General features: G+C 39.9%; 4 protein-coding genes across 12 annotated transcripts in view; all 4 read right to left on the minus strand.

Moving 5' to 3' along the window:
• Positions 1-5,992: 5,992 nt before the first annotated feature.
• Positions 5,993-45,862, minus strand: LOC121328387 (forkhead-associated domain-containing protein 1-like). The gene is made up of 30 exons (XM_041273019.1): positions 45,770-45,862; positions 44,650-44,755; positions 42,377-42,583; positions 41,438-41,705; positions 40,434-40,528; positions 39,727-39,939; positions 39,046-39,169; positions 38,607-38,737; positions 37,803-37,880; positions 36,726-36,818; positions 35,379-35,486; positions 33,764-33,850; positions 33,146-33,298; positions 32,589-32,784; positions 31,866-31,936; positions 31,306-31,443; positions 29,622-29,717; positions 28,255-28,344; positions 27,890-28,073; positions 26,849-26,948; positions 24,350-24,456; positions 22,421-22,580; positions 22,167-22,290; positions 16,732-16,873; positions 15,076-15,209; positions 13,893-13,988; positions 12,836-13,056; positions 12,189-12,354; positions 8,512-8,592; positions 5,993-7,352 (listed from the first exon to the last, which is right to left on the minus strand). The coding sequence occupies exons 2-30, from the start codon at positions 44,743-44,745 to the stop codon at positions 7,182-7,184; spliced, it is 3,930 nt and encodes a 1,309-aa protein (XP_041128953.1). The 5' UTR covers positions 44,746-44,755; positions 45,770-45,862; the 3' UTR covers positions 5,993-7,181.
• A 1,652-nt stretch (positions 45,863-47,514) lies between these two features.
• LOC121328684 (chymotrypsin-like elastase family member 2A) lies at positions 47,515-52,804 on the minus strand. The gene is made up of 8 exons (XM_041273637.1): positions 52,706-52,804; positions 52,051-52,139; positions 51,144-51,241; positions 50,647-50,769; positions 49,511-49,653; positions 48,455-48,600; positions 47,908-48,060; positions 47,515-47,688 (listed from the first exon to the last, which is right to left on the minus strand). Exons 1-8 carry the CDS (start codon positions 52,743-52,745, stop codon positions 47,671-47,673), a joined length of 810 nt encoding a protein of 269 aa, XP_041129571.1. The 5' UTR covers positions 52,746-52,804; the 3' UTR covers positions 47,515-47,670.
• A 4,272-nt stretch (positions 52,805-57,076) lies between these two features.
• LOC121328683 (transmembrane protein 51-like) lies at positions 57,077-75,549 on the minus strand. Of its 3 annotated transcripts, XM_041273635.1 has the most exons (4): positions 75,257-75,549; positions 66,643-66,714; positions 58,794-59,272; positions 57,077-58,247 (listed from the first exon to the last, which is right to left on the minus strand). In XM_041273635.1, the coding sequence occupies exons 3-4, from the start codon at positions 59,135-59,137 to the stop codon at positions 57,827-57,829; spliced, it is 765 nt and encodes a 254-aa protein (XP_041129569.1). In that variant the 5' UTR covers positions 59,138-59,272; positions 66,643-66,714; positions 75,257-75,549; the 3' UTR covers positions 57,077-57,826. The 3 variants fall into 3 exon arrangements, with proteins under 3 accessions (XP_041129569.1, XP_041129568.1, XP_041129570.1); XM_041273634.1 differs by lacking the exon at positions 66,643-66,714; XM_041273636.1 differs by lacking the exon at positions 66,643-66,714 and having other exon boundaries at positions 58,794-59,303.
• A 5,261-nt stretch (positions 75,550-80,810) lies between these two features.
• LOC121328580 (kazrin-like) overlaps positions 80,811-144,179 on the minus strand; it is a 295,129-nt gene continuing 231,760 nt past the window's right edge. For 5 of the 7 annotated variants that reach the window (XM_041273346.1, XM_041273348.1, XM_041273349.1 and 2 more), the window contains 14 exons: positions 142,662-142,853; positions 123,275-123,411; positions 121,393-121,563; positions 119,544-119,627; positions 117,222-117,414; positions 114,840-114,970; positions 111,313-111,436; positions 91,167-91,372; positions 89,507-89,625; positions 87,287-87,518; positions 86,446-86,547; positions 85,632-85,798; positions 83,774-83,903; positions 80,811-83,440 (listed from right to left, as the gene is read on the minus strand). In XM_041273346.1, coding sequence (XP_041129280.1) covers positions 83,294-83,440; positions 83,774-83,903; positions 85,632-85,798; positions 86,446-86,547; positions 87,287-87,518; positions 89,507-89,625; positions 91,167-91,372; positions 111,313-111,436; positions 114,840-114,970; positions 117,222-117,414; positions 119,544-119,627; positions 121,393-121,563; positions 123,275-123,411; positions 142,662-142,853 — 2,135 coding nt within the window. In that variant the 3' untranslated portion in view covers positions 80,811-83,293. Of the gene's footprint in view, positions 83,441-83,773; positions 83,904-85,631; positions 85,799-86,445; positions 86,548-87,286; positions 87,519-89,506; positions 89,626-91,166; positions 91,373-108,643; positions 111,437-114,839; positions 114,971-117,221; positions 117,415-119,543; positions 119,628-121,392; positions 121,564-123,274; positions 123,412-142,661; positions 142,854-144,179 lie in introns of those variants that run through there. The other 2 variants (XM_041273347.1, XM_041273352.1) reach the window with 2 other exon arrangements.

A 144,179-nucleotide genomic window follows, 5' to 3' on the forward strand; every position in this document is an offset into this window, starting at 1 on the left:
TTCAAATGAGCAGCTCAGTAGCTGGCTCTTCTTTAAAGACAATTTGGTGCAGCCTATGTTACATAGGTCTAGGACAGGAAGAGCAGCTCCGGAACTCAGGTGAACGCACCTTTACACAAATTTAGCATACTTCAGTAACTGCAATAAGAATAATTAGGGATACAATCATTTCATGTATTTGAAAAAACACTCAGAATGATTGTAAACACCATAAAACATAACATTTTTATTTTTATTGGAATCAGGAAGTACTCAAAAGGAACAGGCAACAAGGATTCTACAGGCATGGATAATTCCGGCGCGATTCTGATCAAACTCATTAACAATCACTACTGTTGAAGCAGAACTCAGAATGAGTGCAAGCATCATAAAAAGACAGTGGAAAGGCTTAGAAAATAAACATAGCAATTGTATTTATGAAGAAAAAAAAAAATCCATTCAAAAGCATCTCGGGACTGAAGAGTCTATATAACAGAGAGCTGCATACTATTTTAGTGTCCCTTCCCAGGCTCTGCTGCAGCTAGCTGAGTAAATACAGTAACATAGATAAAGCAGATGTTTGTTTGAGCTGCACTGCGAGTGGATGGTTTGTTACACTCGAAACAATTAGCAGGGCAATCCCGAGGACCTCGCAGTGACAATTAACAGCAGCTCAACAAGACGCAAATGTATATTAAATAACAAGGCTGTGAGTTTGAAAGGTGGTGGCAGCCCTCAGGGCTCTAGTGGGATCAGGCAACCGTTTGACCTTCCGTTCAAACAGCATTGTGCTTGATGTTGAGATATTTAATGTGCTTTTATTATTAGGCCTCCTTTGATAAGATGTGGGAAGGGGGGGGTTGAGAAGTAGTTACTGCACAGCGCATATTGTACAAGGTTATTTTACTTTTGCCAGCTGCTGATTAACACTGGGGCATAGGGCGGTGTTGGACAATAACTAGCTGTAACAGGGCGAGCAGCCCTGTTCAGTATTTATTTTAGAATGGCGTTTCCCCCTCCGCCCCTGTATTTTGTGTTTGTATTATGATTTGTTATTTATTATTTATATTATACTTATATGACAGCGTGGCAGTGCGTTTTGTTTTGTTATTGTTTTGCAGCATGGATGGGAAGCCCCATCCACATTAAAAACTTGTGCAGAAGATGGCCATCTCCCGAATTAATTACGTGATTAATTTGTTGCTAATCGGGAGATGGTCACCTGTATAAATACCTGCAGTTCTCGGCACTCCGGGGGGTGTACAGAGGAGTGAATGAGAGCGGGAGAGGAGAGTAAAAAAGAAAGGATCTGTGAAGGCTACTGCCCAGCCAGACCTTTAGGTCTATTTTGTGTTCGTGATTTATTTTTGTTTAAATATTTTGTTTCGCTCTGTGAGCAGTGTTTATTTTTGTTTGAACATTTTATTTATTTTTGTTTTTAAATTAAAAACGGCATGTGCCGCGCCTGTGAACTGCAGTACCTGCCTGTCTGTGTTTGTTCCACCTTCTGGCCTGACGTCAACGCAACGCCATTTCCTGCCACACTAGCATACAATAAAAATAACTTCTTTGACCAATTATTATTCTCTGGCTTGATAAGGAGTATGAAATATCTTAGCGACAGTATTCTTCTTATTTAGATTCACTTCTATCATTTTTTGTTTCTTTTTAAAAAGTTTAAAAGCATCCATGTGGCTTCAAGAGAGCTCTCAAAGATGTACAGCGAAGACATGTTCTAGCGCTCCATAGACCAGAGTTTGACTGCTTTGAGTTTTAAAAGCTCACCAGGATGCGATGACTGAAATACAAAATTATGAATACATCAGTAAATACAACTGACATCTCAGAGCCATGCCAGGCTCTTAAAGCAGATAATAAAATTATTAATTGAAAAAGAAAATGAAAACCATGGATGCAGAACAATAGCACAAATACAAAATGAACAGCGAAGTGTAAAGCAGCAAGGCTTCAGTCCTTGCATATCAGTAAATATAAACTGAGTGCAACATAAATCAGTCTTAGGAACTGGATAGGTAAGATTTCTGAGAGATTTCAGCTGTTGATGAAAATGTGCTTGATTTTACCATGCAGAAACAGATTCCTCTAGATTCTTTTGCATACATTCAAAATAAATTAATAAATTATTTACATGAATGCATGATTGGCCGAGACATTGTAACCACACAAACCATTGCCTTGAAGCATGCAACAGTGAGCAGGGAAAGGGTTAAAGCTCTTATGACTCATGATATGTGATGACATCATAATCACGCTAAAAAACTCCAGCTGCTCTGCACAACTCATTTGGAATAGAAGTAGCCTGCATGAAACAATTCAACAGCGGGGAGTTCATTTTATTGCATGGCACACTCCACAGCAAGGTGTTGCAGTGAATACTAAAATGAACAACTGACCTCAAGGAATCACAGTCTTCTACACTTCCACATTACACTACTTTACAAAGACATGCTGACAATTGTTTCAATTATTTTATTAACTAATATTAATATTCATCGTTTTTTTTTAATTGTATGTTGGTATGCAGTTTATTTCATAACTTACTCATGAGTCATGGTTTCAACTGTTGTGAAATTACTGTAGTTTATACAAATGCACATGTTTACTGTTAATTATAATAAACAAATTGAATGTGTTTTCTTCGAAGCGTTTAGAAGTTAAAAACAATAAACAAGCACGGCATGAGAACGTATACACACCGATTACTTTAAGCCACACGCATAGATTGCACAAAAGGAACATTTATTGACTTTTTTTCATGCCAAACAAAGACACTTAGGCTCTGCTGCCAATGGAAAATAATGGGATCCCTTTCAAATCACTTTAAACAAATGGACACAAGGCTTTTGAAAATCTAGTAGAGTCAAATAACATACCATCTCAATATTTATTTTATCAAAATTTGATCAAATATTCAAAACATTATCTATCTGTCTATCTATTCCATTATGTTTATGCATTGAAACAATTGCCCATATATACACAATTCAACGATTAGGAAAAGCTTTAGGAATGACCTCAGGAAGGGGACAGCACAACACAAATCAATGGATACTCAACACTGGATACTCAACACTGTCATGATCAATACTGCAATTCAATTAATATATATATATATATATATATTGTATACGTATATATAGAGCAGTAGATTGTGGAACTACAGTAGCAACCCAGAGTTATGAACACCAAACTGACCGGTTACATATGCAACCCCTCAACCATGTGAGATAGGCACGCTATAAGCCATGTGCTGGTCATGAAGGGCGACAAAATAACCGTACCAACAAATGTACCTAGACAAAGGTGAGGCAGATATCAAAGCAATTTTGCTTCAATCATTTTAGTTTTAAACAAAGCATAGTTTTCAAGCCAAAAGAGTCAGAATGACTGAACAATACATAAAATAAAATAAAGACAAGAATTAAGTTAACCCAAGTTTTCTTGGATGTTTAAATCTGTGTTTCTGCTACTGTTATGATTTAAATAGTAAGTTGAATATGTATAGTCCCATGCATAGTACAGTTTTAAAGCCTATCAAACCATAACAATGACTATTGCATTACTGTGCTATATCCTTGTATTTTTGCCAGATTGAGGGTGTAGATAACAGGTGTACACATTTATTAAAACCACTGAAAATTCATTTTCAGAGTTACGGACATTTCAGCCTTCGAACAGCCTCCATTCCCACGGTGTTCGTAACTCTGAGATTCTACTGTACCAGCATGGTGGCCTCACAGTTTGTGCATCAGGTCTGATGTTTGCAGCATGCTGTTTCAGGATGGGTGTGTCACAGCACAGTTTTCACACCAGGTCTGATGTTTGCAGTGTGCCGTTTCAGCATGGGTGTTTCACAACACAGTTTGTGAACCAGGTTTGATGTTTGCAGCTTCCTGTTCAGGATGGGTGTGTCTCAGCACAGTTTGTGCACCAGTCTGATGTTTGTAGTGTGCCGCTTCATCTGTCAGACTCAGAGCCCAGATGTCCAAAGTTCAATCGGTCTTTCCTCCAGCTATCTTCTCTATTTTACACCCTGGAGGCAGGGAAATTACAGGAGATAATCGTTTAACACTGTCTGCCAAAAATACTAGCTGTGAAAGACATGTGATATTGAGCAGCATCTCCTTACGGCCCCTGTTGAGAGACCACCTTTTCCACTCTCGAGAATGCCTTTTACTGCTAAAGAGAAATGAGGATGCAAGGAACAAATAATCCGTTCTGAGGCACACTCCAGGAACACTGCCATTTCCTGGGTTTGATCTTCCTGGGTTTGACTGTAATCTTACAGGTTATCGTAGTTTTTTACAATAAGCATTTAGAAGTCAGGCATGGAATAACTTTTTCATATTCGGTGGTCCTGTGTGAATATTTTTTTTCTTACTGGATCTCAATTTAGAATCTTTCTTGTATGCATTCAAATCCAACGACAGAATGAGCGAGTGAATCATGCTGCTCAGAAACAATGCTGGCAGAATGAGCGAGCGAATCACACTGCTCAGAAACAATGCTAACGACAGAATAAGCGAGCGAATCACACTGCTCAGAAACAGTTCTAACGACAGAATGAGCGAGCGAATCACACTGCTCAGAAACAATGCTGACAGAATGAGCGAGCGAATCACACTACTCAGGAACAGTTCTAACGACACAATGAGCGAGAGAATCACACTGCTCAGAAACAATGCTGACAGAATGAGCGAGCGAATCACACTGCTCAGAAACAGTTCTAATGACAGAATGAGCGAGCGAATCACACTGCTCAGAAAGAATGCTAACGACAGAATGAGCGAGCGAATCACACTGCTCAGAAACAGTTCTAACGACACAATGAGCGAGAGAATTACACTGCTCAGAAACAATGCTGACAGAATGAGCGAGCGAATCACACTGCTCAGAAACAGTTCTAATGACAGAATGAGCGAGCGAATCACACTGCTCAGAAAGAATGCTAATGACAGAACGAGCGAGTGAATCACACGGCTCAGAAACAATGCTAACAACAGAATGAGCGAGCAAATCACACTGCTCAGAAACAATGCTGACAGAATGAGCGAGCGAATCACACTGCTCAGAAACAACGTTCTGCTAAGCAGATGCAGAGCTTGATCTAAACAAAGTCATTCTCTGATATCAGCTCTTAAATATAAGTTTGAACATTTCTAAATCTTTTCCAGGCATTATACTTGTTATATAAACCGAATATTCCAGGAAGGTTCGTAGAGTACTGCGGTTACCTCACTCATGAGAATAGCTGTACAAACCACTCAACCCCTATCAGGTTCGTGGTTATTCAGCTACCCTCATGGGTTGAAGAACTACAGTACTGCTTGAACGTTCAAGGAATATGCTTAGGGCTTCTGTTTTTCTTTTTTTTTTTATTGTATTTTTCGGTGCTTATTTTTAGCTATTTTCGAGTTTTATGTAAAGGTTTTTTTTCGGGGTTTTCGTTTTTGTATACTGTATGAAATTAGTGTTTTCGGTTACTTTCCAAAATGCATTTTTTTCTGTCAAAATATATATAGTAGTAACTCGACAGTACTTGCACACTTAAGTTGTACCATCTTTCACTTGCTTTCTTCTACAACGAAATCCCTGTGGTTACAGGCACATTCTTCTGGGGTTTTTGTGTGTAGGCATTTCTGTACATTTCGCCACAATTCTGTTTTAAATCTGCCGTATCTTAACTGTAATACAGCTTTAGATCCCGCTAACAAGCCTCCATTCCTGATTGTTTCAGCTCATTTTAAATCTCGCAAAGGGAGTCTCCAATAGAAATGTAGGAATGTGCTGTCACTCAGTAGTTGGGGCAGGTTTAAAGTATTCAGAACGAATCAATGATACAACTTAGGAAGGCGTGACATTGCCCAGCAGCACTGGGAAATGTATTTATTATTATTTTTGTAGCAGGTTTTATTTTTTTTAATGGGAAAAGGGTAAAGTCAACGCAAATTAATTAACCATTTCCACAGTTTTTCCAGTGTTTTCCGGTGTTTATTGGCTATCCACTGATTTCATTTTTGTATCGGGGGTGTTTTATCGGTTAAAACCGAAAATCAGAAGCCCTAAGTATGATCTATTCATTCGTTTACACCAACAAAAAGCTGGTATAAAATGGGCATCCCTTTTTTTTTATTTTGAAGGTTGCACAGTATCCAGGATACAACTCATTCTTAACAAATCCCTAACTCCACCTTCACCTGTGTCCAGGATTAGTTAAAGAGAATGCTGTTGGTTTCCACAAATCTCTTACTAGAAAATCATCTCTCTACAATGTTGCTTCAGCTGCTAAGGAACTCCCCCCTGTCCTATACTCACGATACTTCTGTAGAATACAGCCTCCAACTGTACATCCTCCACAGTGACTAAAGATCTAATGAAGCGAGGATTCTCATGTCCTGCAGGTTCACCTTGATGCGTGAACACTGGTGCTGCACAAGCTCCTTCATTCATGCTGTACTCTCTATGCTTAACAGTGCAATCATGCTCTTTTATCAACACATTTAAGATCTTTTTCATAAATCCAATTGGAGATTTGTAACTGGTAACATCTGGTAGTTTCCCCAAACTTTTACTAAAGGACGTTTTAAAAAATACTTTAAAATGAGCAGTTAACTGAGCTAATGGTTCAAGTGCATTTTAAAGGGCATTTTAATAAATAACCTGAATTTGGTCTGTTTAAAATTGAGCGATTCATTTTCAATCTGTTGCCTGAAGCCTGGGATCGATCACATCAGATACATTTTACCTTTGTTTTTTTAACCATTTTTAAATGCCACCTCATCACTGTAGATCTTCAGGACGACTGAGGATCTACACACTAGCTCTGTTCCTGCTATCAAGCCAATCAGCTCTTTTCACCCACTGATGCAATGGATGGTTCCAAGCTACTGAACTGGAGACTTCCTGGACTTGTCAGACCAGAAGAGGTCACTGAAGCTTGATTAGGTGAACCATGTGAGGCAATTTCCCTCCCTAACCCCTTCTTGAGCCAATTCAGTGCTCCCTGTGGCCCCCAGCCAAGATCTGCAACTCACCCTGCACTCAAAGCAGCAGTGCTTTGACTAGGTGACGACCCAGTCAAACACATCAGATTTAACTGCTTACACAAATGCTGTAGATTATCTGGGACTATTAATAGACGTAACTGATTCAAATCTCACTGTGTAACTCTTATGTGTCCTCTACGTGTGTATATGAGTGAGCAAGTTGGGTTGTGCGTTCTGCAGGTTGACCAGCTTAGTGGTTGTGCTGCACAGTTCCTGGTCTTGTTTGCAAAGCTGCTTCTTCAGGGTTTCAATCTCGTAGCCCTTCTTCTTCAGCTTTCCCTGCAGGGCTGCCTTCTTTGCTTCTACCTGCAGAGGAGAAGGAAAATGTGAACGAGAATAGGGCCACAGATCAGTCCTGGGGTTTGATTTTTTACTCCTAGCCTACATTGTGATTCCCATCTGTGCTGTTACTCAATTAGAGCCGCTCAATTCAAATTAAGAGCTAGAATTTTCAATATGTTCCAACCTTCTTAAAATCATGAAAACGACTCAACCATATCAAGACAAAGCACTTTCAGAAAAAATAGCAATCTTGAATGGATAGTAGAGAACTGGTTGAGGACAGCAAATGACATTTCAAAGCAGTACGGAAATCCACTGTAATCAAAGACCCCTTGTCTCCTTTCATTTAAACTCATTCTTTACTGAGCTCTGACAAGAAGTGACACAACCTTGGGTGATGTGAAATATTACCTTAATATCGCTCATTTATCCTCCAATAACCTTTCCAGTGAGGCTGTCCCAGTCAATCTCATCACCCTTGAACAGGGATACTGAGCCAGAAAGAGGTTGACAGCAAAGCCTCATTCAGGCTTATTAATGTCAGCTCTGGGGACTTCAAAAGATCAGGGGAGGGGGTGAACTTAAATACAGTGAATCTGTGGTATGAGCGATGGGAATTTACATATGTATACTGTGAAAGTCTAGGTTGACCAGGGGTGGTCTTAGTGCTGAAGGTTCACAGCATTCCTTGTAACAAATTAATACCAGGATTAGTTTACCATATTATTGGATATTCCCCAGCATGTTTTTCTAATTCTTTTGTAAGCGATGGGCAGATTCCTATTACTCCTCACTTTTCCTCCATTCAGTCTGAAGTGATATTTTTATGAGAAACTCTGATTCAGTATGTAAATTGATTGCAGAGCAAATTAAGAGATTGCTGTCTATGTCAGAACTGGAAGCTGTGTCTACTATGTTTAGCATTACCGTATAAACGTGCAAATTGTGCATGAGCTTATGTAATGCTTATTAAAAAAAAAATTAAAAATCTATCCAAAACCCATTTAATGTGGTATTTATCAATATCACAATTTGCATACATAGTGTATAAAAGGTGCATATATGTGAAACCAAAGGATTAACTGCATTCTCTCAAGCGTGCACCCCCGTGTACGCCCCTGTTCTTATTTGCATGATTATACAGTAAAGTGGCAATACTAAGTCCCTCTGGTAGCTGCCTCACCTTTCCACGCATGTCCTCCTGCACACAGCTGTGAGGTGGAGTCCTCACACTCCTCTTCTCAAGCTGCTCCAAGTGGAAAGTCTACAAGAGAATCAACAAAACCAGATTGAACAGTTTTATTCTGAATTCTTTGTGAATGTAGTCCTCATGAAAAGCCGAGGGACAATGGCACTGGCTACAGATATCATGAGAGCTTCCCCTCACAGCTCTGCAAGCAAGAGAGCACCTCAATCCAGACCCGAACACCCCCTGCCTGCCATTCAGTCCCGGGGCTCTCTCAAGCAGCCATGCTGAACTGTGTGGTGGTTTTGTGATGTGGATGCATAGATGTATGAATGTAAATGGTTTTCTTCACAGTGAAAGGGGGATAATAAGGTTGCTCATGCTATGAAGGGTCTTTCTCTCTCAAATTTGACAACGAAGCCTTGAATGTGCATTACTCTTTTACCAACTTGCAGAGCAGCACCGATGAGAGAAAACAGGCACTGGGAGCAGTGTAGCCGTTGGGATCAGTTAATCAATCTCAAGCGATCATTCAATTCATTTGCCTAATAGCATAAGCATAGCAGTAATTGCAACGCTTGCCAGCCCAGCTCAGCAGTGCACCTCTTCCTTGGCAGCACTTGCAAGATTTTAGCCGAGAACAGCACTGACAGATCTTCCATTGCCAGTGTTGTGCTGGGACCACAAAGTGTTCCTTTTAAATATTTTATCGACCACAAGGAAAAAAATAGACAGAGTCCCTCAAACAGGCACTTATGTAATCACATACTCTGCTGTAATTACACTGATGAGTACAGATTTTGTTTCAATAACCTACTGAGGTAGAATGTACATGGCAACAGCAATTCTAATTAAGACAAACAGTAGGCGATTCGAGGCCTGAACAAAGGCTGCAAACATATAAAAAAGGTAATGGCACAGTAAAGCAACATTCTATTTTAATGTCTGCTAAAAAAAAAAAAAGGGAATATTTACTTCCATATAGCAACTACTGGAACAGCTGGACCACATTGTTTGAAGGCATTTCCTCCATTTCTGGTTGATGCTACATGAACCACATGTGATGGAGAAAATTGTGTCAAGGCAGGTGCAGTGAAGGCGAGGAACAGCACTCCTGCCCAACATGGTGAGAACTGATGGTAAATAAACTGACCATGTGGGGGATGACCTAGACAGATAATGCTATTGTTATTTTAAACTTGTTTCAAGGGCTAAAAAAGAATGAATTCACTTCAGGAGGTTAAGCGACCCCTGTTGATCACAGCTTGAACTGAAATGACTCTTTAGGAAATGCAGGGATTAAGGGCTCTGAGTGGTTTTAACCTTTATAAAAGCATAGCAAAGAGTTGCATGGTAAAGCACGGTAGTAAAACTCTGAAAGGTTTTGTAAAGCATATCAAAAACGGCAAGCAATGGTAAATGTATAATATACCCATGGGAAAACTGCAAAATGATTGTATAAGGCAATGGAAAAACAACATCCCAGCACCTGCTGCTCATAATTCCTGGTACATTAACAACATTTTAGGGTCCAACTGCTCTTGTGAGATGGCTTTCCCATTAAAATCCTTTGCATATATTCATGTACTATTCAGAGATACCGAGATAAATAGTGAACAAACCACAAACCATCAGAGTGCTCCAGGACAGTCTTTACATTTCAAACATATTGATTGTCTTAAGTTGCCTATGATGCTCTGTGCTTGTTTATAATAAGAAACTGTTCATTCTCCAGTTGCTGAATAATGGAGTCCTGCTGGCACTGCGCATGTGTCAAAGAGATTTTTCCCAGGCTTTTCTCTTCCATGGGGAACATTTAGGAAACAAAAGAACAGAAATGCTAATTAGAAATGAGTGTTCGTGCGAACAAAAGTAAAGACTTTGCTGTAAGTAACATGTTTGAACATTTCCAAAATATTCATAGACGAAAACAATATTATTAAAGACACTAACCAGTACACACGCATACAGGGGGTCCTCATAATCTGTAGTAATAGCAGAGGACTGGATTATAGCCTAACACAATCTGAAACGTCTACAGGAGGCTAGGAGTGTGTGATACAAGTTCAGCAAAGACTGGTGGAATCAAGGCATTTATCATCTTCACAATGTAAAGAGACACAGACGGACGGACGGACGGACAAGATCAGTGCATAAGATTTGTGAAGGAGGACCAAAAAAGACATTGTCGACTTGTTTTTTGCTCAGGTTTAAAGAGAAGCTTGGTATGGCTATGACATACCTTCTTAGGTTCACTTTCTCTGCATATCATTTTCACTGGATTCATCCTGTTATGATTTACCCATCCTGGGATTGCCCCTAAAAATAAGTGATTGATGCAATCCAAGGCATTCCCTGGTGCTGTAAACGCTGTAAAACATGAAGCTTAACTCTGCAGGGTACAAGTGAATCAAATCGACCCAGAAGTCGAGTGGACAAACACACAGGGTGGTGCCCTTACAAGACAAACACACAGGCTAGTGCCCTCACAAGACAAACACACAGGCTAGTGCCCTCACAAGACAAACACACAGGCTAGTGCCCTCACAAGACAAACACACAGGCTAGTGCCCTCACAAGACAAACACACAGGCTAGTGCCCTCACAAGACAAACACACAGGCTAGTGCCCTCACAAGACAAACACACAGGCTAGTGCCCTCACAAGACAAACACACAGGGTGGTGCCCTTACAAGACAAACACACAGGCTAGTGCCCTCACAAGACAAACACACAGGCTAGTGCCCTCACAAGTGAATGGAATTAAAACTGTATGTGCTGGTACTAATATATCAATTGGGAAAGGACCTAGGAGAGCTATATAAATAACATTCATCATTATGATTAATCTGTTAATAGGGACTAAGTACAGGTGTAGAAAGGTATCTACCAACACATAGTAATTCTGAGTAATGCAGTGTCGCAGTGTTACAGAGATGTGCTTGCAGTATACACACACACACACACACACACACACACACACAGATACACAAAAAAGCCATCAAATAAATCATAAAAATTCTAACAGAAACTGTTTCCCATGTGGGTAGATTGCGATCTCTTTAAAAGAGGTCAACTCAAGGTTATGTAACTGGAATAGCGTTTCAGTTGCACTTTTTTTTTTCTTCACAGTTACAAATCTAAATGTAGCCCTCTCTCCCTAGGGCACCTGTGCTTAACTAGCACTCTGTATGGGTTATTCTGTTTAGGTAACAGGCATAATGTATGGAAAATGAAAAGAAAGTATTCAGAGAATTACTATATTGAGTAACTGCAATAAGCACCACGAATGTAAGGGGACAGTCAAAGAAAAACTGAACCTACTTCCAGAAGATATCAAAATGTAAGCATGACATTCATACAGACAGACTGAAGGGCAGACATACAGGGCTTCTCCATACAACCTCAGATTCTGAGTCACTCAATAAGATGAGCCAAAGGACATCCTTAGCAAGTTTCACCACATCTGGAAAAGCAGTTCTCTTGACAGTAAAAAAAGTAACGTGACCTGAAGACAGTCATGAAGCCCCCATGCACCCCCAGATGCCCACAATAACCTCTTCTAAAAGAGCATTCTTTCAGGTTTCATCACAATTGGATAATCGATTCTATAAACACATGTCAAATCCAAAGTGTGTCTGCAGTGTATTAAACTAAACAAATTAAATTGAAACCTTGCGCTCCTTGATGGCCTTGTTGAGCCTCTTCTCCTGGTCAAGTCTCTGCTGGGCCCGGTCCAGGGCCTCTCGAAGCAGGGCGCTTTCCTGGCTCTGTCCCTGGAGCTCCTCCCTCAGCCGATCCACTTCTACTTGCTGTCTGTACACCACATCTTGGCTCTGCCTGTGAAAACAACAGGGACAGCGAGCGCTCAACAGCTAGCAGGTAAGAAACTCAGAGTGTCTATCAACTTATTCCCACATCATTTTAAGGGAGTTTTGTCAACTAAGTATTAACCAAGGTTTTGAAATAGAATTTCTAACCTTTTAGCACTGGCAATATTTTACTGGTCCCCCATTTCTTCTGTTGAAGATCTTCTTCGCTTGCATTTTATATTATAAAGAAAAAGAGTGACCAGTGATACTAGCTCCCAGGAGATGATGTATTATATAATAAGTGCGAAAGAAGGTCCTTAGCAAGCTGTTTTACAATGGAACAAGCTGTAGTCTAAGTATGACATTCGAACGTATGCCTGCCTCCACTATATCCCCCATGGAGGGAGGAGGTAAGACAATGGATTTTAAAAAGCTGGGTGTAGCACTCTTTGAAAGCGAAGTTGACCATGTGCTATTGTGAAGTGCTTTGCAGTTGGATGTTGCTGTACCGGAGCTGCTCCAGGTCTCTCTGGTATCCGCTCAACAGCTCCTCCTTGCGCTCCAGCTGGCTCTGCAGGAGGCGGAGGCGCGTGTGGAGCAGCTCCAGGTCTGTGTGCCTCTGGGAGATGAGCCGCTCCCTCTCGTCCGGCGGAGCGTGCTTCAGAGATGAGGAGCCCGGCAGATCTCCCACATTCAGCAGGCTGGCCAGGGCTCGCACCAGGTCCAGATACTGCAACAAAACACAACGTGAAGGGATCATCCACCCTGATTAATCTTGCACTACCAAATCATACCTGTCCAAAATACTGTACTAATGGGTCTGTGAAACAAGTCGAATCTCTATTTTCCTAATACAGTACTCCCTCTATATTTAATCATTCAATAACTGACTAATTTGGCTCATTCGTGTTTAGTCCTTGTTGACAGTAAATTGTATACAGTAAGTCATGTATGTTCCTGGAAAGGACCCTTCACTAATTCACTGTTTTCAATATGTTTCTTTATGTGTAAGTCAGACGGTGAAATAATGAAATAATTTCTTTGCAATTTAATATCCTATTATTTGTTCTCAGTTTGATTTGCTATTGTTGTTTTGCTTTAGATCATTATTTGCTGTGTTGATTTTATTTTTTTGAATGGGGAAGCATTAGTGTTGCACAGGCTTCAGTGCAATGATTCACCTATAGGCTGTAGTGCACAGGGCAACACTAATGACCCGTGGTTAAAGAAAATTCTACATACATGCAAGCTGGAGATTGTCCCCACCCCCTTGATGCCTGTCATTAACCAATCAGATGCTTCCCCTGATGACTGACAAGCTTATCAGCTCACCAAGACACTGCTGAAGGAAAATGACCTAGGAATGTAAGGCATGCGAACTAAGAGCTTTCTTTAAGACAGTATGGAACTAGATATTGAAAAAGATTTAAAATACTTGCTGGTTGTAGCCTATGCTTCTTTCAAACATATCGATCTATGGCAGTGCACTACAGACAACAATTACGGAAACATTTCGGAACCTACACCCCACTGCAACACTCCTGAGTGGATTTTATTTCCCCTTACCGTTCTCTCACTCAGGTCTAAAGCTTCTGACAAGTCTAGCCTGGAGGTTCTCTCCACAGCGGCCTCAGACATTCCTCCAGAGGGATGGCCTTCAGACTGCAACACACATTACAGTGATGTTAATGATCGTGGATACTAGCAGTGGATACTAGTACACAATAACCTCGGTAAAGAGACTCAGATGCCCTGTTAGAGAATATGTTTTTAAAACCTTGGTACCCAAACTGCTCTAAACAGCAGTCTGGATACTAATTTAGATCAGCTGAATTTGTTTCTTATGTTAATAAAGGAGGTTGTTAACTGTCAATGTACATGATTTGTCCTCCAAAAGTATAATGGTTGCTATTCATGTTCTTAAAACAAAACTACAATGATGAACTAAAACTCTCAGAAAGAACATACTACTTTGTTGCAGGTCAAATAAAGCATCTTGTTCTTCTATACCTGCATAAACACATCCACACAGATCTGTCCCTGAAGTCTCAGTGAAATCAGTTAAAAAAAAAAAAACTTTTGAGAACCTAGTCCACTCTGCTTTCATGCCATTTCTGGTAAAACAAACTTTTTTTTTTTTAATCAATTTTGAATGTGTTATTATATCCCCTCACAGCTGAAACGCCCCACAACTGCTCCTCTGAGCCTATGACCAAGCCAACGGCCTCTTTACACTCAGGAGTGTAATAGTGGATGTTGGCAAGCTGTCTGCTGGTGTCCTCTCCAGCACACAGGGGCCCTGGCCAGTAATGGCTGCTGGAGCATGGGGAGGTGATGCTGTGCCTGCTGGAGCATGGGGAGGTGATGCAGTACCTGCTGATTTTACCTGCCCAACCCTCTCAAAGTGCCCAGGCCAATTTGACACTCCCTATCGGATCCCCAGCTGACATCAACAACTTAGCACAACCAAGATGCAAGTCTGCACACCGACTGTATGACGCCCTGCATACCCGACTGTATGACGCCTTGCACACCCAACTGCATGACACCCTGCACATCCGACTGCATGACACCCTGCACACGCACAGCTATTGATCTAAATACTGCCACAATTGAAGTCTATTAAACCTACTGGCAACCTATACTAATTACCAACTCGAAACACAATAAACCTGCCTGTTGGAGTAGGATTAGTAGTTTAAGCACATTTAGCTCATTAAAAAAGACCCTGTATGTTTTCCTAGTTTACTGTTTTTGTCAGCCAGCTGCTCCCGAAAACAGTGCCCTGGTTCTGATTGTCTGAAATGGCCTGCTGTGCCCTCAGCTCCGCCAGCTCCCTCCTCATGATCGCCACCTGCTGGACTGCCTGCTCCTGACTGGACACTGTGAAGACAGACAGGATTAGAGATGAAGAGTGGGAGCACATTGGGTAAACATTACAGATTGCTCGTTCCAGATATTTCAATACTGAAAATCCAAAGCGTCCCTGCATTCTACTTCAATAGGTCGCGTGAAGGAACTCAGGTGAGACTGAAAGCACATGAGTCATTGGAAGCTTCTGGTTACAGAGATGCAACGCGTGAGGCTTCTGGGAGTCTGAGTTCTTGTGAAACTTCCAATGTCGTTCCATTCCTTCATGTGACCTCTTGAAGTTCAATGCAGGGACTTGGCGGAAGTGTACTGGAATACCTGGAAGGAATGATCAGTAAAAATATAGCATAACATGTGCATATTTTACACATAAATCTGTGAGAATACACACACACAAACAGACATATATATACATACATACTGTACATCCAATAAAGTTATCAAACATCAACAATCAATTGTATTTAGCAGCTTGTAGTTTACTGTATTTAGCAGCTTGTAGTTTATTGTATTTAGCTGCTTGTAGTTTAGTCTTTTTGACAATAACACTGGAGTGAAAAGATTTTTGCCCTGTATATCTGTAAGATATACACTGTAAGACTTTTGAAGCAACCCTGTCCTTGAGACAGCAAGCAGTGCACTGAAGAAAGTGAAGTTACTGCAACTTTTGATCTGTACTCTGCACAGAGCAAAAGGGCCTTCTCAGCTAGAAACAAGCAGGCCAAGTCTACAGAGGCTGATCTTGCACCAGTAGGGGTCACCGCACTGTCTGGGAAGACTTCCAAAGGTTTGTTTTTCCTGTTATATATAGAACAAGGATAAAAGCAAAAATGCATTTTTTGCTGTTTCAAACCCCCAAAGCCAGCCAGCCAGCCTCCTTCCGTTTACTACTGGCAAGAAGCCTGAGAAATTAAACTGTGTTCAGCAGCGGGAAGAGGCAGTCAGCAAAATAAGACTGTACAAGCTATTGGCGAACCACACCTAGCAAGCCACAACACAGGAGAGCTATGCAAGAAGCTTGTGTGTCTGCTTTTACAATGTTGCTGCACCACCGTCTACAGACAGACAACAAATTAAACGTGACACAGCTTTAAGACTTGTGGAACAAAGTCTCCAAATCAGTGTCGTGGCAGCCTCTACAGAAAAAGCATGACATTGTTACAATGGCGCATTGAGGAACATGGTCCAGAAACTCTTTATTTTAGAAAGAAATGTTCATTTGAGTTGATTTTTCACATTGAAAGCGTTATGGGAGCATGAACACATGTTTCTGAATTTGTGTCAGTTTCCTGGTTAGCACAGATCAGAGGTAAGCAAGGCTACTGGTTGAATACTGATTATATGATATAAGGCTAATAGCCTTTATTGAATTCAGAGGGTGTTCAGGTCAGGACTGCGGTGCGCTCTCCCGCTTGCAGAGCTGTGAGGAGATAAGCAAGACAATGCCGCTGTCCCTCTCTTTACATAAGTACAAATCATTTCAAATGAAAAAAAGAACTCCACCACCTAAGAGTAAGGGATTTCAGTTCCTTACACAGGGGTCTCGTCTGCTCCAATGTCTTGATCCTCGCTCTCAGTTCTGCCAAAGCTGCCCTCTGCCGCTGGATCACTTCCTCGTGCCGGTGACCTCTGCACTTTGCCCCTTGGTCTGCAAGATCAGTCTTAGCAATCTTCTCCTTTAACAGACATGTCAGACATACTGAACAAACACATACAGAAATAAATCTAACAGCCAATCACTATCAACACTATTTCTGAACCCTGTAGGGGATATCCAATGGCCCTGTTGCAAATATTGGATTTATTTTAAGTTAGCCAAAACCTTGTGCCTACAAGTAAAAAAATCCATATTTTCAGTGGGGCCATGGCTTCTAAGATGAATGCAATGCTACCATTTATTATGAGAAAGAGAAGCAAGGAAAATATAAAAATGTTTTATTCAACCTAAAAAATAATGTTTCTTATGAACCCATCACCAAAAACAACGTATTACAATACAAAATAAAACAGTAGAGTGGTGGAGGCATCACGGTTATAGCCCATAATATCTCCAGTTCTGATTCCAATAGGTGAAGCACAGCGCATTGAAGCTTGTGCTAAACAGATATGCTTTCCCCCCTCCATCAATCCACCCTTAAGAGTCTTTCAGAAGCAACTCTTGCCAGAACAGAAAGTAAGCATGGTAACTAATGACCTAAACAGAAGCAGCAGTAGAGAACAACACTGAATGCATGATATTTGACATGTAAGATATTAAATATTAGAAAGTGGGGAGATGATGACGTTTAAAGATTTCTAGTTATAGTGACACGGTCCCTGGTATTTAATCAGTCCCTCCCACCACTTCAGTCCAGCATACAGACTGCAGTGTGACAGAGGTAATTAGTAGGATCTGAGGGCTGAGCAAAGCAGGCTGGAAGAAGGGATTAATGCCCCAGACAAGCATGTCACAACAGGGAGGCTGTCACTCTGCCTGTGAATGAAGAGCTGGTCTCGGAGGAGTGCCTGTTCGATAGTGTATGCTTGGAATGCCTCTTTACACAAGGGCTGCGCTGGCTGCTAACTCCTGAGACCCTGGGGAGGCAGCAGCAGATGTGATCCGTTCAGCTGGAATGGCAGGCTGCTGACTGCTTGAAAGCATGCTTTGTTTTATATTACAATGCATTACATTCAAACAAAACAGTTAGCAACACATCTTGCCCCTTGTAATGCATGTGACCAAAAATATATAAATAAATATGCTGTGCATCGGCCTCATGTTTGTTTAGTTTTTTTCATGAACCATTTTCTTGTGGATAGTTGAATCAAGTGGTTTATGAGATATAGCCCTTGATAAGTTCAGGTAGCCTATATTATATTAAGATTGATAGAAATGGCTTATATAGTAATGACTTTAATAGTTTGCTTATATGTAGTTTTGATTTTAGGTTTTTTATATACAAAAAGGACCGAATATTGAGGGCTTCTGCTTATTTTGTGTTCATTTAGCATGCTCATGGTGCAGTTTACTGTCTAACAAGGTAGGGAGGGGCTGAAATCCTCCCTGCTTAAAAAAAAAAAAAAAGTGTGTTCATTGTTTTGTTGTTATTTAATTAATTATTATTTCATTGTTAATTATCACCTGCACCTGGCTACCATTGTAAATTAGAGCCAGGTGCAGGGTATTTAAAGAAAGCAGCTAGGCTGTTGCTGTGTGAAGGAGCCTGATTGAATGTGTGCTCAATGTTATGAGAAAAAAAAAAAAAAAAAGGTATTGTGTGAAGCTTTTTTGTTATTTATTCAAAATGCTGTTTGTTTTGTAGCTGGTAAACAGCTTAGATGTCCGGTGCGTTAGAAAGGTTCCTGACGTGTGTAGTTAGTGCTCCAAAAACTGAGTTAGGTTTTTGTTTTTGTTTATTTTGTTTATTAAAAAAACAGCACGGAAGCGCCTAAAACAACTTCAAGTCTCTGTGTCTGGGTAAACAAACTGCGGAGGGTGAGCCTGCTTTACAACTGTTACTTGATTTGAACTTTTGAGCAACAGTAGAAAGAACAGATCAATTTACTTTTTGGACAAAATTCCAAAGTAACCACCCCTTAAACAACCGAATCTACAAAACAGACTTAAAGAAATATAAAGCAACGGAGGCTACATAGTCTACATTACTATTGAATTATGAAGCAACCTTATGAGAACAAACAGCACAGCTGCAATTTTAAACCAACAAATACATTTGAGGTAGATAAACACACACTAATTTTCACTGCAGCACCAAGCAATACCAGAGAAACCACACTCCCTACACCAGGTTCTCTGTCAATCTCCATCAAGATTTTATTAACAGGTGGATATTACTGCAGAATATAGCCTATTAGCAGACAAGAAGGGGAACCCTAAACTGAAAGATACTCAGGGCCTACTGTATATATCTTGGAAAGCGCCACACCAGCTCCCCACCCACTCCTAAACCTGGCTGTTAATATGATGGTATAACATGATATTTAATGTCCAGACTAACAAACAATCAGATTGTTAATTCCAATTGGAAGATTTGATCTTCATTTTTGTAGCACAAGGTTATTTCCTGTCTTTGCTGTGGCCCTGGCCATTCACATCAGGAAATGAATCTGTAACGGGTCTGATTGTTTGCGAGGTGAAAAAGGAAAAAGGCCCAGGACAAACGAAAGAGCTGCAAACCAATAAGCAGAGGAGGGCACCAGGCCTACTGGCACTCACCCAGCCTGTCTGCTTGTGATGCAAATTCAAACTACAGATGTGGTGTTTCTGCATGCCTTAAAATGGCAACAGCCTAATTAAAACGTGACGACATCTTTTAAATTTTTATTCAAAATGCAAGGTTCACTGAAATAAGGTATAGCTAGAGGCCAGGAAATTACTGCACGTGTCCTATATACCAGAGTAGAGGGGGGTTACCCTCCAGGGGCCGGTCGCAAGCCTGAACGTCGAGCCTCTAGTTGTAAAGAAGCTGCATGAAATTACTCCCCATCATGCTTAGAGCAACCCCCATGGTTGAATCAGGTCTGGACTGAGGTGCATTACAGCTAGGGGTCGCTACCACCACTACAATTCAGGCACATACACGTATAGAAAAGTGAAGTGAGAATGCCAACGCACCAGTATCTGCTGCCTGACATACTGTGCTACAATAAGGCTACATGTATTGTTATACATGTTCTGGGGATGTGCCAAGTACAGTGGGGTTTTCATAGGCTGTTTCTAGGTCAATAGAAAAGAATACCCCTCACTGTCATTTGATCTTGTACTATATTTAGTGCACATCCAGTATTGTAGCTGGACTGGTGCTTGAAAAGAGAGATGGAGAAGGTGTTTGGAGTGCATTGCAGGCACTCACAAAACAACCAGGGTCCTAAGAAACGCCATATAAAATGCATGGAAGTCACTCAAGAATTTTGTCCAAATGCATTCTAAAGTATGACTGGCCAACAAAATATACATCATTGAGCAACTATGGCAAAATGGCCCTTGCACACTGCATTGAAATATAAAGATAGTTAAAAAAAAAAAAAGGTGACAGACAGAAATGTATCAGCTAGTGTCTTTATCATTGTTATCAGTCTACTTGACTTATATCTCTTGACCCTATCTCCCTGGGATAAGTCACAATTTTATTTTATTGGACAGCACAGGAGAATCTCAACCACCTATTTGCACCCCTGGGATAACAACACATAGGTGGTTGGTGCATTTCAGGGTGATTCCCTGTAAAATGCGCTAATAAAATCCAACTGTGGATGATCAAATCAAACCCTTGGTTACAAGTCTGTGATAGGACTGAACGATGAAAAACGTGCAATGGATGTATTCCTGCATCTGCGTTTCATGCTTCATCTTTTACAATGCGTAAGTATACAAATTCTAATATGTCAAAGGCAAAGTGAAAAATATTTCATGCATTAATCTGTTAATGCTGTCTTGACTCCTGGTCTCATCATATGGCAACACAAATGAAGATGGATTCGCCGCAGAGTGCTCTGTTTGATGGACAGTGCACTGACTCTGTAATTTAAACCTGATAGGTAAAGTGCTGTACATACTGTCTGCGTTTGATTTTGTATATGTAATCTGGGAAGCCTCCTGGGGGCTGGTTTAAAAGGGTCTGTAAATATAGAAATGATTTCAATCATCGCCTCACTCCTGTGCTTGTGGAAGCGGAGGGAGATGGTGGAGGATGGAGAGCAGAAAGAAGGGGAAAATGGGAAAAGCTGTTTTCGTGAACAACCATTCGCTTTTGAGTTTGTTTTCTCGTACGAGGTGGAGACTCAATTACAGTGCTCATCATACCGTATGTTTCACTTTTAATGTACACTTGGGTGTAAATTACAGTGTAAATTACTCAAGCACTACACAACTTGAGTGCCCAAGTTGAATGAAAAAGTAGAGTAAAAACTGTAAAGAGGATTGATGACTTGTATGGAACCACATCTTCCCCAAAAGAAATACCCACCTAGTGCGTCAATTGCTTCACTGAATGAATTGCTGCTAGTAATGTATTAAATATACCTTAATGCATATTTGTCAAAGTACTCAAATAATAAGTGACCCCTATTACAGTGGTCCCACTGTATAACACTATAGCCATGAGCCATAGTTAATAGACTATACCATTTGTGCTCTGCCTTATAAGCAGAATGCTGGTGGAATGACATTATGGGGCCCAATTACATTATAGGCACAAGACCAAATGGGATACCCTGGATATAGGCGAATACAGATATAGATATATATATATATATATATATATATATATATATATATATATATATATATATATATGCCTTATAACAAAGATCACTGAATTATTATTCCCCGAAAACATTTTCAATGGAAGCATGAAAGCAGTTGTTGCTTAGTGTGCATCATGTTTTATGGTCATTTTCTTACAGGAGAACTGTTATATTCTGTTTACACGGCCAACCGTGGCCTGGCACTAAAAAAGGGTTCTTCCACTGCTGGCCACATGGGCCGTAGCCTGGCTTGTTATATCGTACCTGATGTGGCCACAAAGGAACTACAGTGAGGTGTGTGCTGGATAAGAAGCCGACAGGGGAACCCTACGCTTTTTTCACTACTGCAATGGCTGTCGAGAAAAATTTGGACAAACATTAAAGTGAACACACAAACAGAAAGCTAAAATAAAAGTATAACTCATGCAAGTTATAGGCGAGGAAAGAAATCATCATCTTCCTTTGCAGCAAAAATAAAAATAGCGACAAACGTTCTTTCAAATACAGCATCCATTGCTAAGGGAGTTTTGTTTCGGAATGTTGTACTGCTACAGGTTTCTTTCAAACACAGCACTATCCCACAATCCCCCAGCGACCTTTTGATGCAGAATAAGAACTTCCAAGATTGGCCACAGTTGGAAAAAACACTGACACAAGTTCTTCTTGGCCAGGGCCAGCCCTGCACTGGAAATGAGGTATTAGTTTGTCACTTGTGGCTGTTACCTCCGTATGTCTGGGTCTCTGGCTGTCTCTCTCCTCTCCTTTGGGTTCCTCCTCAAGCTTCTCACACTGAGATTCCTTCTCATTCAATATGCTCTGCTGCCTCTCCAGATCAGCCTTACAGTGCCTGTCAGGAAGCAGAGAGCATTCTGAAATCAGGAGGGAGATGAGGTAACTGAAAACTTACAGCTGACTGAGTCACCCACTTGTGATTCCCACACTCTCACAGACACTGGTAATGGTTTGCAGTGTCCTACCGGAGTTCCTCCACTGCGCTCTGCAGCTCTGCTTTCTTCTTCTCCACTAGCTCAGACATCCCTGCCAGCTGCTTTCTGAGCGTGCTCAGCTCAGTCCTCTGGTCCCTCACGATGGCTCGGTTCTGCTCCAGTTCCATCTTCTGTTTCTCGCTCAGCTCTCCTAAAACAAGAGGGAGAGAGCAATACATTGAGAGACCTTGTTTGTGCATATGCAGTCAACATTAATCATTTCAGGGAAAGCAGCAATTGGTTACTGACAGAGCAAAGAGAATCAGAATGTGTTTTAGACTATGAAAAGACTTACTGTAACTATTCCCAACTCCTTTGCACTTTCACTTGCCTTCCTAGTAACTCATTACTTTTCCTATGACAGCTGTGTTTTCAATGCCGACTGTTACTTCATGCGACTTCTTGAAGTTCAATGCGGAGTCCAAGTGATGCATTGAAATATATGCAAGGTGCGAGTGACATACTTTCTTGACTAATAGCGTTGAAAAAAATAAAAACATGTTTACTATAATTCTTTCTTCTAGGAAAAAAACCGAGACATACGGAGTGCTGGTATTACTCTATGCACATGAAATGTTTATAGAACAAGTCTCCAGATTGCCTGTCTGCCATGTACTCAGGTTAAGCAGTCAAATAAACAACAGGCTCACTTTTTCTTAACCAATTTAATAAAACAGAAGCGAAAACACACATTACCAAAATTGTTTTGTTTCAACCTCAGCTACTGCAATGCAAACCTACTAACACTTTCCTTGAAGTAGTAAAGCTGGTCTCTGGCTGGCTGTATGTTTGTTCAATCGTCTCAAATCACTGCAGACAAGTCAGATGAACTCATCAGAGACCCCTTGTCATTAGAGAGACGTTGTGAATTAGTTAACATTCTGAAAAGGTTATTTCATGCTGATTTATCAATCCAACAGCGAAGGCAATAACCGAGGGTCACTAGCATGCTGTAAATCTGCACAGTACAAAAAGGTTCCTTGTTTCTTGTGCCCTATACTTCCATGACATTAACAAACCACTTACTGGTGCTGAATCCTGAGTGAAACCATTAAAAAACTTGATATTTGACAATATGCCCTTCATGGAAACTAATAATGTAATGCTAATAATCGTCTCTTTTCAGTTATTAATGGTATAACTTTAAGTTGAGATCTATCCTCCATGGATTGGCTTGTTTTAACAGACAAACACAAACAATCATCTGTGTGATGTAATGATGTTTAGAGCATTAGAATAGGGCCTGGCTGTCAAAATGCATCACATCCAGTATGGGGGTTTTCTTAGAGGGAAGCCCTCTCAAACACATAATGAAACTTTGGTATTTGAAAATTAAAGACATTGATAAAGACTTCTGTTCTAAAAGTTTGCCTAGTTTCATGTATTTTTGGATCACTTTCTAATTAAACTGTCACCTCACTGCTGCCACCTACAGGAGGACTGAAGCTCAACGGTTGACCTTGGTTCACGCGATCAAGCCAATTGTCTCTTTACTCCAGCTGAACCTGAGCAATAGATGTTAGCTAGTGAACCCTGGAGGGAAGAACCAGTCTGGGAAGTCTCTGGGAACTATCCACAGATGGTTTTCCTACCTAACTTTGAGCGCATCCTTTAAGACACCCAGCCAAGATCATCAACTTGGCAGGACCAGGATTTGAACCCTGCTTGCATGACTCAGCCAGCACTCCAAGCAGCAGCTTTATTTTATAACTCAAGTATAACTGCATTCTTAGTATGAGTTTAAGACAGGACAATGCACTCTATACTGTATGCCGTTCTACTTATTTTAAACTGATTTGGTTTGAAAGCACAGATGAATATACATCTCTCACTATTTGGGGATAATTCATTAGGAGATTGTGCACTAGCTGAGTAACACTGGTGTTTAGTAGAAATAGTGACTATGAATGTGTGTTAAACCTGTCATGTCTGACATCCTGGCATTCGCCCTGGCCAGGTCGCTGCTGAGTCTCACGATGACGTCTCTCTGCGACAGGATCTCCCGCTGGGCCTCCGCCAACCCTGCCCTAGAGAGAGAAGCAGACAGAGAGATGCAGCTCAGAGTCAGTGTGGCTGGGAGCTGGGGCTGCACCTGCTGAACTCATACTCAAAGCTGGTTCTCTAGTCTGGAAAATGTTTTTATTTATTATTAACCAATCTGAAAGCGTTACTACTTACTACAACAGAATAAGTAACAGCAGGGTAGTGGAACTGAGTTGCTTAGCAATGGGCTACAGTGTGGAAGACAGCGAGTTTGAATACCTTAGTTGTTACTATCTTGTACATCAATTAGGAGTGTTATGGTAATGAGCCATTGAAAGAATCTCAAATGAGAACATGTTTTAAATTGCGAAATTCCAATACAAATACTGCTTTTCTGCCATTAAATATGTCCCAGTAACAAGAAAGGTCATTTAAAATGAAAAATGTAAGTGAAACCAGAACTGTGGAAGGCAGTGGGCTTCAGTAGCTTACTGGTTAAAGTGTTGGTTCAACGGTTACAAGCTAACGTACTCGTTGTACTGCAGACATGATTCTGAGAGCTCTGCTGATGCCACAGGGGTGCTAGAAACATGTTCACCATGATGTGAAAACTGACATGGATAATGCAGTGAATCGAAGCAACAACAAGAATACATGCGTTAAGGAAACGATGATATTTCATACCTGTACGAAGTTGCACTTTGAAATAGTCCTTTTCAGATTTTATATGCATTTTACTCCATTGAAAATACATCTTATAGTCAACCCTCCAAGGGACTGAACAAAACCAGTGAAAATGAATTGACTTCATCGGAGTTCACCACAAATTAAAGCATTAAACCACAACAAGCATGCCTGTTTTTATGTGCACTTTAAAATGTACTGTAGATATTGCACTGATTACAATCGTGCTCATTAACAATAGCCAGGGCTTGTTTGAATATCCCAGTGCGTGAACCTGTATATCTATTATAGTGGAAAAGAATTGTGCAGGGCTCTCATCACCCACGTGCAATAGGCCATTACTTCATCTCATTATCGCATGACAGTGCTGGCAGGGGTTGACGCAGAAATCAAAGCAAAGAAGTAGACATCATATATCAAGGGGGCCATTATAGTCAATGGCCTTCAAAAGAACTAATGCAGGGCTGCTCAACAATGGCTCCGGAGCCATTTATGTCTCACTGTGCTCCACAATATGGCTCTTTTGAAGTATCTCATTTAAGGTTTTTAGTATGGCAAGATCAGTCTAGGACCTACGGTATTAGCAAGCATAGTCACAATGCAGCATGAGCCTTCTTCAGTGTCTGGCAGTAAGGTATAAGAACCTAATGTTTCAGCTAGTGCCTTCTTCAGTGTCTAGCAGTAAGGTATAAGAACCTAACATTTCAGCTATTGCCTTCTTCAGTGTCTGATAGTATGTTTCTTTTATAAGGGTCTATGAGAACCCCTTGGTCATTGGTATGGCAAAAAGGTCGCAGAGCTCTGGTTCAGACCTGGGGTCAATTATGCTTAGAATTACAATTAGAGCACCATTGTTTGCTGATATTACAATTACTTTTTGTAATCAATCATATACTATATTATATTTGTAAAAAAATGCAATAAAAATAATTTAAATAGAAACATAGATTGGCAGGGATGGGGTTAAATTCCCCTACCTGCCTGGGTTTATTGTGTTCAGGTGGCTGGGGTTAATTGGAGTAATTAACGATCAATCAGCACCCAGCCACCTGACATAAAACGAGGCCTCAGCTGCCCATTAGGGAGAGGAGTGAGCTGAGGCAAATTGTTGGTTGTGCTTGCTAGGTTTTTGGTTTGCTGTTTTATAATTTTTCTGATCCAGTGAAGGCATTGCCCAACCTGGAAACCTTTATTTTTGTAAGTCTTGTTTTGTGTCTTTCTATTTGTGTTTAAATCCCTTTGTTTTGGCCCTTGTGCCCTATTATTTTGTGCTTATTTATAATAAAAGTATTTTTTTTTTTTAACTGCAGTCTGTCTCTAGGCCTCTGTCCACTCGCCACCCTGTCACAAAGCTATATAACTAAAAGTGGTTGAAAATATGAAAACAATGACTGCTCAATGTAAAACACAACGTGGAACTTGGAATGATTAAGCTTGGTAAGTGGTGTCCTTGCATAGAACACAGAATTAGCATTTCACTGATACATTTGAATTCAAGTGTGTTTAAATGTAGACCGGTGGTCTCTCGTCAAGCTACTCTACTCTTAAGCTGCTTCTAGTATCACGCTAACAATGCTGCTGTAATTGTAATTGAGGATATAGGGCATAATTACATTTACAATTACAAAGGTCTGCCAAAGTCCAGCTACAATTACTATGATAGTGTCATTGCAATGAATTGCAAACTGCACAGTTACAGTGTAATTGACCTCAGGTGTGCTCTGGTCTGATGCAGATTGTGTTGTTACTGACCTGAGGGCAACAAGCTGCGGGGGGATTGCTGGGGCTGAGGGAGCTGGGGGGGGTAGGGCAGCAGGGGCAGGCTGTCTGCTCTCCAGCTTCTTCTCAGCTTCTACAACACATTGAAAAAAAAAAAAAACACACTCGGTGATGCTATAGCAGGCCAGGGACACAAGGGAGGTTACTTTCAAAAAGCTTGGTTAATAAAGCTCTCAAGTTAAAAATAACCTGTGATACAAACTAATTAGCAACAAGTAACTACCTTAATAATTTAAGGAACAGATCTAAGCAACCATACGTTTTGTAACTTTAGTACTTTTGTTTTCCTAAAAAGATTGGTGCAAATTACATTTTAATAAATGATAAATATAGCCCTTAGTGTTCAGTAAATATAACATCTGGAAAACAACTAACAGCAAGATAGATTATATACTATATACTATAGATTATTTACTATAACATACAGTATAATTAACTCCATTAAAGGTAATTTGTCCCATGCATCATAGACTAGAAACACCATTAAAATGTATTGCTATAAAACTTCAGGAGGCACAGTGATCCCATTGCTTTTAAGACAATCCACACCAAACAACCACTGACTGCTCTGCAGTGACTTGTACTTTGCAACAACAGAACCAGTGAAAGAGTAGGATCGCCCCCTTGTGGCTAACATTGAATACAAGTTTGAACAATTACTGTTGTGCTTTGGCTATGTTTAGATGTTTCACCTGAGTGCAGGAGCTGCTCTTTGGTTCTAGTTTCCTGACATAAATATATGTAACCTAGGCAAGATCAATCAAATTGTCTTTCTAGAAGCAAGAGCCAGCGCCATCTAGTGACCTGACAAGTTTCCATTGCTTCTACTGGCAAATACACTTCTGATCTAGCCTGCATTCCACATGTCTACAGCAGGGAAACAGAACGGAAAAGAAGATGTGAAACTCCTAGTCAAGGCACTTACAGCATACCTTTAAAAAAACAATTACAATAACAAATTGCAATAAGAACCATACAAAGTTAAGGGGACAGTAATAAAAACAGCTAGCTCACCTCTGAGTCTGCCTCGCAGTGCTGTCCTCTCCTCCTCCAGCGCCCCCTGCTGCTGGCTGAGCTTCAGCAGCCTGTCCTCCAGAGCCACGATAGTGCGGGAGTGCTGTCGGACCTGCTCCCTGTACTGGGCAGTCTCCTCTCGTTGCTTCTCCCTCTCCTCCTCCACCTCCGCCCGCACCGCCTCCTGCCCAGACACACAGCTCCCAGTCACACTGCGTTCTCATTGGCAAGGCAATGCACAGCTGGCAGCTTGAGGACACGCTCCCTCACTAATTCACTGAATTGTACAGGTACTATGCTGTGTATGCACCCACTGTCCCTGCACTGCTAAGATCCTTAGCAAGCAATCTGCACAGTCCACTCACCTCTGTATTCCTGGCTGACTCCAGTGCTTGAGTGAGCTCATTCTGTCTTGATTTCAAAGTTTCCTCTTCTTGTGATTTTGCTGCCATCAACTGCGAGCAGAAAATACTTTTTAAACTGGTTCAAATATGGTGGCACCATCGTGAATACCTTCAGCATCTGTAACATCTGATTCAATTGTGATGCAAAATCCAGGGAAAACACGCGCTCATAAACACCAGCAACAGAGTAAGCCCCACAACAAGCAACATGGAACTTTAGAACTCCGGCAGGAATAAAATGCTCACCAGACATTATTACAAATACTGCAAGGGGCAGTGTGTGTGATAAATGAGAATGTAAAGCCCACCCTTGGGGTGAGGTGCTTGGGTGTAGCATTCCACCCCTCAGGTGGGCATTACATTCTTACATCACACCCTACATTATGCATTATTCTCTATATAATTCCACATTTAGCAGTATAACTGCATTGTTGTAGGTCTGTACTGTTTACGATTGCATTTGTGCTGTTGCTGAGACACGACCCATTTCTGTTTGTACAGCATGTCAGAGGATACACCAACTTGGAATCTACTTAGAAGTAAGTGGGGCAGTCAGTTCCACTGTTGTTTGATAGATATATATTAAACAATGGCAAGGACCCTCCTCCTATTCATTTCAATTGGCTATGTGATGTCATAGCCATGTAGATCTCTCAGGACATTGCCACGGTTTAAAACATATTTTTGTTAGTTGTTTTTAATTGTATAGTCTAATCGCAATATGGCACATATCCATATGGCAGACTTCTTGGCTTTGCCTTGTACTGGAAAGAGTTAATGAAAGGGTTATAAGTACAAAGTAAGATTGAGGGTGGAGCTGTATGTGGGTAGTGTAATGCTGCTAGAATGTTTTATTGACTGAGAAAGGGGCAATTAACTGTTGTCAGGTCAATATATTTCTGGCACAGAGATAAGCCAGCAACTAAGCTTTGCACTCAAAGGGGTACAGAGCCTGTATAAAACAGCAGCACTTCGAGATGCATCAAGCATCAAGGTCCCCTGTGAGCACACACAAGCGCCGTGTCCGAAGCTTCTTCCACAGATTGGTAACTGATATCATTGCTTTATTTCTGTTAATAACTAGTGACCTCATTATTGTGTCTAATGATTAAGCTGTAAAATTGTGACTTTTGATTATTGAATCAATAATGAAGCTTGTTAAATTCTGCTTACATCATTGCTGTGTGCGCTCCTTCAGAGAAATAGATCAATCATTTCGTTTCCCTAGAGCACCTCACAATGCAGCCGAGGCTTGGGGCAGCCATACCACAACGATATACACCCTGTCATGTAATATTGCTTCAATAGCAGGCTGGTGTGTTCAATACCTCTCTCAGCTCTCTGTAGTGACTCTCCATCATCTCCAGTTTCGTGCGCTCTTGTGCCATGCGCTCTCGCTCCACCCTCAGGGCCTCTTCAAGACACTGCCAGGGAGACAAAGCACACTGCTCAGTGCCAGCAATTCCCTCCATTACCAGAACTCGGACAGTCTGTGCTAGCTCTTATACATAATCATTATAGAGTTCGGGTCTGATTCTCCACTGCACCCAGTGTGGGAAAACAGACACAACAACTATACACCTGTGTAACATTTCATTTAATGGAAGTTCAGAAAATCCTAAGATTTCCAATTTGGCAGACAGTGCTAGAGGGAATGTGTGGAGGCTAATTAAAAGTTCAGAAAAGCAAAAAAAACCTGCTTTTTATTCATCTTAGATCAACACATACGCATGGTTGGTTTCACAAAGCCGGATTAGGGCTAATCTTGGAATACCTGATGTTACATTTGGTAGGTAGTCCAAAATAAGCGCTCATCTGGGTCTGTGAAGCCATCCTAGTGGGGTGCTTTGTTGAGTCCAGTCCAGGACTATCTGCCAAACAGGTCCTTACTTACAGTATATAAATGATAATCAACCTTCACAGCAACCTGAGTCTGTAGGCTTAGTATTACGAGATGTTCATGCAGATGTGAGAGAGCAACAGTTTATATCTTATGCTTATGTGCTTTCCATAACTCCTCCTAAGTAGCATTTTGATACCTTCTTGGACCCTGATAACCACTACACAAGTAAAGACACCTGGGACAGGACCCAAGAGAAGCTGGCAGGCAGATGAATTACCAAAACACTGCACTCACTGCCCATGCCGTCTCCTCTACAGAGAGAGGTACTCTTTCCTAGCAGAGCCAATGTCTGCTGTTACTGCACTACAGTGACATACTGCAACATTCTGCACCAGCAAAGAGAATATCATTTTGGGTGATTCTGCAAAAAATTGCATAAACCAGCCAACATTTTTTTTTATTTTAAATGAGCGTATTATAGAATTTGCACACTAGAGACTTTCCCACATCCCACTCTCAGCTGTTGGTCACACCACTTCAAAAGGAAGCGCATTTGCAGCAGCTGTGTGTTTTGATGGAATTTCAAAGACTCCCCAAGGAGATTAATTCCCAGCCTCCAACTTGATGCCCCATCTCGATCTCAATGGTAGTACGATTCTATAATTCACAAATTTGGTTAAAGGCAAAAACTAAACTTTCAGAGAAAGACCCCTTGGATTTGACTATGGAAAGAAAAAACTAAAACATGTCGGGTCCCCATGTTATGACTCCAACACAAAGTCCAGCGACTCCAAATTCCAATGCATTCCAATGGGATATTTTGACAACTGAATAACTTTGTTCTATCATTTTCTTCAAACTGAGCATATTAACAGTACATAGACTAATACTGAAAATACTAAATTTAAAAAGGAGAGATTCAACAGACACAATTGGCCACTATGCTCCTTCTGTTTCTAGGGTACATAAAAAAGTGTGTTTTTCATGGAAAATTGAATAATGTATATGCTTCATAGTAGTGTGATCCATGTAGTTGAAATTACACTACGTGAGCTTCAAAAAGTGCAGCCCGGACAGGTAAAAAATTCAATAGTCGACAACTAAAATGTGTCTGGGAGCTACTGCATGAACAGGCTCTCTGAGCTGATAAGCACCTCTCTCAAACAGACCTGCTGGCTTTGCTCCTCTGCTGCTTCCTTTGAGCGTTTCAGTTCATCCTGCCGCTGGTTCTCATGCTCCTTCGTCAGCATCTCCTCCCTTTCCTGCAGCAAAGCATCCTGGGAACCCTGCAGCTCCTCCAGATGGGCCTGTGCAGACAGTGGCTCATGCTCTCAAACATATTCACAGAGGTTTAAACTCTAGACAGACCAGCAGGCTGGTTCACTAGCTTCATTTGTCAAGGGAAAGGATTTTGGTGGATATATGGCAGGCAGGTAGTGGATATTCAGGCCTGAGGTGCTCTCTCGCTTGCTGAGCTGTTAGGGGAAGCTCTCATGGTGTCTACAGGCAACATACCATTGTCTCTTTTAAGTCAATTAAATCAACAATCACCACATTTAAAAACTAAAAAACACACACAAAAAAACACATTGGAATGCTGACGACTACATTTTAAAAATGGATCATGTCTATAATCTAGGGCCATGCCAAATCCAATATTGCAGACAGGTCCTAATAAAGCAGGTAGATAGGTAGATAGATTAGTCTGGAAAGCAGATTGTTTACCCACCTGTAAAGCGTTCCTCTTATCCTCTGCCTCTTGGTGGCGCTGCCACAACTTCTTGATACAGCCCAGGATTCCTGCAACCCAGTGTATTTAACTCAAGATAGGAGCACATGCTTAGTGAATCTTGACCGCAGAAGCTCCAGTAAATAACAGCATGTGACTGTCCAATGACTCCAGAGAGTCACTGCTTACCATACGATTGCTTAAAGAGCAACTAGGTATGGGTGTGAAATATCGCAGTTAACTATCATGGATTTTACTTTTTGTTTAGGTAAAATGTATTAGATCTGTTTCAGTCATCACATCCTGTGAAAAAAGTTTCAGACACCTTGAAAGACCTATCTAACATGTCTTCTCTTTTAATGGTATGCCAGAGTGTAACCATTAAGCTGCCCCCCTGCACCTTGTGGATGTAAGAGACAGAGAGAACAAATGTGATATTCCTGACATCCACTGGGGCAGAGTGTTGCAGTGAGGGAGATCAATGGCAATGGTGTACCAGCTGAACTCTGAGTAGTTTATTATTCTAAAACGTATTTTCTGAGAGGGACCACTCAATTATAAAGAATAAAACCAGGAAGAAACAACAGTTTCAGAAAGAATCAGATACTGGGAATTATTCTGGGAATTATTTCTTCTAGTTATTTTATTATTATTTTCTAGAAATGTGCCTGTGTACTTTCTTTAAAATATGCTTTGTTTGACAGGTTCTGTCCTACTCCTCACCTTCCGTGTTGCTGAGCACATCAATCCCAGCATCCTGCAGGGCCTGCTCCACCTCCTGTTGCCATGACACCTGTCGGAGCAGCAGCTCCACAGCCACTCTCTGGACCCAACTCAGGGACGGGTCGACACATAGCTGCTGCAGAGCTTCCACCTCTCTCTTCAGAGCAGGTGTCAAGCGGGCTTCCTTCAGACGGGTCTCCGCAAAAAACAGAGAGACAGGGACCGAATGTTAGGGGACAGCTTACAAGAGAAAACACCTGCTAGCTATTATGGAGTACACAAATAGCCACAGACTTGCCAAGTGTATAACAATAATTAATTTCCAGCAATAACTGGCAGGAATAATTGTTGGCAAGTTTTGCACAGTGTAAAATTGCCTCTGAACAAACTAACCATTCTGTTAAATCTGGTTCGCGTTTAATCTGAAAAATCGTACAGGGCTCCGACAGTGTTTTCTGTGTTAAAAGTACCCCAGTTAGAAGGGACTTTGTCCACTACAATTGCGCAAACAGGCCAAGATCTGGACAGGTCAGTGTGTGTGTGTAAATGCTTGTTACCTGACATTCCTCTAGCGTGTTCTTCAGCTTGTCTGCGTTGGCCGCCCTCTCGTCCAGCTCAGAGGTCTTCCCCTCCAGCTGCTTCTGTAGCTCCCGCACCATCTCTTTAAGCTGTGCTCTCTCCTCAATGATCTCCTTCATCTGTTCAATAACCTGGAGGGGAAACACAGCAGAGACTAGTCCTGAACACCAATCTCAACAAGCTTCCCAGGGACTCAGCAACACTTCCTAGACTCTCCTACTTGGGGGTAGAGTCAAATAGCCCCGCCTCATGGTTGTTCACTTGACATGATTATTGTAAACTTGCAGCTAGAGCATTGGAGAGAACTAAAACACTTGACGTAGTTAAGTACCAGGAAGCAGCAGTGAAAATATGCAGTGAAAAATATGAGGAGCAGTAATAACAGCAAGTCCTAATAAATTTAGAAAATACATTAGTGGAGCTAACTGTGATTCTTCAGACCATGCGCCCATTCCAACCTCGTATTGTCTTTTAGAGAATCTAACTAACCCAGGCCCTGGAACACATCTCTATTAAGTATAATTCGTGGAAGTGTAGTATGTTTACTATACCATAGGATGCTCTTACAGGAGCTCAGTGGGGAGGGACACTCATACCTCTTGATCGGAGACAGCCTCGTTGGGAGCAGGGATGCCCGGAGCAGTGTAGGTGGTCTGGATGATTCGACTGCGGAACCGCTCCAGCTGGAGAGAAACAGGGCTGCTTCATCCAATTTTTGCTTGTACCAACTACGTTTGCAACCCTTCCAAAACAGTGTAAGGGCTAATGGCTCTGGTTGCAGTCAGGCACCATGAGAGTTTCCTCTCACAGCTCTGAAAGCCAGACAGACACAATCCTGACCTGAGTACGGTTCAAATAGAATGCTCCTCAATCCTGACCTCAACACTGGTTGTCAGAATGCTCCTCAATCCTGACCTCAACATTGGTTGTCAGAATGCTCCTCAATCCTGAACACTAGTTCTCAGAATGCTTCTCAATTCTGACCTGAACACTGGTTCAAATAGAATGAGAATTGGGGCCCGCTGGGTTGCCATGATTCCCATGCCATGATTCCCATTCCCATTACAGCGCTGGTAATGCAACCTTTATACACGGAGGTAGATACATGCTATAAAAGCAGTAAACCTCAGTCAGTAAACTGAAGTCACATTTAATGTATAGAAACATACTGGACATTTACTATGCATTATTGTGTGATTCTATCATGTTCATGTTCACATACTTTTGCAGAAAGTGTAACATTTTGCTGATTTCCACTGAAAGTTTGCCACCTGGTGGTCACAGTATATATTGTAACTGTGGTAGAGTGATACCTGCTACTTCTACTGCATGGAATAGAACTAGGTTGTTGTCCAGAACATTTTTGGGAGGTTTTTAATGTGTTTTTTTTAAGGTGTTTCACCTCCTCTTTGACATCTAAGAAATACACAATTGCTGGCATATGAAACATGGTACAGCATGTTTCCAAAAAAATTGTCACTGTTGTCACTTTGTTCAAACTGACTTACACATTAAAGGAGTCGTAGATAGATGAAATGGTAGCCGTATTAGTCCAGAGATGATAGACAAAGAGAAGTGACAAGCTTTCAAGACCTCAAAGGTCTCTTCTTCAGGTGAAAGTACTTTTACCTGAAGAAGAGATTTTGAGGTCTTGAAAGCTTGTGAATAATTATTATTTAGTTAGTCTAATAAAAGGTATCACTTCTCTTTCTCTTTGTCTAACATTAAAGGAGTGAAACACTGACAGTCATGTATTAGAAATGTCTCCTTCCTTTAAATTATAGTACAGTCAACCCCTTTAATATCACATAAATTGGACTGAACACAACAGTGACAATCACTGCAGTTGGCTTTATCACCAAAAACCTGGCAAACCATTAAAACAAAAGATACAACAAATATGCCTGCTTTGCTGTAGTACAATGTATTACATTGATTAGAATACTGTGCATTAATAATATGTATTACCAATATATAGTCTATGATGCTGCCCTGGTACAACACATTGTAATAACATAACAAAAGAAAGCTATACCCATACTGTATTTCAGAACACATACATACTGTAAATTAATCTACTTGCATGTAAACCTATGCTTTTATTTCCAAAAGTGGCATGAGGTAGTGGTAATAAGCAGAGGATGATATCCCCGGGAGTGCTATTAAGCGGGCTAGACTGTACCTATATAATTTACAATGAACAGTTCTCACCCGGGCTTGTGTCTGCTCCAGCTGTACCCTGGTGAGCTGCTCCTGGAGCCCTGACTCCTGCAGCTGCTGCCTGCCTCTCTCCAGCTCCTCCTGCAGCCGGGCCTGGGCCTGTAACAATGACAGGACAGCAGAGCTCATGAATGGAACTTAGTGATCATACATACAAGTCATGGCAAAGTGCAGCAGTGGTCTTCCGTGGAAAGTAACCTAAAGTAGGTAGGCAGATTTCCAGAGTGGAAAACCAGGACACTTTCTTTTCTTCCGTTCAACTCTGGAGCAGTTAAAATAAAGTGTATAATAACATAATCATCATTTAAAAATTAAACATTTCTAAAAATGGCCAAACACAATAAGGACCAACTTAAAGCTAACTTGGCTGCTACTAGTTCCAAGATTATTGGGAAAGTCTGCTTTTTTTGTGAATTTTGTGGCCACATAGATGCAGGGTTTGATACTGTCACCAAAATTGTGAATTCACCAATCCCAAATAACCGTTCGCCAACACATTTGACACGACAAGCTAATATATATATATATATATATATATATATATATATATATATGAGCAATACCTTTCCAAATTCAAGGTGTTAACTAAATTACTGGAAAACACATATTCAATAATACGCTCTTGGAATGCCGTAATGCACAGTAAATATAGTACATTTATCAAACAACATTATTAAGAAATAAGAAAATTCAGACAATAAATACAATGAAAAAAATGCAGCTGAGCTTTGGTCATATAACATTCTCAACTTAAAAACAAAAAGGTGAAGTATAAATGACTGGTATAAAATATATATTGCATGTTAAATTTTTGTGTGTGTATATATATATATATATATATATATATATATATATATATATATATATATATATATAATATATTTAGTGTCATGGTGCAAAGCTGGTAAGAAACATTGAAAACTAATTTGCTACATTTGACTTCAATAACTGCAATTTGAAGGTAGCAGCAGGCTAATTTGTTGCCAAGCAACCTAATCCAGTTGTAAGGGATGAGTCTGCCTGGAAAGACTGTCGCCTAGCAACTCCTGCAGGTGTTCAGGTTCTGTATATTAATTAGATAACAGATAATGGGGAAGATTTATCTTTACATCCAGTGCAAAGTTACACCAAAAATAGAAAGAAACAACTGAGGTGTAGGTAAAGCCCCAGAGAAAGGGTTTATTTCTACAGACAAAACCCTAAAAAACAGTGAAGCCAGGGTGTGTCTGATTGTGCTGCTTCATCATATTAGGCCCAAGTACTGCATGTAATGTAAAGTAGAGACACACATGCCTGCTCCATATGGGCCTGCGTTTAAGAAAGTCCCGTGGAGCCTACCTGTCTGTCCTGGGCCAGCCTGTCTGCCTCGGAGTGATGCTTCTCAGTGTCAGCCTCCAGCTCCTTCACTCGCTGCTCCATCTGCTGCAAGCACTGAACGAGAATCAACCACATCAGTCAATCCAGATGACTCAATTGAGAACAGATTCTCATTTACCATGACAACCTGGCAAGTCTGAATAGGTGTATGATACGTATGGGTGTATGCATGGGTTTTGACCAGGTGAACAATGTGAGAAACGATAAAAGTTAAGAGTTTAGACTATGTATATAATAATAATAATAATAATAATAATAATAATAATAATAATAATAATAATTATTATTATTATTATTATTATTATTATTATTTGCAGTTTTTGTATTTCTTTTTTTAAGATCAGATCCAGTGTACAGCAAGCATCTATTTTTGCTGTTTGTAGCGTACTACTGCTTTCTCACAGGGTTCCATTGTAGGGGTCTGGGTAGAATGTAGCAACAAGACCTACAAACAATGCAATAGGTCATTTCTCTAGAAATTTAACTGAACCTATTTTGACTGGACTTTAGTTCAACCTACTTCCAGTTTCTTTCTTTATTTATTTTGTGTACGGAAAACCGCAAACAGAAATCCCAGAACGGGCTGCTGGCGGTGTGTCTACTTGAGGGAAGCGTTTTCAGGTAGAGTATCTGTAATAGGGCACTTTTCCAACACAATATGGTGTAAATCGTGATGCTGGGTCTTTAAAAACAAGTTTCATCACAATTCAATAAGCGGTTTAGAGGTGATAAGTACGCAGTACCACCGCCTCAACTATATCCAGGTCGTCGAGGATTACATCTCCTGCAGGGGATGATACAACATTAGGAATGAGATAAAACACATATGAGCATATGACAATGTTCCTAGATCTATTAATAGCTGTGAGTGGGTAATCTGGGTTTTGGGGGACCGCTTGTAACAACCTGCAATTTGGCGTAAGCATATATTCAAATCAAACCAACAAGTCATTCTAAGTTATACGAGACACAAACAAACAACCAAGCATCCATCCAAGATGACGCACAATAATAATGCTGAGGGTGGGAGGAACTCACTTTTTTGAGAGTGACCACTTCAGTTTCTCGGGCCACCAGCTCCTCTTCGTGTTTCTTTGTCTCCCTCCTATTTGAAAACTGTGTGCCACAGTGGAGAAACAAACCACAGCTTACCAGCAGTGTCAAGCTGTATACAAGTGTCCCTTCCGATCTCTTTCTCAAATAAGAACACAAACTAAAAACAATAATATTTTCAACAGCAGCACAGACTCTATTGGTCATCTACAATGTGCAATGTGAAATCAATGTATCAGTCCATAATTAGATTAGTAAGTAGCTTTAGCTGTAATTTGATTTATTTGTTCCACTTTGGAGAACTGTAACCTGCTTGAACAACTTCTAATAAACCCTGGAATACGTGTGTGGGGGGGGACTGCTGTACAACAGGAGTCAACCCCTGTGACGTCTTTATTCCATTCAAATCATGCGACAACATGACCTTTCAATTCTGCTGACCCCACCTCTTCTACATAGAGATGGGGCCAGCCAAGTTTAAAGGCCATTTTTCAACATGATTTACAGTAAACGCTTCAGAAGACAAGTTAGCAAAGAAGTTCAAAGACAGTTAAAAAAGGTAACTCAATCTCGAGCAACAGAACCCAGAACCAATAATTGCAAATATCACAAATAGCAACATTCTCTTTAAGTATAACACATTGCCTTTCACTGGATGATTTCAGGTTATCACTTTTTAACTAAATGTTCTTCACTACTTTTACTTGGAATATCCTTTACAGTGAGGCACACACAGGTGGCGCTGGAACAATCCCAGAGGTGCAGGAGAGAGAGGAACGGCTTCCATACCTTGGCGGACATGGATGCCAGCTGAATGTCCTTCTCGCGGATTTGCTTGTGTAGCTTCTCAACCTCGCCGCCCAGCCGCATGACCTGCTGCTCCCGGGCAGAGATGTCCCGCTGCAGACTGGTCACCAGCCCTGAGGGGAAGGGGGCGCAGACTTACTCTACTTTTTGATCGGATGCTCATTTTCCCCAAACAGCAGCCATTTTTCTGTGTTCAATGACTACAGATAACCCAAGCCTGAAGTTCTGGTATGTGTGTAAAACAAATAATCCAATAGTACTATTATTTTATGCTGCCACAGATGAGAGTACTTTGAACAGGTTCTCATTTAGCGTGGAGACCTGGGATTTTCCATTGTAAATATTAACTAACTCACTACTCCAGTGCACAAGTCATGTTTATACTGGATTTAACAATGGGATACCCTCTCATTCCTGGTACCTGCAGACATGGAGCTGTCTCTGCGGAGCCTCTCATTCTCGTTCTTCAGGCTGCTGATCTCCAGGTCTCTCTCACTGAAGGCGTGCCTCAGGACTTCACTTGAGCCCGTCTGGAGCTTGATCATCTGACAGGGGACAGGCAATCTAATCACTCATTTAAATATGAACACTTGCATAATTCTTTCCTTTTTAAATGGAGTTAACATAGGAGGAATGTACTTGGTTGATTGACATTATATAATACTGCAGATATTATTACTGCTAAACATGGCAAAGAAAACAGGCACAGTAGCTGCTAGTATTCCCAGCCCATTCGTTTTTCTGCCTTTTACTTTCTTGATCATTTTTTATTTAAAAAAATAAGCGTGAGGCCCTGCACAAATTCTAGTCCTGGCTGATCAAGATTGTATTTTTTGGGACGTTCTCAGGAAACGACAGTGTCTTAGAATGTACTATACCAGGGTTAGAAACTCACAAGGGTCGTGCAACCAGCCTTGGATTTAAGAATCTAACTGCATGAAGGACTCCTAATAGTTAACCTACAGATGAGTTTCATGCTGTAATAAATGCAAAGCATGTGCAGTACATTTAGCTGAAATTCCTGGCACCTAGTCAATGTATGAATATACCTGGGTGCAGGACTGGGTACAGTGTTAGTGTGAGTTTCTAGTCTCTCCAGTACCTGTTCCTTGAGCTCCTGGATCTCCTCTTTCTTGCTCTCCAGTGTCTTCAGTGCATGGATGATATCTGTGTCTCCGCGGACCTGTGCCAGCTGCTGCTTCAGAGCAGCGATCTCGTCCCGGAGGCTGGCGATAACCGCGTCCTTGCGCCGCGACTCCCCCTCGAACACCTGCAGCCTGCTCACCTCATCTCCCTGCCGCAAGAGCCTCTGCTCCTGTGTGCCGCAATCTTAAATGTTATTTCCCATTGATAGCACAATCAATCGGTCTTACAGTATTTGTTTTCTTTGAATATGAAGAGCAAGTTGATGTCTAGTCTCCAAGTGCATCTGGAACACCAGAGTGGAACCATTAACCCAGCCCCGAACTACACTCTGCCCTAGCGGATATAAGAAATACTACATATGTTCTATGCAGCATTTCTTACGGTGTTTTTCTGACAAAACCCAGAGGCAGAGTGTTGCAGGGGGCAGGTTCATGGTTACACTGTGGTGTAACAGATGTACTTGGAAGGCAACATTGTGGGAAACTTGCCCTAGACTGCATGGACCACTCTTTCTCTTAGAAGGTTAGTTTCAAAGCCTATCCAATCCTTCCTTCGCTTGATCACTGTACGTTAAGGTGTCCTGTGATGATTTTATGAGGTGGTTCTGTGTCTATGCTGTTGTCACCAAACTCACCAAATAAATAAAGCAATAAAAATGATTACCTTCTCCTGAAGCAAGAGCTCGAGGGCCTGAGGTGAGAGAGACTGGGACCCATTTGTGAATGCGCGCTCCACTCCAGCACTGCTCGTCCAGTTTCCTAAAACACAAACAGGTTGGATAATTGACTATTAACAGCACTGAATGCTTACATGGTACACCACACAGATTTTTCACATATTTGTATTAAGATTATGTAGTACTTGTTCAATACACATTGCTCTTATGTTACACATAAGGAGCTCTATTTTAATGATCTTGGAAGATCTTAAAACCCTTTATTTATCCTGCTGGTGGTTTTTGTCATTATTTTCTAAACAGGACTGACGCTATAAAAATATTTCTGTAAACATGGCCTGTCATGCACTTCCTTTCACTATGGAGGGCTCAGATGTGCTGTTTTGAAAGAAACACGTGTTGTAGCAAATTTGTTGTTAAATGTTTTAAATTTTATTAAAACATGCTTTCAACTGCACTTCCTTGTTCAACACCTCCTGTCACTAATCAACCACCTGACTCCCCTATTGACTGACATCCTTTTCAGCAGGCTTTGAGCCAGAGGTGAAATGGGCACATGTGAAGCAACTGACCACTTTCTTTAACCTAGTGTGTGGCCAGTCAGTGCAATTCCAATGCTCCTGGTATGGAGCACACCCTGCTACACCCTGCACCCCTAGATTACTATGGAAAACCGCATCAATCCTCTAGCATCGTGACAAATGAACAATGCTGCACGTGTATTCTGATGGCAAGGGCTACTTTCAAGGCGATAATGCACCCATCCACCATGCCTGAAAGCCATGTTGTGTCAAGGCTGGATAAACAGTGGACAAACCCAATGTTAGGTACAGATCCCAATAAAGTTGAAGTGTATATAGCAAAAGGAAATGGATTTATGGAATAATTATGATCACTAAAACTACTTTAACCAAGCCGAGTCCTGCTTTACCTCTTCTAAGTGAGGGCCCTCCATACTCTACAGAATTCATCAAACCGAGTCCTGCTGTACCTGTTCTGAGTGAGGGCACTCCATACTCTACAGAGTTCACAGGCGCCCCCCCTCTCCTGTTTCCAGCGCTAGCAGTCCGGGTCCTGATGGGCGGGTGAGGTATGGCTCCCGGGGGTCCCCCCTGGGTCCAGGGAGCCGATGAGGAGGGCTGGGACTGCAGGGAGGGCAGCTGAGAGAGAGATGCTGGGGAAGGGGGCGGTCTGTGGTCCTTAATGATCTGGAGGTGTCCCTGCCAAGCTGTGCGCTGAGACACTGGTGGGCAGGAGAGCTGGAGCAAAGACAGGAATACATACTATTAGTGTGGCAGTAAGGGCATTGCAATTTTTATGATTTATCACCATCATTTATTAAAACAAGCTCAATTCATGTTAGGTTTCAATTTACTTAATTTACTATACAAACTGAATAAGTTATAACATAGACCTCTATTAGCACTCATTTTGAACTACCTAAGGTGACATACTATAAGGTAGAACAAGATTTGTGCTAACAGGGCTCTGTTAGCTAAAAGTTGTGGATAAATAGACTTTATCTGAGTCAAAGTGAAAATAAATTCTTGAAAACAAAAAGAAAAGCAGCAAAACTATAGATGTGAGGATAATGCTACGTGAAAAAGAAAACTGCTTTAATACAAGAGCCCTGTTTTGGGGAAGCTTGATGAAACAGCAGAGCAGAGAAATACGTGCGTCAGAAATAATTATTACCATATTATTTTTCATTTCCATTTTTACGTTTTTTTACAGTACATACCCACACTAATTAACTACAGACAAAAAAAAACAAGCTATTTGTTGGAATATTCACACATTATTGGATTTCTTAGTCCGCCATATAAAAGGGTTGTTTTAAAAACTGTTTCTAGGAGGCATGTCAGAACAGCCTCTTCAGAGTGACTGGAATGCTTGCAGTGGTTTGTATTTGATTCAAAGCCAGCGGTACCGAGGGTGTGTTCTCCACCACCAGCTCGTAGGAGGGCCCCTCGAAGCCGAAGTGGAGCACGTCTCCCGGGGCCAGGCGCACCGCAGCGTTCTGGATCCGGCAGTCATTGACGAAGGAGCCGTGGTAGGAGTTGAAGTCTCGGAGCACAAAGCTGCCCTCCAAATCACTGAACTCGATCAGGGCATGGTGCTCCTCCACGCCCCCTGTCTGGAGAACAGAGGAAACCAAAATCATAAGCATGGACAACCCACACTGTGAGGAAAGAGAGGCAGAAAGAAAGAAAGACAGTTCAATAACAAACATTTCGAAGTCTTTCTCAATGTTAATTATTGAATGTATTCAGTTTCTTTTAGTGTTTCTAAATTGCACACTGTTGAGTGTTTTACAGTTAAAGTAATTTAGTTTTTTTAAAACATTTACACTGTATATGACTAAGAAATAAAACAAATAGTGTTCATATATTTTATTGCAAATATACACATAGGTCCCCATATCACGTAAACGTTTATTTATTTTCATTAGAAAAAAAAATAAAAAAAAACATAGCCTATACAACTATGTATAACTAAATGAAACTGACCCCCAAAGATTTTACTTTCCTGAAGTTGAATTAAGTCTACTTTTATATATAAAGGCTACCATGCACAAACTGCTTATCAATTCTTATCGATAGACGTGTTCAGCATGTGATCACTTGACTTATGGAAACTTTTTTTCCTATATTCCAATACACTTGAAATCCATCAATACATATTAAGAAGCAACATACAATTAGTCCACTGTCTAATTGTGCCTTTGAATTTTATATTGCACACGTACCTGTATAATAACAAGATGACATGTTATGTTTACACAAGCCACTTTTAAACCGGCTTTGATGCATTTGAGGTATTTGTAGTGTAAAAGCAGCCGTCCCAGGTCCAGTTGTCCTATAAAATGCTTTATCTTTTTTAACTGCATCGATAGTACTGTGATGCACTGTTAGTCTATGGTAAATAAACTTGAGTTCTGAGGAGAGAATGGACACAGCTGAATGTTGCAGATGTTTCTTTTTAGCTATTAAACTAATTTGTTTTGCTTTTGTTGAATAGGAAACAGTATTTTTCATGGGTATGAAAATAAACAGGAGTTATTGTCTCCATTAATATAAGAAGAGTTACCAGACTGATGTGTAAATGTTTACAATAACCCGTTTCTTTAAATGTCCGAGTTACATCAAATACTTTGCATCACATAGTAATGATGTCACAGTAAGATTATGATGCATTCAGTGCTATAACTCTTATATACTGATTTAGTCTTAAACTTTTAAAAATCCAGCTCTGACTCTGTCTATCAGTGACCCACCTTTATTTAGTCCATTGTAATTTTCACTGAAAAGATGCAAAAGGTTGCCGAAGAGAATACCTGAGGTATGCGGCCAATTCTGATGTCACCGTTTTGACTTTGCAGCTGAATGGAATTCCCGGTTAGGAATTTTAAAGCAGGTGACATCAATTACGCTGATATTGAGACTAAAGTACAGTCAAAACTCAACTGATGTCATAAATTGTGTTTCTTTGTGATGCGCTGTTGCATACACCAGGCGAAAGGTGTATTCTGATTGGCTAAGAGAGCCTCCATGGTTTATAATCTATACTGTAGCAGTTATACTGTAGTAATCTAAGGCAGGTTCCAGAGAGGAGTCTTAGTTTTTACACAACTTATCCTAACTAGCGATATTATATAAAACATATGATAATCGACTGAATAGATTCTGGTGTCAAACATGAAAACTCTTTTATTATAATAATAACAATACCTTACTATCTTTATACAGCACCTTTCATACTGGACCACCATCACAAAGCACTTTACAGAAATAGGCTGTGAACTGTGCATTATATGCAGAGTCACTTACAATAGGACATTGATTTAACATCTCATCTGCAGGATGGGGCACAAGGAGGTTAAGTGATGCTCAGGATCACACAGTGAGTCAGTGGAGAGGTGGGATTTGAACCAGTGCCATTCTGGTTACAAGCCCTAGACTTTAACCACTGGACCACACTGCCTCCTTGAAATCCAAGTTTCATGTGTCTAGGTGTGTTATAATCTTATTCCAATCCAACTCAAATTACTATCAATTACATAAAAATGTATGTATGGCAGGAGTGGGATTTGAACCGGTGACCATCTAGTTACATGCGCCAGACTAACCACTGGACCACTGAAGCATCTTTTAAAATGTGTCTGCTAGTTGCCCATGCTAGTCTTGCCATTAACGCTCTCACCTGCAAACACAGATCATTGTCTTCATGCCTCCCCACCGTGGTGCTCTTGGGTCGTAACATGAAAGCCCCCTCTGAGGTTTTCAGATAACCCTTCATTCTGCGCGATCTGTAAAAACACAATTTCACAATTTAATACAGGCAGCATGGCTTAGTCGTTAAAACCAGAACATGTACGGCATTTGATAATAACTTGCAGGAATAAAATCAAGAAATGACTGAACCCTTTCTGTCGTGGTGCGATCTACATGGACAGCATGTTGAAAATCTAACCGTAACATTCAAGGTTTCATCAAATGATCCTCTAGATGTAGCTTTGATTCGCACAACCAACCTCAAGAGAGAGACTAAGAACAGTCTCCAGAAGCAAACATATAATATACAACAGATACAGATAAACCAAAGCCTGACCTCTTGTATACGTGGGTCACCGTGACCTCTCAACTCTCAGGAGCTAAGTGCAATCAAACCATTGGTTCTCAGATCTGACTGATGGGACTATGAATGCCTGTGCTCTTACCATTCACTATAGGCATCCCTCATAAAGAGAAAAACAAAAAAAAAATCCGAACCTGCCACTTTTAATGGTCTGTCACAAGCCAGGTGTGAAAAAAAGAATGTCTCAAACTGCTATGTAACTGGGAGTCTTTAAGCTCTGTCTCGGCAATCTTTAGTGTACATATATATATATAGTATATATATATATATATAATATATATAATATATACCATATATATATATATATATTAATTTTTAAAATTTTCCTAATCATGAAACACATACCCACAAGTACAGTATCGTTTTAAAGGAGTATGAGAATCGAATAATGGAACCTGTAAACACGTCAGGTTACACAGTAATTATAATATCATATTCAAATGTGGTAGATTTGTTCAATACTTTCACTCCTTTTCCATCGAAAAATACTGAAAGTAAATATAAATTCACACGTGCATAAATAAACTCACTGATAAATAGCGCTACAAGGGTTGCGGTAGAACGGGCCTTTTTAACCTTTGAAGAACTACCTGTGTTAACAGTCCATCGTGCTTTTAAGCGATTTAGTTGAATTCCACGGGGCTTATTACAACAATTGCGGTAACGGGGGAAGTACGGTACTCACTGGAGTGCAGAGTTGGGAATATTCAGAGATGCAAAATGACTGAAATCTCAAATTCCGGGAGATTTTCCGTGCACCCTCAGTCTGTTCCGCCGCTTCTCTTTGCCGGGGAGTTTGTCTGGTATGGTTTGGTAGGATTGTGTATCGGCGCCATGGAAACAACAGCTGAAACTCCGCCTCGAGCGAGAGGGCTGCTGTTTGGTTTGAATGGAGTTTGGTTTCCAGGAGTAGGTGATACGTCAGAAAAGCATGTTTAATATCACAGATGTTGATACAACTTACCTCAGAACATTTTTGTAAATGTACTAGGGGCATGTGCTTAGCGTCAATAATAATAATAATAGATGTTAAGAGATTTGGTCCATTTTCATTTAGGTACTTACTTGTAGTGCAACACAGACAAATACTAGTACTACTGGGCACAAATTGTCACTGCATACACACACCTTCAATGCTGTACTGAGACTGACAAGGACCACTGGCACAAACCCATTTTAATCTGGCCCTGTTGTTATGCTTTGCTAGTAAATATATGATGTTAAGGGTACCACTGCACCTGAGGGACAGATCGCTATATAAAATATTTTACATGTATTTGAAAACTATCTATTCAGTGAGCAAGGGCTGGTGGGTAAAATGGGGAAAGTGGTCGCCTTTCGTTCATTTTGTACACTTTATTTGATCTAAACCAGCTGCTTTTGCGATGGTATATCATTGTAAAAGGAAAGCCTACATTCTATTGGTCTGACAATGTATTCAGAGTAAAGATTTGCAAACAGATTCACTCATCTGATACAGGCTAAATTAGCCCCTAAGGAAGTATTATGGTAAAATTGTCTATTCCAGGGGTGTCCATGGTCCCGGAGGGCCGGTGTAGATATGTTGTGATGTTGTTGTTAAACAAAACTGCAAACTCACCAGTTTTATACACATTAAAGTTTCTTTTTTAAGTATGGGTGCTCTGCCAATATCACCGGCTGTCTAGTGTGAATGTGAGCGGCTTTTAGGTACTGGCTGGTCGACTCATAGGAGAAATATGCAGCATTCATATGATAGTACTGTAAAGTTCCTATAAGATTTTTGTAGGATTCCTTTAACAATAATATATAATAACATATACATAATTAGCATTGCTGTGGGAATCCGATAAGAATTGTATAGTCCAAATTGCAACCGGGCTTCACACAATAAAATTACAAATTCACCAACCTCCAGCATTTCCCTGACGGTTTGAATAGTTTTCTGCATTCAGATAAGTATTACAAACCAGCCCCTCGTATCCTTTGCATTGGACGCTAGATAGCTGGAGAAATTCTGCCAGGCAACAATCCTGACTGGGGCTGACTGGCAGGGCCATTCGAAATGGATTTGATCTCAGTGCTGATGAACAAGTCTAACTTCAACATTGCTTTCAAGCTAAACCCAGTGGCAGGTGGAAATGTAGCATACGTTTGTGGGGTGCCACAGATTGCTTAATTTATCCAGATCACGAAACTACCACACAATTCAGCACTATTGTCAGTCTGTGACATAGGTGTTGAACTTCAGATCAGAGAGAGCTATGCAGGGCCCTTAACACACTGTATCCAGTGCCATTGTCCCTCCCCTGTCACACTAAACTCCACAGCACCAAAACCTTTCATTAATAGGGAACAATCTTGTTACATGATTAATTTCAAAAGATTACCAATAAAGGTTATGCAATTAAAAGAACGTTTTGGACAAGTTTTGGTTTTGATCCCATTTTATTAGTGTTTATTCATTGCAGTTTCCTCTGTGATTAGCAGGTATTATACAGGCAGTGGCATTGCTCTTTGATCCCATATTATTCGTGTTTATTTACTGCACAGTTTCCTCTGTGATTAGCAGGTAATATACTGGCTGGGACATTGCTCTTCATCTCTTCAGATGTTAACTATTTTCTGCAAATGAAACAGAGTCACATTTTAGAATTCAATTATTGTGCTATTAATCATGCTTTTAAATATACTTTATTATTCAATCTACAGCAAATGAAAGGGCTTAATACCCTATACATCTTTTAACATATATCCAAACTCCTCTAGTGAAAGACATTTTGTTCCACTACTCAATATTCTTATCAACCTTACAATGTTAGAATACTGGAGGCTTGTGCTCACCGTGTTGATCCAGTCAGTGTAAGCAGAGACGCGGGTGAAGACCGTGGGTTTCTTGGGGTAGTTGCAGCTCCAGCCAGACCCGAAGCTCACTATTCCATGGACTACCCAAGCAGCATCAGAGCGTTGGCAGTTCAGGGGTCCGCCAGAGTCACCCTGTTGAACAAGGGACAGGGGTTCAAAACCAATTCAAAAGAACCACAGAGACAGCAAAAACAAAAAACAAACAAAAAAAACCCTGGACCTGAAAATTCCTTTGGGTAGCTAGTTTTTTTTTTTTATATCAAAATTGATATTGTATTACCGATAACATGCTACCCCACAGTACGTGACTGTTAAAAGATTCTGTGTATGTTACCATTATCTTGCCCTCACCCCTTCAGTTGATAAACTACACAGAACTGCACTGAACTGCTTTGCCTGTAGCGAAGTTCCTTTCATACTAGTTTTATTCCATTCCAATATTTCATTCCCTGTAGCTGCTTCAACACTAGAGACCTCAGCCTCTTTACAACTCTAATCAGGGAAGATACCCAGCACTGAGACCCACCTGGCAGCCGGACACCTCTCCGTCTCCTCCAGCGCACAGCATCTTCTCTTTTACCATCCCGCCCCACCAATCAGGCAGAGTGCAGGTGGCGTGGTCCACCACGGGCAGAAGAGCCTGCTGCAGGTTATCAGCCAGGGGGCCGTTAGCTGTGAAAGCACAAAGAGCAGACATGATACATACAGTACATGGACTGCAGTGTTGAAACTGAACATTCCTGCCCCCATTGCCAGCCGGAATCCACCCTTTTTCAAACCCGTTTCCAGAACAGTTACATTTATAATTCATTTTAAATAATTCAGGTTTCCTTGGGTAACAAAATAAAAGTATCCAACAGCCTGATTTTAAATAAATAAATAAAGGCTATGGAGGTTAAAATGTCTAAGGTTGAAATGTTAAATAAATGGGTTATCCAATGTATAAATAACACTATGTAACACAATTTTTGTTCCTGGGTAGTAAGTGTTATTTCCTTAATGCTTATGCCTCAAAAGTCTAGAAAATGGCTATTATTCCCCACAGACTTTGCTTTTGTGACCAGGACTGTGATATTTCAAAATATCACTATTTCCAATGGGAAAATGGGCAAATGTGTGTCTTTTCGTTCACATAAAGTCAGAAAAGTACAGTATAATAGTAAATCTCGAAAAACTACTCACTTCTAAATCTTTTGTAGTCATCTTTGTATTACTTTAGTATAAATACATGTTAATTTGGATTCATATGTTGTTTTTTTCTGACTTTATGTGAACGAAAAGACACACATTTGCCCGTTTTCCCACTGGAAATAGTGATATTTTGAAATATTACTGTCCTGGTCACAAAAGCAAAGTTTGTGGGGAATAATAGCCATTTTCTATACTTTTGAGGCATAAGCAATTAGGAAATAACACTTACTACCCAGGAACAAAAAAAAATGTTTTTTGTTACACAGTGTAATCTGCCTGGGCATGATTAACTGGGTTGTCTAACCATTTCAAAGTAGTTATATATATATATATATATATATATATATATATATATATATATTTTTTTTTTTTTTTTTAAGGACTAGGGTGCTTACTATATAGAGGCGCCCCCAGCCGGTGATGTAGCAGGGGTTGTTATGCGCAAGCAACTGGCCCTCAATGGGAAGACAAGCAGGCTGGATTGAGTCACTCAGGGCAACATGTTCCTTGAGCTTCACCAGAGCAATGTCATTCCTGGGGACAGGCAGCACAAGAGAGGACAGCAGCTTTAGAATGCAGCAGGCTGCATCATTTCTCCACTGGCCTTGCCATGCCAATGGAAGTCATCATTAGCTACATAGGTCTCAGATATATAGTTTTTAAAGAAACAGATTTCATAGCAAACATGTTCATTCTAAAACATCACACCTGGTACTAATCTAGGTTAAAGAAATCTCTCTTTCAAAGCCATGCCTTCCAGGAAGTCTGCTACTGCTTTACTCCCTTGGTTAGTTCACCACAGCAGTGCCCTCTGGGTCAAAGCATGTGGCTGAAAGCATGTCAGTCACTAAGGGAAGCAGCTGATTGGCTATCAACAGGAAAGAAGCCACTGCAGTGGAAGAGACAATGTCACTTTCGAGATAAAATGACCCAGGAGGTGCAACAGTCAAAGGCATGGCTTGCAAACAGAGGTTTCTTTAACCCAGGGTAATAATCCTGCACACTTATGGTACTGTATGGAATTGCATTGTGAAAATATACTGAATGATTTTGTTTGCTACAATTACATTACCGTATAGTCATTAAACTCGTAGATATACTATAAGTCATTTAGTTTTCTTTCTCTATGGCTTGCTAAATGGTGTTTTGGCAAAGCAAAGTTTAATCAGAAAACTTCAAAATATTTTGGACACCAACTGCCTAAGAGTAAACAATAGGATTATCAATATTTGTAAACATAGGAGCTTGGATATTGTAGTAAAACACCCCGACATACTAATTTGCTAGTATGTATTACATTTATGGATACAACAATTGATTGATTATTGATCTCCACTTCTTCTCAGTGCATTGATTTGTGTTGATTAGTACCAGTTGGATATTCGAGAAGGAAATTGTTTGCTGATTGCCCCTAATTAAAATCCTAACATTGAGGAAGGCGTTAGTGTTTCTGTCCGTCAGCTTCACTTAATATCGCACAGTGTATATAATATGCACTCCACACCAACTGGAATACAGAGCACTTACAGGATGAATAGGGAGTTCCATTTCTCGTGAACGATGATTTCAGCAGCTGGAATAGCGATGGAGCCGGCTTCAGCCTCCTTGAGGTTGTACTTGCCAAGTTCCACTCTGTAGGTTTTGGTTTTGCTGAGGGAAAAAAAACAACAAAACCCCCCAAGTGTTTATTAATTATGAATTCCACGTCTAGTTTTACTCCAGGGTACAGCATAAAAGCACCACAGTGCTCACACAGCTAGTAAGATACAACTTAGTGGACTTCAGTGTTTCCTAAAATGCAACATTCAGGGTTTAAGCATTTATTATTGGATTTATTGTCACAGAAAATATGCAGTGACTTTTGAGACAAGCCCCCACTAGCATATCAGGTGACCGTTCCCTGCAGCCTCTGTAACGGGCAGTGCTTTGTGATACACTGCCGTTCTGGAGCCTGTCGTGCCCTGTCGGTGAAATGAGGTTAAAAGTTCGTTGCGGTGCATGGGTCGCCGGTTTAAACCTCATACCTGATGCAATGGGCAGCAGTCAGGACCCAGTTGGTAGCAATCAGAGTTCCTCCACAGGTGTGATACCAGTTTCCATCCTTGCTGTACTGGAGAGAGATCTGAGGAGCAGATTAAAAAGGATGCATTGTGAGAATTCAGCTTTATTAAATGAAATATTTCACAAGACATCTGCCATGCTTTGCTCATCGTAATACTTTACATGATACTGCATGTTGTATTGTGATAGAGGTATGTATCGGGATAACCTAAGGTGCAGTCAACCCAATTATTCTTGAATGATGAAGGGGATTTATCAGACCTCATTCACAAAGCTCTATCACAGGAGTGTGTTTTTATGAATAAAAAGCGTTCGCTCAATTTTCTAGACTGTTGTTAAAAAACATCCACTCTATTATGAATATGAAATTATATTCATACATTTTTTTAAAATTACTGGCTCACAGCTTTGTTGCAAACCCGTCTGAATCCTAACTTGAATCCCCTGCCCGCCATTCAAATGTCAAATTCTAATGAATTTATTTAACTAGGACAGAACCCTGGAGATATACAGCTCATTTACAAGAGGGTCCTGGCGAGAAATAACATTATAGAATCAATGGCAAAAAGAATCAAATCGTTCAAAGAGAACAACAATAATTAAAACAATCACAGAAAATAACACAAAATAAAAAAAAAATTGAAAAGCAAACATTACTTGTTCTAGTTCTAGGCCTCTTTCAAGCAAAGACTGACAACCACATTGTGTGGTTGTTTTGGGAGCCAGAATTGAATTGAAACCTTCTGAAGTGAAAGATATGAAAGACTAGAGGTATTTCTTTAAAAAAGCATCTGTGAGGCATGAACGTAAATGCCAATTTGAAGTCTTGCTATATTAGAAATATGAACCCAGCGAAGCTCTCGTTCTTACCTGCCACGGCCAGCTGTTTGGGCGGGCGTCAACACCCCCTACCACTCTTGCGATGTCTGGGGAAATGGCAGGCACCCCACAGCTGTAAGCTTCAACAGAAAACACAACATAGCGTTGGTAACAGTGAGGAGTGTGCTGTGTAAAACGAAGGTGCAGTCAAGAAGTGCTGATGCCAGCCCTGCAGGAAAAGTGTATGCCATCTTAATTACATAGGCCCTTCAATAACAATATAATATTTATATTTTTATATAGCCCCTTTTCATAGTGGACCACCATCACACAGCACTTTACAGAGGTAGGCTGTGAACTGTGCATTATATGCAGAGTCACAGTCTCATCCGCAGGATGGAGCACAAGGAGGATAAGTGATTACTATCTCAAATTACTATTAATTACATAGAAATGTATTGCATGAAAAAGTATAGATCCAAATTTTCTTAGTATTTCTACATGTTTTACCTTCATTCAAAAATACTTCTGGTGTAAATATTGGTCATTTACAATCGACATGTTTGAAGTTAGATTTGTTTTCTATATGTTGCCTATTTTCACATCTAAAATATTTCGAAATCTACAGTAATGGTCTCAGTAAGTTGCAGCTATACCTAAACTAATAGCCATAACAAGAACACACTACAGAAAATGTACTACTTACCACCAGCCACCAGAAAAGCGAGGACCACAAACTTCATCATTGCAGCGTCTTCATACTGATTGGGGCGAGCTCCCCTTTTATACACGTTGAAGAGGTGTGCCTTTTATTTTCTGTGAGAAGTATTTCATAATCCCTGCCTGACTAAATGGAACATTTATTCGACCTTGCAGATAATTGTTCTAAAAATAATACACTCCGGTGCTGATGTGGATGTATATCTTTCATCTTATTACTTATTAAGCGGTATTTTTGATATTGGTAAGTCGCCATACTAATGTGAGCTTTATTTTCCCATCTCTTTACTGATAGGGCAGCGCTTACCAATAAAAAATGTTTAAAGAAACATCCCATTGTAATGCCATTGCATTACCTAAACAAGCTATCCAACCTTTTCTAGCCATACTAAAACACTACATTGATATGCTGAATCAAGACTGCGCTTCTACGGCAGACCACAGAATGGCTGTGCAGTCTTTTCAAACCAATTCAAAAACTTAAATGGAATTCTTCAAAAGAGCCATAGTGTTGAGTTGAGGAGCCATTCACAGAACCGCAATGTGGAACTGAGGAACCATTCACAGAACTGCAGTGCGAAGCTGAGGAGCCATTCACAGAACCACAGTGTGGAGTGGAAGAGCCATTCACAGAACAGCAGTGTGGAGCTGAGAAGCCATTTGTAGACACCAGCCTTTGCAACACGTGTTGCACAGTGGTCCTGAAACAGTAGAATAGGTTACTGCAATGGATTACCAGCCTGTAATAATAAAAACAAACAGAACTAGGAGTAACCTGGCCCCAGTTCAGCTTTTAGGGTCAGTAAATATTGAATAGGAAATAGCGACTGCATATTACTTTTAATCAATCTGTTCAATCATGTAATGAACTGTTGTTGGATATTTAATTAAAAAGTTAGCCCTGCGGAACCATTCTACCAAAGGCAGCCTTGTACCATCGCTGCAACCCTTGGGCTTTCATTGTCTTAGTGACTATGGAACCATGGCATTGACCCTGACAGTGACCCTAAACCTAACCCTGGACAATTGGATAATTCCCCAATTCTTTTCATTTATCTGTTTATGTGACATTAGAGCACTGCTCTGATGTCAGAATGTAGATCTAAATTACATTTTTTTTTAAACAGCTTTGAACCTTGACCACTCACCATCTGTCTAGTGTTAATCTGGGAGCAGTTACTCAACACATGGGAGTTTCTCACCATCTAGTCTATCTACATTGCAAAACAAAAATATATTTGCCCCAGTTAAGAGCTGATCAACTGAACCACTTGATGTGAAACTTGCTAAGGACATTCTTTGTATGTCACATATAGAGAACAGCAGACAGGGCTCATCCTTAATGAAAGTGTCCTGTAGCAAAGTCCTGGGAAAGCATGGTAAAGAATGGCAAGGCATGCTAAAGCATATTAATAAATATATGGCAAACCAGGGAATACTATGGTAAATGCATAGGACTGTATAAGCATGGGAAAAGTGCAAAATACCATGGAAACATACAGTGGTGAACTTCTAAAAGAATTCGATCTTAAGAAGGGCTCTTTTGATTTAGAAACATTCTGTTCAGTGTCAAATTGATTGCCAGACTTGTACTAAAGCAGTGTCATAGTCGTCATAGTCCTGTAATTGTAATATATATATCTTTTTTTTTTTTACAAAATGTCATGTCACGTATACATTTTAAATTAAACAAAACGTATTATTTTTTAAATATTTTTTTGGATGCCTCTCGCGCCCCCCTCTGTTGAGAACTCCTGGATAAATGTGATGGATTAGCTACTACAATACTTCATATTAGCTGCTCAGGTATAGTTTACTTTGAGTTGTTTTTGAAGTTTCTGATCAATGTCAATTAAAGACTGCTAAATGACAAGCTTAGTTTCTTCTCACCAAACTAAGCTGAATTAATAACAGCCAAAGTTGTTATAATAGTGGAAAACACTAGGGGAGGCTTTGAGAAAATTGTTGTTGCTCATAACATCAATATATACTGTAACTCCTGAATGTGTCTAAGGAACAGCAGTGTGTGTGTATATATATATATATATATATATATATGCAACTAAAAATAAGATTGAAATGGTTCTTTAGCGCCTGCAAAGTAGTAAAGATAAGGCTGCCAAGTATTGAAGTTACTGTGAAAGTACAAAGGTCAAGCTGCACAGCCCTGTATTGCTAGAAATGATTTACAGTACAAGCAGATAAAGTGTCACCTGGCTGGCTACATGCAGGTTATTTCCCATGGTTGGTAGTAAACTTAAATCACTGTCAGAATTAACAAGTATCTCAGTAATATACATCCTTCTCTATAGCTGTGAATACAAAGTCTGAGCCATCAGTAACACCCACTGTACTAACAGTGAAGTAGAGCGGCAGACCTATGACACCATACACCCCTCATTGGAGCTAAATGATGTCGTTAGCAAGTCTTATTTGAATGTGGTTCTTTAGAAAAAAAAAAATATGTATGACACTGACAGATGGTCAGAGAGAAGGACTCCACAGATAAACCCTCAGACTATTATCTACTGGTATAACTTGTATTAAAGAAGGCTCTTAGTATGTTTTATTACAATTAGTCCAAACGATTGGATATACGAAAAGTGTGACATAAACAGATGTTCGGACAGGCAGCCTCCATGTGCTTCTAAAGACTCAATTGCTTGTGCTAAAGAAGGACATTAAGAAGATGCAATTGTTCTAGATACTGTATATGGAAAACGATATCTCTGTCACAGGGGTGATGAAGCCTTTAGCAGTGGTTATAATACGGGTGCCAGGAATTCTCCTTTGTATGGCACTTTAACTCCCTCCACTGGGCCCTTTAAAATACCAACACACCTTTTCAACCTGTCCTTCAATCAAATCGTCAATTATAATGACTTACCTCAAAGTTACAGTACTCAAACCCAGTGCTGTGTCTTTTCATTATATCACAGAAACAAACAATGGTGCATCACCATAAATTGGATATTTATAAAAGAAGATGATCCACTTTTCTCATTCTGGAGTTTCTTATACTGGACTGTCAATGGCTATGAAAACACTGACTTCCCCAGCGCTCAGTTAAACTAGCATGATGTAGCCAACTTCTTGATGCAGTCACACGGGAATCTAGGGTCGTTTTTAATGCACCATACTGATGAAAGACAGACAGCAATGGTAATAAATATTAACCTTTATTTCTCTCGAAACATTGAGAGGCAGACATCATTCATTTTTTAAAAAGTCATCAAAAATAAATACATGTTTGTGTTCAATATTGATTTCAATCATAAAACAAAAAAGAAACAATAATCTCCATAATCATACACTCAGGTGGGTTTGGGTAGGGCCATCAAGGGCTGCTGCAAACAGTTGACAAGGTTGTTGTAACACAAGCTCCATAGCAAACCATCACTATTGTATAGCTGTTTCTTTTTGTAGAAGTGCATTTTATAAATCACGTTTGAGAATAAGCTACCTGACATTTAAGAAAGTGGAAGAGACTGTTCGTCAGGGGTCATCAAGATTAAGCAGGTGACCAGGCAGGTGCCAATCAGATATCAGTGTTTGTATTGGTGGGCGAGACGCTGTAGTAAAGTTTAGAACATTGTTATGCAGCAGCCCATGTGCTGCCCTGGCGTGTCTATTAGGAATTCCGAACACCACCCCCTTTAGAAGTTTGCCAGGTTCTCCTTTTCCACCTCCATACAGAATGTCTCACTGGAACCACTGCTGACACCACTTCACACCAGCTCCCCTCACATGTCATTGTGCATGCAGGCAAGGGGAATGCCAGACTACAGCAAGGGGCCAGGAAGCAGATCAATTCCTTTTAATTACTGTGAGATTGCTAATTCAATTTATAACAGTTTGGGTATTGTTTATAAATCAAGTAAAACTAAAGAAACATAGTAAACTAACATTTTAATAAGTGTCCTTTTCATCATTGTGTTTTATGATTCAGCAGGGGGGGGGGGGGGGGGGGGGTGGATATATACAGCACCCTGTTTTGATAATTAAAATTATAAAAAATGTAGTAGTAGTTGGCACCTGACCAGGGATTGCAGTCCTGACTTAAAAAAATGAAATTCCTTCTTTTAAGACAGTAGTGGATTACAAACATTTCTTTCTCCTGTTTCCTCTTAAAATAAACCGAATTGCTTTTGTTAATACAGTCTATCTTTTATATTTCCCCATCAGTGTCAGTGCTCATTAATGTACTTTATTAGAAATTCATATTGTAGACATAAAATTGAAAGAGTCACCGGGTTTAACATCTTCATGTAAGTTCTAACAGACATGAGCTTGGCAATATCACATGCCATGGTATGTTAATCTTCAATATATGATTAAAAAAAAAAAAAAAAAAAAAAAAAAAAAAAAAAAACATGCACAATCTCAGTGTACAAAAAGAAAAGAAACAAAACAGGCATTTTTTTGGTTGAAGTTTTGTGCCCAGGTGACAGATCCTTCTTCATCCTATCCAAAATGACACCAAATGAAAATACAGGAATCATTGATTGAATTAAAGTGTCAGTTTGCACCTGTATAATAAATACTACCAATAATAATACTAATAATAAAAACAAAAGTAGAAGATAGAGTTATCAAGATCTGTGATTGTTCGGATTGTTAAACCAGATTAACTGCTTTATCCTTTGTAGTGTACGTTCAATTCCCTCCATAGGTCTTTAGCTTCTTGAACTCCCAAGACATGTCCTTGCCATCACAGTCCCCCCCCCCCCCCAACACATCTTTCAAAACAAACATAAGCCAGGTTACTCTACAGTAGAAGCATCAGACTCAAAATGCGTAAGACAGAATTCAGCGCTAAATCACTTTATCAAAGTAGACTGCCTGTAATCACATTCTACCATGCCTCCTATTTGTTAAAAATCTAATTTGGCTCTTGGTACACAATATTAGTGTCCCTGTGAACACAAACTGGCAGAAGGTCCCCAACATCTCTTAAAGAAGATCCAAGTACATTTGTTTAAGTAAAAAGTGCTTAAAAAACACCTTTTAAAAAAAGGTCAGGGTCCCAGGTTGGTCGGTTTGCACTGCAGTGATTTTTCAGAGCGAGGCAGTGGCTCCCCCCTGTGGCAAGCCTGTCAGGTCAGGTTTACACAGGCAGGTTTTTATCTTGAATCTCTTCATCATACATTGGTGGGGGGGTCAAAGGCTCAATGGTGTCTGGTCTGCTGTTGTTCGAGTTTTGGATTTTAAGCCTGAAGTCCTTCAAGTGCAATTTGTCAGACTTGATCCTGCGAACCTTTAATGGTCTGAACTTCTTGCTGGAGCGTGCTTTTTGGCAACCAGCCTGTTGCTGTGGTGGCTGCTGTGTGGCGGCAGGGGCAGGGGTCGGCCCATCTGTGTTGGTGGCAGCTTCCACAGAGGCTTCTATCGCCAATGCATCCGCTAGCGACTCGTAGGAGGGGAGGGAGAGGCTGTTGTGGAGGTTGCTCTGTCTCACTGGGTAGTCGTTGCTCCCGACCACTTCATCATAGCTGGGAACGTTATACGCCGGGACGTGCCCCTCTGGCCTGCGTTTAAACAAAACAAAGTACATGCAGTTACTCTTTGTATGGTAGTCCCAGTTAACACATGTGGTCAAGAAGACAGTATTCCAGCACACAATAATGAAACAGTCATTAAAGGATTTACTGTAAAACATATGATGTGAAGATAAACTTTACTGTGCAATTAATTATTGTTTAGAGTTTTTGCTTACAGATAAACACCAAAACGTGGACCAGTTCCAAAATCATTTTCTTCCTTCTTTATTACTATGTGTGTTACCTGCTGCACAATGCTCGTCCATTTCTTTTTTTTTTTTTTTTTTTTTGTTAACTTCTGAATACCTTGCTGGATTGATCTGACATTTTGCACATGCACTGACAATGTACGGAGAATGAAAGTTACTGATTTTGATTGAAAGGGTTTCTCTCCCCTCCCCCCAAAAAAACCCCATAAAACCCCCCACGAAGGCTATTAATATAATTACGAGCATAATGGTTCGTGGAACACATTGCTAGGATTTCCCATGCTAGGCACAGATAACAGTGGAATTAAAGCCGCGCGGGACTCACACTTCCGGCCTTTCATCTGGAGACTCGTTGTCCTCGTACTCCACGTCAGTGGCCTCAGCCTCTCGTCGATTTTGCCGATGTTTGTTGCGGATACTCAGGCAGATAGAAAGCAGCAGCATAGCCACTCCGCTGCCCACCAGAACAAACGCCACAGACGAGGTCTTCCCCTTGGTGGAGTCCGTCTCTGGACCCAACTCTGGCTTGCTGTTATTCCCAGAAGGCACTGTGTTCCCTGGGACCACGCTCCACACAATCATCACCACACCCAGAGCAATCAGGCCAACCCCCAGAGCACAGACAGCATACTGAGACCCACTGGAGCTGGCGTGTGAACTCCGAGCCATCCTTCAGCCTTTTAAGTCTTTGGCCCTGGGGTCATAAACAAGCCCTGGTTGTGTGCCGGCTAGAGTGTCAGAACTGAATAATGTAAATTTCTTTATAATATAAAACAACTCCTTTGTTCTATGATTTGATGTGTTCTGAAATGAGAAAAGGAAACAGAATTCGAGCCTTTAAAAAAAAAAAAAAGATACTAATTACATTGCAATGCATCTGCATCCTAGATCTATTCAGACCTCACCAAATAAATGATCTGCTTCATGCAACTTCCTGAGCCCCATTATAAAGCCAACTGAGAGGAATAAAACAATTGCAATGGTATAAAACTAGCAGGTGCAGGAAGTAGCAGTTCAATCTTCCAAGTACTTTCCTTTGACTTTTATACCACTTTAAAAATGATTGTATTCCCCTCTGAATATTTATCATGGCCTAGGCACTTGCTTCAATGTATATTCCTGAGTAAGATTTGTTAGGCATTCTTCTCCTTGCAGCCAAGGAGCCTTACCGCTAAGGTGGGGGCAAATACTGTTTAAAAGACAGCCAAGAACTCTTTTGATCTAAGAGGGTCTGGTAAAGAGCAAGCACCCTTCTATCAGTATACAGTAGCCTGTGGTGCAGGGTTGAGAAAAGTACCTGTAAATCAAGCAGACACAACTTTTTTGCTAAAGCCTTTGTCAAATATGGATCAACATACACCTACTGTAATTGAGGGCTTGCTTCCATGTGAGTTTCCTAGACTTGATTAGATTTCAGCCTTTTGAGTCTCTTAGCAGTGCTCTAAATTAGTCCCCCAATAAATCCTCCTGTTGCTTTCTCCAAAGGGTGATTTACTGCCCTCAATGAAATGGGAAGAGGTATGCAATCGAAAGGGTTTACAGATACACAGCTGCTGCTTAGACTATAAAGATTATTTCAATGCTTCTCATGCAGTGTGTGGTCTAGTCTGTGTGTACTTATATGTGGCTCTGGATAATGTACTGTACACTTCTACTATATCCCTTGAGATGATCCATCTATTTTTGGAATACAATTATCAAACATAACTGCATAACTTTCCACTTAAACCATTAAGGATGTCTCTGTGAAAATGTTTCTTGTATCTCGTAATCCAAGAAGTAAAAAATAAAATGACACAAAGACTAGCAGCACATTCTTTTCACGTAATGTTCTGTACCAATTACCACAATATTGAAAACGCACATATTGTGGTGTTTATTTGTGAGTAAAAACCAAGGAATACCCCAAGACACAGTACTATACCTATTGCACCACAGTCCATCTGCTTGTAAAAACGATTGGTCTAAATGTCCCTGCAACAGTTTTAAACAACCAGAAGAGGGAGCATTCAGCTCAAAGTCTAACACCACAATATTAATCTTCATTCCCAGTGAAGTTTTACATTTAAAATGGTCCCTTTGGCACCAGCAAACCCTGGAGGAACTGAGCTATGATAAAAACCCCAGAAATCAAAAGGTTTACAGCAGGTCCTAACCAGACTGAATAAGTCACTGCACATTAGGTTTCACAAGGGAGTCTAGTGAAACAATTATAACCCATCCATACACAGTATAGTAGTTTCTCAACATAGCAATCAATCTAAAACAGCAGCGGATCTGTTTGGGAGTCTCTAGTGCATTTCTGCCTGTAAAAATATGCAACAATGGCAGAGGTCCTGTTTATGGATTTAAATGACAGTAGTATTTAATTCTGGAACTGATCAACTGAAGTCAATACTGTATATATGGACAAGGTTACTTGTTCTACCCAAAACAAGGACACTAGAACACCAAGCACTAAATGGCATGTAATGGTTATAATGCATGATCTCTAGGTTAAAGACAATAATTGGCAGTGGTTTAAAGGATGAGTAACTTCCAGGTTTTGCATTGCAGCCACAGGCATGTTTAATGAAACTTTGTGGCATGTAGCACGGTTATGACTGGGTGTGCGCACATGGCGGATTCTGACCAACGTATGCATCTGGAAACGTCCAGTTCTCCGATTGCTGATCACTGGGTTGCGCAGCCACGCAAAAGATCTGAATCCATTCTACAACATGCCCTTATAAGGGCTGTGGCCCATTCTCAAACATCTCCTTCCCCTGAACCACGTTTTCTCTTTAGAAGTCTCCTCTATATTGATCTCATCAACCTGCCTCAGCTTCCTGTTCATTCCCATGAGCATTCTCACCAGCTTCAGTCACCTTGACAACAAAGCTTCTGTGGCTGCACCAGCACTGTGCCTTACACACGTTTTTATTACTGTGCCACGTTCTTCCTGCCTAAAAACAAAACGGACCTTGACCAGTCAGTTTCCTTCCCTGAGGAGCGGAACGAGGTTAGTGCGGGAATAAATATGGGCTGCATCTAAAAACTCATTCCTCCTCATTGTTTAAGAGCAAATACATGAGTCACACACCACAGGAGGATGACAGTATAAATTGAGTATCAGGAGGGTGCATGGTGGCACAGCTAGCAAATTTACTTCTTAATATCTAACCTCTGGGTAGACTGAAATTGAATCTGGCTCAAGTTACAGGTGAAAAGGGTTTGGTGGTGTCTTGTAAAATCTGGAAGGTCGGAAATGGCCAGTTTTCTTCAATTGTCTAACATAAAATGCACTATTTTTAAAAGAGGACTGCGATGAGTCTTAGAGCAGCAGAATTATCCCTAGAATAAAATCGCCCCCACCCATCACCTGCTTAGTTCCTCACAGATTCATACATTACAGAGCTGCCGTCCTTCAAGTGAGATTAAGCTGCAAATGTGGCAGATATGACCTTTGTCAAAAATACTGCAAATTAAGAAGATAAACAGGAAAAACTACTGTGCAGAGGATTGGAGAGAATTAAATTAGCAATGCTGCTCAGTTAACACAGCAGTAGAATTATATTTTTCAACGCCAAGTAGAGACATGTTTTGGCTAGTGTCTTCACTAGTGTAACCAACTAACCCATCACCCCACAGAACTAGGTCACTGTGATTTTGTAGTTGTGCTTCACCTCTTGACAGCTGGCATCCAGTTTGCTAGGTTGACCACTGTGACAAAGTGACCAAGTGACTTAAAAAAAAAAAAAAAGTCAACCCACGGCGCAGAATGCTTCTTACCCCAAAGAAAAACTTTCCGTCTCAAAGCCACACCAATAGGTTTCAAGTAATATTCGAGTCTATATTACTGTGGCCAACAAAAATAAAAAACTAAATCAAAATATTGGAGACTTAGTAAAAGAATAAACTATTCTGGTCTGCCAAGTATGGAAATGAATGTCATCATGTTGTGACATGTGATACACTTGAGCTATGCAAACAGTGTGCAACTAATCAGCAACACTCACAAGCAGGATAACCTTGGAAAAGGGACAGTTTGCAGTAAACCATCATGGCAAAACAACTACTCTAACGTCAGCAGGGGTCTATTGCAGGCGGCTCACAATGGAGGTGGATACTGTTGTACCTGTTGAATGCAGATCTGCTCATCTTGTTGTGACAAGCAAAAAACTGGCTCCTGTTAAATCACAAACAAAAACCCCAATAAAACTTTTTACCTTTAGCCTGTACTCGAAGCAGAAACGGACATGCAAGTACAGGCCACCTGTGTGTCTTCTTGTTAAGCAATATCTATTATGAAACATATGGCCTTTGTTACATCAGAAACTGAACCCAGATCTCTGAAAACAGTAAATTCATAGTGGTAGGCTACAAAGGATGAATATTTATTTCAAGATCCGCTCAACGACTTGTAGGCTGTGTTTGCTGTGCTCCATACGTGCTGGCTCATGGACACCCCATAATGACGTGACTGATCTTCCAAACATAATCCACTGTAATCTATCGTCTGAGCAGCCGTAAATATTCAAATACATTACACTTCACAGCTTGTTCAAACAGTACTAGAGTAAACCGCACACACCAAGTGGATTGTAAATATTGCCCATGGACCAATGTAAATTCACAAGGCTAGATCGTATTATGGATTTTTAATTCCCAGCTGAAAAGTAATTTTATCACATTGAAGATGAAGACAGTTCAGCCATATTTCTGCTTCTATTCCACATGCCCATGCAGTAAATTAAAAGAGAGCTCAAAGGCTACTGTAACCCTGGAAACAGAGTCAAATGCAATAGCAACGTCCTCTTGACTGATCTCCAGCAGTGAAGCCAGTACTGTACTATTCAATTTATTATTAACATCTGTACTATTTCAAATGGGACTACCTTTTCAGGAAATGTATGCTCACACACGTGTGTGTAGTTTTAATCTGGGTTCTTTCACTTCACCCTGTACAATGCAAACGTGTCTTCATCTTTGCAGGTCCTGTGATGGAGTCCAGTTCTGACAAATCAGACACCTGTGCCTCTGATCGAGTTAAACTGTATCCTGACAACTGTATGAAAATGGGGGACAGTGGGTTTGGCATTTTTGCTGTCACACAATTGATTGTGTGCAAGAACACTGTTGAAGAGGAAATCTGTTTTATTAAAACAAATTCTATCTATCTATCTATATCTATCTATATCTATATCTATATCTATATATATATATATATATCTTTCAGTTTAACTATACATAATTAGATTGTTCCACTCTGTGAAAATTTACCTCAACAGTTTAAAAAAAAAAAAAAAGTATGTGTATTTTAATGATTTAATTACAGTCAGCCTCAATACCACACACTAACCCTCGCAATTTTTGGTAAAATAGCCACAAAATTTTTGGCAATTTTTGCATATTTCAAGTTAGCTATAACATTTGACAAGTAACTTGAACTGCAACTGTTTAAGAGCTGAAAACAAGTAAAAAAAGGTCTAATTAAGCAAATTATCAGTTCAATTAAGGGTCAAGTTAAGTAATTGAGAGCTCGGTTGGAATGAAAACCAGCAGCCACAGGGGGTCCCCAGGACCGAGTTTGAGAAGCCCTGTTCTATACCATTTGTGTTTCAATATTACGGAAAGGGGCTTTATTCTAGTTTGTGCTTTGTGTCATTTGTTTTCTGGGTTTGAAATGTGTAATCTCTGGACATGGGTGTAACTACAGTAGGTTGACCCCCATCCCTTCCTTTTCCCCCACCCCCTGTACATTTTGCATTGGTATGTTCTATAAAACATGGCTCTAATACAGACAGATAGTCAAATAAAAAGCCCCCATATACTCAGAGATGATGATACATTATAGAGCATAACTTGTGCTAAAGAATGTCCTTAGCAAGTATTGTGCCAATTGGACAATCTGTTTCAAAGTGTGACATACAGTAGGTATGCCCGCCTTCCCAACATAATATGTAACAACCGTTAAATTGATGCAGCACACTCTTATAGCAGGGAAGAGTTTGAATAAAAGGCTTCTGGTTGGCAGTACCTTCAAATTCTCGCACAGGCAAAAATATACAGCTGCTTTTTGCTGACAGAACAAGAAGTCTTTGTCTTGCTATAGAACAACAGACATGCAGGCATGTGTACAGAAATATAAGTCTCTGTGAGCCACACAATATGGGGCTCGTATTAGAAGCTGAGCTGCCAGTCAATCCTGTGAACACAAGGACTTAAAATTCCAGTATTATTCCTGGGGAAACCAGTAGTGAAGTCAACATACACTATACCCTACACAGAAAGTGACCTATACTAAAGTCCATTGATACAGACATCTGGAGTTTCTTGGTACTGGACAGAAAGACGTCACATGGAGGGTATTGCCCGAAATTTTGCGATGTATCAGTTTTATGCCACGAATGATAAGGAATGACCAAATAACTTCCAGAGATGCATCCATTTTGATAGCGTTTACTTTTTTGTTCTATGTGCTAGTAGTTTGAAATGAATTACATTATTATGATTTAAATTGAAACGGTGCTTGTGCAAGGGCTTCTCCAGATATATGGAAGTGTGACATATGTACGCACGCCTCCACTATATCCCCTTCACTGGGGATTTCATCCAACAGTCAGCATTAATATTAAAAAACAAGCTTGGATCAGAAGCCCCTCAGCTTAAGATGTCATTGCAATAACAGAGTACTTCACTAGGACACACATCAACAGTATGGGGAATATAATCTTCCAACTACGTCCATGCAAGTGGTTTTCAAATGATGCACTTCAATTGCTCAGCCTGTGCAATAAAATGTTTTACCATTTGCTACTTGTGACGCTGATAAAAAGTACTGGTTCGTAAGTGGAGAATGACCAGAGTGGCATTTTCCAAAATCTACCTGCAAAAATGACAAGCCCTCTTGGGAGAAACAGGCATGCTGTGTGAAGGAATGCCGATCATGGCTGAGGAATAACATGATAATCGGAGTATGCTTGTGCAAAGCTCCTGTTAAATCATGTTCTACTGTATATTCCCCTTGGGACTTCTTTGTAATCTAAATCCTGCACCTTCTAGGGTTTTCCCCGACAATGAACAACAACGTAATTAAATGTATTTTTATAACAGCAGGTTTTTTATCTAGCGGAAATACTCACTTGCAAACCTCATTTAGAAAACTCATAAACAAATGAATTGCATTTAAATTCAACATCCTTTTCTGAGGTTGGAACATAGCCCAAAAAACAAGAGCTTTCTGTTACAGCCTACCTGTTCTGTTACTTCTCTGTGCAAATAAGTGTAGCAACTGTTCAATTAAAATCCAAGAACCAAATCATAACTAAAGGTCCTAAAGCTCAAATGGACCAAGCAAAACAAAAAACCACTGGGGTTAGCATCAACACTTACTTTCGAAAATGGTATCATTTGAAACTTGAATGTAGAACCATCAATAAATGGAGTGTACATACAATCATATATTGTTAATGACAAACAGTGATCTTACATACAAGTTTTATTTTGCAGGTTGTACAGTGACTGTCGCAAGCCTGTAGTTTTAATGTCAATTTGCAGGTCACTTGGGTGGACTGCCTCAGTGTGGCTGTAACCCATGAGTCACAGCCAATCACAACACAAGCAGCTATCAGGTGTATACAATATGCCATATCTGTCACTTGCATCTCCTTCATATTAGTGCTACCTTACAATATCACTAATATTTGTATTTGCTTAATATGGGGAGGGGTGCTTATCTGTTAGATAAGCGTCTGTGCCTGCGTTTATCAGCCATGTTGTAGATTTACTCAGACAGAAGGACAGATTTAATCTAGTAGAACATGTGCAAAGTCTAAAGCCTTTGCTTGTAGAGCAGGTTAGAGGCTAAACTACAAGAAACAACTTCCAGAAGTTTCAGCTGAGCTTCTTAGAGATTCAACAGACTATTCAAAAATCCCGCTGGGAGAAAGAAAAGTAAAAATGGAGGTCCTGTCCCGGTGGATATAAAATATGAGGTGTCCTGGCTAACCCTCAGCTATACCACTGCCAGCCAAAATGACTCAGTGATTTTTAGCTCAATAAAGGGTGTATGGTTAAATGAATGTCAAACCAGTGTTAAATATGCTATTTTAGTACCAAAAAAAGACAGACTACGAAAACAAGGCGCCTCCAACATCAGGGTGTTGAGCAAATCGGAAATGCTGACGACTCACCCAGTTTCCTGTTCATCGGCTTGTATTATTGTATCCCGGCTTTTCTTCCACTTTCAACACCTCCACTTTTGCCTGCAAGGATAATGCAATTTCTTTGCGCTGGTCACTTGTTTCAATCCTTCATGGAAATGGCACTGATGAGTGAACACTATGGCAACAGTGAAAACTGTGTCTATGGCAACTCAAAATGCATCATAGGGTCAACACATGTCAGTGCAGGCTAAAAAACAAGTCAATCTAAACTAGTTTTTATGAAGGCGACATTTATTTCTGTGGTAGCCTGGTACTGACCAGCTGATTTACTAAGCAAGTTGTATCTTCACAGTACCTCCCAACTGTAAATTTAAGGATGTTGCAAATGGTGGTTTATGAATAGTTACATTCCAAACTCAATTACTCAATCTTAATACATAAATAAAGCAAATTATTTATCATTGTGGCATCCTCTAAATGTGAACTACAAGAATTCAGCGATGGAGAACAATCCCCCTCACTCATCCAGGCTATTCTTTTATTTTACTTTCCTTTCTTTGATTTCCTCTTTCTGTGTCAGTCTAAACACACGCAGTTGTTACTCAGGACTACTTTGCTTTTTATAGTGTGTTCAATTGTTAATGTTCTTGATTGCACCACTAAATAAACCTGGTTTCAGCGGATCTTAACACAGTGCTCAATTGTCTACCTGGGACCCCATTGTCATCAGAATCGCTTTGGTGAATATGTTAATGATGGGGCAGGCGCTCGATAACGAGGCAAGACAGGTCTTCAGAATACCATTTCAGTGCAGTATATATATATATATATATATATAGATATATATTTTATGTCTTCGCTCCATTTATGCATCACAGAATCGAGGGCAAGCGCTGTTCACACTCACATTTGTGCTGTGATCAGAATAGAGCCCTAACAGTTTTAGTTTATAGACAGGAAGAGTTTAAGATGTTTGTGTTAATAAAAGGTTTTTAAAACACACTTTTCCTTGAGAAACTATATAAAATAGGCAGTCATTTATTTATTTATTTATTTTAAATAAGGCGATTTAAAAACTGATGATTAAAATCAGCCAACCCTGATATATAGACACGGAAACATGATTTATCATGCTTACTTCAAGCTGGCAACACCAACTCCTGGTTCGCTAGAGTCAGATAAACAATACGTTTAAGTTTTAAGTTTTGTCTCACAGCTTTAGTGATACAGGGTGCTGTGTGCAAAGATAAACACAAATCCAGCACATGTCCATGGACCGCTTCAGCACTGAGTCACTCAGTTGTGTTATTATCTTGCTCATTAACGCTCACAGACAATGGATAGAACCCTTTAAGTGAACTATAAAAGCAGGGACCTTCCACAATGGCTGAGTGCAGGGACAAGGTTTCCCAGAGCAAAATAAGGTGTGCATCTTGCGCCATGATTTGCGAATTGAAATGGCGATGAGTTTTATGGTACTGTATTTAGTGACGGGGGTATTCAATTTAAACATTATATGGTTGGATTCACAGACCCAGATTAACACTAATTTTCAACTACTGTATCTAATACTACCTTAGTTAAGGTAGTCCAAGCAGTGCTATTTAGGTTTGAACGATAATTAACTTTTAATTATCGATTATTGGTGAGAAATGATCACAACATTCACAATTCTTAAATCACATTTTAACCCTTGTGAATTAAACAAACATTCTCACTAGTTCTTAGAAAAAGAAAAAACAAAAACACATTGCATACAGAATATCAACTGATTTTGTCTCAAAGATAGTAAGATAACAAACAAATACAGTCAAATCATCAAAATAATGCATTGGTATTGCTTCAATGAAGTAACATGCGTTGTCCAATGAAATAACATTTATAGTCACTGAGAAAGGGTCAATACTTAGTCAAGCAGGAGTGCTACACATCTCAGGACTATTACAAATATTTACAGTGCAAGTCAGTGTTAGTGATAAAGAGCACCCATTAGGCAGCCCTCAGTGTTGTTCATATTGTTGTGTTTGTCATTCAGAAGCGAGAAGTACAAAGTTTATGCAAACACTTCCAGACAGCACCAGTTTTTTTTATAGGATTACAGAAACATGAATCTGCAAGTTTTGAAGAACATTTACAGTATTAGGCTTACAGTACTTACCTCTTACTGCGGCTGGTGAAACATATGCAGGTTTAGTAGGAAGTGTATTGTGTGTGAACTTATATTCAGTATGGTTCAATGGTTTCCCCTTTGCCTGCAGTACAGTAACTCTACTGAGATATGGTTACTGTTTTTGGGCATCTGATGTACTGTTAACATCTGCATGACAAGGTAGCACCATGCCCCAAGCTGTTACCGGCAGGCAGAGACCCAAGAGACAGAAAGCTGCAGTTTAAGAGCTGGTGCGCACATTTATTAACAAAACAAACACAAAAACAGGAACAATATAAACACAGCACGAGGGCCAAAATAAAAGGTTCAAACAAATGAACAACTACGTGCAGTCTGGACATTAGCCTTCACTACTACTATGAAAACCAACACAAAAACTCATAGATGCGTGTGCTACATGAGCCACCAAACAATTTCCAAATGTTAGTGAGAATGAGAGTATAGTGTGCTAGTAAAATATTTTATGGCAGGATGTGTTTTTGTAGCTCTTTACTATCAGAACGATGCCAAATCGGAAGACGGCTACAGCACAGGGCAGAGGCCAGGCGGTCATGGGGATCTCCCACGCACTGCATGCTGGTAGTTACAGTCGTACACACACGAGAAGAAAACAAGAGAAGCAGAAAACAAATCAGTTAATGGCTTCATCGGTTTCTTATACAGTCAAAAAGGTGCTCAGCGAAAATGGTTCCAATAAGCAAACAGTAGTTCACTGGGCAAAATTATTATAACACAGTAAACGCCTGCCTTGCTGTGGAACTTATACTAGGTATTACAGTACATTACAATAGTGTTCATTAATAAAATGTTTTTCTCTATACAATATTACTGTACATGTACTACACATACTGTAACGAAACATTTGTACATGCTGCACATCAGCACATAAACCTAATTGTATACTTTTATATCCCATGATATTAAGTGGGCAAGAAATCAATTGTGTGGCTAATAAGTGTGGGAGATATAACCTGCAGTGTGTCAATAACCTAATTATGAGAAGCTTGTCCCCATGGACTCGCATTATATTCTCACCAATGTGGCGATAACTAGCAGAGTGAGGGATGTTTGACCGTAGCTTTATCCCAGATTTAGTGATCGCAGTTATGGAGTGTTTGCAGATGACTTCATTATTCATTCATGTCACTACACAGCCCTCAGCAGAGGAGTTAATGACTCACGGTATCCGTTGAACTTCATGAGCTCATGTTTAGCCCTGTTACGTACAGTGCATTGTTAAAGCAGATCTGCGAATGTTGATTTAAGCCTGGTCTAAATCTTCTACTATCATTCTTTCCACTTTACTGTAAGGTAGTTGCACAGGAATCACATTGTTACAGTATGTAGGCAGCTGAACCCTATGTAAATTATACTGTGCAATAAACAGCTTACACGACAAATGATTCATCTTAGTACCAGGTTTCAAAAGCTTTCCAACAAAGAAAAGTAACTTTAATTTTAATGCCCCCCTTTTTTTCCAAGTCTGTGTAAAGGTGCCTTCATCCGAGTTCAGGAACTTCTCTTTAGTTATAGTTTCCTGCCACAGATAGAATTAACAAAGGCCCCAGATATGAAGTGTTTTTATAGAATAAGCTTGTGATCTGACACTTTGGAGCATGTTTCCCTTTGTTTTCACTGGCAATATATATTTTGTGTATCCTATGTTGCTGGCACTGACTAAAACTACAGCAGAAATGAAAATCTGCTCATCAACCTGTAATTAAAGAGCAAATAGCAGGGTTCCGGAAAATAGTGTTACACACCCCGCATGTTAGCACAACTGTTTAAATAACATACCTGTGTAATTTACTTTCATTTTGAACATCCTGACAATTTTTTAAACTGTTTCAAAGCTCTTTTCAAAATGGCTGCTTAGTGCACTGGAGTTTGAGAGAAGAGCATTTTACAAACAAGGAGGCCAGTCAGCCCATCTTGCTCGTTTGGTTGTTAGTAGCTTATTGATCCAGAATGAAGCAGCTTCTTGAAGTATCCCAGGGTGTCAGCTTCAACAACATTACTGGGGAGTTGGTTCCAGACCCTCACAATTCAAATGTAAAAAAGTGCCTCCTATTTTCTGTTCTGAATGCCCCTTTGTTTAATCTCCATTTGTGACCTCTGGTCCTGGTTTATTTTTTCAGCTCGAAAAAGTCAGTTGGGTCAACACTGTCAAAACCTTTTAGAATTTTCAATGCTTGAATCAGATCGCCGCGTAGTCTTTGTTCAAGACTGAACAGATTCAATTCTTCAAGCCTGTCTGCATAAGACATGCCTTTTAAACCCGGAATAATTATGGTTGCTGCTCTTTGCACTCTTTCTAGCGCAGCAATATCCTTTTTGTAGTGAGGTGATCATAACTGAACACAATATTCTAGATGAGGTCTTACTAATGCATTGTAAAGTATAGAGGTCTAACTAATGCATTGTAATCTGTCCTCTAATCAGTGGTTCTCAACATTTTCAGACTACTGTACCCCTTTTGGAAAGCTCGGTTTGTCGTTTATCTCCAGCCTTGAGAAATTGCTTACTTTCAAAATTATTTGCCATGCAACTACAAAACAAAACAAAAAACACATTAGCACAAATTCAGTACTAACATTTCAGAGTGACATTTTAGCCTGTTTTCCACTTATGAGTTTTGAAATTCTGGGAGGAAGTGAAGACACAGCAACAATGATGTATTTCTCTACATTGTGAATGCTGAGGAAGTATGACTGGAACAGAGAAGACAAGTGTGCCAAATGGTCTACTATTGTTGTTTTCATTTTATTCTACTCAGTTTCCCCTGGATACACATCAGTGAGAAATATGTGAAGTAACGGAAAACAGGTAAAGTCTCTACCTCCACATTTGGACTTCCAGAATTTGATAATTTTTTTTTATAAAAGCATTAACTTTGTCATAGAGATTCAGAATGTTTTCTGTATGTTTCACGATTTTGCATAGGCAAATTCAGATCATTCAGCGGGCTAAATATATCTGCAAATGCAGCCAACTAACCACACGGTATTCTTAAACACAGAGGCAAGTTGTGGACGAACGATCAACAAAGCTTTGAAGAACTTTCCCTCTTGAAAACCACGGAACCTCTGTGTGTAACAACAGTTGCTGATGTTCAGCCCCAAGGTCTTCACAAAGAATGCGAAAGACGAGCATTGAGTGGCCTCGACTTGATAAAGCCGACTGCTTGACGGATTAGTTTACAACTTCATGCAGCTCAGATCTTTTTTGAAGCAAACGCCTCTCTGCGAATGATACTGTGCCCCCGTTGCACTGAAAGATTTGCTTTCCGTATCCTAGCAACAAGGCCATTCATTCTCCCCGTCACTGCAGCTCCCAAATTTGCAAACGTTCCAGTTCACGTTCACAAAAACTATTTCGTCAATAAACTTTAAAATTCTCTCCAGTTGAGTAGGCCCGTATACTTTTCCAAATGTGCTCTTTGATTTCATCAGATTCAGGGTATCGAACATAAGCAATTAGTTGAGCTCCACCAACATCCGTGGAGTTATCAAGCCGAAGCACACAATTATGTGCCATTTTAAGTTTCTCAACAACTACAGCATCTTCAGCCATGTCGTGAATTCTACGACAGTCAGTCATTTGATAAGGACACTTCTAGATAGTATTGGCTGCTTTTTTATCGAGCACGGTTTCTGCAGTAGCTACAGCCGCAGGAAGAATAAGCTCTTCTGCAATTGTGTGCGGCTTCTTTGACTTCGCTACAAGAAGGAAGACTGCATATGAAGCCTCGCGCTTTTTAAGAAATTGTTGAAGCATTTTTCAATTTAAAACCGACTAGTCAGCAGGTTTTCTTGGAAAACAATTCTAGTGGCTTCAGATGTCATTGCAAATGAGAGGGCTACATACTGCTGTTCGACAAAGTTTCTCCACAAAGGCAACACAATGCTTGAGGAGGTTATCAGTATTATGAAAATGGCAAAACGTAAGCAGAGCCTAGTGCCAGACACGAAGGCTATCCCTCCATCTGACTGGGTTTAATGATTAACACTGGCGGATCTAAATACAGATGCTCTTCACTGATGTGCCAGGGAGACAGCAAATAGGCTTACTTGGTCCCCACCACTACTATCTCATTTTATGTGGGCGAAAGCAGAGTCCATTATTAGCACAAAGTAGATAACAGCTACTCATGTAATTTAATAATATGAAAATGGCATTTTGTGGTTAAATGTTTAGTAAAATACTATGTTGTTTAGGATATAACCCTTTACAGTATTAGCCAAAATGAAAGCACAACAAAATGGCAAAAGATTATTGCTGTTGTTGTATATTTCCATGCACTAGCAATGACTGGTCCCCCCTATGCTTCTGTTAAAAACCTTTTGGTTTTTTGCTTGTATTTCACACTTAAATTTCGAATATGCAGACGTTTCAGCAGACTTTCAACAGATCGGTGCCACATGCCCCACAAGCTGTGGATCAAACGTGGCTTGATTTAACTGGCTAAAGCCAGCAGCATTTTTTTTTTTTTTTTTTAAATAGCCCATTTGATCTAAACTTAAACACCCGCCTTTGGGGCACACAGTTGACGTTTATTATTATTATTTTTTTATAAATGTACTTAAACTTGGCATTCACATAGGCGCAGATTTGGGTTGGATTGTGTGTAAACTGCTACGCCACTGTTCTATACACTGTACACAACCTGAAACCTGACATTACCAGTCTGTTTGCGTTCCCTAAACTAAAGGGCTCCGTCACTCTACTGGGAAGCAGGGACGGTCGTTCTGCCCCTAGGGTTGCCACCTGTCCCCATAATTCCGGAACACTGAGACAGAACAGGATTTTGAAGTTGCCTTTAAACTGAAGGAAATCAACATGTGAATTGAGCCCTAAACCTTTGCTAAATTGATTCTGGTGATTAATTATCTTGAGGCAGCATGACAATACAATAATAGCTTTTAACAAATGAAATAAATAAATAAATACGTCATCAATATTTATTTATTTTATTAATAGTTTTAAAAATACAAATTTTAAAGTTTGTTCATAGTTTCTAATAGTATATCACCTTCTCCCACTGAAATCATTAATACTGAGCAGCTGTTCACTATTCCTGACACCAGACAGCATGAACACTGGATCAGTGTTGTTATTTAATTGGGATAGTCAATGTAAATTAGGGCAATATATTACTAATTAATAGGATATAAATAGCATCTTTTAAATATTGAGAACTGAAATATAATTTTGTACAAAATAAAAATAAATATCTTGAATAAACCTGCACACACGTTTATTCAAGATGCTTTTTTTATTTTGTAAGATTTGTATTATCACAATGATTCGGATAATTCAGAAGCAGAATAAATTAAGCAAGTGCTTAGTGCTCAATTCACGTGTTTATTGCTTTCAGTTTAAGGGCAACTTAAAAAACATGTCCCGTCCCAAAGTGTTCCGGAATTATGGGGCCAGGTGGCAACCCTATCTGCCCGCCCTGCAGCAGTGGCGGGTTACTGGTGCACCCTGCAAGCTCTTAGGAGGCTCAAGAGCGTAAAACAAATGTAAACAAATAGCTGTTCCTTTAACCCTTACCAAAGCTGCGTTTGTTACTACAGTCAATACAGCCTGGGTTATATAACTTTTTTTGTTATCACATTTTTATACTTTGTTAATTACGTCCACTTAATATTCACCTAAAAAACAAAAACAAAACAATTTTATCTTTGTTACACACACCGTTCACCTTTCTTTTTTTTTTTTTTTTTTTTTTTTTTTTTTTTTTTTTTTTTAAGAAAACCTAAACAGATCAGTTAAATTTACCTTGTTCTAATATTTGAAACGGTTGGAAATATTATGAAAAAAGAACCTGCATACGTGGAGATTTTCAGACCAGAATACGAAAAATAAAACATCATTGGTTACAATATTGTCTTTCAAAAATACTGTAGCGTCATACACAATGCAACTGTGATCTTACCGCTTACATTTCAGCCATTTCGGTCTACAGAGTTTAATAAAGTTGTAAACAGGTACTTAAAAAGCTGACAAATTGAAACAAAACCGGCAAACTGGGAAGTATTAGCTAGTAGTACAAAGAAAAAAGTACGGACGTGTTTGGTGTTGCGTCAGGTAAAATCACAAGTTAACTATCACTTTGCGATCACCTTTTTTCGAATGTATCCTTTGTACAGCCTGTTTATTCGGAATGCATCATTTGTTCAGATCAAACTTTAGTTGTTATTATTTCAAACTGATTAAATGTTGTATGGGTGTAGTCCTTGGTTACGGGACATCTCGTATTTTCTTCAAACTCTTTTTAAAAAGGCGTTCTCTCCGTTCCCCGAATTCCCCTCTTGTTTAATACGCTAATACACAGTCAAAATTTCACCCATCACGCAACAAAACCAATTTCTTAACCCTCCGGATAATTTTTAACATTTGCGTCCAGGGTCTGAAGAGCCCAAACGTCCCAGCTCATAGTGTACAAACCTACAGTACATGTCTTACCTTTCACAAAGTCTGTCGGTAGGTATTTCCACAGACTCGAGCCTCCATTTAAGTTTATTTCCTAGGTAGGAAAAGGGAGTGTGCAACTGCCTAGACCGACAAATCCAAGTATCTCTTATCCCGCCCAGTTTTCTTTAATGAAATGAAAACTACGCAGACACGTCAAGTCAACAAGTTTTACGAACAATATTTTTTCTCCAATTCTTCTAGTGCCAACTGACACTTTCTGTTCAGAAATAGGAATCATGTACCCAAAAAAATAAACCTCGTGCGATATGTCTCTTGGGAGGGCTGGTAGCAAATAGTATAATTGCGTCACAAAACAGGATATCACAAGGTTAATGTACCGCAAAAGCTGTATGAAGCATATGGGTTTTGGTGACAGCTGGGCTTCAGATTAGTTCTTTCTTGCAATGACTTCTCAGTATGACAGATGTTTTTTTTAGCCAAGTGACAGCATTTTTGTTCTCAAGATACACGAGAAACGTCTACGTGACATGCAGATGGACGGATACAGAGACACCTCTACATATCAAAGATTTCTGCTAAATAATATTAATACCAAGTTTCATGAAAGTTTAAGAGGCAGTTTTCCAGATACATATGCAAACATTTAAGTTATCCTCTCATAACTGGATAAGCAGATCTCAATCCAATTGAACACGTCTGGGATGAACTTGACTGTTGCATTCATTATCAGGATGCTCTGCCTTCCTCTCTGCACCGATTGGGTGAGATATTATTGACTGAAAGGATTAACAGCCCTTGAGACACCTTCCAGCACCTCGTGGCGTCTAGGACACTTCATGTCAAGGCTGTGACAGGCTCAACCTGATATTAGGTACATGTCCTAATAAAGTGGCCAGGTAGCGCATATATAAACACAGTTTTTATTCTGTTGTAGTTTAAGCAGTGTCTTCAGTTTTGGTTCCAATTTGCGTTCATTAGAAAGAACCCTTTGTTCGCTATAGAATAATTCTAGAACTATAACGAATTGTGTGTTCGATATAGAATCCACACAACCATTTCCACAACCAAGAGTGCCCTTCCAATAATACACTTTGAGATGGTATGGTAACACTGTCGGAATTTTTGTCCAGAGGCAGATTTTGTCCAGGCAAGTCAAAGCACCCGTTTCAAATATTGTTAGAGCGAATCACATGATGTATCATAGATCTCAAGGCTGTATTACTAAAGCAAGTCTATATGTGTACATTACCATATCTGTTTTTATCAATACAGGGTTATTACCGGTATATAATAAACTGAAATAAATATAGAACTTTCTTTAGCCTAGTGTAATACCAGACATCAGGTTGTAAAATGGAAACACACGTCTGCTGTAACACAACTGCAATTTGAGACTGAAGTAGCTGACAGAAGACCAAAACACAGGAGAATTATGGAATAAATGACTTTAAATTGTTATTGATTATGTATTCAATGAAACAGGCTATTACTTTCATTCTAGATATTCAGACTAATGCAAACAAACAGTTTCATGTCTGAAATTGTTCTGCTTATTTAATAAATGAATTACATTCACTTTGAATCTGCTAGAAATCCACCTGTCAAACAATTTACAACAAAAAATGACAAACATACCCGTATCTGTATAGATCTCACTATATATATATATTAATACATGGTTAACATAATTACATGGCAAAATATACTGTTTTAATGTGTTAACACTACAAATTCAAATACTGCTAACGACAGCTAAGGTAACCCAAGGAGAACTGCTCCTCTGTTCATTATTTTTTTTTAGAAAACTGATAGATGATTAAAAGGTTATTTTAAATAAATGTCTTTACATTTAAAAGCTGCAGCATGCCAGTTTCTGATAAATAGAAATACATTCTTCTTTTTAAAACAAGTACAGTTTGGGATATTTCAATTCAATTAAAAAATATAGCGACTGTGTTATTTTCCTGTTTTATATCGAAATTCAATCAAATCTCCCGCATCATTACAAGCTTTGCCCCCACCACCACCTTACAAAGGTAATACAATGTATTATTGGCATACAAAAGTAACTACAAGGCAAAACATTGTGACAACACGTGATGTTTTAAATATCAATAATGTAATGTTACTTCTGTCAGCAATTTTTCTAAGCAGCTTGAAGTGGATTAAATAGTTTATTTGTATCCATATCAGTACAAATCCCTTTATGGCAAGGAACAGAGGTTGGTGGGGAAACAGTTATTGTAACGGTTAGGGTTACAGTATATATTATTTCTCTTTCATTCCTTACAAAAAAAAAGTTCACTTTTCTTAATTGTTCAATTTTTTTATGTCAAAATTTGGATCCATTCATCAGAGCCTTGATCGTCTGTTGCCATGGTAACATCCCCTCCAGTGATGACATAATACTTCAACATTCCCATGAAACAGGAAAATCTATTAGAAAGGAGAGCACCTCTACCCCTAGTTACTTGTAGCTGGACCGTGTAATGATAGAAACAAAGGCCACTGTCATTACAAACACAACAGCTATGAAGTCCAACACAAATACAGAGTCATGCATGACACAAGCTGTTGCATGTTATTGTAAAATATTTTGTCATGAGAACATCACTGAACATGGCAGACCAAAAGGATCCTATGAGCCAGTTTCACAAACCCAGTGTATTTTTAAAGAAGAAGACTAATGGAAATACATCATCTACCTTTTAAATATTTACACAAGCAGAGCGATCTCTTCTTCTTCTTCTTCTTCTTCTTCTTCTTCTTCTTCTTCTTCTTCTTCTTCTTCTTCTTCTTCTTCTTTTTCTTCTTCTTCTTCTTATTATTATTATTATTATTATTATTATTATTATTATTATTATTATTTGATAAATTTGTGTGTAAAGTGCTCTCATCTCAGTTCAGTTCTATTCCAGCACCATCTAGTGATTTATTACTTTGGCTCCAGTTTCCTTCGGTTTTGCTGGGAATAAACTGTAGTGCATTTCAAGGGGTAATGTGTAAAAAATAAATACATAAATGGATACCGGATCTTATAATTAAGGAAGACGGATAGCATTTTTGTTTCTAGACTTAATCTACTGACCTTGATTACAGTAGCTTCCATATATGCTTTAAGTTTGTATGTGCTTGCTGGTTCAGAACCTTAAACTGGATCTTGGATCCAGTGCAATCAAAGCCCTTTAACATCTTATACAAACAAATATATACTGTATATAAAACCAATGAGTAACAGGCATAAGAAACACGCAATGATTGCAAGAATCATAAAATGTAAGTTGACAGCTAAAATATATATATATATATATATATATATATATATATATATATATATATATATATATATATATATATATATATATAAGTTGAAGTTATATATATATAAGTTGAACACCTGAAACTAGCCCCAGACACAACTTACTGCACTGTTTTTCAACTAGAAATTGTATTGTGCAACCTCTTGCAAACAAAGTATTCAGAATACTAGTTTTTGCAATTGCCTGTGCAATGTCTAGCATGAAAGAGTTCCTCTTCTGCAGATGATTACCTATGGACTGAAGAACTGCATCTCAGCTTGGGAGTATGCACAGTATAAATTAGGGAGTGGCAACTGTCAAACCCCTAAACGATCGTGTTTATCAAAACATTTACTTAACTGTAAAGGTTGCACTAACTGTGAAAGGTCAAACAAACCAGCGTTGTTACAAAATATAAAAGTAAACAAGGGTTTTGGCTCAAGCCTTCATCTGTGTAAGCTGTTTGTTCTGACATGCCTTTACCAAATGATTTCCAAGACAATGCTGTGGTTATGTGCTAAGGGGCCAATGATAACCAGTGTGTACTGGTTCATGAAGCCTCTCTACTAAGGCCAATGAAGAGACCAACAAAATGGCCTTAATAAAAGGGTGTCCTTATTACTGACGATACATTGAATTTCTTGCAATAAATTCTCAATTTTCACTATTTAAAAAGTCATTCACTTACAGTGGCTTGCGAAAGTATTGACCCCCCTTGGCATTTTTCCTATTTTGTTGCCTTACAACCTGGAATTAAAATGGATTTTTATTTGGATTTCATGTAATGGACATACACAAAATAGTCCAAATTGGTGAAGTGAAATGAAAAAAATAACTTGTTTAAAAAAATTCTAAAAAATAAATAACAGAAAAGTGGTGCGTGCATATGTATTCACCCCCTTTGCTATTAAGCCTCTAAATAAGATCTCTTGCAACCAATTACCTTCAGAAGTCACATAATTAGATAAATAAAGTCCACCTGTGTGCAATCTAAGTGTCACATGATCTGTCACATGATCTCAGTATATATACACCTGTTCTGAAAGGCCCCAGAGTCTGCAACACCACTAAGCAAGGGGCACCACCAAGCAAGCGGCACCATGAAGACCAAGGAGCTCTCCAAACAGGTCAGGGACAAAGTTGTGGAGAAGTACAGATCAGGGTTGGGTTATAAAAAAATATCCGAAACTTTGAACATCCCACGGAGCACCATTAAAGCCATTATTAAAAAATGGAAAGAATATGGCACCACAACAAACCTGGCAAGAGAGGCCCGCCCACCAAAACTCACGGACCAGGCAAGGAGGGCATTAATCAGAGAGGCAATAAAGAGACCAAAGATAACCCTTTAGGAGCTGCAAAGCTCCACAGCGGAGATTGGAGTATCTGTCCATAGGACCACTTTAAGCCGTACACTCCACAGAGCTGGGCTTTATGGAAGAGTGGCCAGAAAAAGCCATTGCTTAAAGAAAAAAATAAGCAAACACGTTTGGTGTTTGCAAAAAGGCATGTGGGAGACTCCACAAACATATGGAAGAAGGTACTCTGGTCAGATGAGACTAAAATTGAGCTTTATGGCCATCAAGGAAAACGTTATGTCTGGCGCAAACCCAACACCTCTCATCACCCTGAGAACACCATCCCCACAGTGAAGCATGGTGGTGGCAGCATCATGCTGTGGGGATGTTTTTCCTAGGCAGGGACTGGGAAACTGGTCAGAACTGAAGGAATGATGGATGGTGCTAAATACAAGGAAATTCTTGAAACCTGTTTCAGTCTTCCAGAGATTTGAGACTGGGATGGAGGTTCACCTTCCAGCAGGACTATGACCCTAAGCATACTACTAAAGCAACACTCGAGTGGTTTAAGGGGAAACATTTTAAATGTCTTGGAATGGCCTAGTCAAAGCCCAGACCTCAATCCAATTGAGAATCTGTGGTATGACTTACAGATTGCTGTACACCAGCGGAACCCATCCAACTTGAAGGAGCTGGAGCAGTTTTGCCTTGAAGAATGGGCAAAAATCCCAGTGGCTAGATGTGCCAGACTTATAGCTACATACCCCAAGAGACTTGCAGCTGTAATTGCTGCAAAAGGTGGCTCTACAAAGTATCGACTTGGGGGGGGGGGGGGGGGTGAATAGTTATGCTCGCTCAAGTTTTCAGTTTTTTTTTATTATTTCTTGTTTGTTTCACAATAAAAAATATTTTGCATCTTCAAAGTGGTAGGCATGTTGTGTAAATCAAATGATACAAACCCCCAAAAAAATCAATTTTAATTCCAGGTTGTAAGGCAGCAAAATAGGAAAAATGCCAAGGGAGGTCAACACTTTCGCAAGCCACTGTATTTCAGTGTCAGTTTTGTTATTTACCAAAGCAAACGTACAAATGAGTCACATGATGCACCCATGTTTTTAATGGGCTTTACAACGAGATGGCTGGTAGTTTTTAGCACGTCTTGATGTAGCCCTCCTACTCTGCACTGGACTTGCCTGACCTGTGGATCCTCAGCTAATACACTATCCTTGCACTATTGCACTACTAATATGTCATTGTAGATATAACTTTTAATCCCAACTTTTGCATCCTACTTCATATTGTATTTTAGTAATATTAGTTGTACTTACTGTAAACTATACATTTAAATATTAAACTTGCATTGTAACACTGTAACACCTGTATACAGCAATACTGGAGACAACTCAGAATACTGTGCCTGTCCTGCTGATTATCCTCATGTGTAGAGATTGCCCCCTTGGTAAAGGTTTGGTGGAAATGCAGTTTTTTAAAAAATTTTTTAATCTATTAATGAACTAAATTCCTTCTTAGTGTTTATTCTTGGCTAGGTGTTAATTATGCATCAGAAGTGGCTTCCTGGTAAAATAAAGGTAAAATAAAATAAGAAGAAGGAGGACTTCATTACTGCATGTCTGTGCAAAGAGGTCCCAGCAGTAAATCCTCTCTACTCAAGCAAGGACTGTCAGTGGCTCCTGTGTTTATTCTTTATGGGGTCTCTAGAAGTGGAATGCAGGGACACACAAAGTGCAGCCGTGATATATCTGTAAGGAGTGGCCAGTAAATTATTAGCGAAACAGAAACCAATGAAAAATCTAATACACTTTTGCCATAACGTGTGTCTTATTATGGAAAATGTGAGATCTATGAAGTGGTGGGAATACATAATACGTAATATTTACTGGGGTTTTTTTTTGTTTACTTTTTCTGGGTTCTGGTAATCCAATAATGAGTTGTTGTCATTTTTTATAAATCTGTTTTCCTGTTTCTGAGTTTGTCTTAAAATTTCTAATGGCCCCGGACAGAACCGACTTCCTCACGCCCCCTCTCTATACATGCAGCTTGGGTCAGCAGAGTGGAAAGGTCACATTGTCACATGATTTGAATGTGCATATCAGATCAGTGCTAGGCAGTTACCCAGACAAGCTCAAAGCAAGTTCTGAGCCAGGTGAAAACTGATACAGACAAAAACATAAGAAATCAATATTAGCACTTCTGGAGCCAACACACACGTCCTCATCTGATGCACAGACTGACCTCCACTGACTGCTGTAAACACAAGTTTCATGATACTAGATTCTGACGATAGTGTTTGTTGTCTGATGTGCTTGAGGCTCTTCAACCAAATAACGTTATGGTTTTATACACTGAAGATAGGAACAATGGCAATTAGAAAAGAAAATGAGGCAGTTCAAGTTAGTAGTTCTGCTGCAGAGGGGACATTGGTCTATTAATGGGCAATTGTGCTGCCCCCCCTCCCATTTTGTTTGGGTACAAGTTATGGTGGCAACGGGCTGATGGGTTATGAATGAACATGAGCACAGGTAGAAGCAACGAGTCCAGTTATATTTTTAGGTTATTGGGTAATCTGGACAATGATGTGTTTTGTTTTCAGGGCTGTATCTCCTTCTGAGAATACATGTAATAAAAGAAATTTAAAAAAAAACCCCTCTGGTGAAATAAATTGAGAATACTCCCTTCTTTAACAATAATGCTAAAAGTCTAGCAATGTCTGAGGACATTGTAACAGTATCATAGAAGACTTACAATACATTTTGGTTGCTTTTTGCTGAATCTAAAAATTACAAATAAACTCTTACAGTACTACTGTTTATAATAGTATTACTAATAAAAACTCTTGCTGGAGAATTACTTACAAGAAATAACCTACATTCCACACACCCCTCACTTTTTCAATGTAAAGACAGTACATTATAGTGATCGATCGTGCAATATTATTGGAAGATGCACTTAAACATTGTGTCTTTATTCCCTATACAGGAAGGTGAGGGAATAGTACTTGAGCAAATTAATACGTGTGGCACTGAATGGCACTGTTTTAAACAGAGATACTGTAAGTGTCTTATTAACTTTAGAGAGGTCCTAGTGCTTTATGATACATTTCCCATATCAATGACCTCTGCTGTCGCCCTGTTGCTAACTAAATTTAAACACTAATTCCACAGTTTAGCAGTGTGAAGGAAAGTATTTTTAAAATTTTTGTCAGGGGGCAGTAAAGTTACAGTGTCATAAAAGTGCAGTAAAAGCTCTCCATTTCTAAGCCACTTCTTTAAATATTCAGACAGCGCTAGCCTGGGATTCTGCAGGTTTCCAAGGTGACAGAACATCCAGTTAACGTAGGCTTGTGGACCTGTAAACGACATCAGCCTGTGGAACTCATTTGTAGAGACTGTAACCCCTCTCCTTCCTGGGTCCTGACACACAGTGGTTCAGTTTTCTCCTCAAGTGGTGTTTTACACATTGGTGACTTCTGTCTCTCTGAAGCTGTGCTTGGGGCTCCCTTCAGGCTTGTGCGGCCTTCCCTCTCCACGGCCCTTTCTCGGGAAGGAGTTGTATCGTCCATCAAGCTCCTTCCCACTGAATGCTTTGGACAGAGGGGGCTGCAACAGAGGAAGAGACAGGTCAGGTTTGAAAAAAAAATAGAATGTACACACTTAATCTTAGGCTACATTATTCTACAATTGTTATGTTTTCCCTTGCTGTTTCCAAAGTGGCAGATCACTAGATGGGGCTGGCTCTTACAGTCCTTCTAAAGAGACTTTGGCCGGTCTAATATATATATTTCAAATACAGCATGTATGCCAGACAGCATAAACTTGAAGAGCAGCTCCTGAACTTGAAATAAGTTTCTTTTGTGTTATTTTCTTAGTCAGCCAAACAACAGAAACAGAAAGTCATGCTGCAGTCATGGTGGTGGAGCAGGTTGTACCTACCTTGCCTGCCCTGCCCTTCAGGCTGTGCTTGTCTGCACTCTGCCTGCACATGGAGCTGGACAGGCGCCCCAGTGAGCCCTGCAGTATGACGGAGGGGGTGGACCTCTCATAACCCTGCTGTAAACCCACTCTGCAAAAACAGGGAGGGCAATCAGGAGTCAGGGGGGAATTCACAAAACATTCACACAACGCCAGTATCAGTTCAATAACAAACAACATAGAAACAGAGCGGGCGATTTAAAGATTTGTGCTTTAGTGACTTTATTTGGCTCATTTTTCTTTTCTGAAAAGAAACCTGCTATTGTCAATTTGGAATAAACAGCTCTGAAAATCCAGCTTTTCAATGTACTTAGTTGAGACACGTTTTCAGACAGTTTAATGGTATATTTAGTTTCTGGGTGAAAAATGCCCTTCGGGACTTGACTGGAGTTTTTTAAATCATAAAAGGATGTGAGAAACCCTAACCAGTACTCGAGGTGCAGTACAGAAACCCTGTTGGAAATTAAGTGGAGACTCAGGACAGTGGACAGCAGACATTTCTTTATACAGAGAGTGGTGGCGTTAGGGAATAGGTTACCCAGCCACCCAGAGGGTGAGAGACTGATGCATGCTTTTATAACATCTAGGATTGATTGCCGGATCGAATCCAAGCTATGCCATTGCCGACAGCGGACGGGAGTTCCCAGGGAGCGTCGGCTGAGGTTTGGTCATTGTTAGGTTGGCTGGTGAGTCCTTGGCTCACTGCACACCAGCAACCCCTGTGGCTGGCCGGGTGCCTGCAGGCCAGCCTGTATGCAATTCAGAACTGCGAGCTCCTCTGACGCTGTAAGTTCTGGATACAGCCGCACGGCGTACTTGGAGAGTGAAAAAAACCGGAAGGACACAAGTGCTCATCTTCATCTCTTTCGGGTTAGACCCAGGTTGAATAATAATTGGACATTCAGGTTTGAAAAAAAAAATAGAATGTACACACTTAATCTTAGGCTACATTATTCTACAATTGTTATGTTTTCCCTTGCTGTTTCCAAAGTGGCAGATCACTAGATGGGGCTGGCTCTTACAGTCCTTCTAAAGAGACTTTGGCCGGTCTAATATATATATTTCAAATACAGCATGTATGCCAGACAGCATAAACTTGAAGAGCAGCTCCTGAACTTGAAATAAGTTGAGTCCTTGGCTCACTGCACACCAGCAACCCCTGTGGCTGGCCAGGTGCCTGCAGGCCAGCCTGTATGCAATTCAGAACTGCGAGCTCCTCTGACGCTGTAAGTTCTGGATACGGCTGCACGGCGTACTTGGAGAGTGAAAAAAACCGGAAGGACACAAGTGCTCATCTTCATCTCTTTCGGGTTAGATCCAGGTTGAATAATAATTGGACATTCCAAAATTGGGATAAAATTGGAAAATTAATTAAAAAAAAAAAAAGGTATAATTTGTTGATTAAGTGCTCCAAGACCTGGTCAGGAGTTCAAATGTTTCAATGTAATGATTAAAGACATGGTTGTAACAAAGACAAAAAAAATCCTTATATTCTCAGATTCTTGTCTAAAGTATATCGTTAGCCAGGTTTATCACAAGAATGATTCTGTATATTCATGTAAAATGCTGAAGAATGACACATGTATATATGGATGCACGGACATATGTACCGGAACTATATCCTGCTCACCAGGGATAATTAGGGTAAAATGTTGCAAACAAAACAAAGCACTGGTTTAGTGTGTATGATGTAACAGTTTCTGCACAAAATAAGTTGATCTAAAGGAACGGTCACTGAGCTAACATGGGTGTCAGATGAAAGTGTGGAGGAGTGCTGAGCTAACATGGGTGCCAGATGAAAGTGTAGAGGAGTGCTCACCTGGCGGAGCTGATCAGGGCCCTCATCTCCTCCATGAGGTGTCTGCGGACGATGTGCTTGCTGCTGGGGATGCCCAGGGTGTTTGCCATGACCTCTGTGTGGAAGGCAGGCTCCAGCACCAAAACTGCTCCGTGGACTCCACTGTTCTGCAGACTGTCAACATACTCCTGATGATGTGGGAAATCAAGATAGCTGTCAATAAGACTGCTCCAGCTGTTAGTGTGCTCATCTGAAGATAGTTTCAGACAGACACGTTCCAAGCATTTAGTATAGACCGTGGAATGGAAAATGTAGACTTTGGGGAACAGTGGGCTAACTCTCTAGCCTATCAGGCCTAGCTTTAAACCCAGCTACAATTGTAATTCATTTGGTGGTCTCTGCTTCAGGTCAGGATTGAGGTGCGCTGTCTCTCTTGCATTTCATGAGCACTATATTCAGAACATTTAAAATGTACGATTGTGCTGAACAGTTATAAATGTAGACAAATGACACACCTCAAGTATTAGCTATGGTTTCTCAGCCCCCTTTATGATTTTAAAGACTCCAGTCAAGTCCCAAGGGTGCGTTTCACTGATAACTGTCTGAAAGCGTGTCTCGTCTCTAAGTAATAACTGTTTCTTGTTGTCATTATCGGGTCTGTGTTTAAGAAGTGATGAGGTATATTTCCAAAGTGATCACTGCAATTAATTCTAGCACCAATATTTAAGCAATATATCCACTCTCAATGTCTCTCTTTGTCACATTCTGATGAGGAGTTATTTAAACAGTGGAGTATACAGTGAGAGCATGTGGCCCACTCTTTGTAGTAGCTCACCTTGAGGTCGATGTCTCTGATCCACTTCATCACTCGTTGGTTCGTCCACACAATGGGGTCAGTGTTTTGATTCTCACAGTGCAATCTCCTTTCCTGCAGGACCTGCAGATGATAAGCACACGAAAGAAACAAAAATGAGGAATTCGAATCATTTTTGCTAGACTGGAAAACCCTGTAGCAATGTAAGACCTTGGTGTTGGGCAATAATGAAAATGACGACGATAACTGCTTATATATTAACTTGTGTTTTAACTCTTGTTAATTGAAACTTACTCCCTAGTTAGGGTTCTTTCTCTCTCCCAGGCTCTTTTTTTTCCATCTGCTTTTTCGCTTGCCGGCTTTTTAAAATAAAGCCAAACAACCGCAGAATTAAAGACATTTACTAATGCCCGGTTTAACATCTCACTAGCAATGGTGCTGATCTATTTAGCTTTACAGTCAGAAGCAAGATTATCACTTCTAATATGCTAATAATATTTCAATACAACAAATAATCAAGACTAGACAAATTATCAATAATACTACCCCAATAATCAATTATTGGTCCATCCCTACCCTTATAAATGTCTACCACTTTAAATTTGCATGAAAATTGTATCTTTCTCATGGTTATACTATCCATTTCCCATAATTTATCATGCTTTTATTACTATGCTTTACCATATGCCTCTGGGCTTTACAATGATTACCTATACTTTAGCACGCGGTTACTATGCTTCATTACATGCCCCTGAATTAAGTACTGGGTAGTGGAGAGGTTGTAAGTGTAGATTTCCTCCCCTCCTTCACCAGTAAAGGCTTGAATGTGTTTAGTTTCTTGCAGCATGTCTGAGTGGCTCACCTCCTTGTTGAAACTGAGCAGGTGCAGCAGCTCGATCGCCAGCATTACGCTGACCTGGTGTGTTTTCTTGGACACGCTCAGGTACTTCTCCAGGTCTCGGCGGCTCAGCGAGCTCAGCATGCGCCCGTCCACTAGGTGGTTCTGAAAGGCCTGGGAGTACTGGGGCAGCCCGATGTCACTCAGCCAGGCCTTGGCCACCCAGTGATGATCCATATCAGCTGCTTTCGAGAGCCTGGAAAAAGACAGGGTTACATTCTGGCGAAACGCTTTACATTCACTTCAACTGATAGTTGACAATATGCCGTTCATAGAAAATAACCATCTGATGTTCTCTAAAGCTTGTCTATAAACAGCACTGAGGCAGGGCCAGGCCCTGCCTGTAAATAGTGTGGTTGGTGTATTGCTGGTGGTGGTTGGCAGGGATGGGGTTAATTCCTATCCCTGCCAAATGCATGTGAGAATGTGGCTGGAGCCTTAATTCAATGATTAATGGTTAATTAGGCTCCAGCCACATGGTATTTAAGGAGGGGAAGTCCCTTGTTTGGAGTTTGGTGTTTGGGTGAGTGTAACCGGTGGGTTAAAATTGTGTATTATTCGATGGTAGACAGTGAAGGCGAATGGCCAGCCTGACAACACTGTTAGTATTTATTATTGTTTTATTTAAACCTTTTATTTTGGCCCTTGTGCCAGTTCCTTTGTTCCTGTGTTTTTGTTGATGGTCTTTTTATTTTGCTCTGTGAGCAGTGTTTTGATTTATTTTTGTGTAATAAATACACGCCCCAGTGCTTAAACCAGCAGTTACTGTCTCTGAGTCTCAACAACCCTTTGATATCCTGTCACAATCACCCTGCAATTAAGGCCTGATTTGCTCCTCTTGAAAGCAAACCAACCTTCAATATTAAGGCCACCCTTGTCTTCAGTAACCATCTGCTGTCCCAAACTTATCAAGCCTCTGTTAAATGACTTCTCTAATAAGACCAACAATGATATCCAAAGGCAATCATTTTTTTTAAACTCTGAAAACTAGATGCATTGATGTAACTCCTTTGATTTAGATGAAAAAAAAAATTGATATAAAAAAACAGTGACACTTTGCCTATAAGAAATCATAACTAGAATGGTTAAACTGTTCAATAGTGCCTATTAAAATAATTAAAATCATATATGATTATTTAGTACAAGAATTTGTACCTTTAGTAGTAAGGTTACATTTTGTTAGTGCCTTCACTGGCTTGAACAGAGGCTAGCACTAGAATACTTTGTGTAGTCAGCCTTGGGCTCTATTTGGGGTCCAAAATCCACAATGAAATACGCTTTGTGATGCCTTGGCTTACAGGGGGCTTTGTAACTGTAAATAGTATTGCATTGTGAGGAAAAACAACCTGAGACATTCCACCTTAAACAATCTCCACATTTACATTAAGCTGAAAGCCATCAGAAATAATTCCTGTCAGTTTCCACTGGCAGCAGACAGACAAGATGAAAGTGGTTTGAACTGGGACCCTGACAGTCACATTAGGGTTTTTCTATTTTATAATTAGGTCTACGTTGTTGTTGTTTTTAAAGTCAGTTGCTACACAAAGGGATGACACTGTCTCTCAGCTTGCTAAAGTGTGGACTGGAACTGCATCCCTGGAGTGAGAGGCCAGGCAGCACCAGTGTGGGTAGCTAGGAGGGGGTGCCTTGCAACGGAAGTGCCCAGACACCTGCTACTCACAGCTCCTGGTTCCAATTTGAAAAGACTGGAAATGTATTTGTGACAATGTGCCAAATAGAGATTTTCACCCTTGTGGAAATTCCAGCAATTGCTGGTGAACTGGAGTCCAGTTTTTGTGTAACCTGTTCACAGTAGTTAAGACATACATTGACACATTATTTCACAGTAAAATATATATTTTTTGGCTTCATTAAGTCTCTTGAACCAGCAAGACCAGTTTGCAAACCAGATACTACCAGCTCTGGTCATTGCTGGGATTTCTAGTTGGATACAGGGTCAAGCACTAGCTTGTGTTTAGTGTGATACAAAATTATTAAACAAAAATACAAAATTTAAAGTGATTATTTAAAACTATGTAATTAATAATTAATAATAATAAGTACAACAAAAATAATTATTGGGCAAAATCCTAACATTGAAGCAAAGGAAGAAGCAAAGGCTCTGGATCCCTGGAGTCCACAGGCACTGCTGTCCTGACAGTAAGGATGAACCGGTTCATTTACCCCTTGCCTGTCTCCGCTTCCCGGTAATCTTCAATGGCTAGTCGCAGCTTCCTCCTGTGCATTGAGCTTGTAACACCCAGCCCCAGCTCCAGGTCTTCATCTGTCAAACCCAGCAGCACCTGACAGACACACAGGGCTCTGTTTAAATTGGGTGAATCATTTTTATAAAAGGCCATGTGCTATATTATCAGAACAGTTACAAACAATCAGGATGCACATGCCGATAACAAAAAAAAAACAAGCCGACAGCACAGATAAAGAAAAATAAAACAGCAATCATTTTTTTAAATAATAATTAATGAAGGGAGAACAAAAACAAAAAAACTAATGATTTGCTATCATCTATCAGATAGAGCTACATCCCACACATTTACGACCAGTGCACAAGGCATACCTGCCAAGTCTCCTGATTTCGTCAGGAGAGTCCCGATATAGAGGTGTGATCTCCCGTCTCCCGGTGAGACTCAAGAAACTCCCAATAATTTACATTGACAATTGTAATGCATTATTATTACCTTATGTAAATTTTCTCTAACAAGCATGTTAAATATATGTTTTGACTTAAAATGTATATACTAGATATTATCAGTTTGTGTTATTTTATGTGTTTTACCTGAATCTTTGGTTCACCAATGTTCTGGCACTTTAAAAATTGTATATAAAACTACAGCATTCAATATTTCTGTAATATATAAAGTATATTTATAAATATTGCTTATTCAATATTTTGAGTTTGTTATAGTTGTCCATATATGTGTCACACTATTAACATTAAACATATACAAATAAAAAAGTGATGTATTTTTAAATTGGGAAACAAAACTATTACTTTTACTTTTAAAGATTGCTGCCTAGAGTTACTGAACCACAAAGAGCTGATTCATTAATCATTTCAGAGTAACACTAATTCTGACCACTGTTTTCCTGTAAGCATGGAATAACACTTCACAATTAAATTCCACTTGCACCTATTTGGTATCCTCCCCATTCACATCCTGTGCTACAGGTAACAAGAACCCACCTGATTCATGTAGTTTCCTGTGTGCAGCATAGAGCTTCTGTGTGAACTGTACTGTGTGCAACACAGAGCCTCTGTGTGAACTGCACTGTTAAAATACAGTCGGCTGTTGACAATGTTTTAACCACATTTGCCAAAGGATGAAGGTCTAAGATGGGATTTTTACCTGACGGACAAAAAATAAATCTTTACTGCCCCTCTGCTTAGCACCCTCCACTGGCTACCTCTCTCTGCTCCAATTCAATTCAAGTTCCTTGTTCTTGCAGACTGCTCTCTTCAACACACTGCCTCCTCTTACCTCCAATCCCTCTCGTCCTCTCCGCTCCTCCTCTACTGGCCATACCTTCCCTCCACTCTCCATCCTCCCGTGTCCGCTCCTACTTTTCCCTAGCCCCTTTGTGGTGGAACCAACTACCGGAGAACCTCGGGTCTGCTCTGTCTCTCACTGCCTTCTCAAGACCCACCTGTTTAGGGGTGGTTTCTTACCATGCACTGGACTTGCTTGACCGAAGCACCACGTTCTGGACCCTCACCTTTGTGCATCCTCCATTCTTGCTTTCCACCATCTTCAAAATGCCAAATACCCCACAGCGCAACATCAATGGGAAGGAGGCAGCTGGAGGGAGTGATTTCATTCCTTACCTTGCCACTCTTGATGTTGTCTGTGCAGGCTTTGATATACATAGGCATGGCCATGATGACCTCCAGCCAGGCTTGCACAGTCCCCGCTTTCCAGTGAGACATGGGCGTGGTTCGAGCAAGCTCCACCTGTTGGAGGCGGTCCATCTGAACCTCACCATTTGATAGGGTGAGACTCAGATTGGTGGGGCTGGAGAGGCTGTCTGAATCTGAAACATCATGGCAGGGGCATAGTGTTAAAAGTGTAATTCAAATGTTTTCCTCTCATTAGCCAAAACAGAATCCTCTCACAAGCCCCCTATTGTTTCTTTTTGTTTTCAAGATTTTTTTTTCAGACACATGTCTGTAAATACAACCCATGGTAGTTCCAGTAAAGGTGAAACAACTTCCATAGGAAGTATTTACTTGTATGTCAAATTCCCAACAGCAAAACAGGGTTAAAGCACAGCTGTGTGGTGTGCAGGGTGAGTCATACAGCACAGGGTTAAAACACAGCTCTGTGGTGTGCAGGGTGAGTGATACAGCACAGGGTTAAAGCGCAACTGCGTGGTGTGTAGGGTGAGTCATTGCGGAGTCACTGGTCTTTGCTGGCGATTCCGAAGGAAGAGTCGCATTGGCTCTGGCGCTCCGATGGGTTAGGGAGGTAAAACCGGCAAAGACTGTTTCTCCTCATTGAGCTACAGTGAACCCTGCTGGCCAGGAGCCCAGTGAGCTCAAAAGCGTCCTGCCTTTGTCCTGCAGTGTCCGGTAGCTTTCTGACTGCTGCTCTCGAGTTCCTGAATGTAAAAGAGGAAGCTGGCTTGGTCGTGGGATCAGAGGATGCCCACTGAACCTTCAGTTCTCCTGAGCTGTGTGGGGAATAGCTGCGGAGGGGGATAATTATTGGATGTTTCAAATTGGCATGAAAATTTGTGGAGAAATAATTGGGCACACTAAATAATAAAAAAAAGAAAAAAACATTTGTGTTAATAATTTTTGTTGTGCTGCTGAGAGAAATGCATTTCAAAGCTTTAATCACACAGGCTGGTGATGAGAACTAATCATAAAAATCTGACTCACAAGCAAGTCCGCAAAAACAAAATGCTTAATAGTTTTTCCCCTTTAGAATAATAAACCCATGATGACAAATACCACAACACAATGGAAGCTCAGTTACTTTGACAACTATTCACACACATCAATGAGATGCCGTTTGATTTCATGTGGATTTCATAAGTACAAACATTTGCTAATGTTGTTGTGCTGTGTCAGTTGCCTTATTTATAACAGTCTAAATGGCAATTAAATAGTTTGAGGGAGCGAAGGGAAAATATTTCCAGAATGTTTGATAGAAATTAAATAGAATGTAGAATATGGCAAACCTGATTATTGGCTGTGTCTGTCAACTGTCGTATTTTCAAGTTTATTACTGAATCTGGCCCACACTAAATAAGGATATTTACTGTACATGAACCACAGTGAAATGCTGTAATGTTGTAACATTTCAATACACTGAACTGCTTGGGTTTTGACCAGCTAGAACAACACACAAGGATGGGATTTTATTTTTGTACAACACTTACAGCCAGATAGGATGGGCCGAAAATGACAATTCTAAACATTGACAAAAAAAGACGTCATTGTTTGCAAAATATTTTAATAAGTTCCCTTACACAAGTTTACCATAGCATTTTTGCACTGTATTTGAACAATTTTATCTTGCATTTCCCATGGTTATACTGTGCATTTATTATGGTTTGACATGTTTTTAGTGTGCTTTACCATAACTCACTCTTCAATGCTTACGTTTTATTATATTATATACAATATTATACAAAACACAAATCTCTCAGGAGTTAAAATAAACCAGGTACCCTGTGAAATGACCTACCAATGAAACGAGACAAACACACTTCTGTACTGTAGAGTGTTATTGATTTCAGATGTTATTTATCAATTGGTTTCCTTTAAATGTTGTCAGTACAGTCAACTATAAATCAGAAACGGGATTATCAATAATCATTTTTCAGTGCAGTAAATAATTTAGGCACACAACAAAAAAAAATAATAATTTATATTATTTAGAACGATAATTCTAACCCTACAGACCAGCCTCTCAGTACTTATGTACTATTGCAGGTACAGTACCAGTATTGCAGTCTTTTCCCTGCCCATCCAGCACTCTTAAACAGACCGCTATCTGAAGGTCATTGCTGCGTGCGTTTCATAGAGAGATATGCAGGAGTAACTTTTCTTTTAACTACGGCTCGTAGATCTGCCCCATCTTGTGTCTCAATGCCAAGTTGCTTGCCATGCCTTTCCGTGTTCTCTGACTTGAGAAGGGAACACATCTGGAAAATGTTTTGGTATGGGGGAGAGTTTAAACCAAGACACAGCTAATGTCAGTTGATACCAGGTGTAGCTGCTGGAAGTAATTTGAGGAAGGTGAGTCTGATTAGCTTATTAGACACATAGGGGGGTGTTAAGCAGTTAGTGGATCACTTATTTTCTGCCCTGATGGAGTAGATGAACTACTACTATTACTTCAAGCTAATAAACTAATACTGTATGAAATTCAAATGTTTTAATTTAAATCACATAATTTTTCCCAGATTAACCTTTTTGTTTTCAGATTTCGCTTATACATGAATGTTAACAAAAACATTCTTAAAAGTTTTGAAATGTGTACTTTCATATATAATTTATAAATATTCAAATCACAAATTCAACATTAAAATCAATATGATTAAATTAAATTAAAAAAAAATTGCTTCAGTCTTTACATGCTTGTTTTTTTATATTTTTACACTTGGCGAGATAACATTAAGCTAACACGCTAAAGCTTGACTCTAAAAAATAAATCAGTGAAAAAATACTTGGAACTTTTCAACATTTAACTAACAGACTCCGAACCCCGAAATACGTCTTTTTCGTTAGCAATCTGGAAAAATAAATCTGTTTTTTCAAAATAAATATTTATTTTCCAAACTAAGTCTGAAGCTTACATGCAAATGAGTCCAAGCCTGTACACTATATTTCTTTCATCCCTCACTAGAGGGCAGCAACACTTCTATTGAACCCTGGAGTATATGTTAATCTAAATTTACATTATACACCTGCTGTGTGGTTGTGGTGTAATAATGTTTAATGTCTTTATTTCTATATAGCGCCTTTCATAGTAGACCATCATCACAAAGCACTTTACAGAGGTAGGCTGTGAACTGTGCATTATATGCAGAGTCACTTACAATAGGACATTGATTTAACATCTGATCCACAAGATGGCACACAAGGAGGTGAAGTGACTTGTTCAGGGTCACACAGTGAGTCAGTTAGTGGCAGAGATTTGAAGCGGGGACCTTCTGGTTACAAGCCTTGGACTTTAACCACTGGACCACACTGCCTATATTGTAGGGTCTATATTAATCCAATGAGACCCTTACAAATATAGGGGAAAATATAATATGATTTAGTGTTATTTGCTATATATTAATTCATGCCTATGCATTTTAAAATGACAGAAAATGCTATTTTCCTGAGACTTATCATATCAACAGAAATCCTGTGCTTGTGTTCTATGCATAGTCTTAAGCACTGTGTGAGAAGACTGCACAGCTAGTTAATAGACAGTGATATGCCTTGTATTTCATTACCTCGTGTCACCTGAAGGGCCCATCATAATCTGTAACAGGAGTGTATCTACAAATATGGCATAATCTGTTACACTGGTATGATAAAGAACTTGGCAGCTTAGCAGCACAAACAAGTCAAATTGCAGATTAAAACAAATAAATACACAAAAAATATATCTGCTTTGCTTCAGACCTGATGTACTTTTGTGCACAAAAACTTTATTCTTAAAGATGAGCACACGGACATGGAGACTGTTCCTAACAACTATAGTGCTATAGTACACTCACTTTTTAAAGTCAAGGAGGGTCGATGGACTTTAGAAAACAAGCCTTTGATCTGTTTACAGTGTCGGCATAACAAACACTAAAGCATGTGATTAAAATATTCAAATACTCCTTCTAGATAGACCATAACACCCCAAATAAATAAAAAAAGCATAACAATTAGCCCTCATGGCAAACTGTGCATTATCAGCCGAGGCTGTGTCATGCATGAACGGCTGTCAATGTGCCAGACACTCCTAACATATGAGTAACAGATTAGGTAAGGACTAAGCTTCATATTTAAGAGCGCTGCTCTAATCTCATTGTGCATTACTGTCGCTGACACAGTCTGTCATCGTAATATAACCTGTCAACAGGAAAGGCTCTGATTAACAAACACTAAAAATGTCAGCATCTGAATGAAGGGTAATGATGGCAATTCCTAAAGGTAGGATAGGGGTTGGAACAAAATGGTGCATCCAAAATTCTTGGTTGGATATATCAAAGGTCAATACATCCCCATACTGTTCTGTGAAAGATACCCCCCAGCACTGAAAGCCCCAGATAACCTTTATTGAAGAATCCTTCCTCTTGCAGTATTCCACTCCAGTGGTGTAGAATAATACTTGTCATTTTAGGGTTAGTTTGATATCTTTCTCACTACCTGACGACTATCACAGTTATTGATTATTGTGATATTACCGATCATTTTTGTAGTCTTGATTACTTACTGTACTGAAAAAATATTATAGATAACTGATTTATTGACAATAATTGTCATCTCAAGCTACCAAGATGTTTTGTTCCTTTCTGTAGACAACCCATAAAGAGATGCTGGAGAGGGGAGGGAAGGGGGAGGTGAAGCTCAGCCGAATACGAGATGTATGTGGGAGACAGGGTCTAGACTTGGCTTCTGTAGGGCTGGAGACTATGGTTTGCTTAAGATTTGAATTGCTGCAGACTTCATTAAGGCTGCAAGGTGCCTCTGACGATCACATACTGGTGATTTATGAACCTCAGCAAACGGCAGCCTAAAAAATCAGCATTACTTCAAGACAACCGTGTAAAATAAAGATTTGTACAGTGTGTAACCTGCAATACACTGCCTCTTTCTGGTCACGCTCTGTCCTGCTTTGATCTTGTTGGGAAGTTTATGAGATGTACCAACAGATCAAGTTAATATCCAGGCTGGCTTTATATCTATCTGTCTCTCCGTCCAAATGTTTTTACATCTGGAGAAGAGTGTATTCATGTGTGGTGAAACCTGGTCTGGACATGCTGTAGCACCAGCTATTGACAGTATACGAATGCATCTGTATTATGTCAAACTTTTTTACATGTGCACATACTGTAGTGGATATAGATGATGCTGTTTTTAATGTACAGCTGTGGTGGGAGATGCAAGTCCGGAAAGGCTTGTTGTAAAGCAGGGGTCTCCAATCCTGGTCCTGGAGGGCCGGTGTCCCTCCTGGTTTTTGTTTCAAATGTGCCCTAATTTAATAAATTGGACCAATTAAGCTTCTAATAAACATTTAATTGATCCAATTAAATAGGACCAGTATTGGAGACCCCTGTTATAAAGGTTTAGTCAGAGGGGCTTGGTCACTACTTTTAGGATTCAGATCTTTTGAGATCTCACATGCTAAGTAAGGGCTAGGTCTGGAGATGGTTACTCAGTAGTGGATATCTGTTAGCATCCCGAGCAAAGTGTTTAAACTGGGGAACATGGCCTGCTCTCTGAAATACGTAGAATGCACAAAAGGCTAATCTTTGGGAGACTTTAATAGATAGACACCAAGAAATTTAAATTCATTTTGAAATTAAACCTGATTGTGGGACAGAAATATAATTACAATGAATTAGTAGAATGAATATAATTACTTGCAACTTAAAAGAATCAATAGAAATATGAACTCGGCTCCATCCTGCAAGCATAGCACTGGTGATTATAATGAATCATAATTCTAAATGTATGTAAATTACATTACTGTACTTTGGTTAAGTTATTTTCACTAAGTAAAATAACTAATTCCTTGGGTGTTGAATATTTCCTTTAATTAATAAACACAATACAAACTGCATTACATCCAACTATATTAGAATTAATTTGCAGTGCGGTAATACATTTATTAGAACTATAATTATTTGATATTATTTCTGTCATTGTGGAATTAGGATGAGCAATGCAATAGTACACTATAGGGCTGAACCTGCTCCACAGATCCCACACCTAGACAGTGTGTCTAATACAGTGAGCACAGCATGTGCTTTTAAGAACTATCTTGTATATGGTATACCTGTGTATGTATATATTGTGGCTCTACAGCAATATACATCAAAATAGATTTAGATTTTGCTTGTGGGATTGACAGCAATGCATTCTTTACAGTGACTGTAGAGAATAGATATAACCCCCCCCCCCCCCCCCCCCCCCCCCCCTCACACACACAAACTGTTTCAAAGTTATTTATGTTTTGTCTAAACATTTAAACGTCATCAGAAATATGCAGGCAAAATATAGACGCTGGCCTTCGTATCGATACATTTTTTGTTTAATATTCCCTATTTATTTATAGTCTATCCCAAATATAAATTGATGTTGTGCATGTGCAGTCTTATACAAATTCATATTGCCGTCATTTATTTTAAACTGTTGGAGTGATGCGTGTTTCAGGGTTTTTTTTAAACTTACTGTGACAGAGCAGAGCCTTTACACGTGTGTGCGTGACAGTTTAGTGGCCATCTTGGTGAAGGAAGCTGGACCCAAGATGGCCACCCTTTGAATGGCCACATGGCATGGTTTAATTGTTAGATTGAATGATTTATTGAGTGATTGAAGTTTCAATGGAAAAGAGTGGAATGTGGCCAGGCGGTGGTTGGATGAATGATAGAATCAATGAAGCCCCCGGGAATAAAAGAGTGTTTGGTGAGTGTAGGAGAACACAGTGGAGCAGAGAGAGTGTGCCAGAGAGACAAAGAGAAACTTTCTCTTCGCTTTGCGATAGCTATCGGCATTGAACCCACAACAAAACCCAAAAAACGAATAAATTTGAAAACCACAACACAATCACAAAACAAGGTGTTTCCACCTAGTCTGACAAGGTTCCAAAAGAAAACAGACAAACACTTTGTTTTCGTGGTTCCGTGAAGTTTGACATCTAAAACTCAGTAATTCTGAGTCATAAGAACATAAGAACATAAGAACATAAGAACATAAGAACATAAGAACATAAGAACATAAGAAAGTTTACAAACGAGAGGAGGCCATTCGGCCCATCTTGCTCGTTTGGTTGTTAGTAGCTTATTGATCCCAAAATCTCATCAAGCAGCTTCTTGAAGGATCCCAGGGTGTCAGCTTCAACAACATTACTGGGGAGTTGATTCCAGACCCTCACAATTCTCTGTGTAAAAAAGTGTCTCCTATTTTCTGTTCTGAATGCCCCTTTTTCTAAACTCCATTTGTGACCCCTGGTCCTTGTTTCTTTTTTCAGGCTGAAAAAGTCCCTTGGGTCGACACTGTCAATACCTTTTAGAATTTTGAATGCTTGAATTAGGTCGCCACGTAGTCTTCTTTGTTCAAGACTGAACAGATTCAATTCTTTTAGCCTGTCTGCATATGACATGCCTTTTAAGCCCGGAATAATTCTGGTCGCTCTTCTTTGCACTCTTTCTAGAGCAGCAATATCTTTTTTATAGCGAGGTGACCAGAACTGAACACAATATTCAAGATGAGGTCTTACAAGTGCATTGTACAGTTTTAACATTACTTCCCTTGATTTAAATTCAACACTTTTCACAATGTATCCGAGTATCTTGTTAGCCTTTTTTATAGCTTCCCCACATTGCCTAGATGAAGACATTTCTGAGTCAACAAAAACTCCTAGGTCTTTTTCATAGATTCCTTCTCCAATTTCAATATCTCCCATATGATATTTATAATGTACATTTTTATTTCCTGCGTGCAGTACCTTACACTTTTCTCTATTAAATGTCATTTGCCATGTATCTGCCCAGTTCTGAATCTTGTCTAGATCATTTTGAATGACCTTTGCTGCTGCAACAGTGTTTGCCACTCCTCCTACTTTTGTGTCGTCTGCAAATTTAACAAGTTTGCTTACTATACCAGAATCTAAATCATTAATGTAGATTAGGAATAGCAGAGGACCTAATACTGATCCCTGTGGTACACCGCTGGTTACCACACTCCATTCTGAGGTTTTTCCTCTAATCAGTACTTTCTGTTTTCTACAAGTTAACCACTCCCTAATCCATGTACATGTGTTTCCTTGAATCCCAACTGCGTTCAGTTTGAGAATTAATCTTTTGTGCGGGACTTTGTCAAAAGCTTTCTGGAAATCTAAATAAACCATGTCATATGCTTTGCAATTATCCATTATCGATGTTGCATCCTCAAAAAAATCAAGCAAGTTAGTTAGGCACGATCTCCCTTTCCTAAAACCATGTTGACTGTCTCCCAGTACCCTGTTACCATATAGGTAATTTTCCATTTTGGCTCTTATTATAGTTTCCATAAGTTTGCATATAATAGAAGTCAGGCTTACTGGTCTGTAGTTACCTGGTTCAGTTTTGTTTCCCTTTTTGTGGATCGGTATTACGTTTGCAATTTTCCAGTCTGTCGGTACCACCCCTGTGTCAAGAGACTGCTGCATGATCTTGGTTAGCGGTTTGTAAATTACTTCTTTCATTTCTTTGAGTACTACTGGGAGGATCTCATCCGGCCCAGGGGATTTGTTTATTTTAAGAGCTCCTAGTCCCTTTAACACTTCTGCCTCAGTTATGCTAAAGTTATTTAAAACTGGATAGGAACTGGATGACATGTGGGGCATGTTGTCAGTATCTTCCTTTGTAAAAACTTGTGAAAAGTAATCATTTAACATATTTGCTTTTTTTTTTCTTCCTCTACGATTTTGCCATTTGTATCTCTTAAACATTTAATCTCCTCTTTGAATGTTCTCTTGCTGTTGTAATATTGGAAAAACATTTTGGAATTGGTTTTAGCTCCCTTAGCAATGTTCATTTCTATTTCTCTCTTGGCCTTTCTAACTTCCTTTTTGACTTGCATTTGCAGTTCTGTGTACTCTTTCTGTGTACTTTCTTTTTGGTCCTTTTTTAATGCTCTGTAAAGTGCCTTTTTTCGCTGAATATTTTTTTTAATTGATCTATTAAACCATTTTGGCAATTTAGTTTTACATTTAGATTTGTCTACTTTAGGGATATAATTGTTTTGCGCCTCTAGTACTACATTTTTGAAGAACAACCATCCTTCTTCTGTGGGTGTTTTCTCTATTTTACTCCAATCTACTTCTGTTAGTCTCTGTTTCATGCCTTCATAGTTTGCTTTTCTAAAATTGTAAACCTTAGCTTTAGTCTTTACTTTTGAGGATTTAAAAAACACTTCAAATGAGACCATGTTGTGGTCTGAGTTTGCCAGTGGTTCTCTGACCTCTGTTTTAGTTATTCTATCTTCGTTATTTGAAAAGACTAAATCAAGGCATGCCTCCCCTCTAGTGGGTGCCTTCACAAATTGTGTTAGGAAGCAGTCATTTGTCATTTCCACCATTTCTATTTCATCCTTCGCGCTACCCACCGGGTTTTCCCATTTTATTTGGGGGAAGTTGAAATCCCCCATTAGTATGGCTTCTCCTTTGCTACACACATTTCTAATGTCATTGTATAACAGATTATTGTGCTCACCGTCTGAATCTGGCGGTCTATAGCATGCTCCTATTATTATGCCTTTTGAATTTTTGTCTGTTATTCTGACCCATATTGATTCGGTTTTATTTTCTTTGTCCAGGTTTAACACCTGGGCTTCAAGACTGTTTCTTATGTATAGCGCTACCCCTCCTCCTCTTCTGTCCTGCCTGTCTTTCCTATACAGTGTATACCCACAAATATTATATTCGTCCCCATCACTCTCAGATAACCACGTTTCTGTAACACCTATCACATCATAGTTACCTGTTAGTGCAGTAGCTTCAAGTTCTAGAATTTTGTTTCTGATACTTCTAGCATTTAGATAAATACATTTAATGGTTGTCTTACCTGAGTTGTTGTTCTTGTTTTGATGCGGTCTCCCTTCTGTTTTTTTGTTGATTTCTCCCCCCTTCCTTTCTAGTTTAAATGCTTCCGAACCTGCTCGAGGATCTTTTCTCCAAGTAGACTAGTTCCCTTGTTATTTAAATGCAGTCCATCCCGTCTATACAGATAGTCCTCGTTGTAGAATGTGGTCCAATGATCAAGATAGGTGAAGCCTTCCCGTGTGCACCACGTCTTCAACCATTGGTTTTGATTTATTATTTCCAGCTGTCCATATGGTCCTTTGCAAGGTGCGGGTAGTATACCAGAAAATACCACAGTTTTGGTTTTCTCTTTTAATTTCCTTCCTAGCTCTCTGAATTTGTTTTGCAGGGATTTTGGTCTGTCTCTTCCAATGTTGTTTGTACCGATGTGGACGACTACTACCGGGTCGTCTCCTGTTCGTTCTAGGAGCCTGTCCACGTTCTCAGTGATGTGCTTGACCGAGGCTCCCGGAAGGCAGCACACTGTTGTAGTAAGGGGGTCCAAACTGCGAACTGAACTTGCTGTGTTTCTCAATATGGAGTCCCCAACAATCATGACCTCCCTTCTTTTTGCTGTCTGGTCACCACTGTCAATGGGGTCCTGGATGTTGTTCCTTTCATTCTCTTGTTGTTGGTTCTGCTCATCAAAATTCTGAAGTGACTCAAATCTGTTGGTTGTTTTGATTTCTGGTGGTTGTGTTTGACGAAGTTTCTTTTTTTCCCTGCTTCTGCCTACCTGAACCCAGCTGTTCTGACCTTCTATCTCCCTGGTGGCTTTCAGTCTGTTAGGGGTGATGCAGACTTCCATGAATTGTGGGTGTGCCAGTTCCTCAAGATCTTGTTGCTGTCTCACTTCTTCCAGCTCCATTTCTAGCATGCTTACTAGTTTATGCAAATCCTGGATCGCGCGGCACTTTACGCACACTTGGTTTAGCTCCGCTGGGTTTTCTCGGATTTCCCACATCAAGCAGGTGTCACAGATTACTGGCTTGAAGACCATGTTGAGGTTTTTTTTTTTTTTTTTTGAAGTTTAGTTTCTTCTGCAGCCGTCAACCTGCTTTCAAACTGCTTCGAAACTGCTCTGTACTTTTCCACGCTGTACTTCTCCCACTCGCTGTCGCTTCCACTCGCTGTCGCTGGGAAGACTGCCTCGTTTAACTGCGTTGTTCTGCTGTGCTGTCGGCTCCTCCCCTCGCCCGTGTCTCAGAACGGCGCTGAATTTGAATCAGCTGCTCCGAGTTTCAGCTTGTTTGTTATCAGAAAAACACACGCGGCTGCTGTGTTTCCCCAATGTCCTCTGTTTTCCGATTAAAGCAATTCAAGATGCAATTTCTCCTTTCTGCTTCGAAACTGCTCTGTACTTTTCCACGCTGTACTTCTCCCACTCGCTGTCGCTTCCACTCGCTGTCGCTGGGAAGACTGCCTCGTTTAACTGCGTTGTTCTGCTGTGCTGTCGGCTCCTCCCCTCGCCCGTGTCTCAGAACGCCGCTGAATTTGAATCAGCTGCTCCGAGTTTCAGCTTGTTTGTTATCAGAAAAACACACGCGGCTGTGTTTCCCCAATGTCCTCTGTTTTCTGATTAAAGCAATTCAAGATGCAATTTCTCCTTTCTGCTTCGAAACTGCTCTGTACTTTTCCACGCTGTACTTCTCCCACTCGCTGTCGCTTCCACTCGCTGTCGCTGGGAAGACTGGTGTCCGACTTCTGACCAGCCTTGACTACCCAACACTACGCCACCCCTACATATTGAATACGTTATACTGACCTTGAAGTACAGTGATTACAATATGGTTTAAGAAAACACATATACAATGATAGAAAAAAGCAAAAAAACACAGCTTGCCAGTCCTTAGGCCATAACAGAAAATCTGTGATATATCCTGCCACACCCACTATTGAACTGCATTTACAATCCAAAAAAACAGCCAGTTTCTCCAATTACAGTTTAATTCATAAACAAGAAACTGAAACCATGCCATCAGACTTGTATTAAAGTTTGCTGAAGCCTGGTTACAACAAAGCAATCATTTTCAGATTCTTATCACAGTTATCAGTGCAGTCTGCTGAGTGCAGCTCATTATGATAAGATTGTATGAACAAGGCTACCTGTTAGCTTCTCATGGCATTGTTTTACACGATACAGAATTTTGATGGTCTGCTACAATAAAACTATTCCATACAGCCAAATCCAGGCATTATTTATTTATTTGTTTATTTTTTGGCGAAAGTTTACCATGGCAACCGATTGGAATACATAATCCAAAAAATGCTCCAACCAAACGTTCACATGTTTCGATGTTTGGGAACTAAACAGTTGAAGAAGCAGGCTCCTTCTTCTCCAAGGGTCGCAAGACTGCAAAGGAATAGTTTAACAAATTCATTCTGGCACAGAATTACCCACGAGAGCTATTAAACAAAATGACATCTAAGCAGAAACAGATCAGCACAGCTGCTGAAAGGACTCTTTAGACTCTCTTTAACCGAGATTTCAGGAAGCGTTTAATATAAATCAGCTGATAGAAAAGCAGATCAACTGCCCTTTTCCAGCTAAGAGCCATTTCACTGCTTCAATGAATTCCACTGCGACGATGAGAACAGGGTCTTACTGACTGACTAAAACACTTGACTTTGTTAAGATGGCAAAGCACTGCTTATAGCAGGCTCTGTTCAATACAGTTTTATTCTACCCAAACTTTGAACTGTGTTATAAAACCGTTTCAAGAATATCAAACATCATGGTTTTGATAAAAAAATTTAAAAAAATCAATTAAAAAAAAACTTTGAAAGACAGACTGCATTTACCGTCAATAACATGAGCTAAAGAATGTCAGTGCCAATTTTCCTGACATTTGGGACTTCCCTGTTGGGATTTTAAAATCTTGGTTAGCACTCCTTTTAAATGCTGCTTGATTAAATTTTGCTCTTTTATAACTCATACCCAGAGACAAGCTTAGTGAATAGCTATATGAAATGCATTGATCGGCTTTCACTCCTGTAAGACTTCTCTAAATTAGGAATGCACAATATTGAACACATGGATTTTGCATTCCTTTAGAACAGTCACTGAGCCCTCAGTTATATTTGAATCAAAAAGGAAGTGATTGACTGTATATAGAGTTACAGGTGCCTTCATAGAATAGCTCAAAATGTAACATTAAAAGTAAAATGATTAACGCTCATTACTGTACCTTCTGCGCTAAAGTTTTTAGAAATGAAAGTGCAAGCAAGTAATACATTAGAGGCCCTGCACTTAATATCACTCACACATTGATTTGTAAAAACCTACCAGCAAAGGATAGTTCTGCTTCCATAAATTCAAGGAATATTGTGAAGAATTATTGATTATAATCTTGGCTACAAATCAAAGCAAACATAACTCCCAACAGAAAACACTTGACTTTGCATGTTACAAGGTGCATCGATTTATGACACATACCCTTCTGCACTACCACAACCTGCTATCTATTTGCATGATTTAAAGGAGAGGGTTTTACAATCTAGTTTAGGAATTAGGTAACTTGAGGCAGGGGCTCATCTATGTAATGCTGTATATCCAACTTGTGATGTGTGAGTAAATCCCAGCTGGTCCTTAATAATCCCTGTCCATGGATCTTAGAAAACAAGCTCTATGTCTCATAACACTTTCCTAGTCGCTATTTCTTTGTCTAGAATTACAAGACACAGCACGAACTTCCAAAATAAGAGACACATGAAAGCTGTATTCTTTCTGTCAAGTATTCCTGAGTCCAGCTGCAGTACAGTAAAGCCTTCCTATCAGTCCGCATAAACAAATGCTCAACCAGATCTATGAGTCCTGTACCATGCCTGGATATTGCTAATTTACCTGTTTCCATACCTTGCTCCGCTATCAACTCTCTTCCCCTCGACTGACTCCACAGCTCCAACAGCCTGTAGTGATTAGTCCTGCACCAAGCCATGTGTACTCCGCTCGTTACTGACTCCCAAGGAACAAAGCAAATCTCAGGGATTCAGTTTAGAAAGGGCCCCCCTCCCTAATCAAGATCCAAAGAAGACTCCAAGCCCATCGCTTTCAGCCCTGTGAACAACAGGAAACTGGATCCCAAGAGAAGGGTCCCAGCACAGCCAATCAATACCACTAAATCAGTTGTGTAATTCTATAGGTGCTTCCTACCAGGACCACTACACCATCGACAGCACTAGTACCTGTATCGTAGTTTTAAATAGATTGAAATATGTATGTTTTATTTTATTTATTTTTTTAACCTTACTGGCACAAGCCCCTTTGGGAAAGTACCTAAACTGTTTTTCAATAGATTTTTGTTGTTGGTTAATTCAACTTGTAATCCGATTTCATACAGAACTAAAGACCAGCTTTCTTGGTTAGAGACAGGATGAGTGTTTCTTTATACAGTTAGACACCCGTCAAAAAAACCTGGTTCGTTTAAGAAATAATCTTACTGTCACAATTTCACAATCTGAAATAACTCAGACATCTAATAAACACAGTTCTTTTAAAAAAAAATTGTTTTACATTATTCTTCTAAATCAGTTTTAATCTTTACAGTTTACCAGCTGCACTGTTTCCCTGGTGGTGGTGTTAAAGTTTAGCAGACTGGACTGACTAGAGTAGTGTGTGTGGTTCAGCTGTTTGAGACACCATAAAAATCATCAACTAGGGCTTAGGAGAGCTGCTACTGGAATCCCATTGAATAGATGCAGCTCAGCTGGGGATCCCTAAGATAATGGTACTGACATCTGAAAGCTTCAGCATAAAACCAAGCGCCTTCTGATTTATATTGGAAAATGCTGTACCCGCGCTACATAAAAATGTGTTTCAGTTAGTATCAGTGTTGCTATGGGTACGTGAGGGCCAAATTATTCTTACAGCTATTCGGCTGGAGAAATCAAATTGAATTATTTGCTTATTTCAAATGAATTTGCCAGTTTTCAAATCTATAAGACTGTAAAGATGGGTGGAGGTAGAAGGTAGGCCCCAAACAGCAGCTATCATCCCTCTATAGAAGCCTGTCAGATCTGACATCTTGCTGTCCCATCATGACTGAAGCAGACCTAGTACAAGAGAGAGTAGCTTTACATACAGCAGTGGTCTTCAAAGCTAGAATGTGATTTTTCTAAAGACAAGGGTCTGTAAGATGACAATATTAGCTACACGTGATGGCCAAATACTGACTATGGAAGTTGTTTCCACTTTCAGCGCAGAGCAGACTGGACATAAATGTTAATCACTAACTAACTGAAATTGAAACACACTATATCATGATAAAAAAAAAAAAAAAAAAAAAAGAATGCAGTTGTTATTATAGAACACTTTATACAAATATACTACATTTGGGGGCAAGAACACTGCCCAGACAGGCGTGCCAGCAGGTGTTCTACCTCTCTCCCCCTGTACAACTGAGCCGGGCCCACGCCCAGCCAGCCCACTGCGCTTAGGAGGATCCTGGTAGTGTTTCCACTGGAGTGCCCGGGCCGAGCCATGTAAGTGACGTCACACGCAATGAACATGCATATTAAGAGGCGCTGTGTTTGAGTTGAGAATGGCAGATCCTGAGGTTATGGTTGTGTTTTTCTTTGTTTGCATTCTTTGTATATTACTGACTAAAACGACGGGCTGATTACACAAAGAGGAGAAGAACGCTTTTTCGGCGAAAGCAGTAATTTGGATCTGACAAGCCAGATACTCGGTCTTAGACGCCATGTGGTAAAAAGATGTACTGACTGACGCAATGGAAAGACAAAAATCATGAGCTCCGGCCCAGGCCATGGTCGGCTCCGAAGCAGGTTCAGATGTATATATTAAAATAAATAGATACAAGGTTTCCTGCTGCACCCTGACGACCTGATTCCGTATCCACTGGGCTGAATGGAATACTGCATTAGGGTCAACTTTAATCTCAGTGGTCAGGTTTCAAAATTTGCTTACCATATCAATTTAGTCGTTTTTACTCATTGTAGAAGGTTCTGATGACCCCTTTTGCCCATGACTGGAACTTTCTTCCTGTGACTTGGTGTTCGTACGGACAAACATCAAGTGAGCCTTTTACTGTAAGCAATGTTTGATTGGTTTGATCCATTCCAGATATTACCATCAGCTTTAACAGACATTCACAGAAGTTTTGGTAGCAGTCACTTAACACCAAAACATAGTAAAGCCTTGTGGAGCACCTCAACAGAATGCCTTCATGCTGCATCTGAACTATTACAAGGAGTGGAAATGTTAGTCTTATCCCATCCACAACATGTCCTTTGCAAATCCCACTCTGGGCTCTTAAGCTCAGCACACAGGAAAACCTAATGATTGAGAAGGTTTTAGCAATGTGTTGTGCATTTAGCAAAGGTAATGCTTAGCTTGGGCTCTAAGGGCTTCAACCCAGTCCCTCATTCATATTAAAAAATGAACACTCTAGGAACTTTGAGGCAGGATTTCTGCTGTGCTTCTTCTCCAAGAAAGCAGCAACTGTACTGGAATTCTGAAGAAGAAAAAAAAACTGCTAAAGACAGAACTCACTATTTCTAGTGTCCTAATTATCCTTTTGTATTGTCTTGTACAGCGTACACTGGAAACAGAAGGGAGACCACTGTGCCAGCATGTCAGCCAATCACATCCAAGATTTCCAATTGGTATGCCTTGATGTCAAAATGTGCCTCATACAGGTTTAAAAATATTTTTTATATACATTTAGGAAGCTTGCTGCTTCTCAAGACCAGGTTGAGAAGTAAGGAATTGAGAATGCATACCTCCTTGCAGATGCAGGCAGGAGTAGGAGGAAGGCTGTTTAAGAGTATCCAAGCCAGCGAATTTCAAAGAGGGAGGAAGCTTGTGTGCCTGCAGTTAATAATACCTTGGAGAATGCAAAGACACTGGTAAGCCAACCATGTCTGGTTTCTGATGTGAAAATAAGCCTGAATTGTATAACATTTAGTAAACAGATTCCAGTAATAATACTTTTGTGTAAAATTTAGTATACTTGTGGGCAATTAAATGGCACAACTGACAATAAGAGGGCCAAAGAAGTTATCCTTTTACATGGTTTGGGTTAAAAAGAAATATATTGGCAACAGTGAGTAGGGGCATTAATGTAAGGTAAGGTTCAGATTAGGAAGCCATGTTATTTACACCATGACGCTAAACATACTTCTGGCAGCCACAGACGGACATCAGTATGTTTGGGAGTTGCCCCTGACAGGTGCTGTCAAGATGGTGGCCCCCATACCAGTGAGTTAGAAGTAAGCCATAGCACGAAGACACAGAAACAATGAAGCCACATAAACATTCAGTGTTATTTATTTTAAAATAAGCTTTTATTTAGATTTTTCATATTTGTATCCATGCCATTAAACCTTTTCAATATTCTCTCCCCAACACTTCTGGGGAAAAGAATACAATCTAAAAGATAGCCATAATTAGAAGATACTTCGGTTGTAAATTGAATAAAAAATTTATTTAAGAAATCATTTAAAAATCGTTATAATTAGGTAATTTACAAAACTTAAAAAAAAAAAAAAAAAATTTAAATAAAAAAATTTGAACGAGAAGCAGAATTTCTATGGAACTGGTAGTTCCGTAAAAATATCAATTAAAAACAATAATAATAATATAATAATAACAATAAAGCACAAATAAAATATCAGTTGGAAGGAAGTGATGTCACAAATAAAGACACTTCCTGCCACTTCTGACAGCTCTCTTTGCAAAGCACTGTGGGTAAGTATTTGCAAATTAAATATACATTTCTCTTAACTCACAACACTGCAGCCAGTTAGTGGGTCAGAAAGACAACAGTTTTTTTTTTTTTTTGCAGATACAGAATAAAGAGATAGTATTCCTTTAAGGCAAGGCAGAGTTAGGTATAATCCGTTAAATTAGCTTCTACTGAAATTAATGAAGCTTTCATCTGCCTTGTGTTTTTCACTCCAAAAGTGTCTGAAATTAATCTTTCTTGACATTGATTTTGTGGATTTCTGTTTTTCATTCTGTGCTATGGGGTTCTGATATAGCATACAAGCCTGTTTTAAAAATGTTCTCTGGCCAGTGTAATAGGGTTAGTAACAGTTAACAATGTACGATTTGTTTGTTTAAACTGGTATCTTCTTTTGTCTTATTGTTGACGGTATATTTTAATTTAAAATTGGAAATTAAAAAAGTTAGACATTTGGTCACTGGTAAGCAGCTATTACAGCAACAAAATTTGAACAACTAGGTGAAAATTGCTTTAAAATGTCACCTGCTGTCATTTAATTAGGAAGCAGCTGGCAGCTACCTGAAAATTGCCTCAAATCTAATTACCCTTCGGTTATATTATTCAGGAAATCCCCCATGGTGCCTGAATACTGGAATTATCATTACTAAAAAAAAAAAAAAAAAAAAAGAAACGTACAAAACCATGCAGTGTGAAAGTGAGATCTGTTAAGTCTGCTACCTGTGTTTGAAGCATTAGTTTGTTTTTTATTAGTTTGTTTATTTTGGTTTCATCATCGCAGTGCAGATATTACTATATTCCCCATTATCTTTTTTGGAAGTGGATCTTGTCTGTGTGTCTATAGGGAGAGACAGGGCTGTGGTAGCCCCTTTGGGGGGACAGAGGACACACCTCACTGTCTGCCAATGTCACCTCCTTCTCAGCAGCCGCACACCAGCTTGCTGCAGCTCTTCATTTCTTTTAACCCATTTCCCTCAATGCCACCAGTGCCAGTCTGCTGTTAAATGCTAGCTTGCATTTCAGAAACGCTTCCAAAAGTAACTTTGCAAACTGATACCAATAGTCATATGCAGCGGCTTGCCGTGGCATCCTCAGTTATATCAACTCAGGCAAGTTTTCTTTTAATGTGTTTATGAAAGCTGGTCGAGGTTGGCGGTGTGCCTTGCTTTACCCTATGGGGCTCTCATTCAGTGAGTGGCAGGACTTAAACTGTCACTGCCAGATTAGCTGCCACTGTCCATGCTTTATCAGTAAGATGGAGTAGCTGTGCTCCTTGTGCCCACCAGCACTACCTATATATGTCAGCTGCATGTAGATGGCCAGAGACTTGGTTCCCCTTTACATTAAGGATCTTTGGCAATGTGACTAACCCCTTTCTCAGTTTAAATAGGAAGTCTAGCACCTCCCCACCTCCAGCAGCACAACCTCCAGTCGACCGATCCAGGCTTAGCCAGAGAGGCAGGCAGTGATCTACAGAGACTCAGAAAGCATCTGTTCCTCTGCAGCAGGAACAGGCTGTGAACTCAAGCCCTCAAGAGCCACAAACAATACAGGGTTTTATTCCAGTCCTGTCCTACAAACAAGTTTAAATAAAAAATAAAATAACATGTAGCCTGCCATTAAATAAGGAGCCCATCTAGGGTGCAGATAGTTTTAAGAACTGGCTTTTATGTGTAGTGCACGTGAAAGCATTGCCTAACAAAGTAATATTCAGGACGTGATTGGATCCACATTCGGAAAGTTTCACATCTATGTTCTATAAGTTAAACAGATATTTGAAGCAGTTTCTCAGAATGATCTTATATTAAACTGATGGTAATGAACTGTAGACAGTTGATATGGTCTATACTTAAAATGACTATTGTCGTGGACAGCTGGTAAGTGGAACTGCAGTTTTTGCCCCATCGCATTGTCCTACCTTTCCAGTGTTAGAGTTTGAGACTAGGGTCCCTAAAGACTACATCTGTCCCATTGCCTTGCGTGAGGAATATTGTCTCTTCAAAAGCAGTTTTAATTAATTTATTTTTTGTACAAAAACATACCAAATACAGAAAATGCACCAAAACCTTGGATTTCAAGAAAAAAAAAAAAACCCACTAACGAACAAAAAATAAACGCATTCAGGACAAGACGTTTAACAAGCACAACGTGAACAATGGCTGTCATTTACAAATACACAGCAGTCCTTCAAGTTTCCAGTTGTCAAATAAAAACCAAAGCAAAAAATAAGACAAGAACAAGATTTAAAATACAGCGCATTGCTCCGAGGACAACAGTTAAAACACTCACATAATATATATATTTATATATCTTTGTTTCGTTTTGCTTTAATATGTACATCGATTACAGGGAGGCAGAGATGCAGCGAAAAAAAGGGCTCACTTAATTTTCTTTTTTTTTTCCTTTAAGACACACGCACACACACACACAGGGCAGCCCTATCACCAGTCTGCATCCTCCTCTATGTAATAATCAGGTGGAGAAGTACCATCAAACAGGCCTGGATCCATGGACTTGCGCTGCTTCCCCCTGGCAAAGACCCGTGACAAGGAGCCTAGACCCATCTTCTCCTTCTTCTTCTTGCGCTTCTGGTCTTCCAGATCCTCCAGTGACTGCACAAAGGGAAAGACAGGCATGTAAGAAACAAATGATAGCTGACCAACATTGTGAAGAACCACAGTTGTAATGTTTGAGGTTGCCTACAATGTAAGAAATAGCACCATGCATAAAGTGCAAGTCCCTCATCTCAGAAGGCAGTGGCAAGAGTTCCAACCACAGGCTTGTTTCCAAGTTTAGAATTTGGACTGCACCTCTTTCCCACCCATATGTTAAAGCTGGATGCCGCTGGAACAGTTCAGTTGGGCAGAGCTGTGTTAGTAGCGAAGCAACAATCGATGAATTGGCTATTGGTTACCATGGCTTTTATACTGCCAGCCTCACTGAAACATTCATCAATTGATTTGTCGTCTATTTATAGCCTCACGTTCCTACCTACCTTGCTAGTGCGTTTCTCGATTAAAGCTCTTCCGTTTGGACTTCATTTGCGGTGAGAAATGGCTTTATTATTTTTAGTAATAAATTCTCCATGCATGTTTCCAGTCGTATTTGTGGTGAAGAGTCTACATACATTTAGTTTGCATTATGCTTTTGTATGATAAAGTGTTATCAATGAATCGATTATTGTTATTTGAATAGGAATTTGGTTGCTCTGTATGTGAGGAATACCCATTTCTCTTGGCTGAAGATTAAAGTAACATTACAAAAGAGTGCCCTGGCTATATCGTCATTGTGGGAACTAATAATTTGGCACACAAGACAGTATGCTACACATTTCAGATTAGCACCAGGTAAGACTCTGCTGTTGGTGCTGTGCAAAACACAATCATTATTGTTCCTGTAATTCTGGGTATGCAGTTACTGATCACAACACTATTTCTGAAGATTGTTTTTGTGCAGTGAAGAGTGACGGCAGTTTTATGCTGAAATAAATTGTTTCGGGCTGGGAGGGAGGGGGAGCTCAGTAGTTAGAGCTGTTTCTGCACAAAGACATGTTGAAGCATTTTTATACTCAAGGAACCCTGCTTTTTTTCCTTTAAAACTTACTTTCTCGCATTCATTACATACTTTAATAGGATCACTGTTTTACTGGCTTCAGTGGGTCATGAAAATACAATCCTCTTTAAATTTCTAACCTGCTACACTCATCCAGAAACTCATCTTTCTTACAGTGCAAGTACTTCACTGCTCCCTGTGGATTAGGGAAGTGAGATCCAGCCCACTCTGACAAATAAACCTGATTCATTCAATCAAGATACTAAAAGGTCTATTTCCCTTGCATCGTATTAGCACTAGCAATGTTATTGCTGATACCCCTTTGTTTCAGTTGAAGATCTTTTGGTTCTTTTTGGTTTTATTTTACACTTCAAACTGTCCCGATATTACAAACGTTAGATTGATGTTAAATAACAAACAAACAATCAAAAGAGAGACCAGTAAGAATGCTAACTAGTGAATACATGGTTACAAGAAATAATAATAATAATAATAATAATAATAATAAAACCACAGCAGCATAAGCACTGTAGGGTGGGACGTGCCATGTCATCTTTGTCATCTGTAAGATGAGCATGGCTGAATCCATTCAGAAACAGGTGCAATCTTATTATACCAGATAACATTCCTGGGCACGGATTTATAAAAGCAGTAGTAACTGCAGGATTTTTGGGGTACTATGCTGCCCATTAAGGAAGCAGGACTAAAGGCCGGCGCTACACACCAGACGCAGCGACAGACACGAGCTATAAAAAAAAACAAAAAACAAAAAAAAAAACTATTGCTGTTGACAAAACTCTGATCAAGACTATGATGATCTTTGTCATAAAGCTCTAGGTATTTTTCGACTGCAGTATTATTCTCCTCTCCGTCATTTTGGATACTGCTTCACCCTTGTGGAATTGAAGCTGTTTTCTTAGTGCTCAATGCCCTAGTTGTAGTGCGGAAAAAAAAAAAAGAAAAAAATCCTGTTTATTTTGTGTCGCTGCAGTGTCCCTGTGGTGGAAAGATACTTATCAAAAGTATAGGTTCTATTAATTTTGTTGCATCGCTGCACAATTTCACTTGCCGCATCGCGTCTGGTGCATAGGGGGCTTTAGGGTTGTAAGGGTTGCGTTACAAATTACCAATTTAGTAATGTTTTACTTGTAATGTTTGTATACCCTTGTCTGTGCTGAGTGGGGTGAGCCTTCATTTGAGCAACTTAAAATGTTACAACTGAACACCTATTTTACACTTCCTCGACCCCCATATGAGCAAAGACATTGCAGGAAATGAAATCTGTGTGGATTTCTTGTTAAGGAACACTGTGCAATGCCGTTTGTGTTTTACTTACTTATTTATTTTAAAATTGCTCTTGCAGATCTGTGTGCTCTTTCTATTTCAGCCAAATGCATTGGCTTGTATAGAGCCTCTAAATACTGAAGCTGTAATTAATGCTACAGCGACTACCCCAAAGTGTAAATGGCTGATCCCTCAAGATTACCATCAGCTGCTCATTTTGAATGAATAGTGTCTTGTACACATTTTTCTACCAGAGCATGCTCTACTTGCAATTAGAAAATAGATCCAAGATTTCCTTTAACCTGATTGGTTAATACAAGGCCATTTGCTAAAAGATCTTTAAGGTTATCTTTCAAACAGTGTTTAATCACTGTTCCAAATCATGTGCTGGAAAATACTTAAATACAGTATTCATTTATGCATTTTACCTTTTCTTCTGCTTGAAAGAAAATCTCTGTTCTAGTACATGGCTTCTGAATGTTGTCTGTCAATGTAGACTGCTTCTTCGCTGCCCTATACGGTCAATTTAAATTTAGCGTAGCAAATAAAGTGATAAAAAAAAACAAAACAACAGAATAGTGTTTGCTGTTAGAGGCAACACAGCAACCACAATATCAGCTAGTCTCTGGTTTGAATGACGACTTGAAGAAATCAAACAACTGGATGCAGTCTGATTACTTTCAGCAACGTTATTTCAACATATCACAGTAACACAGGACGGTGCTCTCTTCTCTACAAAGCCAGCAAGGAGGCTTTCAATAAACATTATGAATACACTGTGAACAAGTTACTGAACAAATAGCATGATCAGCATTAACACATGTAGACTACTAGCTATTTTTAATTACTAAAACTTTTTAAAATGTGTTTTGTTTCGCCACTAAATTTTAGGACCTCGCAGTAACTTAAATACTGTCTGGTAAGGCCTTTTTCATTGTGTTAAACGTCCTTGCCTTTGGCTCAGGGCATTTAACTGCATGAGGTGGGCTTTACCAGACGGTAAAGCCGTCTTCCTTGGGTTCTGTTACTTTAGTAGTCTGATAATGTTGACTTCCAAAGTAACAAGTGTTGCGTTTTCATGGAATGGCCTACACACACTTGAGGTAATCTGTATTCCACTTTAGAGAACATGGCTCCTGGTGTCCAAATTACTGCAATGTATGTGTGTAAGGGCCTTACGTTGCACAGGGAGTGTGTCCGATGACGGGGCGAGTTGATGTCACTGGGCGTGGACGAGCGGTCTCCCTCGATGGCAGAGGCGTCTGAGATGCTGGAGGGCTGGCGCGAGTGGCAGGGGCTCACTCTCACTGCTGTAGACAAACACAAACACAGCAGCTAAGCCAGGGGTTCAAACCACTTCAAATAAAGGACTCATGTCATTATTTCTGACCTTGTGATATATAGAGCACACCCATATTATTCATAGACCATTGCTTTCAGTGTTTTGGCAGACTGGTTTAGTACAACAATCTGCAATTGTGTGTGTTTCCCTACCATTAAGGAGGAATATACCTTGTATAGCAGTTCAAATCAACCTGACAACAAATCATAGAAATATTCAATTGTAGCATAATTAGATTTAATTTAAATATGCCATGGATAGCTTTAGTGAGTCTAGATTGGTTCCCTCTTGGCCTTACATCTGGCACCATGGACACCCTCTATTGTAGTTCATTATGGATTCATTCCATACCCAAAACAGACTCAGTTCAATTAAGAATTAGAAACATTAGTCATTTGCCAGGTATTTGTCCATGACATGGAGCACTTTAGGTAACGACATAAGTAATGCATTGTCTTGTGCAGATTACCGATTAATAATAGCACTGAAATAATTAGAAAGGACTTGAAAAATGATCTAGTCTCCAATTCAAAATGATGGATTATTTGAATCCCATTGCCTCAGCAATAAGGACATGGCTATTTAACTTCTCTTATTACTTGCTACGACAACATCTTTGAAGTGAATGAATTCCTACTTGACAGGGCTCGGAGCAAATGATGGCAATCCCTCCACTTATAAAGCAATTCCTATCCCAAGATCCTTCTGAACTCTCCTATGAGGAAACGCTATGAAGGAAACCCAAAAGTAGCTTGGGTAACTGGGTGTTGCTAATAACAACCTGTAAAGCAAATGTGCACTGGAGCAGCTGTGACACTTTATAACGGAACCTTAGAACTCTTCTGGACTATTGCAAGCTGGTTACTGACAAACCTGCTGAATATAATGGCCTGGTATTCCATTCACCATTCTGTGCTGGGTGATGTCATGAACAATACTGTATAACCTTCTCTGTGACCACAATGTGACCTTTAGCTAGCCGTCTGGAGGAAGGGCGGTCCGTCTAGCCACGGATTCCCGAGGTTTCATTTCCCCTGCTAACCTGGTTTGTTTTTCCTTTCCTGAGTGCTAACGGACCATGCTGGCACCAAAGCGAGCGAGGACAGGTGGGCCGAATGGCCTTTTCTCATTCTTGAATTTCTTATGTTCTTATGAATGCTAAAGGTAAACACTAGTGACGGGCACCAATATTGACATTTTGATACGATATCGAAATTGTTCGATAATAAGAAATAAAAAATAATAATAATGTCTGCTTGCATATACTTTTTATTGCTAATACTGCTAAAAATACAAAACGTAGTGTAATCAAGCTTATTTTATATTAAGATACAAGCAGCCCTATACATACCAATCATTGTCAGTCTTGCAGGCAAACGCCACACCCACAAGTATTATTTAACCATTTTATTCCATTGACTGGCGTTTAGGTACTAAACGGTACTTGCACGCTGCATTATTTTGAGATATGCGCATGCATCAGCGGCTCATTGCATTTTGTCCATGTGACTACCTACGCTATTATTAATGTATTTTTTAAAATGTGAACTTTCGGTATTACAAATGAGATATACTTTTAAAACATCAAAACAATGTAAAATTCAGCACGACACTGTACTTAATACTTTTAGAGGTGTCGTGAGTCAGCATGGTACACAGAGCAGCTGAAGATTCAATTCCAGATTGGCTAGAAAATAAAAACCCCAAAGTCTGGGACTGTGCGAAGCAGAAATAAGTATTACATTAATAGAAACTTAACCCCAAACATCTTCCCTTCCCTCTCAAGCCAGAGAATTGGATTACGTGTGACATTTTGTTCACTTCCAGACACACCTCCCCTTGCACTGAGACACCTCTACAAGATAGTGGATGGACAGAGAAGTGTACTTCTCATAGAGTAGGATAGAGTAGCACATTAATGCAAGGAGCCAGTGTCTTACAGCATTCTCAAAACTTACTGTTGCTGCCTCCTGTAGATCTTTTTTTTTTTTTTAGATATATATACATAATCATGATATTTGTATCCGCATGTCCTGGGTCACACATCAGCTGGGTGATTACTCCTTAAAAATCCAACATAAAGAAAAGAAAAGTGTTTTTCGGAAGGGCTTTACTAGTATTGCACACTGTAATACGTTAAGGAAGAGAACTGGAAATGCAACTCCTGCTTGACAGTGGTGGTCTATTTGGAGAATGAGATGTGGGCTGTGTTTATTCACCTGGCCTGTCCGCTGCAGGGTGTGGCTGGTGCCCGTGATACAGGCTCTGCTGGCTCTGGCGGATGGCTGCGGTCAGGGGCAGGTCGGCCTGCATCACCCACTCCTGGTTGCCGTTCAGCAATGTCTCGGTGGGCATGGCCAGCGAGTGCCTCTTGGGAACATCCTTGGTCAGCGTGGCTAGAGACTGCTTCGCCTGCAGAGGAGAAACAGAACCAGAAATCAGCTCCAGCCCAGATCCAAAAGGAACAGGCCCCCATGTTACAAGAACTATTCATACCTACAAGGTAGAGACACAGCACTGTGCATGTATGCCTCTCTGCAGTCATGTGACTTTGTTACTAATCTTAGCATCTACAGTATATATTGTTCTGGTGTTGGCTAAAGCCCCTTTCACACAGACAAGTTATTACAGCTTAAAGCCAGCACTGAGTGGCATGTTGGGCTGTGTGAACTGCCTATACCGGCACACAGCCGACATGCTTTATAATGGATCTGAACCACCTTGCGAGTTAGCTCAGAGATGGCACAGACCGGTCTTAATGGCCTTTGTAAAGAGCTATGCCACACTGAAGTGCTACATTGAGCGTGGATTAAAAGACAACATCCCATGTGACTGTATACCAGGTGTACATATAAAAATGTTGTTCCCTTGCTCAAGTAGAGCATTGACACAAGCTCTTACGTTCTCTACTGCTGTTGTCTGTACAGCAGGAATCTCTCTCTCTTTCTTAACGGTACTGTAAACTCTTTTAAAATGCCTACAGTGTGCCTGAAGCTCCTGCAATTTGCCACCAAACAGGTTGTTATACTGTACAATATGATTGAAAATTAAACGCAAACAAACCGCAGCCAATCATGATCCCTTTAGCTATGTGAAAAGGTTATGACAAAGTTAGCATCTAATAAAATTACATGTTAAGTTATAAGGGAGGCTTGAGGTAATTCAGTGCCATCTTACAAGCACACGTTTTTGTTTATGAAAATATCAATACAATGTATCAGTCCACTGGGATTATTACCATGTCCTGTTCTACATTTTGGTACACTTTTAAAGACTAGAAGCAACCCAGTTGTTCTAAATTGATTGCGTTGCGTTCAGGTCGATAAAACAGCAACACAAGTAACTAATCAGCAGTGCCCTCCTGTAGCTGGATTGCAGTTCCAATCAGGGCCCTGCACTCTTCATCAGTGATGGCTGTGATTGTCATGATGTCCTGGCTTATTTTATAATAAGCCTGCTGCTATCTCCCCTGTTTGGAATGTCCAATTGCATTCCCTCGCAGCAGCAATTCCCCACAACAGCTCAGAAGCACTGAAGGTCTGTGGGCTTCCTGTGATCCCACAACCAACCCAATTACCTCTTTAGAATGGGGTGAGCGAGCTACAGAACCAGCTCTCTGGTGAGCTCACCAGGATGACCGTCCACAGTATCTTACACATTTCAATTTAGAAAACTGCCTAAAAAAAAAAAAAAAACTACCCTAATAGTGCAGAGCAGAGCAGGAACTGGAAACAAACAGCTTCCAGAGCAAAAGGGATCATGGGAACTGTACATTTATTTAAATATAACTATACTATATGACCTACATTCCTTGGGACACCAGTTTTAATGTTCCCACACCCACAACCATGCAGCAAGGTGCTAAAAGGGCAAAACATGTGATTCATCTACCAAATATTATCTTAATTTGAGTTAAAACAGAAAGATAGCTAACACAGAACTAACAGACTGACAGTCGCCAATTAGCAATCTAACATATTAAACCAGACAGAGAATGCTGTACGCAAGGCAGAGAAATGTCACTCCTTAAACATTGTAGACGGCAAGCAGTTCAAAACACATTGATCCTGTTATTAAATATGATTGTGTTTGCCCAATTACACTCACAGTTGCCAACATTAACCCTACTTCTGTCTGATCACCTCTTTCCCTTTAAGCTGGGCTGCTACGGGGGTTTTAAAGGCTGGAAACTAACTCAGAGTTAGACAAAGACACATTGGGCGATAGGTGATTGCTTTCTGAAACACTTTCTGGAGGTTACTAGAAATGAACTATTTCACTAGAGGCTAACATTGGCAGCTATGAGTGTGCAAACAAATGCATCTTCCTCAATCTCAGTTTTCCCATTCAGTGTTAATCATTGCGGGTTAGTAAACATGAAGACGTGCAAATTGTTCCCAAATTCCAACAAAGGATTAAAGAATCACAGGATGAACACCACACAAAGGGCAGGTGGTGATGGGTGTGCAGTGTGGCTCATTCTCATTCCGAACACCCCTGTATTCTACCCAGCAGTGCTGTGAGCAGGCTCTCTGTCTTACCGCCATCACCCTCGAGGGGGGCTCCTTCTCTGCGGAGCGATCAAACACACGATACTCCTTTTTCTGAGCCACACAGTTAATCATCTGGGGAGACAGGGCACACATACTGTAGGACACTGAAGAGCTGGGTGGGGGGCCCAGTGAACTGCCAGGCGATCAGCTTCAACGAGACCAGTCACTGCCAGCTAACCCCATCTCCTTTAGAGGGAGGTCTAAGAACATGCTTACAATCTAGGCACATTGAAGAGAAACTTTGTATTGGTCTGAAATGCCAGTTATTAAACACCTGCATTATTCTTTTTCTTTCGATTCTGTGTTTGAACTTGGAGAGAAGACAAGTGAGAGCCCGTCTGAGGCAACAGGGACGCTTCAAACAGAAAACATGTTTGTGTTTTCTCAGTACGCAAATTAAGCTTCTCATCTTACTTTTGAATCTATTTAAAAAACATTGCTGACAGCTTGTGTACTCCCCCTGTAACCAATGAGGTAACAGAGGGAAGGGGGTAAAACAACAACTCTGCAACAACAGATGTGGATCAGTTTTGTTCTTGGGTTCCACTGAAACCGTGCATTACTGAATCTGAAGTCTGCTAGGGGAGGCTTTGTGTGAAATAAATCAATACCTCACTACAGACTGCTCCTGTCTGTCTTGCATGTAGCTGAGCGAGTAAACGTGTTTCTCTAGAGGGCCACATTGTTTTAAAAAAGGATCTACTGTACACGGCACGGATCAAAAGTCACTTCATCCAGTTCAAGGAAACGAATCTGGAAGATTTCTGTGAATTTTAAACCATTTTTCCAATCCTTGACGAGGAGAAGAATGGCAATACAAACAAGCAGTTCTACAGGAAGGAATACGTTTCTGTATATCCCAGTACAGCTGTGGCCATAGGTTTTGCATCACCTATAGAATTAACAAATTTTGCTTCATAAAGTCGAATGAAACCTGCTGAATAATGTTAACATATTGAATTACATATCTCTTTGTAGTTTTCCATATACTTAACGGAAATCTAATACTGTACTACTATCATGGCTCTGGTAGACACTTGCAATATCATTTTGTAGTTTCCTTCATTACATGTTAAATAATAGATCATTACTATATATATATAATATATATATATATATATATATATATATATATATATATATATATATATATATATATATATATATATATGTAATTATGTCTCAATCCTAAATTCTAGGTGATGCAAAACTTTTGGCCATAGCTGTAGTGTCATCCAATCCAATCCCTCACCCACCCTGCATCTCTATAACTGGGGGTGATCAGCAAGAGCTGGGAATTGGCAACACATTTACTGGTTTCTAACTGCATAGCATGCTGGTATATACATCTCCAGGTCTGCAGCACTTCAGTTCATTAAAGAGTGTAAACAGCCATTATCAAAACTCTAATCCAAATCCATTTTCTTTTTTTTTTTACAGCCTGATGAACAAAATAGTGAAATTTTACACTTTGTAAAATAAAAAAAAGGTTTTGGACTACAGAATCATATTGTTATACCGCTTGAAGTGTTGGTTTTGCTTTTTTGCCTGCAGCAGTGCTAAAACTAAACTGAAGGTGGAATTCTAGAATTCAAAATCCTGGCCGTCATAATGTTTTACACTTTTGAACCGTAACTTTTGAAACGTATAGTGAAATACAAAAATAGTCCTGCCAGACTAGTAGTATTGAAGGAGGACCTTTCTACTTTTAAATGGTTCCTTGGGAAGTCATAATAAGCAGGTGTTACTGTACAAATGGGGCCGGTGCTTAATTGGCACACTCTGGCTGCAGTATGCTTGAGGGAGGGTGTCCACAGAACAGGTCCGGATCTCTTACCATGGCAAGCTCAGCCTCCAGCTCCTTGATCCTGTTCTCTTTCAGGTCCAGCTGCGTGCGTAGGGTGCTGGCGTGCTCCGTCGCCTCTTTGGCTTGCCGCCGGAGGTCCCACTTCTCTCGCTCCAGCAGATCCTTCTCTTTTGCCAGGGCTTTCACTGCATCTTCACTCTCCTGAGGGACAGAGAGAGAGAGAGAAATCAGCCAACAGCAGACATGTTCCATCAACGGGAAACATTTACCTGCAATTAACTGCCGTGTCTGCTCTGTGATATAGAGTTATGGCTGTTTGCTTTGGGGGTTTGTTTTACAGGGGTGCACAGATTACCATAATATACCAGTCTCTCTTTAGTCTTTCATGAAACAACAGGCATATGTTGTCCTACTTAATGCTGTCTTTAAAACATACTGGATAACTGCCTGAGTTGAAGGTAATCACATCTACAGTAACACCTGCCTTGGTTCACTTTCTTACAGCAAATCAAAAAGACCTCTGGAGATAAGAGCCCCTTTTTGGAAAAAATAAAAACAAATAACACTGTTAGAAACATAACAGACTATGAAAACAGTTCTACAGCATATGCAGTGATACTGAAGAAACCCTTTTTTGCACATGAAAGGCATATCAAATAATTACACAGAAACAATATGCAATGCTTACATTTGGAAGTTGAAGTGACTGAAGGGCATTCAAACATTGAGTTCAAAGATGAAAAGCATGCTTGAGAATTTACCCTGCTGCACCTCAAATGACTGCTTTTTAAAATGGCAAGACCAGCCATCACATATCACATGCATTTGCATTCCAAGTCAATACCATCATAGATACTTTGTGTCTGAACTTCATACCTATACTGTGTGTAAGACAGGACAGGTTATTTATTTACTTGATAGACTGCACCTCCCAGCAAGGGCCACCAAGCACTGAGATTTTGCTTCAGTAAAAAAACGTCACCAATATCAGCACAGCCAGGGAGAACAGATGGAAGTGGTAAAGGTCTCTTCCGGAAACCTGTCAGTAGCCCACTTCTGCAACATAACGAGCCGTCAATCAGAATGCTACCCCATTAACACAGGAGCCTAACGACAGAGCCTGCTGTCTGATTTCATTTGGAGCTTGTCGCCTGCTGCTTCCCTTTAACCTGCCTCTCTCCTGATGAAGATTTCAAACCTGCCAGATCACAACTGGGTGTTCTGAGCAACCCAAAGCGACCCATCATCTTGAGCTAGTGCAGACTCAACACTCCCACCAAGCGCTCTGTGCTCCATCTATCTTGCTTCAGATGAAAAACTTTGCAGGTAATCAAAACCCTGATGATTTGGCAGATTACTGCGTCCCGCAAAATCAAATGTTCAAGGTCGTATTGACAAAGCATTTACCATGTGCCAAGTTAACACAAGTTTTTTTTTTTTTTTTTTTTGTCTTATCTGCACCCTTACTAGTTCTGTTACATTAGCAGGTTGTTTTACAGAAACTGCAATAGCAGTGCAGTGGGAAATGTTTTGTGAATATGGCTCTCAATGTCATACTAAAATGCATTTCTTTGAGCACTCTGCACTCAAATTTATCATACGCAAGTATGCATACGCACAGAATGGTGCCTCAATCTCAAAATACATCTAAGGGTATAAAATGTGTGCAGAAATCAACAACTGTGTCACTGTAACCCAAAGAGGTATAGTCTGGAGAAGACACAGGGAAGTCACCCTGTTTACCACGTGGAGTGTAAGACAGACAGACAAGACACATTTTGAATGAAGACCCTAAAGAGCCACTGGTTGTCTGTTCTTTGTTTAGACTCTGCAGATGTACATTTAGTACTGCAATAAAAAGGGGAGGCGGAAAATATCCCCCCTCATCGCACTTCTTTTTGCCAGCTCTTACTTTTCTGTGCTGCTCGTAGTTGCGTATAAAGTCCCGCAGCTGCTCCTCACGGCTCTCCAGAGTGGCGTACAGCTGCTGCATCTGGTTCACCAAGTCCGCTTTCTCCGCTTTCAAGCGCTTCCTGTCTGCCTTCATGGCTGTGAACAGTAAAACAATGTGAACATTTCAGAACATGAAGGGAAATAAAGCATGACAGGAGTTATACAGAATAGCCACTGAAACGTTCAATAGATCTTGTAAACAGTCAGAAATATAATGATATATGGCCTTATTCATATACCGCGTAATGAGTTATTGCATTTCATGAATAGACTGTAATGTTTATTAAAGTATTCTAGACTGGTGTTGGCTGCTTCAGTTTTGCCTCAGAAGTGTGTGGAGTTTATGGGTGAGTACTAAAGATTGCTGGGAGTCACGGGATTCTTAGCAGCCAGAAAATCATATAGCTTCACAATGCAAGCTCAAAAAAATAATACTTCATGAACAGCACTGCAGTCAAGGTATAATGGTAATACATTCATTTATAAGCTTTGTTTATAGGTGCCTAAATGAGATGACTATGTCAAAGAATCTATTAAATATGAGAAAAAAAAGTAATCATTAAATAGCAGAAAGCAGTCTTTATCCTGGCATTTTAGATTGTATGTATGTATGTATGTATGTATGTATGCAATGACTTAATTCTTGTCTTCAGTAACTCAAGCAGCTGCAGTATGGCTCATGCTCATTACTCAAATGAACCCCAGTAATTGAACGACATTCAGCACATAAAACTGGGAAGCTCGCTGTAACTTTCAAATGAAGTTGCGAGCATACAAGGACACCTCACTCTGCAGTCCACAGTACACAGTTCACTGGTTACTGAAGCACAGACGGTACACGAAAGCCAAGCCATTGCTATAAGAGGCAAAGGATTCCAGGGTCAAAGGATTACCAGAACCATTTCTGTAGTTAAGCCCTCACTCTATTGCTGTTTATCAGATGTATACCTTATGCATACAGAAATAGAACTGAATCCATGACTGAGCTTTAAAACCACGATAAACATTTTGTACTGCACTCAACTGCTATGCCACATAACCTCCCAGTCTCTTAAGCTCTGACCACAACACCACACTGCCTCTCAGCTATGCATTTCTAAACAGTAGGCCACACCGAGTGCTCAGCTCCAACAAGTGAGCCTCAAAACTATCCAGTCTCTCAGCTATAATTCCAAGCAAGCCACTCAATGCATCCCAGCCTCTTAGCTGGAACTTTAAGGCCACACTGCTTCCAGTTCCTCTTGGATGGAGTTTAACTTAATTGACAGATTAGCACAGCCAGAGCCTTGGGGGGAGGGTGGCGGGCAGACGTGAGCCTGTTGTGCTCGGAGGAAGCAGGTTTAAAATGTGTCTCTCCTAAAAACGCAGCATTCAGATCTGGAACAGAGTCCCTGGACAGCAGGAGATGACATCTTTTAAGTGACAGACTCGTTACCATGCAGGTATTTAGGAGTGAAAAACAGGTGCTGAGAAAAACACTTACTCATCTCCAGGGAGCTCCGTACTTTACTGCACAGTGCACACAAATTGCTCAGTCCTCAGATTTGTTTCAGCAGCAATTCAGTATTAAAAACAACCATGGTAATACAATTAGACAAAAGTTTCAATGACAACTTCATCAAAGTCTTTCAAAAGCATTGAAAGCTAGATGGCCCAGTAGGAAGACAAAGCAATATGAATTTCATATTTCCTTGCTGTCTCTGCTTAGCCCCTGCACGGCTGTTTTTATTGATTGCCTCTGGGCCTGTCATAAAACACTGAGTGAGTCACAATAGAGCTCTGGACGCTGTGCTGAAATGTGATATTGCATTATTTATTTATACGGTGAAAGACCGCAATACATTACAGAGAAGAAACTATTTGTTTCCTTCAACAAGCTTAAGGAAGAGATTACTGAGCTTTGATATAGAGAAGAAGCTCTTGCTACCGCAAAGGCCTGCAGTTCACAGATGTGAATATGAATGATTTGTTTGTTTATTTTTTATTACTGTAGCCCAGCGAGGGTATGAAAAAGAAAATGAAATGTTTCTACCCTGAGGTAATTCTACTGATCTGGAGATAACCAAAGTGTTATGTCAAGATCCTGAGAACCATAAAACCATTGTAACATTACTTTATAAGCTAAACTATCCACCACAAGATCACTATTGTATTTTTAAATTAGTAAATGATTCATATGTAAATGAACCTACAGGGTCTTTTTATACAGTTTGGTTTATTAAACCATATGTTGCCGTGTCCCTGGACAGATTTACAGCCCTAGTTTTGACATGAATATCTCTATGAAAAGAACAGTTTTTGACTTCATAACTCTACAGAGGTGTTAAATCCCAGCAGAGGATATATAATTTCCCATAGTTTTACCCCAATATTAGAAAACAAGAATATATTCTGATGACATTCATGAACCAATAATCTTAGCCAACATTGTTGAAAATGAGGCCACACTACTCATGGGAATAAGCCAAACAGTGAGACTGGAACATTGAAAAATGAAACTCTCAGCCCAGAGAAGAGTCATTGAAGCCCTTGGGGCCGCGCATGGAACTGTGATGAAAAAGACATTCTCTTTTTGGAATGCTCCTGTTATCACTGCGATACTTGGTTTATTTGTTCTTGTGAATATACTAAGCCAGTGGTTCCGGACTGACAGTGAAGAGGATCACAGCAGTGATCCAAGTGATTGTCTAATGAACATTACGGAATTTAAGAAAATTGAAAGTTTTTTTTTTTTTTTTTTTAAGGGTTCTGAACTAATTCTTCTACCTTCCTTCTTTCCTGTATGCCACATCTCAGTAATTACAGTGCTTTGCTACAAATTAAACCGGGCGCGTGTCTTATCTGGTTTACTGAAACAAACTCAGCAAAAAGAAAAGATTGGAATGACTTTTGTTAACAATATCAGTTGTATTTTACTACATCAAATGTGTAAATAAATAAACATTAATATGTACAGTTAATCCTGTGTCTTAACTGGAAGCACTAACTAACTCTACAGAAGGATGACTAATTAAATAATTTCCTTATCTTCATAAAAAAAAAAATACATACAAATTAATGACATCACAGACAAGATAATACTGTTCTGTCTTCTGGTTGAAATAGTTATATTTACAGCAATATGCTGCCAAAAGCCATTTTCTTATTAGGAAAAAGCTTCTTCTGTAGCTATGGCTGATGCTGTTTCTGCTTCAGATCTCTAGATGTTAAAAGGCTGTCTCTGAACAGTGCATAGTAATTTAACAAATCCACCTCTGTCACTGTTACTGTGATCATATAATTTCTTTATACACAAAAAAAAAAACAATTTTCTACCTCATTAGAAAAAAAAAAAGACAAAAATCAGTAAAACTTTCAGGTTGAAGTTTGAAACGCATTTATTGAAATGGCCTATAGGGGGAGCCCCAAGGTTCCACCCCACGTTCAAAGGAGAAAGTACGGTATCCTTGAAAGAACAGTGCTTTATGTTATACAGTATTAAAAAAAATCCTAATAACAAAGTCAGGACTTCTTAGAGCCAAATTCACCAGATTAAAAGGGCCTCTGCTCACAACATGAGGAAAGATCTGGTGGCAATATCCACTTTGGGACTAATCTGTCATTCCTGTCAGGCTGAGGAAATGCTACCCATTATTTAACAACATACTGTACAATCTCTATTTAGGATGTTTGTAAACCATTTACAGAATTAGAATCCCTTTCTTGAAATATACATCAGATTGGGAGCCTGCCCACATTACAGAGCATAGCTAGAGGTGACATCAATATAAGCTTGTAAATTATTTTTTTGCAAAAAAAAAAAAAAGAACAGGAATTCTTACACACCTAAAACCAACATGTGTGAAACAAGGATCTCCATGTAAAAAATAACAATCCCCCTGAATTGCCACAAAGTGATGGAGTCTTTGAAACCTCTATTCATAGTGAAAGAAAAAAAAAAACATTTACAAAACAAATCAACAGGGTAACTTAGTCTCAGGCATGTGGTTAAGAAGTCTTGTGGAAACATGGTGATGAATTGGTATAGGATGGAGAGGTGCCTTAATTAAATCAGTTGTGTTTAGCGTATTTATGTAAGTCGCAAGAGGGGACTTCATAAAATCAAACTATAGATTTTTATAGCAGAATGGAGTGTTTTATTAGGTGTCGACTTCTCGTTCAACATTAACCTAACCCTCTTCTACAACTGGAGTTCATCCAATTCTAGACAATTTAACAATACCACTTTTTTTAAATAGCTAGATGGCATTTAACAGTGCAATAACCTTTAAAACACATTCAACGTAAGTAGTTAAAATTAGTTGAAGTTATTGCATCCATAACTATTTAGCCATACCAGGCCATGTTTCTTGGAATGTAATTTGTCAAATTGTATAAACTTGCTTGGTATTGGAGAATAGCATAGGTTTGTTAAACAGAGGTCTACAGCTTCTAGAATTCTGCACATATTGATCAGCTGTAACAGACCTGTCTTGACAAGTCTAACTAATGCCTCCTCCTACCCTTATTTGCCTTTGGGTCTACAGTGACCAGGTCAACACCTGAGGGGTGAGCAGAAATAAATCTCTGGGTGTACACCAAAGAGCTCTGACCTCAACTGCCAAATTATTGATAACATTGTGAGTTTGCAGACTGTGCCTGTGAAACGAACGCTGCTGCTCTAGATGGGAGTGTGGAAAACAAACGCCAGCCACTCCAGGACAGCCCTCTCCCCATCTCCTCTGTGAAGCAAAGGCCCCTCTGAGCAGCACTCCACAGCCAATGCAAAAAACCACTTCAGCTGGGAACTCGGCTCTCTTGCTAGCTGAAGAGATTCTTTCCTATTGGGTTTATCTGCCTGAAACGCCACCCACAATCCTGATGCCTGAGTAACCAGAGTACTGTGCATTGTCGGCATTTATTTTACTACAAAGCACCTTACAAATAGCTATATTCTGAAGTGGTATTGTCATAGTTGAAATAATAATGAATTCAAGTGATGCCCAGTATCTTTTTTTGACACCTACATGAGTTTAAAAACAAGAACATGTGTTTTCACCATTGGCAAGGAGCTGTAAACTCTATACCTGATGGAGTGTGCACTCAAGACTCCTGAGAGAGGAAATAGAGCTAGCACTCAAACACATGACAAGGGAGCTTAGTTATCCATATACAGAAAGCCACAGGAACTGGAGGGTTGGAGGAGTAACATTTGTTGTATTGTTATTGATGACTTGATTATTGGACACTAACATTCAGAACATTTTTACAAAGGCTAAAAACACAATTTAACTATGTGCATAATCCTTTAGAACAACTTTGAAAATAACTGACACAATGTATATATAAGTATTCATAACATGCTGTCACAACATTTAACCATAATGCTGTAGAAATGTTATCAAGTAGATTTCAGTAAAATTACAGTAAAAGTGTTGAGGGCTTCGAGTCACAGAACTGCCCTTAAAGATGCTAGTTGCTCATACTTTTGTTTTGTAATACTTGTTATGAACACCTAATATGAATACCTTCATGAATGTTGTGTTTGACCAAAAATGCAGAAGACAATGAAATGTTTGTAAGAAGTTTCATTAAGTTTCCTTCCGCTATTAATATTGAGTTTTCAAAGCTATGGAATTTGTATTAATTTTTTCACACTCCTCTTCTGTTTTATCAGTGCAGGTTAGTTTTTAAAATGTTTCACACCAGATGCTGTAATTGCTGAAGATTTTCCCAGCATTGGTATTACCAGGTCAGTCTGGATAACAATTTTCAGGCATCTGCAAGTTGAAAGAAAGGTCAACTTCTCAATTTACCTCTCGCTGTACTCTACCGTTCTGGTCACCTCGCTATAAAAAAGATATTGCTGCTCTAGAAAGAGTGCAAAGAGGAGTGACCAGAATTATTCTGTGTTTAAAAGGCATGTCATATGCAGACAGGCTAGGAATTGAATCTGTTCAGTCTTGAACAAAGAAGACTACATGGCGACCTAATTCAAGCATTCAAAATTCTAAAAGGTATTGACAATGTCGACCCAAGGGACTTTTTCGACCTGAAAAAAGAAAAAAGGACCAGGGGTCACAAATGGAGATTAGACAAAGGGGCATTCAGAACAGAAAATAGGAGGCACTTTTTTACACAGAGAATCGTGAAGGTCTGGAATCAACTCCCCAGTAATGTTGTTGAAGCTGACACCCTGGGATCCTTCGAGAAGCTGCTTGATGAGATTCTGGGATCAATAAGCTACTAACAACCAAACGAGCAAGATGGGCCGAATGGCCTCCTCTCGTTTGTAAATTTTCTTATGTTCTTACCTCTCGCTCTGCCCCACCTCTTGCTTTATCTCACCTCTATCTCTACCCCACCTCTCGCTGTGACTACCTCTTGCTCTGCCCAACCTCTTACTGTACCCCACTCACTCTGCCCCACCTCTTGCTGTATCTCACCTCTCGCCGTGCCTACCCCTTGCTCTGCCCCACCTCCCGCTCTACCTGCCTGCTGGTGCTGATGGGTGAATGTGCTGATGAGTGGCAGCAGTATTCAGGGTAAAAGACATTCTCAAGATAGTTTATCACCTGCTCTGCTATTGACACAGAATTGCTGATAGCACTTTGTCTGATTTTTTTTGCTTGTTATCAAAGCTACAATGGCACAATAGATATATAACAAATATAGGTGTCTTTGTCTTGATTTGAGTCAGACAGTAGTTATTACTTTCCATTCTGCCTACTTTTCGTTTATATATTTGCTTTGAAATATGCGATATATCTAGCCTCAGACGGCTCAAAGGTAGAAGCATTTAAAATCAAAATGTATACACTAAATGTATGCGTAATACAAGTACAGTATTAGTAACAATACTAGCACAGATTAGTAGGTCATTATACTTCAACGTCATATTTTTCAATTAAAATGAATCGCGCATAGCAGGCCTAAAGCAGTGCTTCAGCAGTGGGTGGGAGGGTTTGAGTTGCTCCTCCAATTAAAACCAGGGATCACACTACATCATCTGCCATTGCTAGTACTGTACTGTGTGTGATTAAAATAGATAGGAGTTTGTAATGGAGGCTCATCTCCTCTGAGGAAAAAAACTCTCTGGGCTCCTCCAATTAAAACCCTTGCTCAGATCACATGATCTGCTACTGCTAGTACTGTGGTTAATAGCAGATAGGAGTTTATAATGCAGCCTTGCCTCCTCTGAGGAGACGGAACTCACGTTAAAATAGCAATGTTGAATCTAGGGATTAGGTTCAAATGTAATTTTATCTTGCATTTTAGACAATATTGTTGTTTTATTGAACATTATTTTATCATAATGCTGCACATTGACAGGACGTCAACAATGAAGATGAATACCAATAATTTTCTCAACCTTTATTCGGCATAAATGAGGCACTTCTCCGCAGGAAAAACTATAGGAAACCTGGATTTACTTTTCTAATTATGTTATTCAAGACATTAAGACAAGCCATGCTGCCAAGCAGAAGTCACACTCAACTACCACATGTACATTGCACAGATTTACATCCATTTCTTTAGAGAAAGACAGATTCTATAAACATGCCACAACTCTGAGGTTCTGTAAGTAATGTCTGGGAGGAGATCTAATTACTAGGCACAGGCTGGTGGGAACAGCTTTCTGTAATTAGCAGAGGGGGGGGGGGGGGGGGGGGGGGGGTCTGGATTTATTATTTAGTATTTCTCAGTGGCGCACTGCCTGGGACTCCTCAGCTCAGAACAATTAGACCGCCGTCTTGATGCCAGCAGGAAAATCCTATGACGAGTCAAAAAGCCCTAGCGCTCTTACCCTGATTAATCTCTCTGTGCTCCTGCCAGTGCTGATCCCAGCAGATACCTGTCCTGCCCGTTTCAGTTCTCATAAAAGGAGGCCAAGCTCTTTTGGAATCAGCCTAGCTTAGCTCGGGTTATCTGCTATCCTAACAAGAAGCTTGCCAGTTGAACACAGCAACCCTATACAGTGGCTTGCGAAAGTATTGACCCCCCGGCATTTTTCCTATTTTGTTGCCTTACAACCTAGAATTTAAATTGATTTTTTGGGGTTTTGTATCATTTGATTTACACAACATGCCTACCACTTTGAAGATGCAAAATATTTTTTATTGTGAAACAAACAAGAAATGAGACAAAAAAACAGAAAACTTGAGCATGCATAAGTATTCATCCCCCCAAAGTCAATACTTTGTAGAGCCATCTTTTGCAGCAATTACAGCTGCAAGTCTCTCTAGCCACTGGGATTTTTGCCCATTCTTCAAGGCAAAACTGCTCCAGCTCCTTCAAGTTGGATGGGTTCCGCTGGTGTACAGCAATCTGTAAGTCATACCACAGATTCTCAATTGGATTGAGGTCTGGGCTTTGACTAGGCCATTCCAAGACATTTAAATGTTTCCCCTTAAACCACTCAAGTGTTGCTTTAGTAGTATGCTTAGGGTCATTGTCCTGCTGGAAGGTGAACCTCCGTCCCAGTCTCGAATCTATGGAAGACTGAAACAGGTTTCCCACAAGAATTTCCCTGTATTTAGCGCCATCCATCATTCCTTCAATTCTGACCAGTTTTCCAGTCCCTGCCGATGAAAATCATCCCCACAGCATGATGCTGCCACCATCATGCTTCACTGAGGGGATGGTGTTCTCAAGGTGATGAGAGGTGCTGGGTTTGTGCCAGACATAGCGTTTTCCTTGATGGCCATAAAGCTCAATTTTAGTCTCATCTGACCAGAGTACCTTCTTCCATATGTTTGTGGAGTCTCCCACATGCCTTTTGGCGAACCCCAAACGTGTTTGCTTATTTTTTTCTTTAAGCAATGGCTTTTTTCTGGCCACTCTTCCGTAAAGCCCAGCTCTGTGGAGTGTATGGCTTAAAGTGGTCCTATGGACAGATACTCCAATCTCCGCTGTGGAGCTTTGCAGCTCCTTCAGGGTTATCTTTGGTCTCTTTGTTGCCTCTCTGATTAATGCCCTCCTTGCCTGGTCCGTGAGTTTTGGTGGGAGGGCCTCCCTTGCCAGGTTTGTTGTGGTGCCATATTCTTTCCATTTTTTAATAATGGCTTTAATGGTGCTCCGTTGGATGTTCAAAGTTTCGGATATTTTTTTATAACCCAACCCTGATCTGTACTTTATCTCCACAACTTTGTCCCTGACCTGTTTGGAGAGCTCCTTGGTCTTCATGGTGCTGCTTGGTTGGTGGTGCGCCTTGCTTAGTGGTGTTGCAGACTCTGGGGCCTTTCAGAACAGGTGTATATATACTGAGATCATGTGACACTTAGAATGCACACAGGTGGACTTTATTTAACTAATTATGTGACTTCTGAAGGTAAGTGATTGCACCAGATCTTATTTAGAGGCTTAATAGCAAAGGGGGTGAATACATATGCACGCACAACTTTTCCGTTATTTATTTTTTAGAATTTTTTTAAAGTTATTTTTTTCATTTCACTTCACCAATTTGGACTATTTTGCGTATGTCCATTACATGAAATCCAAATAAAAATCCATTTTAATTCCAGGTTGTAAGGCAACAAAATAGGAAAAATGCCAAGGGGGGTCGACACAAAACCCTGACACATTACATCACGTGGAAATCAAATCAAAATTTTGTTCCAATAGAATTAGTCGTTCTTGGGTGAGGTTGATATCTGAATCAATTTTTTCTTCAGGGGTCAGGTTCATTTGTGAGTTAAATTGATGCCGATGTGAATTTTTAACTCCGGACTCTGGACGGGCCGCGCTGTTCGGCTTTATATGTGTTGTGAAATGCAGTGGTCCGACTGTCTCAGATTGTCTCATAATGACAACTTGACTGTTAAATATAATATAAACCCCCACCAACCTGTGACAGACAGGCAGCAATGCACAGCTACTGGAGTTTGGGACATTCATCTTACTGGGACAGTATCTGCTTTAGAACAAAATATCAGCCTACATATCAGCTGATACATTTCAATAGTTTAGATCTGTGACAGGAACACTGGCAGAAACTGAAAACAGTTAGCAGCCTGAATACGTGTTCTATTAAAAGAAGCTGTATTATTTGACAAACTCATGGCACTGTGCAGTTAAAAAAAAAAAAAATCTTAAGGTGGGAGTACTATAGAAACAACAAATCAAATACCTACTTGATATGTATATGTATGCAAATTGAACCATTAGTTATTAAAATTATGCTTTCTGATCACGCTGTGCAAAACTGATTGTAATATGCCATCACAAATTGTAACTGATCTAAAAAGACATGGAACACATCATTCAAATTGGCAATTTATTACATTAGGAGATAATACCGTTTATTAAAATGAAACAATATTTAACTGCAGGTGACTGTATTTCTTGTCTACTCCCTGTTAGAAGTCTCAATTAGGGTTACCATATTTCCAGAGTGAAAAAAAAAAATTCATTTTAAAATAAACAATAACGAACATAATTTAGATCTTTTATTTAACATCTTGTAATCAAAGAAACCACTAAATTATATTGCAAAAGTCTACTGGAAGCCATAATAGTAGTACAGTATTTCATGTTAAATTTAAAAATGTCACATTTTTCAATCAGTTTTTCATTAAGTATATGGAAAACTACAAAGTGGTGGTAAGCCATAATATGTTAAGTACATTATTCAGCAAATTTTAAAATGACACATTTTTCAATCAAAAGCAGGTTTTAAATTTGACTTTATGAAGCGACATTTTGTCAAAATGTTTGGCCATAGCTGTAAAATATGATTCCAAATAGAATTAAAGGAGATCTTCAAATTACCACCACAGCACACTTAATAACCTATACACTTCAGTATGATGTCGTTCATATGCACAATCTGATTCAAGCTATCCGTTTAGGAATAGCCTGGAATTCCCAATTGCCAAATGCATTCAGCAAGCAAACCTGCTGAAAACGGGCCAGGGTTTTAACAGGATTCAAGGGCACACAGGTTCAGAACCATTCATTCCTTTGAACCCCATCGAGTTTGGGGTGTCAACTGTGTACAGTTGTTTTCAAAACAATCAAGTTACAAAAGGATCGATTCCTTGTTAAAGTACGCAGAGTAAATGAATGCAGTAGTACTGTATTGAAGCAATACAGAATGCATTTTGCGCTACTTCATTGTAACTGCATTATAAAATATACAATCTGGATTGATACTATTATCTAGTCTGCTCATAAAATACAAGCTGCACCAATAGCAATTTCCTCAAGGAGTTTTACCTCATTGGAACAGATGTTCCAGAGGGTAAGTTACCTCTAATCTGCCTCCAATAGAGAGAGGCAGCCTTTCTTTCTAAGAGAAAAACTGTCCCTCTGAATCACAACTTTCACTGTTCTCCAAACACCTGGCAAACGCAACTGATTAGATCATTAAATTCATGAATCCATCAGAAGGGCTTCACTATGGACCAAGAAAAAAGGTTTAGCACTTGTGAGCACTGTAAACCTGCATTACAAACAGCCTTCGTGAAGAAAGTGTGGCACTGCAAACTGCAAAACCATTAATAACTGCTTTCCCTGGGGAGTCAGGAGACTGCTCTGTTATTGGACTGTCTACTGGGTAACTACAGTGACATAGCCTTCATTCCCACAATTTAAACAGCTCCTACTCTCAAAATTCATACCAGGTGGCAATTTGTGTGCTAATATGTGAGCCTGCTGTACACAATACAGGCTGTAGTTATCAATTGCACAACACATGCAAATTACAGCTTATGCATCAGGACAGTAGCCATAATTATCCTTGAACACAATTCTACTTTCCAGAAAATATTAAAGTATGCGATCCAAAGAAATAACAATAAAAAAAAAAAAAAAAACTTAACTTTGGAACAGCAGATATTGAAATACATTTTTGTTGAAATGTTTGTGCTACAGTATCATGGTTCTGTAACTTTTCTCACACCGATTCATTAACACAATATTTAGAAGACAAACTTGGCATGAATGGACCAAATATCCTTTACCACAGGCCTTCAGAGCTGATATGTGGTTCTGATGGGCTAAGCAGGTCTATCCACTCCATCTCCTAAATGATGGAACTTAACCTCCACCCAACCCAGTTCCTAAAGGAGTTTCATTACAACCTGTAGAATCTGGAGAGGAATGCCCCTCCAGGAACACAGCGGCACGCCCCTCTCCGGAATACATTGCAATTACATTCCTTGTGAATTGCAATGTAGTGAAGCACGAATCTACAGAGAAAGGGTAAACTTGGTGCTCCTTTGGCACAGAAAATGACCTACAGTTATTGCGATTATTCAGTGACCTAAAATAGTGCTTCTCGGAGCTGCAATGTGAAAGCAACAGGGTGTACTCTGAGTTCTACTCCCTCTAGAGAACTGTGAATACTCACTTAACATGTTAAAAACAAGCATGTGTGGCTCTGAATCAGAAACTACAGTGTGACACATACCGGCTCCTGAAAATCAACATATCTTTAACAGTAATAAAGCACCAGTAATTTTACAGCTGCTCAACGTATGTGTTATGTTGTTGTTTTGCCACCCAGTTAGACCATTGTGTATTTGCTGGCCCATCGCTCATGAATCATGCCTTTCCTTGTCACAAGCTGAGCTGAGAATTGCGTAACCTGTAATTACGGACAGGCTGTAATTATTTGGTGTTGTCGCTGCTGTCCTGGCACGATGCTGTGCAACAGAAGCACTTATTACTTATTAGAATACATCTGTGGATTAGACATGCTGTAGTGTCTTCTTTTCAAGGACCATTGGGGGAATGAAGGACTGAGCAGATGGACTTATATTGATCATTATCAAAACGCAACCAGGACTTCTGCTATTTGGATTTTAAATGTAAAAGGTACACCTCAGTTAAAAAAAAAAAAAAATGGCTCTAAAGTTTGCTGACCAGACTTGTATTACTAAGCTACTGGACCTTGTGCTGCTGAGTGCGATTTGTGAAAGCAGGACCTCCTGATCCTAACCTTCCCCTGCTTAATCTTCTTATAGGCGGTGGTGCCAAAACATTTCTACTCATTTTATTATATAAATGACACAAACAAAGATATGCTAAGTCAAGTTGCTACAAAAGAGCATATAAAATAACATTTTCTCCTGTGTCTCCTTTGTCACAGTCAATAAAATTTGTTTTTTCATTTCTTTCTGCCATGCTGAGCTGAGCAGCGGCAGACAGTGGTTGTATCATTAAAGCAAATTTCAAATCTTGTGGTTTTAATTTTATCGGCAGGGGTGGGTTGCCTAGTTACTATGCAGCAGAGTAGCACACATAACGAAACGAGGGAAAACCATGACAAGCAGGGGTCAGGATCTTGTCGAGTGGCGACAGACATTAAAAACAACAACAACATCATCATCTTGGCCACAGACAAACAAAATGGAAGTTATATATAATTATGTGTGTGTGTGTGTGTGTGCATGTTTGACATATTCACTGCCAGACACGGATAACTCTTGCCACGGACATGTTGCCGACCCCTCCATTAGTATCAGAATTTCCTTAGTACGATTCGGAAATCCTGAGATTCTCTTCTATAAACGGATTTCGGGAGCTGAATTAGCATATGGGATCCCGGGATCAGGATTCCCGGGATTGCAACCACTAGTCTTGCAGCTATGCTGTTTCTTGCTAGTTTTATACCATTATAATTAGATTAATACACTCAGAAAATGTGCTGCTAGCTTTCTAAAGGCTGCTACCCACCATATGTGGAGCGATGCATCAAAATGAATAGAACCTATACTTTTGATAAGTATCTTTCACACCACAGGCAACGCAGGAGCAGCACCTCGAGAGACGCAAAATAAACAGGACTGAATCCTATTTTTTGCGATTTGACGTGTGTCAACTATTGCATTGAGCAGTCAGAGAACGGCTTCACTGCATGGTCCACCAGGGTGAAGCAGTATTCAAAATGATGGAGGAAACAATAATACTGGTCACGTTGTTTCGAAAATATCTTGGAGCCAATTAAAAATCGCACCATGTCTGGTGTGTGGAGACCTTAACAAAGTCGAAAACATTGGATCATATATACATATCATTGGACCATATATACATATCATTCTGGCCTCACTATACTACCAGTGGAAGTGAAGGGTTTGCTTTCACTACAGACTACAAAGCCTTGCTCCTCAGTATTTGTTTTCTCATATTCCAAGCTGCAACCTGCACTCACCTCATCTTTTTCGCTCTCTTCTTCATGGCTCAAGACGCATTTGTTTTTATAAGCATTTCTTATTTACAACTGAAAGGGGTATAAACTGAATTTATAAACTGTGTGAATCTTTGTTTTAGCATTTATTTAAAATATCTGTATTTGTTGTGACGGTGTAATGTTTTTACAGTATGGCTTCAGGCCTAATCTAACGAGAGAGTCAAGTAAGCGGTGTTATGGCACTAAAACTCATTGAAGACCAGTGTAGGTATCCCAGGTCAAGTTCTCTATGCCAAGGGAAGCTGATAACAGGAGGAGACAACACAAGAAAAGAGAGAAGGTCATGAAAAAATTAGCAATGATTCACAAGGACGCCACAGACAGGACATAGATACCTGCAGCTGATTGAAACATGCAGAGGACCAATGCAGTAAGATGCTGATTCTGCATGTGCCTACATTTAGGGTGAGGCTGCAAATCAGTGAACAATTATGACGTTACTAGAAATAATTAATACCAGAACTCTCTTTGGAAACAGAATGCATCATCTTGAAGGAATGTGCTGTCATTTTTTAAATTAAAAAGAGCAGGGAGGTCTACAGTTAGAAACCTTTACATTTTCTAGCCCATATACAATGATTTTTGAATGAGTTATTATAATTATTATTCCCAGCAATGTATGCATCAGATTTTATAACATTCATCTCATTTCTGTTTCGTCTCTGTCCTCGCTGTACCTGCTCCGAATCCAGCTCAGCCACCGTGTGATCGCCAAGGAGACTAATTCTGTAAGTCACTTTTTTATTTCTGACTCACCCGGCTGTACAACCGCGACATAGAAAGGCCTCATCCTGCATCTTCAGGCTCCTTCAATATGCTGTGATTTGACACTAGGTCTTTTGGGGACATTTGACCGCCCAAGATCTTTAAAAGAAGCCTATTCCATTTTGTTCTGCTAAATAAAACAACCATCTCCAGAGAGGCTGCCTGGAAGTTAATAATATAAGGCTGGGCTTCTTTGTAGCGCCACTTGTCATGTTTACACGTGTTCGGAAAATCGAGTGTGCCAGGCTCTATGCTAGGACTCAAAGAAGGCCCTGTCAGTGTGGTTTACTTCAAGCAGACACGGGAGAAAGTGGGAGGGGACTGGAGCTTTATCTGATCCCAAACAGAAATCCAGAAAGGAGGACACTTCACTATTTATAATTCTGAAAGACAAATTAACTTCTTAGCTTCACTAGAGAGCTGTCTTTCTTATGGAGAGCTGTTTAACTCTGTGTTAAAGCAATGCCCTCTGATTAACAAATATCTCAGTGGGGAAAGCACGGCAGGAGTTCAAAGTTCAGAGGTTGGATCCATAAACTTTGTAAAAACCACCGCCCTTGACTTGAGTCTCTCTTTTCAACCCGGCTTTGAATTACCATTTTTTTTAATAGAATTGTCTTCTTTCTGTTGTTATATTACTGCCGGGGACTTTTCTATTAAAAAGATGTCCGCAAGTGATTCCAGACAATATAATCTCAGCCTAACGACCATTTCACTGTGGTAGACAGTAACAACACTCAATAGCTTTCTTGCAGCCAAGTAACACTGCTACAGTTTGTCACTATTCCTCCAACATTCCAGTCTAACTTCAAATGGTCACCTAGGAAACGGTCAAAAGCTGAGCTGAAGACACAAATGGACATCTGTATACTACAAACTGCAAGTAGTTTTTTTTCTACAAACACTGAGTGATGTTTGTTGAAACCCCTGCACAGACACCACGATAAAACAGCCAAGACCAAGGTCGTTCTGAATGTCACCCAATGTAACGAATGCATTCAAATGTAATACACAATTCATTCAATCCAAACCCAACCCTCCTGCCTCTGTGCCAAGGACTTGTGTCAGGTAGTGATCAGGGACAATCTTTTGTGCTTTTAACACTGGATTTCATACATTTGGCGCATCATAAAGCAAATATACTGAATGGTATTGGATTTAATAGCCAGTTCTAGCTATTGTTTATTCCCAAATGGGTGAACAATGTAAAATGATTCTGCCATCACTGTATATCTGCATACTTTAAAATACAGAACAGCAACAACTGCTGGACAACATACATACATCATGAAAAGGATCGCCAGGGGCAGAAATAACTGAATTCACAACTGTTGTTTCAAATATGTATTATTTAACGGTATTATCTTGTAGCAAAAAACTGGTCTTCTAGTGTCATGAGAGATCTCAAGCATAAATGTGAAACAAACTGAGTTGATACATATGTCAACATATTTTCCCAATATATTGCAATATATTTTATTTCAAAAGATGTATTGGAACTTTAACAAACACTTAATGATTGATATCTAGTACACAATTTAAAATCGTAACAACACCAAAAGTATGGAATCGATAGGAACATCTGTGTCTTCTATATGCTAGGAAAGAACAAATGAAAGTGCCTGCAAACCATTCGTTATGTTGTCACTTGCCAAGAGGTACAGTACTTGCAATTCCTGTTGTTTTGCCCTTACTGTGACTCAAGATGCCACCCATATCACCCCATCACCTTGATGCCTTCCGAGGAGGTGCGGAAAGCAGCTTTAATTTCTCCAGTGCCCCCCGGATCCTCTCAAGGAAGAGACACACATCCCTGTACGAACAAATCCAGTTCTCACGAACGCCACTAACTTGCTAGAGAGCCGTCAGTAAGAAAAACAAAACAAACATCGCATTCAGAATGGAATTCAGTTTAATTAAAAACCAAAAAAAACAACAGGATCCCATCAATTAGATTGGGATCTGTATCATGCAAAAATACTCAAACAGAGATGCCATCCAAAATATCCCTCTTGCAACAAAATAATCGCCTTTTCAATTTCTTGAAAATCAATAAAAGAGCAAGAACAAAAATAAAATAGCTAGTAATTGCCGCTGGGAAGTGTGCAGCAGAATGCTAATGCCAGCAAATTCTATTCAGAATAAAAAGGACCAATAAATTACTCCCAAGTCAATAAAGAGTAGCTCCTGGTCCTAAATGAAGGCAAATATATTGGATTGTCTCCCACTGCTGAGAGTGCCTCTCTCCCTCTACATCACAGTGTAACCCTTTAATCTTCTGTAGAACACAGAGCTACAAACACACACACACGCACACTGCATGAGAAAAGTGCTCAGAGGCACCACAGTAAAGCACAGTGTTTTTTTAAATATAAAAATATATATATATATTTGTGATAGGAGTGTTAGTTTCCCTTAAGTCCTTAAACTGTTTGGGCATGTTTGTACAGCAGTTAATCAGAAAATCCATCACAAAGCCATCTATGACTATTTTAAAAGTTACTGCAACATGTGTTTGATTATAAGACTGCCTGTGTACAGCATTTAATTGAATCTTGCAGTCAGGCAGCGAGAGCTACCCCTCACAGCTCTGCAAGCGAGAGAGCTCCTCAATCCAGACCTGAATATCCTCTGCATGCCTGCTGTTCAGTCCTGGGCCTCTCAAGCACAGACCGACAAGCGTGTTAAACTGTGTGGTGGTTTTATAATGTGGATTAGAACAATGCCTACCCTTTCACTTCTAACCGATCTGAATTCGAACCCATTGTGGGAGACAATTAAACAAAGGGATTCAATGGTGATGTTGACAGTAGGCTCTGTAGGCAGAAGAAGAAAAACTGGCCAGCATTGCCCCGGACTACAGCCAACACCACTGCCTCTCAACTTTTCACCTTGTGATCAACAAACACCCATACTACAGAAAGGTGATTGAAAAACAAATCAAAAGATTAACAAACGCATGGCTTTACACAGTGTGTAGCAGCATAAAGACAATGCTGCACACATATTCAAGTCTGTTTGTTTTAAACCAGGTTTGTTTAGTTTCCAGGGCAGTTGTGCCAGATTATAATTTTTGAATTTTTTTTTCTTAAGGTAGGTTTTCATGCAACAGAAATGCTATGAACTACTTCACGTAAACCGTTCCCATGATAAACGTACAGACACCTACAGGGATACATTTTACCTGTCACATACGAGTCAAACTATAGGTTATGTTTCAGTCTAACCTGTAAAATTCCAATAGAATGTAAACTGGCATTCATAGAAATGCAAAACCCGTTCAGGGTTGTGGGGCTGGGAAGTGAGGTATTTGCTGCACATTTTACCCAAAATGCACAGACTGTTTGCTTTGTAAAAATTTTGGGATCCCCCAAATAGATAATTGCTTCCTGTTTAAGTATTTGCATGTGGCTTTAATGTTGGCAGCAAGTACTGTTTGAAAACGCTTATAACATGAGAGACTAGTGTTTGAAAACGCTTATAACATGAGAGACTAGTGTTTGAAAACGCTTATAACATGAGAGACTAGTGTTTGAAAACGCTTATAACATGAGAGACTAGTGTTTGAAAACGCTTATAACATGAGAGACTAGTGTTTGAAAACGCTTATAACATGAGAGACTAGTGTTTGAAAACGCTTATAACATGAGAGACTAGTGTTTGAAAACGCTTATAACATGAGAGACTAGTGTTTGAAAACGCTTATAACATGAGAGACTAGTGTTTGAAAACGCTTATAACATGAGAGACTAGTGTTTGAAAACGCTTATAACATGAGAGACTAGTGTTTGCTCACAATGGCAGAATGTGTATTTTTGAAGTGGGGGGTGGGGGTGGTCAGTCTGATTATCCAGGAAAGTCAATGAAAAAAATAAATTAATAAAAGGGGAAAAATTGAATTAAGCCACAACTGGGGCAAACTTGGCCCTTGTTTTTATTGCAGTAGGACAACATGAATACAAAACTGGTCTCATTTGTGTGTTGTTATGATTTGTTTCCCAGGTTGTTTTTAGGTTTGACACAAGGACAGATGCCTCCATATACCCTCAGATTCTAATACTCTCAATAACTCTGAATGAATGCTGAAGAATATCCTAACCAAGTTTCAAGAGCTTCTGTAATTATAAGTAAAGACAGACAGGGTGCCTCCATATACTGCACCCGTAGATTCTAATCTGGTGCTAAAGAATGACCTTATCAAGCTTCCTCAGAATTGGAGAAGCAGTCCTCTAGATAGTGTAGAATCCTTGGGCTAAGACTGGACTACGACATCTCATCAGCTAACTAAGAGAAAGACAAGACCTCCAAATATCGAAGACGATAAAGTAAAGAAATGGCTTCAAGCTGCACACGGATAGCTACCCTTCAAGGTGCACAGCAATGGAAAGTGCTATTGAAAGCCTCCCACCTTGTAAGGCCTCCTTGGCTCGTGCCAGCTCCTGCTCTTTCTGTGCCAGCTGCACCTTGAGCTCGGTGGCAGAGAGCACCTCGGCAGACTTGCCCCCTTGAGACTCCTCCAGGTCCTTGGTCAGCATCTCCTTCATCTGGCGGAGCAGCTGGATTTCCTCCTGGAGCTGCACCACCTCCTCCCGCAACATCACTGCCAGAGAGTGAGAGAGAGACAGTGAGAGAGAAACAGACTCATCTCTTAAAAGAGGAGTTAAACAAAAGAAACTTCCAGCAAAATGTGTCTCTTTACAGTATATCAACCAGAAGGGTAAAACGTAGCGCTGCATGAACTGATGATTCGGATCAAGCTCTCCACAGAAATCATTCATTTCACCACCATTATATGAAGCCATGTAGACATTTCAGATCAATCCAACCAGATGTCCTCTGGGGCTATTGCATTGCAATTTGACACTTGTGGATTAACTATCTATTATTACATTCATGGGAAATCAATGCAGTATTCTCTTTAGACTAATGGATTGCATTGTGTACTGTACGCTGTTTATGTAGGGCATCTAAAGGGAATAATCATTATATGTGTGCTCCACCCTCAACAGCAGACAAGAGTGAATCATTTTACTCAGCTTGCAAGACCATGGGTGGGATCGGATATAAATGGAGTTGCTCCACTGCAAATCGCTAACTTCATCTCTACACTTTACGTGCTTATTGAAAGACCCTTTCTTTTGCTACAGAAGTTACACTTTGACAATATAATGCTCTTGGTAGAACCCCACCTAGAATACAGTATGCAGTTCTGGTCAGGTCACTACAGAAAAAAGACTAGAAAAGGGCAACCAGACACATCCCAGCACTGAGCTATGAGGACAAGTTAAAAGAATGAAATCTCCTCGGCAAGAAAAAGAGAGACAGGTAAATCTTGCTGGCCTATATGTGAGAAGTATGACAACATTATGGGTCCTTTCAAAAGAAACTGCCGAATAAGTAAATAAAACACTAGCTTCCGAGACCACAAAGGCCTCTTCAAGTAAGAAGTGGAAAGAAAGTTCCTCTTATTAGGTCAACCTCGGAAAAGTTTCATATAATAAACAGTAGAAGCTACTCTTCAGTCTTACTACAAGAGTAGGACGGGAGGACACAAATGGAAGCCGAGTAAAAAATAATTTAAGGAGATTTATTTATTTATGGTCTTTTTTTTTTTTTTAACCCAGTTATGCAATAGTTTGCCAAGTGAAGTAAAAACTGTTACACAGGGAAGAACCAAAGCCAGATTTTGCCCTATCATATTTCCTTAGATAACGTGAATGATGTGCTAGGATGACCTAAAACTGCCTTTTGCCATTCTTCTTACTCTTGTTTGCAGTTTGTAACGTGTCAGTATAGCAAAACACTAGAAGACTCCTGCAGCCTTCACCACCCTTGTCAGAGCAGCCAACAATGTGGAAAGGCATTGCGCACAGCGTGGCGCAGAGGAGAATGCAGGCAGCACCCCCCCCCCCCCCCCCCCCCTCAC

This window comes from Polyodon spathula, chromosome 16 (assembly GCF_017654505.1).
Source record: "Polyodon spathula isolate WHYD16114869_AA chromosome 16, ASM1765450v1, whole genome shotgun sequence".
NCBI lineage: Eukaryota > Metazoa > Chordata > Actinopteri > Acipenseriformes > Polyodontidae > Polyodon > Polyodon spathula.

Coding starts and splice junctions, on each gene's coding strand:
- LOC121328387 (XM_041273019.1), bottom strand. CDS start 44,745: ATGAAGGGTTATCTGAAAACCTCAGAGGGGGCTTTCATGTTACGACCC. Junction 36,819..37,802: donor AAGTGGTCACTCTCAAAAAA/GTGAGTTCCTCC, acceptor ATTCTCGTTCAG/TGCTTGCAGCAGATGGAGCA. Junction 28,074..28,254: donor AGTCAGCCAGGAATACAGAG/GTGAGTGGACTG, acceptor GTGTCTGGGCAG/GAGGCGGTGCGGGCGGAGGT.
- LOC121328683 (XM_041273634.1), bottom strand. CDS start 59,137: ATGGCTCGGAGTTCACACGCCAGCTCCAGTGGGTCTCAGTATGCTGTC. Junction 58,248..58,793: donor CCAGATGAAAGGCCGGAAGT/GTGAGTCCCGCG, acceptor GTTTAAACGCAG/GCCAGAGGGGCACGTCCCGG.
- LOC121328684 (XM_041273637.1), bottom strand. CDS start 52,745: ATGATGAAGTTTGTGGTCCTCGCTTTTCTGGTGGCTGGTG. Junction 50,770..51,143: donor ACTGCTGCCCATTGCATCAG/GTATGAGGTTTA, acceptor TTTTTCCCTCAG/CAAAACCAAAACCTACAGAG. Junction 48,061..48,454: donor GAGAGGTGTCCGGCTGCCAG/GTGGGTCTCAGT, acceptor CTTGTTCAACAG/GGTGACTCTGGCGGACCCCT.